The sequence below is a fragment of the Aquarana catesbeiana genome, linkage group LG02, assembly GCF_042186555.1.
Source record: "Aquarana catesbeiana isolate 2022-GZ linkage group LG02, ASM4218655v1, whole genome shotgun sequence".
In the NCBI taxonomy this organism is placed as follows: domain Eukaryota; kingdom Metazoa; phylum Chordata; class Amphibia; order Anura; family Ranidae; genus Aquarana; species Aquarana catesbeiana.
Genome location: NC_133325.1, coordinates 60,928,720 through 61,072,898, shown reverse-complemented (window position 1 = coordinate 61,072,898; position 144,179 = coordinate 60,928,720). Strand labels below are relative to the sequence as shown.

At 43.7% G+C, this 144,179-nt stretch overlaps 1 protein-coding gene across 2 annotated transcripts; it reads left to right on the top strand.

Annotated features, from left to right (window-relative positions):
• The first annotated feature begins 64,403 nt into the window (after nucleotides 1-64,403).
• CHORDC1 (cysteine and histidine rich domain containing 1) lies at nucleotides 64,404-129,310 on the top strand. Of its 2 annotated transcripts, none has more exons than XM_073612974.1 (11): nucleotides 64,404-64,610; nucleotides 71,210-71,259; nucleotides 71,343-71,399; nucleotides 76,061-76,218; nucleotides 92,988-93,091; nucleotides 108,863-108,921; nucleotides 110,196-110,266; nucleotides 112,732-112,837; nucleotides 119,625-119,744; nucleotides 121,647-121,709; nucleotides 123,500-129,310. In XM_073612974.1, the coding sequence occupies exons 1-11, from the start codon at nucleotides 64,547-64,549 to the stop codon at nucleotides 123,656-123,658; spliced, it is 1,011 nt and encodes a 336-aa protein (XP_073469075.1). In that variant the 5' UTR covers nucleotides 64,404-64,546; the 3' UTR covers nucleotides 123,659-129,310. The 2 variants fall into 2 exon arrangements, with proteins under 2 accessions (XP_073469075.1, XP_073469076.1); XM_073612975.1 differs by lacking the exon at nucleotides 123,500-129,310 and adding an exon at nucleotides 123,179-123,389.
• Nucleotides 129,311-144,179: the final 14,869 nt, after the last annotated feature.

Genomic DNA, 144,179 nt, shown 5'->3' with positions numbered 1-144,179 from the left:
TCCTCCCAGTACCATATTTCCTGCCCAAACTTTCACAGTTTGTTCCCTGGGGCAAAAAGGTTCAAATGGATACCTTTTGAGTCTGCAGGCTCCGCTTTGTCCTTCTCTTCTCTCCTCAGCGGTGTGGAGCTCTAACAATGCATGTCTGCTCCGCTAGGCTCCGCCTCCTGCCCTCCTTTCTAAATGTTTTTAATCAGAAACACGTGATATAAATAAATAAATAAACAAATACTGACATCACATCAAATGCCCCATTGGAAAGCAGCTCTCCGTGGGGGCACTCGAGAAGGGGAGGAGCCAGGAGCGATGCAGGGGGACCCCAGAAAATCTGGATCGGGGCCACTCTGTGCAAAACCCTTGCACAGAGCAGGTAAGTATAACATGTTTGTTATTTATTTTTATTTTTTTAAACAAAGCTTTACAATCACTTTAAATTCAAATCATGCATAATAAAATTACCATATAATTAAAAAAGGAATTTATCAGGATCTATATCCCAGCACCAAGATATTTATACATTTAAACCACTTTAAGAACTTGGGGAAGGCATAGACAACTGGGTAAAACAGAGGAATATGGGGCCTAAAGTGGAGTTCCAGAGAAAAATTTAACTCCGTTTGAAACCAACATACACCCCCCATGTTTTTGGATATTTTATTTTTTCATACCTTTTTGGTATGTTTTCTTCTGGACTTCCGTCCCACGGCGCCGTGGCAAGGTACATCAATTCCACAGTTTTTTTGTACCCTCCTCCTTCCCCCGTCACTTTCTGGGACATGTGTGTGTCCCAGAAGATGACGGGACCATTCAGAAAGCGCCGCGTGACTCACGCATGCGCAGTAGGAAACAGGCTTTGAAACCGCAAGGCTTCACTTCCTTTTCCCCATAGTAAGGATAACGGCACCAGCAACCGGAGGCGATGGACGGGTCAGCTTCGGGTGCCGATATAGAGGTCTCCCTGGACAGGTAAGTGTCCTTATAATAAAAATCAGCAGCTACAGTATCTGTAGCTGCTGACTTTCTTTTTTGTAATTTCTTTATTTTCCAAAGAAATCTGCGTTTAACAGTCAAGGTATGCACTAGTGACAGATAACAAAATCAAGTAGCAAAAAAGGGTCACACAGTCCAAGTTATAAAACAACAAGCCTAGCTCTGTACATTACAGGTTGAGAGAAATGTTGCTCGCACCTCTCCTTTTTCTTCACAGGAACCTACCCACCATTTTAAAGTTGGAGATACGGTGGTGGTCCAGCAGTTGAACAGAAGCAAGAAGCGGGAATATCCTTCTGGACCTCCTACTACGGTGACTGCAGTGACCAGAACGGCTATCCTGGTGGAGAATTGCCAATCCTGGGTCCATGCCAGCCGGGTGAAAAAGGTTGCCCAAAGCCCCAAGAGCAGGAAGGAGATCTTAAACACAGGAGGCCCTCAAGCAGAAGTCCAAGCAGATGAAGGAGGAGTTCCTGGAAAAGCAGGTCCGGCCAGAGAAGATGACCTCGCTTATTTCACCACAGACTTCTGGCAAGGCATTCTGCCTCCTGTTCCTGATCACCCTGATGGTGTTCCCGCCCATTTGGATCATCACTAACTGTATCTACCACCCTGAAGATTTGGGTGCCATTAAAAGTATTTGTGGGAACATACATACACAGGAGAACGTTACAGTGATACAGGTTAGAAATAAGAGAGACATTGAAGATAATTTTGTTGATAAAATGCTTTTGCTAAAATTTAAATATGCTTATGCTCGGAAATCAGGATTTCAAAAATGTTGGATCTGTAGTAAACTGCACCCTAGCATTGTTAGGATACCCTTAATGGCTATACCTTTAAATATTACTCCCCTTTTGAGAGGAGAGATTCTCTTTGACCTTTTGAATGTCAGCAGAAGAACTAATGACACCATTTCCTTTCACATCATCAATAGAAGTCATAATCCTACCTGGTGTTTCAATTTAGGGAATTCTACTAGAAATGCTCATACCTGTAGTCAGTCGGTTTTGAACATTTCTAATTGCTATGCCCCTAGTGGGAAGTCTTGTTCTTTATATCAAACACACCACGATGAGGTCAGAGTACGGGCTGATTTAAAAAAGATTCTTGCCTCTGAAGGTGATAGTAGTAAACCTGTACAGCATTTGTTTCAGGTTCTAGCAACAGTTATAGCAGTAGATCAAGAGACTGCTGTGAATATGCCCTTCTCGTTTGGTAACCACACTTATGTTTGTTGTGGAAAGACTTGTTATCCCTGGATTCCACAAGAGGTCCAGGGCTGGTGTTATCTGACCTCACTGGTGCCCATAATGGGGGTGATAGGTGATAGTGATGGGAGTCATTTGCTTGAAGCTAGTATACATCCAAGGTATCCATTAAAACATCGTAATAAGAGAGAGTTATTCCTTGAGAAGGATAAGGCCTGGGCATGGTTCACTTCCTGGACAGGATGGGGAATAGATTTGATGAAAAGGTTAAATAATTACTCAGGAATTATTGATGAGATGATGGAAAAGAATTCTGATGACATTTCTAAACTTAATCTTGAAACTAGGGCTATTAGAAAACAACTAGAATTGCATGACTTAGCCATTGAAAACATGAGTTCAGCCCTTACAGGATTATGTGAAATGACTGAGGATTATGAATGTTGTACTTGGGTACACAATACCAGTATAGAGGTACCAGATTATTATGATGCGATAGCTCAGCATAGAAAAGAGGTGGCCAAGCTGCAACAAGAGGCTCGTAACATAGCCCAGACCTGGAGTCCATTTGGAAATGTTGATTTTGGATTTGGAGGGATATTCTCTTGGATAAGGGATATTGCCATAATTTTAATCATTATTGTGTTCTTTTTCCTTTTCCTTTTATCTTGTGTACAAGCTTATTATATGCCTTATTAATAGAGCCACTCGCATTTCAGATCCCTCATCTCCCAATAAAACTTATCTCAGTATGTATCATCAGAAGCAGGCTGAGAATACCACCATGATAAGGAAGTGAGATCATACATTTATGATCAAAGAGGGGATTGTAGGGATATTTTAGCTTGCTGTCCTTTATTTTAGCTATAAAAATCTATAAAAATGTGTATCCATTTTAGAATAATATGTATATGTGATGTCTATCAAAAGTTAGTTTCAAAATTCCTGTAAATGGTATGATTTCCCCGAAATGACGCATGAAGTTTTTTCTTGTTGACAGTTTCTGTATGAAGAAATCATGTTCTATTTTTGTTAGTTTCAAAACATCTTGTACGTCTGTAATTTTAGCATATATTAATGAAAGGGTTGGATTTTTTTGTGATGTCATTTTGGTTATATAAGTGACCGATTACGGAAGTAAAAGCAGAACATCCCGAATGTATTGACTGTTGTGTCATTATTTTCTTATCGGAATGATCTCCAGGCCTGATTGGGTTTGAAGGAACACTCTAGTCAGGATATTTCAGACGAGGGTTCACTTGCTCCTAGAACATCTTTACCCCCCATCAGTCATGAAAGAACATTACGGTTTCGGAGATGATTATCCGTGTGCAGAGCTAGGGAGACAGACAGGTAAATACAGGGAAGACCCAAGACATAGAATCATAGGAAAAACAAAACAGGATACCAAGTAGCTGCTTACTTTTGATACATTTTTTTTCACTCAGGCTGGAACCCCGCTTTAACCCAATTTACTCAAAATCCTGACTAAGAACCACACTTACCAAAACTGACAGTAATGTAGGAAAGGACCTTCCAAAATGTGCCAAGTATACAAAGGTGTCATCAGCATAAAGGGGAATCTCTCCTCCAGATTCTCTATCTTGAAACTTTTTGTATTGGGAGAAATATGAAGGAGTTGAATGGCAACCACATAAAAGAACAAGCTGACTAAGCTGCGGGGGTTAGAGTGAAATGTGTTGGGGGCATGGCCTGGTCAGAGTTCAAGCTGAGGTTGCCACTCCATTCATTGCAGCAAAGATGTGCGACTTTCAGGAGTCACCCTTCCTTTCTTGAACCACATAAAAGAACAATGAGATGGCAGCCTTGGCTACTTCCCCTTTCTGACTGTTCCTCCTCATAGGCTTCTGAGTGCTCCACATGTGTGTGCCTACGCCATCTAGTAGTTTGGGTTATACTACTCCTAATACTACAGTATATAAGGATGTCCTTAGCCCTAAACATCTCTGCCTTGCTGTTTACTCTGTTACCTTTTCCCTATTCCTGCTTTCAGTGCCTTGTTCTTGCAACATGTGTCCTATATGCTGTTCCTGACACCCTCACCCGAGATTCCTGCTACCTAGCTCAGCCTTTTTTAACCAGGGTGCCTGCAGGGGTCTTCAGGGGTGCCTTGGCAAAATGCCTAGAAACTGCCCAAAAATTGTAAACAAGCCAGCAGGTGGATCAAGCTTGTCTATTAGTTACATAAAGCCACAGGTTTTCATTGTGCACCATTACAACCTTCTAGCTGCCAGTGTCCTAACAACCAAGGACATCATCGGTTGATAAGGAGGACATTGGGAAACAGCACAGCACCCTTGCTTGCCCCTGCCCTGCCACTCTCCATCAGCACTGGGGTCAAATTAGCCAAGTGAGGGGGAGAAACCGAGGGAGAAGAGAAACATTGGAATACTAGTCAGCACCAGTGTGCAAAGGTGTTTGCTTATAAGAATAAATCACTGCTAATGTTGGGTGTCCTACACACATGGGTGTTGATGCATTATATAAAACTATTAATTTAGAATGAGGTGCCTTGAGACTGTGTGGAATTATAAAGTATGCCTTGACTGAAAAAGGTTAAAAAACACTGGTCTAGCTAACCAATGTGCTTGTTTCAATCCCACTTTGTGATTACCAACAACATCTTCTATTAGCCCTGACCTTCTGTCTGTCCCTCTCTCTGCATCTACCTGGAGATATGGAGCTAAAGCTTCAGCTTGTATATGCAACAAGCCATTGCCAGCAGGGTTAGTCTGGGATTTGGAGGATTCCACTGAACAAGTCCAACAACACCCATTAACTTTCTTTGGTTCTTGAGTTTCCAGGTAAGGCCATACTATCTTCAGGAGACAAAGAGGGTACACCTTCAAGCCTGGTACGTGACACACAGCTACTCATACTAGTGAGCCTATGGGTGTGTAAAAACTTAACCCACCTTATAATGTGAGTACCAAAGTCAAATCTAGTTAATACTTGCATTTTCAATTGCTATTTTACCAAATCAAAGCTTTTTCAGGTAACTGATATGTCTAGTTCTTATAGTAATACTGGTTATCCTCCCAAGTGTGAAGGCTGTTTGATTACTCTAAATAATGGCTTTAATGATCTTGCTCAGTCACAATCCTATATTTCAGCTAAGAATTTAACCTTTAAATTTATTAGTGAGATAGGGCTATATGATTCGCAGTCCTTTCCTGACTTTAACAAAGGAATTACCAAACTATTAGACATGTGTACCCCTGAAAAATTTGTTAGTCTTCCTTTTCGTTTTTTTTTTTTGGCTCATTTATTATGATCGAAATTCCTTATTTCAAATAAATTCGTAACTTCGAAAAAATTTGAATTCATTACGTTACATTCGTTTAGATGCGGTATTTGTTATTTCGATAATTCATAAAAATCCAAAATTCGAAAATCAAAAATCAGAAAATTCAAAAATCCAAAAATAAGAACAAAAATCTGAAAATTCGAAAGAACAATAATCTGAAAATAAGAACGAAAATCCAAAAATAAGAACAAAAATCCGAAATAATAACTAACTAACAATAACTGACTATTAAATTATAGGTATTGGAATTTCCTTTCAAACTTGGCTGTTAGTAAACGTAATGAATACAAATTTATCCGAAGTTACGAATTATCCGAAATAACGAATGCCGCATCTAAACGAATGGAATGTAACTAATTATTAATAATAAATAAGAAGAAGAAGAAGAAAAAATCCCCAGACCCAAAAAGGGGGATGATAGAAGGTTAAGGAAGAAGTTCTCCAGATCAGGGGCGTATTCCTTCTTTGGCTTTTTTATTTTTAAATGCCACAGAGAGGTGAGTGGGCTAGACAGGGGTGGTCGTTTGGTCAGGCTGGAGGTGGAGAACTGCATTGGAGAAGGTGGATCTCTAGGAATTATGCCCAGTTTCTGCAGAAGTTTCTCTCCTTCCGGAAATGTAGAAAATCTAAAGTGCTTGCTATTAAACTCGAACTTCCGGCTGAGGGGGAAAAGCCACCAATGTTTGATGTTCTTCTGCGTCAGCAATGTCTTCTGCGTCAGCACTGTCAGAAGGGGTTTGAGTGCTTGCCTTCTCTGAATGGGGAAATAGAAGCAAAATTTTTGATTGGATGTCCCAAAATCTGGATATTATTAATAACTTCCTCTTTACCGTTATAGTAGTGTGGCTTGACCACAATGTCACGAGGAAGTCCATTAGGTTGGGGGGGTCCCAGGGCCCTGTGGGCCTGATCAAACTCCAGTTTGTGGGCTCGGATTTCTGGAATAAGGCTTTTAATGAGGGAGTGTACTGCTTCTGGTATATCCGTAACGGTCTTGAGCAGTCCTCTGATTCTAAGGTTAAGCCTTCTTGACCTATTTTCAAAGTCATCAATTTTGGCCATGGCCCCCTCTAATTGGTTATGCAAATCTTGGAAGCGATCAGTGTTCTGGATAACCTGGTCTATTTTGGCGTCTACTCTATTTTCAAAGGTCTTAATGCGAGAGCCCAAAAGTTGGAGATCCGATTTAATGTCAGAAGTAATTCTGGCTGCAGTCTGAGCTAGGCCCCTGTCCAGCATCTCTGCAAATCTAGTGAACATGAGGGAGATGTCATGGGGCTGTGAGGTGCGCTGCCCCATCTCCTGTTAAGTCACATTGGGCCTCGGTGAGGCTGCAACTGAGGGGGGCATCAGAATGTCATCCAGGGTCTGGTTCAGGAGAGACACCGTGGTAACTGGTGATGTCGAGCCCCTGATTGATTGTAAGAATATGGGCCCCTCCACTTACCTCCTCCTGCAATGAGTCCCACCAGGGAGATGAGACAGGGACCCCTGTGTGAGCTGCCTCGTGTGGCCATTCCGCTGCCATCTTAGATTCTGCGGCCGCCCCTGGAAGTGCTGCAAATTGAGCCTGTAAGCCACGTTTAGCCGACCCACCAGCATAAAACGTTACCCGCAGGCTTTCTGGGTGTTCCCGGAGCTGGCTTCTCTGGGGTGATGTCACCTGCTGCTGGGAGCGCCTGACAAACGGAACGGGACAGAGCTCTGTGATCAGGCGTCCATTTCACAGAGTGCCACGCATGCGCCTCTGGGAAAGCATCTTATCACACCAACCTTGGTGTGGTCCGATGCTTTAAGGGCTGAGGAGAGATCTATGGTCTAATAAACCCCAAATTTTTCACTACCTATTGCTATTATAGGGGATATTTACATTCCCTGTGAAAACAATGAAAATGATAAAAAAGAATTAAAATAATGAAAGGGACAGTGTAAAAAATAAAATAAAAAAGCAAAATAAATAATATAAAAAAAATATTCCCCCCTTATGCAGATTGCAATACAACGCATACATATAGAGATTCCTCCCCTTCCACATTCAGCCAGTGGAGCTCATATCATCAACCCATGCTGGATGTGAGTATGAAAAGCCCCTTTTCTTTCAACAAACTTAAGTTGAGTCCATGGAATGTTTTATATTTTGCCACAAGTTTTATTTTATTTTTTTTACACAAAGTTGTCAGTTAAATGATATATTGCTCAAAAATGCCATTGGTATATGTGAAATTACACCCCAAAATACATTCTGCTGCTTCTCCTGAGTACAGAAATACCACATGTGTGATACTTTGTGGCAGTCTAGCCGCGTACAGGACCCCGAAAACCAATCACCACCTTCAGGATTTCATAGGGCGTAAATTGTTGATTTCACTAGGTATTTGTTAAGAGGCATGGTGAGTCTATGGAATATTTTATATTTTGCCACAGGTTTTGAGAAAATTAAAAAAAAATTTCTTTTGACACAAAGTTGTCACTAACTGATATATTGCTCAAACATGCCATGGGTATATGTGGAATTGCATTGTGACCTTACACAGGCCGTTCATGCTGGAAAACCCTCCAATGTGGCTGAATTAAAACAATTCTGCAAAGAAGAGTGGGCCAAAATTGCTCCACAACAATGTGAAAGACTCACTGCAAGTTATCGCAAACGCTTAATTGCAATTGTTGCCACCAAAGGTGGCACAACCAGTTATTAGGTTTAGGGGGCAATTACTTTTTCACATAAAGCCAGGCAGGTTTGGACAGCTTTTTTTTGCCTTAATATATGAAACCATCATTTAAAAACTGCATTTTGTATTTACTCGGGTTATCTTTGTGTAATAATAAAATTTGTTTGATGATCTGAGTCATTTAAGTGTGACAAATATGCAAAAAAAAAAAAAGAAAAAATCAGAAAGGGGGCAAATACTTTTTCACACAACTATATATTTGCAAATATGTGTAATTAAAGCTCAGTTTTTAATGTGAATTTGTATACAGGGCTGATTTGGTTTGATTGCTGCCTAGCTGGTAAGTGTGATGGGAAATCTTTTTGTTTTTGTGCTGTGCAATGTCTTTCCACATGCACCTGACTTCAAAATCTAGTTATAAATTGGGATGGCTGCCATTCTTGTTAAGCTTACCAGTTTAAAACTATTGAAAATAACTTCTGAAATGATTTTAACATTTTAACACTTTTAGAAATTGGGTTAACATATACTTTAAAGCAGCCAAAGTGAGCTAAAAGTCCTCTGAATATTATGAATACATATCTTGGTTTTTAAAAGTACATCAATTTATCTGGGGCTGAAAAGACTTCCTTTTCTGACAGGAGGAGCACCGAGGAGCACAGATTAAAGGAAACGTTTCTTATGAAAGGATGTAACTGATCATAATCAGGCTGAAGGCAAAATTGCAGTAGCCTATAGCAAGCAATTAGTTTTCATGTTACAAATGTCATATCACTCAGTAATTGTGACTGGTGCATTTGCAGATATGAGCAAGCCTGTTTCTCTCTCTCTCAAGAAGATTTATCCTACAGGGATATATTTATATATAAAAAAAAAATACTTCTAGCATTTCACCCTGAGAACGTGCATGTCCATTCGTTCTGTGTAAATAGGGCAAAAATAATGTTATTAGTCTGTTTCCTGTTTCATTGATTTAAACCAGAGAATATCTAATTTGGCCACTAGATGGCGCTAAGTGCCATAAAAATTTCTAAGCTACCTAGCACCATCCAGTGGTCAAATACGGTATTTTCGCTTTTAATGCCAGCCCGCATTGAATGTACGTTGGTGGCTTCTTCCTGGTACAGGGCGCGTGTGTGCACCCCATCTGCCAACTTCTGCTGTGATTAGACACAGCAGAATTTTGTCAGCAGGCCCCAGCCAATGATTCATGGCTGGGACCTGCTGATCAGCTGCATCCAATCACAGACAAGAGCCCTGTGTTGAGAAACAACACAGGGCTCTGTGCAGAGGGAACAATCCCTTTGTTTTTTCTCCCTGCAAAGCAGGAACAAAGAGATTTTTAGTAAAAAGCAGCACGCATTACACACTTTACACGTGTTAGGCACAAACTTAACCCCTTAATTACCCCGAGATGTTGTTATCTCCTTCCCAGCCAGTGTCATTAGTACTGTGTATAGCAGGGTTAGGCAACCTGGGGTCCCCTAGCTGTTGTGGAACTACATTTCTCATGAAGTATTGCAAGGCTGGCAGTTATGAATACTCCCAGAGGCATGATGGGACTTGTAGTTCTGCAACAGCTGGAGGGCCCCAGGTTGCCTACCGCTGGTGTATAGTATTATCACTGATCCCTGTATTAGTGTCACTGGTGACGTCAGTGTCAGTTACTCAGTTCCCACCCAGTGTCAGTTAGTGTCAGATTTCACGCAGTCCCTGATCACCGCCATTACTGGTATGAATGAAAAAAATTCCAGTATATATAACATTGTTTGTAGGCGCTATAACTTTCATGCAAATCAATCAATATACACTTATTGGGATTTTTTTTTTAATCAAAGACATGTAGCAGAATTCATTTTGGTCTAAATTTATGAAGAATTTTATTGGATATGTTTTATAGCAGAAGGTAAAATTTTTTTTTTTTTTTTCAAATGTTTCAGTCTTTTTTCATTTGTATAATAAAAAATAAAAAACCCAGTGGTGATGAAATACCACCAAAAGAATGCTCTTGTAACATCAGATTGCTTGTAATAGTTTCTTATTTGTAATTTTATTATATTTTATTTTCTGATTGCTTATATTACTTTGTAAATTCTTGGAAAATAATAAAAATTACATAAAAAAAAAGGAATGCTCTATTTGTGTGAAAAAAAATGTTTTATTAAATCATATTATTATAATTAAATTTTGCCTGCGTACAGTGTTGTATGACTACGCAATTACCAGGTAAAGTAGCGCAGTGCTAAATAACAAAAAAATGGCCTGGCCATGAAGGGTGAAAAATCTTCGTCATTCGTCCAGCACATGCAATAGCCTAATAACGTTCATTTTTTTTTTTTAAATACACCCCTTAAATTTGAGTTGGGTTTTCCCATATATTATCCACTTCAAGACCAGGCCTATTTCTGACAGTTGTTGTTTACAAGTGTGTTTACAAGTTAAAATCAGTATTTTTTTCTAGAACTGAACCCTCAAACATTATATATATATTTTTTAGCAGAGACCCTAGAGAATAAAATGGCAGTTGTTGCAATATTTTATGTCATACTGTATTTATTTTTTTGCTAGAAAATTACTTAGAACCCCCAAACAATATATATATTTTTTTAGCAGAGACCCTATAGAATAAAATGGCAGTTGTTGCACAATTTTATGTCACACTGTATTTGCGCAGCAGTCTTTCAAGTGAAAAATTTTGGGGGAAAAATTACACTTCAATGAATTAAAAAAAAAACGAAACCGTAAAGTTAGCCCAAATGGTTAGTATAATGTGAAAGATGATGTTACACCAAGTAAATAGATACCTAACATGTCATGCTTTAAAATTGCGCACGCTCGTGGAATGGCGACAAACTACGGTACTTAAAAATCTCTATAGACGCCGCTTTACCAGTTAACGGTTATCAGTTTACAGAGGAGAACAATTATTGCTCCCGCTCTAACAATCACGGCGATACCTCATATGTGTGATTTAAACACTGTTTAAATTTGCCACCGCGACGTATGTATGCATTTTCTTTGGCGAGCGAGCATGGAGGGATGGGGCACTTTAAAAAAAAAAATTCTTATTTATTTTAATATTTTTACACTGTCCCTTTATAAAAAATTAAAATTCTGATCACTGTTGTTGCTATCACAGGGAATGTAAACATCAATTGTGACAGTAATAGGCAGTGACAGGTACTCTTTATGGAGGGATCTGAGTCTAAAAGACCCCAAACCCCTCCTCTGCACTTGAAAATATTCAAAACGCCAAGTTTGGCTTTTTTTTTGAATACTGAATTATTTTTTTTAAGTGGCGCCATTGGCTGTCGAGTAAACCCGAAGTGACGTTGTGACGTCGCTTCCGGGTTTCTACATCGGAGACCTGATCAAAGCCGAATCCAGCTTTGTTCGGGTCTCCAGCCAGCCGGCGGACGTGCCAGCTGGTAGCTAGGGTCTCCCGGTGGAACGGAAGACTCGGGCGGAGCAGTGGAAGGCGGCGGGAGGGGGAGGACGTCCCCTCCCGCTCCTTGTAATAACATCCAGGCGGCTGCTTAGCCGCATCGCTTATTACAAGAAAGCCAACTGCCGGCTCTAAAAAAAAAAAATGGTAAAATCACTTCAGCAAAATCGCATAGAGGTACGTGATTTTTACAGGAAGTAGTTACCGTATTTATCGGCGTATAACACGCACATTCATTTTAAGTGGGAAGTCTATGGAAAAAAAACCTTACATTTTAAATAAGGAACTTTGAAGCAAAATAAGGGTCAGTGCCCATCTGTAGCCTCACCATTGCCATCAATGCAGACTAATCAATGCCCATCTGCAGCCTCACAAGTGCCATCAATGTAGCCTCATCAGTCCACATCAGTGCAGCCTCACCATTGCCATTAATGCAGCAGCCTCACCATTGCCATCAGTGCAGCAGCCTCACCATTGCCATCAGTGCAGCAGCCTCTCCATTGCCATCAATGCTGCCTGATCAATGCCCATCTGCAGCCTCACAAGTGCCATCAATGTAGCCTCATCAGTCCACATCAGTGCAGCCTCACCATTGCCATTAATGCAGCAGCCTCACCATTGCTATCAGTGCAGCAGCCTCACCATTGCCATCAGTGCAGCAGCCTCTCCATTGCCATCAGTGAAGTCTGAGCGATGCCCATCTGCAGCCTAGAGGGGACAGAGAGGGGGCATAACGAGCGCCGACAGATTACATACAGTGAGAATCTCCTATGATAGACAGAACAGTGGTCCAATGGCGGCCCAGGAGACGGGACTTCCTATTACAGAGGCCGCCAAATAAACAGGAGATTCTCACTGTATGTAATCTGACGGCGCTCGTCCCGCCCCCCTCCCTGTCCCCAGCTAAAATTGAAGTGTTGGCGTATAACACGCACACGCTATTTGCACCCGATTCTCATGGTGAAAAAGTGAGTGTTGTACGCCAATAAATACAGTATTTTACAGCTTCAGTCCAGATGACCATCTGGAACACTTTCTAGGTGTTTTGTGCATACATTGACAGAATATAGCTGTTACCAGCCTTCAGCTTTAGGCTACAGGACCTCCAACCAGCCTTGCATTGACGACGGACACAAACAAGGTGAAACTCAGCATTATCCCCGATGGCGTATGTGTTTTAGGTAAACTGACGAGCTGTAGATTGCCGTTTCTGTCTACCTGACCTCTTCACATTCTAGCTTGGAATCGAACATTATGTTTGTAATAGAAAAACAACCTGGAGTAAATTGAAAAAAAGGTTCTGATCCGACTCCTGAACATTAATGCGAGACATTAAGAAGCAATGTCGTGTACAACTGCTACAACAAGGTAAATCGCCCTATCTAGTCCCGTACAGGTTTAGAGAATGTCATTAGTGTCTGCTAATAGAATCGGCTGCCTAAGCATCGGCCCTTAAAATTGCTCCTGGTACAAGCATAATTACGGAACTGTCACATTGCAAGGCTTATTCCGAAATCCGAAGAGGAATGATGTACAAATAATTATTTATATGTATATCTTTAATTCTAGCCTCAATCCGGTACTCAACCAGAACATTATGAGCAAGTAATAGCGTTATCCGATAAATTCCAAGTGAAACGTGAAATAAAGTACGACATTTTAAAAGAACGTTCGCTGCTATAAACAGTTTGCAAGACTGAGTGGGAATACAATAAAAACAAAAAGTAAAAAATAAAAGCTTAAAAAAAAAAATCCAATTTTTTAGCATAAACAACTAATAGTGTCAATCAATTTTGTGAAAAAGATGACATGTTTGCCAACTACAGCTGCTCCCACGTTTACGATAGAGAGTGAATGTAGCCACAAAGGCACAAGAAGGGTTATTTGGAACATTGCCAATTAAAAATAAAGGGAAAAAAGCTTGAAAAAAGAAAATATGCACCCGTGCATGTAAGGGCTAGTAAGTTGCAATATATTGGATTACCTTCATGTATATGCACTCCACTGCCACTTTATTATGTACACTTTGCTAGTACCGGGTTGGACTACGTTTTGCCTTCAGAACTGCCTTAAAGTGATACTAAAGGTTTGTTTTTTTTAAATAACAAACATGTCATATGTACCTCCTCTGTGCAACAGTTTTGCACAGAGCAGCCCCGATCCCCCTCTTCTGGGGTCCCTCAACGGCGCTCCTGGGTCCTCCTCTTCTCAAGTGCCCCCTCAGAAACCCGCATTCTTCGCTGACCCCCTATATCAGCAGGCAGGATACCTGCATGAGGCAAGCCATCACTCCGGAGCAGAGGTTGGTCGCTACCTTGCGGTATTTGGCCACAGGGAGAAGCCTGCAGGACTTGAAGTTCTCGACAGGCATCTCCCCCCAGGCTCTGGGGATCATCATCCCAGAGACCTGTTCTGCCATCATCCAGGTCCTGCAGAAGGAGTATATGAAGGTAAGATTTTTATCCTTTTATATCACATTTTATTGTATTGAATGTTTGATAATATCTTGTATTTCTTTCCTCATTCCCTAATTACCATGATTGTAATATGCTGTGAATGTCCCCTTTGTTCTCATGCATGCTGGATTTTTATGTAATTATTATTTTATGTCCTTCATACATATTTGCCCTTCAATAACCTCTCCAGCATGGTGTCTCCTGCCCCTATATTCACCTCATGTAGTCACTTAACAATGTATTTTATCAGCTCCATGGTAGTGCTTTACCCCAAACACCCCCTAAAATGTTTGTTAATGTTATTTTAGCTTTAAATTCAGGCAGAGTGCCAGAGGCTTTTTTTGTGGTGTCCACAAATTTTGTGTAACCCTCCCTCCCCCCAACTGCTAAGTCAGCTGATCCCAATTCTCTATCCTCAATCATCTATCTGCTGACTTTGCCAAACCCATACACACTATACCCATCTCTTTACTGGTCAGATTTATGGATGAATTCCCCAAAGCATGTAGTGCAAGGGCCTGCCTGTATACTTTCCAATGGAACTGTTTAAAGTTTTTGTATCCTATTATTATCTTGATAGGTAATAGCAGAATGTCCAAATGTCCTCAAATGTGTACAATGTGTATTTATATCTTTGTATTCAGACACTTCTTACCTGTCCAGTGGTCTGCTAATAGTGTAACTAAGGAGGGGCTGTTCCCAGTAATACCCTGTATTTAGGCATTCATCTCTCAATGAAGTGAAGAGGGTTACCTGTCCAAGAGTTCCCCCCCCCCCTATAATGTTAGAAATGGCCCATGAGAGGGGGGGAGGGGGAATATGATAGGTGTACCTTATACTTTGGCCTTGTTAAATTCCCCTTATTAAATGCTATCTGGAGGTTGCCCCATAATGTTTGTGTATAATCTGCTTGCCATGTTTCTGTGAAAAAATAGTAATGTTTATTGTTTTTTCCTCAACAGTTTCCTTCCACGCCACAGGAATGGCAGACTGTGGCCTCCCACTTTGCCCAGCGGTGGGACTTTCCTAACTGCGGAGGGGCAATTGATGGGAAACATGTCCACATCGTCCCACCACCCAACTCGGGGTCGTACTATTATAATTACAAGGGGTTTAATAGTATAGTGATGTTGGCGGTGGTGTCGGCTAATTACGACTTCTTGTATGTGGACGTGGGGAAGAATGGCCGGATGTCCGATGGTGGAGTGATCATCCAGACGGAGTTCTACAGGCGTCTCCAGAATGGCAGCTTGGACTTGCCACCTCCAGAGGACAATGTTGAAGGTCTCCCATTTGTGTTCGTTGCTGATGAAGCATTTGCGCTGGGGGACCACCTGATGCGGCCATTCCCGATGAGGACCCTCACCCCGGAACAGAGGGTTTTTAATTACCAGCTGGCCAGAGCCCGAAGAGTGGTGGAGAACACATTTGGAATCCTGGCCAGCCGGTTCCGATTATTTCTGACACCCATCCATATGGCGGAGTATAAACTGAACCATATAATACTTGCCTGCTGTGTTTTCCATAATTTTTTAAGAAAACATTCAGCCAACTATGCTGGCTCAGTTGGGCCTGAGGCCGGAATCACAAATCCATCAACACTGATGGCGCTTGAAAGTGGCCGTCCTGGCTTGCCCTCCCTGAATGGCCGTGATGTCCGGTTACGCTACCTGGAGTTCTTTGCGGGTAGGGGGGCTATCAATATGCCAGAGAATCTGTGACACCTTTTTCAAATAAAAAACAAACAAAAGAAATTATTGGTGGACATTTACTGCTTGTGTTTGTTTTAGCTGACCCTGTCAGAAATGTTTTGAGTGCAGAAAATGTCGTGATTGGGTAACCTTATAAAAAACAGTGTTGGCTGGTACTTCCTAAATGCCAAAACACATTTCACTACAAGTGCACTTGCAACTGCACTGAACCTGCACTTGTAGTGCCAATTGTAATTGCCCTTAGGAAATAACCCCCATTTGTGCATAAAACAGCAATTACATCACCCCAAAAGTGTTGTAGTGTTGAGACAATAATCCACACATTCTTGAGTAAGGCACTTTTTTATAGCTGCACAATCACATGTGCATTTACGCATTTAAGGTTTTTAAAACAAACCAACATGGTTGTTGTATAACAATGTTTGCAGTAGCATTATCAAAAATCGAAATATCCATTTCAGATAAAACAGGCCTGTGTAAAACCAACAAGAAAGCCAAAAAACTTGAACTTACAAAGTTCACATATGGTAAAACCTGAAGGCTATATCAGACATGAGTATTTAGGAACTGTGTTTGATATAGCGTTCAGATGGGGGGAAATCACCCCTGGAAAAGCCAAATTTGGAAGATGCACACCAATTTACGAATGTCAACATGTGCTATCTGCCATCAGGGGGGATCAAGGGACGTGTTTTGGGGGAGCAAGCCCTTCCTCAATGCAACTTTATAATTGAGGAAGGGGTTGCACCCCCAAAACGCGTCCATTGATCTCCCGTGATGGCAGATAGCACATGTTGGCACACTGTGTGCATCCTCCAAATTTGGCTTTTCTAAACATTGTAAAAATTTTAGTAACATAAAACAGGTGATTTTGTGGGGTTTAAATTCGCCCCAAAACATGATGTTATTATTTTTTTTAATAACATCAGTGATTTGTTGCTGGATGTTTTGCAATTGGAGATTACACCCCATGATCTCCCCGATGAGTATCTGGGCACTTTCAGATGTAAAGCGTTCTGGATCACGATCACCTAAAAAGAGATAAAGAACAAAAAAAAGGTCTCAAAAATATGCCACCATCCATCTCTTTTACCTGAGCCTGTGGTCGCAGACACTCACCTGTTGTGGTGCCAATCTCCACCACGTCTTCTTCTTCCTCCTGCTCAGCTTCTTGGGTTGGTATTTCCCCTTCTTCTAGGGTCTCTGGTCTCCTGGCATGAGGGGTGTCCTCCGAGTCTTTTCTCCCCTATGTAAAACAAAAATGGTATAATTAGCACACAGATATTTGATGGCAGAACTAGAAATAGGAAACATTGCTTGGAAGTGGGGTACAATTGTCTATTTTAGCCGAGTTCCAAGATGTATATTTTTTATTGCCCTTTGTCAAGCTGCAATACTTTACCTGTTTGGTACAAGCTTCACAGATGTAGCCCCCCCTATAGTATACACTGGAGCACCTGTGTGGCCCCCCTAATAAAAAGGGTGTTCTGGGGTCCCACACTAGTGCTCCAGTGTCCAGATGTGAAAACAGCTGCTCAGTGTCCTCTCCTTACACACAATCTAGTTAGCATTTCATTCTAGTAACAAACCCATCTACACAAACAAATATTTGGCATCCAAGTAGGCCCCCAAAAATGTGTGAAAATGCAATGGTGTTCTAGAGGCCGAAAGAAAAATGTTTGATACGAACGAATAATGGGCCCATGAACATTAAAGTTGACCTTTTGAAACGTTACAATTACTAAAAGCATATGGAGCAGAACGAACGGAATAAAGACAGAAAGAATAGGAACACAGCACAACTACTTACTTTTTTGCAGCACTCTCCGGATCTTTCGGTACTGCTCTGGCTCTCTTAACTTCAGGTTCGACCACCGCTTCCTGAGCTGATCTTTCGATCGTCGTACCCCGAAATTCCTCTCAAGACTCCTGACCACTTTCGCCATGATCTTGGCCTTTCGGATGTTGGGGTTGGGGTAAGGCCCATATTTTCCGTCATAGTCGGACTTCTTCATGATGTCGACCATCTCCAACATCTCCCCAAACTACATATTTGTGGCCTTAAAATGCCTCCTTCTGGATCGGGACGTGCCTGGATCCGGGCTTTCCTCCTCCTCCTCCTCGTTGTTAGAATTATTATCACGCACCTGTTGTAACTCTGCCATCATGCTCTTCCCCCACTGCGCCGAACGAAAAGGGGCGGGGAATACACTAGAAAGAACGTCAGGGGCGGGCGGAGTTACACGCATGCGCAGTGTGTATAAAGCGTAACACGCGTGCGTATTACGTACGATCTGTGAGCGGAGGAAGGAGCATTGGACGCGCCGATCGTAAGAACGAAGGTAAGAGACAAACTTGTGCCTATACTGCTTCTAGATTGAGGCCTATATTGTAACAAGATTAGGAGAGTTTTGTCTGACATTAGGCTTTGTCTTGTGTTGTGTCTTGCAGTGAACATGGATATCTTAATGAAAGACAATGACTTCATGTCAGTATTCGTAGAGATGCTAAGGGAGCTGCCCTGTCTGTGGGAGATTACCCACCCCCATTTCAAGAACCAAGCAAAGAGGAAGGCAGCACTGGAGCAATTGTGTGAAATTGTAAAGCAGGTGATCCCCACGGCAGACATCACCTATTTAAAGATATTAATTGGTGGCCTGAGGAGTACATATCTAAGGGAGCGCAAGAAAGTCCTGGATTCACAGAGATCCGGAGCAGCAGATGACATCTATGTCCCCAGGATGTTGTACTACGACAGGCTGCACTTTCTGGCAGGCCAGACTGAACCCAGGCCATCCCTCTCCAGTCTTCCTTCCACGCTTCCTTCCCCCCGGCTGAGGCTTCTGACGCCCAACCTGGGCCTTCCAGGCAACAACACATGGAGGAGCCCAGATTGAGCCAGGTATAGCATTCCTCTAAATATTTCTGCTTGTCCAATCAATGATGTTAACTAGATGTTAGTTGAGAGCACTAATTTAGGATTGTGATTGATGAAGCAACAACTAAAACCATGTCCCTTTTTCATACACAGGGAAGTCTCAGCCAGGAGGTGGCCGGGCCGAGCCGGCTGGCTGATATCAAGGTCCCTCCACCCCCCCTGAAAATAGAAAGTGGCAGTAGGACGAGTACCCTAGAGGAGGCGGCTATAGCATTCTTTTGGAGGGCTACAGAGGTCCTGGGAGCACCCCACACCATGCAGGAGAACATTGCTGCCTTCATAGCATATAAAATGCAAAGGATGGAGGAGGGCCAAAAAGCCATGTGTCAGGCCCTCATATCAGAGGCTCTGGAGAAAGGTATGAGGGGCCAAATTACACCTCACACACAGCTTTGGGATGGTCCTCCTCCTCCTCCTCCTGCAGGTCCTCCTCCTCCCTCTCCTCCAGGTCCTTCCAGTCCTCCTCCAGGTCCCCCCAGTCCTCCTCCAGGTCCTACTCCTCCTCCTGCCACATCTCCAACTGCACAGCCACAGCCCGGAAGGAAGTGTGGAAGGAAGACCAGACAGTGATTGCCCTGGGTTCAGTCTGGTCGGCCAAAAGATGCAGCCTCTTGTGGTACCACAGCCTGGGGACACAGATGTCATCTGCTACTAAACACACAGATCCACGTCCTGTCAGATGGGAGGAGACCGATGGTGTGTTCCTTGTACAGAGGAACACCGATCGGTCTCCTACCCTTGTGAGTCCCCTCCCCCCACAGTTAGAATCCCTCTCTAGCAACATATTTAACCCTACAGCGCCCCCTCCTGATTAACCCCTTCATTGCCAGTCACATTTATACAGTAATCAATGCATTTTTATAGCACGGATCGCTGTATAAATGTGAATGGTCCCAAAAATGTGTCAAAATTGACCGATATGTCCGCCGCAATGTCACAGTCATGATAAAAATCACAGATCGCCGCCATTACTAGTAATAAAAAAATAATAACAAAAATGCTATAAATCTATCCCCTTATTTTGTAGATGCTATACCTTTTGCGCAAACCAATACATATATGCTTATTGCGATATTTTTTACCAAAAATATGTAGAAGAATACGTATCGGCCTAAACTGAGGAAAAAATTGGTTTAAAAAAAAAAATTTGGATATTTATTATAGCAAAAAGTAAAAAATATTGTGTTTTTTTTCAAACTTGTCACTCTTGTTTTGTTTATAGCACAAGAAATAAAAACCGCAGAGGTGATCAAATACCACCAAAAGAAAGATCTATTTGTGGGGAAAAAATGATAAAAATTTCATTTGGGTACAGTGTTGTATGACCGCGCAATTGTTATTCAAAGTGCGACAGCGCTGAAAGCTGAAAATTGGCTTGGCTTGGGCAGGAAGGGGGTGAAAATGCCCCGTATGGAAGTGGTTAAAGAAGAAGTCCAGCCTGAGCTCGTTTTGTTGGGCTTCTCTTATGGGTCACAGGAGTGCAATTCATTTTGCACTCCTGTGACCCGTTTTCAGCATAGAGTGGGCTGAATTTCGCTCTCTTCACAGGTATCAATCCAGGCATTGCATCCTCATGACAATAAAGTCTGGATCCGCCAGGTGCCTGGATCCGCCAGGTGCCTGGACTGATACCCATCTCAGGCTCTCAGCAAGCCACTGAGAGCCTGAGACAGCTTCTCCCCGCCTCTCCGCAGCTCAGCGCTCCAGTGAGTGTAGGGGAGCAGAGCGGAGAGCTGCTGAATGACAGGCAGCAGCTCTGCCCATGGAGCTGTGAGAACCGAGCCATCGGCGGTGTTCAATGGTTCGGTTCTCAGTGCAGAGGCACCAGGGGACAGATGCAGCATCGGACCGATCCTCTTTCTTCCCCATTCTGATGCTCGGTTTGAACTTCAGCAAGTTGACCACCACGTCTAGATGCCTAAATGCATTGAGTTGCTGCCATGTGATTGGCTGATTAGCAATTTGTGTTACCGAGCAATTGAACAGTTGTACCTAATAAAGTTGGTGGTGAGCGTAAGTATCACACCATAGTTACCCACATCCTACTGGCAGCAAAAATTACTAAAGTAAAACAATGGAAAACACAAATGTGACCTAATCCGTCTGAAACTGTAGCCCCTAGTTAAGATGTACTATGATTATGAGAAGTCTTTGTCTTTTAGTTTGAATAAGTTCCCAGCTTTCGACCGATCTTGGAAACCCTGCATTGCTTGTATGAAATCAGTTTCTCTTTTGTTTCTGTTCATAGCCCTAGGCAAACATTTTATTTATCGTTATCTGTACATTTATTTCTGTGTAGCGATTATTCCCGTAGGAGCCTCTGGAAATTTGCCCAGGTTCTTTCCCAGTGCATTGCGCCACAGCCTGGCACACAATCTCAGCCACAATGACCAGTCTAGCAGTGTTGTTTTTGTTGTTTTTATTTTTGGAGAACTTGGATAGGATTTATTCTTCCATGTTGACTGATCCCTTGGCCCCACTTACTCGCCTCATTCAAAGTCCCACCATTCCTCCTTTTCGTTGGATAGGATTGAGGGAAACGAGTGGGATACTCCAAAAACAGAACTATGTACAGATTTGAGGACAATAAACTCCTCTCTGAAAAGTTGAAGCAGAAATCCTTGCTTATAGCAAACTGAGAACTTTGTAGTGGAAACAGGTAAATGCAGACTTCGTTAGAGCACTAAGAGTCGAGTCTCTTCACATACAATCAGATAGACTAAGCTCTTTAGGACACCAGCCGATCTCACCTTAGCCGATGTCCCTTTTAAACAAACACAGAGATGACTCTTTGGCACAAGAGGGGTGGCAGAAGCCCAACAGTCTCTAAGATCTCTCACAGCAGTTTGTACTCACAAAATGTCCAGGAACAGTTGGTTGCCTCCTTCCAACTTCCAAGCGACACCTTTCTCCAGTGATACCAGACTGGATCTTCAGCAGGCAGCCCCTCAGTCAGCTCTCTGTAGCTTCAGCATCCAGGTCCTTGGGTCGCCCACCTGAGGCCTGACGAACAGCAAGCACATGACAGTGTTGCTCTGTAGGGCAGCAGCCCTCCAGGCTGGGCTGATCCTCTCCAGGAAAAGACCCAGAAGCAGGGTTGCCATCTTTTCTTCAAGCCAAACCCGAACACTTGTAGTAGTAGGATTATAAAAGACTTGGGACACCTTTGGGTACACCATGAGGAGTAGTAATGTGGCGCAGCATACAGTGGGTGTGGTCAAACTGCGGTATCAGATGTTCACAGATTTGTGTGCGACTATCTCGGTTATTAAAGGAGCCACAGTCTGGTCTGAATAAGGTGTCTGGGTTTCAGGAAGACTAAAACCCAAAAATATGACTCAAAACCCGGACTGTCCAGGTGAATCCAGGTCAGATGGCGACCCTAGATGTCTTTCCCCTCCTCATAATATAGAGGTCAGTGTCACCCCCTTCTTCATAATACAGAGGTCAGTTTCACCCCCCTTCTTCATATTACAGAGGTCAGTGTCACCCCCCTTCTCCATATTACAGAGGTCAGTGTCACACCCTTCTTCATAATACAGAGGTCAGTTTCACCCCCCTTCTTCATATTACAGAGGTCAGATTCACCCCCTTCTCCATCTTACAGAGGTCAGTGTCACGCCCTTCTTCATAATACAGAGGTCACAGTTTCACCCCCCTTCTTCATATTTCTGAGGTCAGTGTCACCCCACTTCTTCGTAATACAGAGGTCAGTGTCACCACCCTTCTTCATATTACTGGGGTCAGTGTGACCCTCCTTCTTCATATTACAGAGGTCAGTGTCACCCCCTTCTTCATAATACAGGGGTCAGTGTCATCCCCCCTCTGTAATACAGGGGCTCCCCATAAAAACCCCCATTAGATCAATTGGGCTGGAGGTATTTGTGTTCGGGTTTCAGGTGGACTGAAACCCAGACGCATTTGTCAAAACCCGAACTGTCCAGGTCAAAAGCGGACAGGTGGCAACCCTACCCAGAAGCTCAGCCTCTCAAAGTATTTATGCAGTTTCCCAGCAGTTTTCAGCACCCTGCATAAATATTCACACTGCCATCTGCAAAGCTCCACACTTACGTTCCAGAGAATTCTCACAGCTCTCTGGAAAGCAGAGAGCTATCAGAAGGAAGCGGCTGGGAACACTTATGCCGCGTACACACGACCGGTTTTGCCGTTGGAATAAACTCCGAAGATTTCTCCGACGGAACTCAGACGGAATTCCATTCAAGCGGTCTTGCCTACACACGGTCACACCAAAGTCCGACCAAAGTCCAACCGTCCAGAACGCGGTGACGTACAGCACGTACGACGGGACTAGAAAAAGGAAGTTCAATAGCCAGTAACCAATAGCTTCCGTCTCGTACTTGCTTCAGAGCATGCGTCGTTTTTGATCCTTCGGAACAGCATACAGACAAGTGGTTTTCCCAATAGGAATTGGTTCCATCGGAAATATTTAGAACATGTTCTATTATTAGGTCTGTCAGAATTTTCGAAAAAGAAAGTCCGATGAGGAACACACACGATCGGAATAGACGATGAAAAGCTTCCTTGGGACTTTTTTCTGTCGGACATTCCGCTCGTGTGTACATGGCTTTAACTGACCTAATAAATCAGCTACACTGGCTACAGTGAGCTCAACAAAATGTACCTAACACAACAATTACAGCTAAATAGGTAAATTTAGCTTGCCTCACTGTAACCAAACAAAACACACCCAGCTCCACAGAACATAGTGAGCCAGCAATAAATCTAACTAATCCTAGCACCTACTGTATTTAGGAGGGTGCTACATCTGTAAAACTCAAATAAACATTTATTGCTATAAATTTGCATGCACGTTCAGTTCCAGTTTAGCTCTGGGGTGCCCAAAGAATCATGGATTTGTTTACTTATTACTTTACATATCACAGCAACTCAATTTTACAAGGTACTGTACTTGCTACAGAATGAATAAACGGGAACTTTTATTAAGGATGAAGAAAGAATGTCACAAACGAAGTGGCTAAACCAGCAGACTGTGCCATCTCTTGCAGGAGTGCTCTGTAAATATTAATTATGGAGAACATGTCAGAGGATGAGCCTGGATGTGTCTCTGCGCATCTCGTAAAGGTCTGAAACTGACGTTCCTTAGACACGGCAATGATCCAATATAACACAATCTTTTAGTGCTGGTAATTTCGGCTGTTAAATGTGAATCAATTCTAGTAAGGTTAACAAGTAATTGTCACTTGAAAGTACATTTAATAAAACCTACAAAATACCAAAATGTTTCAGTAAGCTGTAATGACCTGTCGGGAAGCATGGACTTGTCTTCATCAATGCTGTGTTATGTAAAGTTTAGCAATGGAGTTGGGCTTCCATGGAGGTAAACTCCAACCAGGCATAAACATTTTATAATTAAAGGGAATCTATCACCTTGCCATTCAAGGAAAGGGTTTCTTGAAGGCTCACCTGCTGATACTTACCTTTTCCATGCCTGCCCCCCCCCCCCAATGACTCCAGTTGTTGGAGCCCAGGAACATATCCTTGTGTATCTTTTGTTGGTCAGTGTCAAAGCTTACACAGGGTTAAAGACCTTCTTACCTCCTTCTCATGACAGTGCTCGGGTTTGGCCATTGGCACTGCATCCTGAAAAGGAGAGAAGACCGCATGGTCCTCCAAAAACAGTGGGTATTTCTGAGGATTCCAACAAATGGAATGGTGGGGAGAGCGGCAAAGTTAGTATCAGTTGAAGGGAAGTGGAGTGTAATCATTCTCTTTAAACCAGACTAAGGGCCTAATGGGAGTGCTGTTACTTTCTCCTTCACAGTTTTCCCAATACCATCACAATACTCGGCAGAACCATGTATGGAGTAGCATGTAACCTCCTACCTTGTAATAGTTTTCCAGTCCTGCAGAAAATCACTAGGCACTGTAACATGATTGGGGGGGGGGGGGGGGGGATAGCACTTCCTTCCCCAGGTTACCACCATTTCTCATTCTAATTTAGGGTATAGGTTGCCAGGCAAATTTAGTTTGGCACCTCTGTAGCCAGTGGAGCAGTGGTTAATTACCTTAGCCTGTTCAATGTTTTACAAGCTGCTTGTCTGATTATTCTCCCCTGCGCTCTAGAGGGTTCTAGGATCACAGTCAGAGGAAGGTCAGAGAGGCAGCACTATTTTTCTGGGGTCTAGCCAATTCCTGGGGAGGTGTATCCAGTAGATGGCTGGAGGATCCGTGGGCTGGCCGGAGGCCCGAACAAAGCCGGAATTGGCTTTGATTGGGTCTCGGCTGTAGAAACCTGGAAGTGACGTCACAACGTCACTTACGGTTTACTGGATCCTTAAAGGCGCCAGATTTTTAAAAATGTCAGTGTTCAAAACAGCCAGACTTGCCGTTTTGAAGGCTTGGAAGTGCAAAGGAGGCATTTGGGTTCTTATAGACCCCAGATCCCTCCAAAAAAATACCTGACCCGTAAATATTACTCATACAAGGGATGTTTACATTCCTTGTGACAGCAATAAAAGTGATCAAAAAATAAAAATAAAGGGACAGTATAAAACAACAACAACAAAAAATTAAATTAAATAAATAAGAAAAAAAAAAGTAAAGCGCCCTATCCCTCCGTGTTCACGTGCAGGAGCGAATGCATACATAAGTCGTGGCCCCAAATGGAAACAGTGTTCAAACTACACATGTGAGGTATCACCACAATTGCTAGAGTAAGAGCAATAATTGTAGCACTGGACATTTTCTGTAACTCTAAACTGGTAACCATTAAAAAATTTTAAAGCGTCACCTTTGGAGATTTTTAAGTAACGAAGTAACTCGCCATTCCACGAATGTGCACAATTTTAAAGCATGACATGTTAGGTATTTATTTACTTGGCATAAAATCATCTTTCGCATTAGATAAAAAAATTGTGCTAACTTTACTGCTTTGTTTTTTTTTTTTTTATTCATGAAAGTGTATTTTTCCAAAAAAATTGCATTTGAAAGAACGCTGTGCAAATACAGTGTGACATAAAATATTGCAACGACTGACATTTTGTTCTCCAGGGTCTATGCTAAAATATATATATATATATATATATATATATATATATATATATATATATATATATATATATGTAATTTTCTAGCAAAAAAATACTGATTTTAACTTGTAAGCAACAAGTGTCAGAAAAAGGCCTGGTCTTCAAGCTTCAGCAGAGATCATGTGATGAATGCCTGTTCCAGGTCTGTTACTCATAAGTCCCGAAGCCAGACTAGTGTTGCCACCTCTCCAGGATTCACCCGGACAGTTCAGGTTTGGAATCATGCATCCGGGTTTCAGACTGCCCGAAACCCGAACACATTATTTAGACTGGACTATGGCTTCCCAGCAGGGTTGCTGGCTGCAGTTGTCTAAGCTGAGAGTGTCTGTTACATTCTTTAACACTGCCCAAAGCCAACACTAATAACCCCCCCCCAACACACACACACAGACAGGAGAGGAGAGAGGGCACGATCTGCGCCTCTTCCCCCCATCCCTACCCCTCTGTGTCTGCCCACACTCCAATGCCCGGTGCAGTACCTCAGAATAGAAAAGTAAGTTGGGGCTGGAAACTTTAAGTCCAGCAGCCTCAGATACATCTGGATGAGAGGTGCTGACTGCCAAGGGTTGAGTGAGCTCACCATCCATCCCTGTCTGTGACTGAAGCCTCCCCCCTTCTCTCTCCTGCCTCTTAGTGAGTACACTAAAGCAAATCAGGATTCTCAGAGCACCCCTTATATCAGATTTCCCTATTACACCAGAGGCAACAGTGTTTCCCCTTACATCAGAGTCTTCTCAGAGTTCTCAGTGTTCCCCCTTAAATCAGGGTTCCTAGAGGATCCCTTATGTTAGAGTTCTCCCTTACATCAGAGTCTGCAAAGTCCCCCCTTACAGTGAAAGGGAATTCTGCAAGTTCAGATGGATGTAAAAGGGGAACTCTGTGGACTCTGATGTAAAGGGGAACTCTTGTTCTTTACAAAATCTTCTTAAGATTAGAAATGTTTTTCAATAGCATAATATATGTATAATTTATACTACAAAAAAAAAAAAATAGCTGCGCGCCGGGTTTGACTTGAAGAAAAGGTGGCAACCCTAAGCCAGACCCCACCATGCAACTGACATTGGGAAGTCCCCCATCCATACAATTGTCAGCATTTGCCTCATTTACACAAAACAAGAGGCAGGTTTGTCCTCCTCCGAGGCACGTCCTTTGTCAGCAAATGCTTTTTCGACTCATTATAATGCAAAAACAAAGTGCTGCTCTTGAAGAAAATGCATGTTTTTTGCACAGAAAGGCAGGATTTAGTATTCATTTTCAGCAGTGGCTGAATTACCAAGCAGCGTGAAATGGAATTGAGGTCATAGTTTCAATCTATCTGCATAAATCCTGCATGTGTTTAAATTATGCAGCCAAAGAATTTCAAAGAGGAACTCAAGGCAAATATAAATTTTTTTCGTTCATTAGAATTTATCATTTTGATTTTCAAAATCTTCCTCAATTGCTGTTGGAGCATCCCTGTGATAAGTGATCTCACTAACCAGCAATGAGACACAAAATGAGGACGAAGCTTGTCAGAGCTGGCTAGCACAGAAGGTGGTGGATATAAAATATCAGGTTTGGAGATTTAAAGCGTATCTAAACTCAGGAACAAAAATTCAATGTACTGCAGCTCATCTTCCCGCAGATGTAGTGGCTAAAATCGTTTTTTTTTTGTCACACTATTTTCTTCTTTAGTTTAACCTGGTGATCCTGCCAGGAACACACTTCTTGTCGGTGACAACTGTACTATATCTAGGAGCAGTGTTGTCACCATAGGAAGAAAGTGTGTTAGAACTACACTATATTGTCAAAAGTATTAAGACGCCTGCCCTTACACGCACATAAACTCTAATGGCATCCCAGTCTTAGTCCGTAGGGTTCAATATTGAGTTGGTCCACCCTTTGCAGCTATAACAGCTTCAACTCTTCTGGGAAGGCTGTCCACAAGGTTTAGGAATGTTTGACCATTCTTCCAGAAGCGCATTTGTGAGGTCAGGCACTGATGTTGAAGAGAAGGCCTGGCTCGTAGTCTCCGCTTTCATTCATCCCAAAGGTGTTCTATTGGGTTGAGGTCAGGACTCTGTGCTGGCCAGACAATTTCCTCCACCCCAAACTCGCTCATCCATGTCTTTATGGACCTTGCTTTGTGCACTGGTCCAAATCATTTGGTTGGAGGGGGAGATTATGGTGTGGGGTTGTTTTTTGGACATTGGGCTTGGCCCCTTAGTTCCAGTGAAGGGAACTCTTAAGGCGTCAGCATACCAAGATATTTTGGACAATTTCATACTCCCAACTTTGTGGGAACAGTTTGGGGATGACCCCTTCCTGTTCCAACATGACTGTGCATCGGTGCACAAAGCAAGGTCCATAAAGATATGGATGAGCGAGTTTGGGGTGGAGGAACCTGACTGGTCTGCACAGAGTCCTGACCTCAACCCAATAAAACACCTTTGGGAATTAGTGCAGAGACTGCGAGCCAGGCCTTCCCATCCACATGAGTGCCTGACCTCACAAATTCGCCTCTGGAAGAACATTCCCATAGACACACTCCTAAACCTTGCGGACGGCCTTCCCAGAAGAGTTGAAGCTGTTAAAGCTGCAAAGTGTGGGCCAACTCAATATTATGTAAAGGCAGGCGTCACAATACTTTTGACAATATAGTGTATATAACACCTCCCTCTCTACATAGCATAGGGGGGGGGGGGCATTTTGTAGTCAACAGAGATAGCTGGGATGCTAACTAATGCTAACTGGTAACAATCCACAGAAGAAGAGAGCACAGGAAGTCGTCAGCTCACAACATTCTTATGCCCCGTACACACGGTCGGATTTTCCGATGGAAAATGTCCGATCGGAGCGTGTTGTTGGAAATTCCGACCGTGTGTGGGCTCCATCGGACATTTTCCATCAGATTTTCTGACACACAAAGTTGGAGAGCAGGAGATAAAATTTTCCGACAACAAAATCCGTTGTCGGAAATTCCGATCGTGTGTACACAAATCCGACGCACAAAGTGCCACGCATGCTCAGAATAAATAAAGAGATGAAAGCTATTGGCCACTGCCCCGTTTATAGTCCCGACGTACGTGTTTTACGTCACCGCGTTTAAAACGATCGGATTTTCCGACAACTTTGTGTGACCGTGTGTATGCAAGACAAGTTTGAGCCAACATCCGTCGGAAAAAATCCTAGGATTTTGTTGTCGGAATGTCCGAACAAAGTCCGACCGTGTGTACGGGGCATTAGTCAAACAGATATAACAAAGTGCTTTTATTTCTATATTTACCAAACCATAAGGTAGCACATAAGAGAACTTTGTTGTGACCCTAACAAACAGAAGCACTCCTCCAGACACCATAACAAATATGCCACCGCCAGGTGCCAGCATCCAAGGGATCTGTCCGACCCTGTGGAAATATCTGTCAGAAGAAAGCATTAGAGAGCACACCGGTAGACCGCCCAGTCTCAGGGTATAACAAATCGGCTTTAGTTTGTCTCTTCTCAAAGCCACGCCCTTCTAATGCTTTTCATGCTCCTATGGGCTTACTTGTAGAGGATAAAATATGTTAGAGGGGCGTGGCTTTGGGAGGAAACAAGCTAAAGCTGATTTGTTATACATTGAGACTGGGCGGTCTACCGAAGTGCGCTCCGGTGCTAAGAGAAATGTATTGTTAGGGTTTACATGCACTTTAAACACTTGCAACCGCATCACTTAGATGTCACGTACCTAGTATGTGATGCAGCACTTTAGGGCAGAAGGCACGCTTGCGCCACGGCCGTGCTGTGATTAGACGCAACACAAGTCGATCAGCAGGTGCCAGCCAATGGATGTCCGCCGGCACCTGCTGATCGACGAGGAGAGACACGGAACAAAGCTCTGCCTATGTAAACAAGGCAGAGCTCTGTTCTGTCAGCAGGGATCTGATGGATTTTCTTTCATCCAGGGAAAGAAAATCCATCATAGCCCTTAGTAAAAGCACCACATAGTACATAAACACTGGTTAGGCACACATTTATCCCTTTGATTGCCCTAGATGTTTAATCCCTTCACAGGCAGTGTCATTAGTACAGTGACAGTGCATATTTTTTAGCACGAATCATTGTATTAATTGTCACTGGTTCCCAAAAAAGTGTCAAAATTGTCAACTCATATCCCCTCTCAAGCGTCTCTTCTCCAGAGAGAATAAGTTCAGTGCTCGCAAACTTTTCTCATCATAACTAATGTCCTCCAGACCCTTTATTAGTTTTGTTGCCCTTCTTTGTACTCACTCCATTTCCAGTACATCCTTCCTGAGGACTGGTGCCCAGAACTGGACAGCATACTCCAGGTGCAGCTGGACCAGAGTCTTGTAGAGCGGGAGAATTATCGTTTTATCTCTGGAATTAATCCCCTTTTAATGCATCCTAATATTCTGTTTGCTTTGTTAGCAGCAGTTTGGCATTGCATGCCATTGCTGAGCCTATCATCCACTAGGACCCCCAGGTCCTTTTCCATCCTAGATTCCCCTAGAGGTTCTCCCCCCAGTGTATAGATTGCATTCATATTTTTGCCACCCAAATGCATTATTTTACATTTTTCTACATTGAACCTCATTTGCCATGTAGTCGCCCACCCCATTAATTTGTTCAGGTCTTCTTGCAAGGTTTCCACATCCTGCGGAGAAGTTATTGTCCTGCTTAGCTTAGTATTGTCTGCAAATACAGATATTGAACTGTTTATCCCATCCTCCAGGTCGTTTATGAACAAATTAAATAGGATTGGTCCCAGCACAGAACCCTAGGGGACCCCACTTTTCACAACGGACCATTCCGACGCTATAACTTTTGCACAAACTAATCAACATACGCTTATTGGGATTTTGTTTTTACCAAAAAATATGTAGCAGAATACATATTGGCCTAAATTTTTTTTGGATATTGTTTTATAGCAGAAAGTAGAAAATATTGATTTTTATTTTCAAAATTGATGGTATTTTTTTGTTTATAACGCAAAAATTAAAAAAAACCCAGTGGTGATCAAATACCACCAAAAGAAATCTCTATTTGTGTTAAAAAAGGACATACATTTTTTGGGGTACAGCGTTGCATGACCATGTCAGTTAAAGTAAAGCAGTATTGTAGCGCTATTAAATGGCCTGGTCATGAAGGGGGGGGTAAATCTCCCAGAAGTTAAGTGCTTAAGGATAATTTATAGTTTTATTTGCAGTTTGTATAGTTTTCGTTTTCTTTTATTTTGCGTTACTGATGACTGTTCTCTAACTCCAGGACGTCGGCTGTTTAGGACTCGCATCATTCAAACAACGCTTTGCATCTTCTGAATAAAGGCAAAGCCTTCTCTAATTGGACGAAAGGAAGATACAATATGGAAATAGTAGCAAATGGAGTACGAACATCCCTGAATTATATGTATAGAGAAAAACCCTCAAAATGGGTAACGGTAGTGGGTCATTATAGTGTCAACTGAAAGAACAGTATTTCTAGGTAGTATAAAAGTTGACAAACCTTATTAATTCAAATTGTGTAAAACATTACAATACATCTTAAAAATGATGGGAAACAGGTTCCTGATACTGTACTTAGGATGGAATAAACAGAGAACAAAGAATGGCAATTGCTGAAAATCCAACGCATTTCGAATTAGATTTTCTTCTTCAGGGGTGCATACACATAGAAAGGAAATTACTTTCCTGATATGCTATGAGTACATCTTGAATGAAGAACCCAAATTAAAATATTAGTTGCAATTATCCTCCAGCGTTAACAGTGGGCATCTGGACCAGTGCCTGAACAGTGTGTCAAAAAGGTTTCTCCTGGTCATTCACCATAGACTAGTGGAGATATGTGCTAAAGCAAGGGAGTCCATGCATCACCAACAGCTCTTAAATGCATAGTCACCAGAGATCATGCAGTGATGTTTTTTGTGACACATATATATATATATATATATATCTATATATATAGATATATAGATATATATATATATATCTATATATCTATATATATAGATATATATATATAGATATATAGATATATATCTATATATATATATCTATATAGATAGAGATATATATATATATATATCTCTATCTATATAGATATATATATATATCTATATAGATAGAGATATATATATAGATATAGATATATCTATATCTATATATATATATCTATATAAATATAGATATATATATATATATAGATAGATAGATATATAAATATATCTATCTATCTATATATATATATATATATATATATATATATATATATATATATATATATATCACTATATTTATGTATATTTTACATCCCCTGTGTATCTTTATATGTGAATATCATTCATGACAATCCATTTAATATAGATTTAGATCAATATAGGGGTATAGGAAGGTCATTACAAAGGGGAAGGGAGTCTATCCCACAGACTGCATTAAGCTGCGGTGTTTGAATTAAGCTGTGTGGATGATCATCAAGTCAGAGGACAAATGGGGATGACATCACACTCTCCACCTCATCTAATCAGAAAATGCTTTGCATTCATTCACAAAATGCAAAGCATTCTCTGAATGGCACCCGTGCAGAGCTGCCAAACTGCTGGTTCAAAATGCATCAGGCCGGCCGCTCAGCGAGGGAATTGAAAGCAAGTGTAGATCACTGGAGAAACTGTGTCTACTTCAGTGATTTCCAGCTTCTAGGAGCATTGGCCAAGCATGGTGTATGCATAGTTGGTCCAATGGTATATTGGGGCATTTATTTCAGAAAATGCAAAGCATTCCCTGAATATCACCTGTGCCGAACACCCAGCCACCTGTGTTAAAAATGCACCAGACCAGCCACTCAGCACAGGAGTCGGAAAGCGAGTGGCAATCATTGGAGTAGCAATGCCTACTTTAGTGATTTCCAGCTTTCAGGGGCATTGGCCAGGTATGGTATATACATATTGGTCCAAGTACAGCAAAGCCTTGGTTTGAGAGTAATTTGGTGTGAGGGCATTTTGCAAGACAAGCAACATTTTTAAATACATTTTGACTTGATATACAAGCTCTGTCTTTATATACAAGTAGCGTCATGTCACAGTATGAGAAGAGAGGTTCCTATAAGTGTAGCAATATGGTTACATTTAATGAAGGTACAACATTTAGCAACATATTGCTACACTAATGCAGCGTACACGCGGTCTGACTTTTCGACCGGACTTGTCCGACGGACGCCGACAGACCAAATCTGGCGGACAATCCGTTCGTGTGTGGCCTTCACTGGACCTTTAGCGGACTTTTCCGGTAGCAAATCTGACGGACTTTAGATTTGGAACATGCTTCAAATCTTTACGTCATAACTCCGCCGGACCCAGAAATCCGCTCGTCTGTATGCTAGTCCGACGGACAAAAACCCATGCTAGGGCAGCTATTGGCTACTGGCTATCAACTTCCTTATTTTAGTCCGGTGTACGTCATCACGTACGAATCCGTCGGACTTTGGTGTGATCGTGTGTAGGCAAGTCCGGTCATTAAAAAGTCAGTCGGAAGTCCGTCAAAAGTCCGCTGGAAAGTTTGTCGGACCAGTCCGGTCGAAAAGTCCGCCCGTGTGTACGCGGCCTTAGAGGCGCCTCTTTTCTCTTTTATACTCTGTAGCTCCTGCTAGAATTTGCTTCTAATCCTCTTGCGGAGGCTTCTATTTGTGGATGCCGATGCCAATGCCGCTTACTGCGATACCCAGCTATAAATGAGGGTGGTGGCAAGTTTTTTTAGATCACCTTGGCGTGTGTATTGGTCCAGCAACGCACCAGCACCTTTGCAGCCATTGTGCTATTTGCTGGGTGTTTGGTGTGCTCCTGTACCTTTAAGAAGGGATGGGCTGCCCTTCAGTCCACCTGCTCTCATTTATCCATCAGAATACATGTGCCTCCACTGTGGGGACACTCATATTTTAGTGTTAGGACCACAGATATCTGGGTGCCGTGACGAGGCTCTGTGGCTTACGCATGTGTTTGCAAATGCGTGCGGACTAAACCCCTGTTTTTAACGCATACTGTTAGACAGGTTAATTTGGTTGTCTGCGAGCTGGTGGTAAGTAGGCTTTGGTTTTTTCCTGGGCATTCCCCAGGCTTTGTTTATTTCTATTTGTGGATGGACATTTTATGGTTACAAAACAATCAAGTGGCTATCATTATGGACTATAAACTGAATGACCTATGAATAAATAATTGTGGAATGAATCATTTGAGTTTCTATTATTTCTTATGGGGCAATTCGCTTTGATATACAAGTGCTTTGGATTACAAGCATGTTTCTGGAATGAATTATGCTTGCAATCCAAGGTTTTACTGTATAATGTTTGGGGGTTCTAAGTAATTTTCTACCAGAAAAGGCCTGGTCAGCAAGTGACTAGCGAATATATGATGTATGCCCCAGATACAGGAATTATATGTTCGGGGCATACATCCCTGAATGCGTAGGGTCCTCAACACGAGTACCACTCAGGTTGCTGCCAGTGGGCTGTAAATTGCCCCTGTGCCTCCTTTGCATCCAGAAATGCCCATTTCTTTTTTTTTTTACACTGCATGGGGCAAACCACCGTTGTGCATGAGTCCTAATGGAAGTAGCAGCAAAGGAAAAAAAAGTACATTAGAAAGTAGTCAGCCGCCAATCTAGCTTCTTGTAAATAGTTTCTCCTTCCTGATTAGAGTTGCACTTTAAATGTTTTTTAATAGATTAAACAGACCCAGTCATGAATAGTTATGTGTTTATAAAAAGCCTTTGAAAACATCTCACATCCATTACAATCAGGTATTTGAGATGCATAATTAGAGGTTATTACAATAATGGAATGTCGCATCTTCATTTGGTTGTGGGGGAGGTGGATTAAAGGACAAACCGTGTCACGTATTCTGCATGAAATCTGAATACAAATGACGCAGTTTCTATCGCCTTTTTACTGCATGGATCACTTTTAATTGGCTCATCATTTTTTTTTATTTTGCAAGTTATTTGATAGCCTAATTAGACTTAAAAGGTAGTTTGATCATTGGACAAGGCAGATGTTTCCAAACTTTTTATTAATTCGAAAGTTAAATCTGAATGTTCTTTTGTTTTTTTCTGATAGAAACTGGTAATGAGTTATTAAAGTTGAACTTCTTGCAGATGTAAATGACACAAATTAATGCATCTCTGTATTCATTAATACATCAAAAATAATGTTATAATATATACTACAATCATTAACAATTATACCTCCTGACAGCAAAGTGACCATATGCAAAATTGTATATATACTGTACATATATATAGTGCATCCACTTATATATACAAACGGTGCTTTTGTAAAGTGCTTAAATGGTACAAAACCAGAAATAACTCCAGTGTATTAAAGTGCTAATGTGCTGAATTTTTCATGCATTAACATGCACTAAATAAAAAACATAAAGTCTATTCCAATTCAATCCAATCCCCTGATTCTATTGGTAATGATAAAAACGTGTGCTCATGTCCACTCTTGCGCTCCCCCTTTGGTGCATGCGCTCACCTTAGAGCGTGTGACCTTGCAGCTAAGCTTGGTCAAAACACACTTCTGAACCAACTCTGGGTTCAATATCTGTACTCAGGTCCTGGGCTGGTTGCTTGTGCGTTTTTCCACATAAAAATATGACAGAGGAAACTCGATTGTGTAATACCGTTTTATATATTTGTAACGCAGGGGTTTACCAAAACCACCTTACTAAATAATGTGTTGTTCCTTAAGTAAGTGAATGGCTCCCTCTAGTGGCCATTAAAATTTGGCATGACCTTTTCTCTATTTGGAGGCTAACAACTATGCATTATGGGCTGTGTAGCTTAATGAGGAAGTGACTCATTGTGTTTAAATCAGTTTGGGAACTACTGACCCACAATGCCCAGTTCACCTACCCACAAACCCAAGTCACAGAACAGCCTGCTTGGTAAGGAGATAAAAGGGACAGGCATGGCATGTTTCCGGCCTCTTGGGACGCCATTCATCACCTGCCTGCAGTGAGGTCTGTGAGTGGGGCCGACAGACTGCGGCCTGTGAGGCGCGGAGCGGAATCGTTTGGCCTCTGAGGAGTTCCGGAACACAGTCAGGTGGATCAGCGTGCAGATGGACCGGAGACCCAAGATTTCTAAAGGTTTCCTTCATTACAGTCATCAGCCATCAGAAGGAGCGGTGCAGTGCGGTGTGACGGCGCCAGCTTGGATCGGACTGAGATATCAGAAAAGGAGCCTTGCAAGCATCTGGGCCTGTTGTGGTGAGCGGGCACCTGCCCAGATCAATATAGTGTACTGTTGACTAAGTGTGTCATCTATAGACTACCAGTGAGACTTGTAGTCCCACAGGAGTGATCTCACTTAAGCCATAAACTGCATACAGCAGAAGTTCAGGGTTGTCTTCCCTGGGCTACGAAGTTAATGCTGCATCACTTCCACTGCTAAGGAGAAACTATTATAACTGCTTCTGTTTGCCAGTACATAATTATCAGCATCTTCTTATTCTACAGTTTGTTCTCTACTTATTTCCCCGTTTGGAATTACAAATACTGCAGTCTAATACCATTAAGCTAGCGAAGATTCTGAAGACAAGGAACGTTTATCACCATTTACTCTACATCTGGAACATTGCATTCATAGCATTGTGCTGCAGTATTGGTATATGTGTGTGTTCTCTGAGATTTCAGTGGGAAGGTGATCAATATAGTTGTTGATTAGTATTGACTACCTGTCCCACTGTGCACCTGTTTGCATATGCTATCTATGGTGATCCATTAATACAGTTTCACATTTACATTGACTGTTTTATTGCCATTTACTATCTCTGAGTTATCACACTGTTCATTGTGTTAAACTTCTACCTCAGTAAACTTTCATATGGTTAATTGATACCCTGTGTGAGTATCTATCTTTATTGCAGCTGCTGCAGTGACGGAGACCAAGGTTATGGTAAATATACTGTATAGTGTATCTTTGCTGCGTTTCTCTATACTGCTGGGTCTTACACTAATGTCATCATACAGGTGTGCCAGAGGGGCCGAGATTGTTCTTGGGGTTGATAGGCAGAGTGCAGAATTGAACATTTATCAGCAGCTCCTACGGGGGTGAGTGCTACATATTATTTATTAAAAAAGATCAGGTCCATACCGGGAAAGGTTGTCAATTGGCGTGGAATTGATCCTGGAAGGAAGATGTATGGTTAGATGTTTAAATTAAATGGTGAACATTATGACACCATGATACCCATAGAGGTCAACAATACTTGAGTAAGATGATAGCGGAGGTGTACTTGGGCCCACTGGGTTGACATATATGCTATTGGGGTCATAGTTTGTATATTTATTTAATATATTTTCATTGATAATGGGGTGATCATAAATTGGTCAGCTTATACCATCCCCTGTAAAGGGATTATTGAGGGTGACCGGGATGGAGTGCTAGACAGCCGAAGGAGGACACCCCCATCTGGGGGGGATGTACCGATCGCAGGAGGATGCCCGGGAGAGATGTGAAGGAACATTGCCTCTACACAATCATTGGCAATGTCTCTGTCACCACACAGTCGGTGGCGGGGAACTCCTGGAGCAGAGGGGCAGGAGAAGCTGTCGGAACGCATGGTCCGGACAAGTTCCTCATCAAGGACTCAGGGCTGGAAGGTCAGTGAGTGTTACCACAGTGGATGGCTGGAGCTGGAGGTGCCAGGGAATCTGTGAGGGAACTCTGCTTCCACACGGTCATTAGCAGAGTCTTTATCATGCACACGGTGGATGGTGAAGATTCCTGGATCAGAGAAGAGACTGTGGGGATGTGTGTGCCAAATCAGTGTAGCCAGAGGGCACATGGTTTACAACCTGGGCTGGCTGGGAGCAGTTGTCCATTTCTTAGAAGATAGACTTTAACCTACTAGGCCTCCGGGGAGAGGTACTGCAGGCCTCGGGCCTAGTAGCAGCGAGTGACCAGAGCCAGTAGAGGGACTTATTCAGATTGAGTTCATACTACCCAATAGAAGAGGGTGTGTGATACTTTAATTAACAACTACAAGTTTGTGCAGGAGGAATCAAGTTTGTACAAGAGGATGCATGTTTGGGCAGGAGGTGAAGAGATCTAAGACCATTGCTTTTACATGGTCAAAAGTGATTTTTCTGTCCCTCACACGGTGACGGGTGGAGAACTCTTAGAAACAGCAGTCTGCATGGAGATGCAGGGAGCAACAGTCTGCATGGAGATGCAGAGGGAGTAACAGTCTGCAGGGATCTGCAGGAGAAGATTTATACTTAGTCAAACATGCACATTCAACCTTCAGGCTCTAACTTAGTTCAAAGTATATTTAATTCTTTAAATATGATGGCAATGATTAATTCCATGGGCATCCCATATCCCAATCCCTATCCAAGTTGTACCCCCCAATAAAACAAAAAAAACCCAAAGTTTCCAAAAGACTGTTCATTGTCTCTGGAAAGGATGCATGAAGTCTGGCAGTGGGATGATTTGGCGGATCGTTTGTCAGTAGTGCTAACACCATGGCTACAAAATAATAAGCAATAAAGTGTCCGTGGTCCACAACAAAATGGCCGCGGTGACACTATATAAAGATTGACACCACAGCCGTCCAATAGAATTTCCCCCTGAGGAAGACACGTCATTTCCCGGTATCGACACGCGTTGGGAAGGGGACAGGATGGTGTGTGAGACGGCAGAGCATTCTCAGCAAAGGAAGGGACACATCAGCTCAGTGTTTTTATACAATTTTGCAGCACCCATGAAATGTAAGTACCCTATGAAAGGGACATCTGTTACTTTTTTAATGAATAATATATAAAACGGTATTACACAATCAAGTTTACTCTGTCATATTTTTATGTGGCAAAACGCACAAGCAACCAGCCCAGGACCTGAGTACAGATATTGAACCCAGAGTTGGTTCAGAAGTGTGTTTTGATAATGAAAGTATATACTGCGCTAAATTCCAAAAATATACGGTGCAGAGCAGCTACATACAGGGTGACAACAACCAAAAAATCACGTGAAAGTAAAATGTAGCGCATAAATTGTGCAAAAAGTCTTCAATCAAGAAAACAGCTGAAAAACAAATATCCATGAATGGTGAACACAGCAATGATAAAACTTATAAGTCTCTCAATAAAGATGAGTAAAGTCCAATGAGTGAATAGAAAACAAATATACATGGAATGTCCCACTGGAAATGGTATGTAAATGTGAGACAGCAAATGCTCAAACACAAGTAAATCATCAGATCATCCCAAAGCTGTATCCCACAACTGCATGTGACTTGGTAAAGATGGTGTGTAAGAAACTCTTACCAGATGCATTGGACTCCCTTGTCAGCGACAGGGAGTCACTCGAGCGGGTTGCCTCTCAGGGCCTGAAAGCGGACATCACAGCTCTGCGAACCTTCTGGGTCAAACTCTGTATGGATCTCCCGGGGCCGCCAGGTGGGTCCTCCCAAAGGATGGCCAAGGTGTGAATCAGAGGGAACAGTGCATCACGTAAAAAACTGAAGTGGAGGCTGGTTTGATCTCTCAGTTGATATGTGGAGAAAAAATAAACAGGCTCCACATAGTGTAGATGAGCAAAGTGGGATTTTTATTGCTAAAAAAGCCAGGTAACAATAAAATGTGATCACAGGGTATAAAAACAAAGATGGGCAACAAGAAGGATGCTGAAAGCGCCCGACGCGTTTCGATCAATGGATCGTCTACTGGGGCATGCAGCATCCCCTCCAAGTTGCCTTATATTTATGAGAAAAACATTCAAGAAAGCAAATTGTATGTGCTGTCAAACAGCCTTCCCCATTGGATGAATGGGGTCACCTGATCACACCTAGCTAAACATAGCAGGTGTGAAACATCATTCATTTGCATTCATGGTGTGTGATTAACCTGTTAAATGTTATTAAACAGACCTCACATTAAACAGCAATTAAATAGTATAACACTGGTTAATTCAAACGTTTAATACTGCAAAGGAATAAACAGAACTGAACCTTCTCGCACAGTACTCCCATTGCTGACACTTCTGTGTCTGCTTAGAACTACAGGGGAGTCAGTGCCAATCAGGGACAGCGTCTCTAGGGGCGGGCGGAGCCGACGGCCAATAACTGCAGAGACAGGAAGTCTCAGTCAGTGCCGCCCGACCTCCGCGAGACAAACACAGGGAAGTGACGTCAGGGCGCAAAGCTCGCTCGACGTCCTTCCCCTGTCACGTGATACCTCCCTAAGAGTGTCGAGGAAAGAAGGAGGGAGGAGAGACATGCGTCAGAGCGGACATTCCTGACACCGGTTCTCACGCTCCTCCCCCGTGTCCCCGCAAATAACATTGAATACAAGTGTTGACCAGAAATCCCACACGGATAGTGGGAAACTGGTAAACATCACCTGTAGAGTGGGGGATGAATAACATCACCTAATATGGGGCAGGGCATGAAGGAGGGGGCCGTGCAGCAAAGAGGCATGCCTCAAAGAGGGACGGTGCCCAGCTCACTCCTAACAATAAAAGCAAAAAGGGACCAAAAGACAATCATTGAGTGAATCAAATATTAATGATGGCGAGAGACCCCAAAGTAAATTAGAAATCCCTTCCGGTCGGAACAGTGAACGGAATAAGGTGGTTCAAATTGAGAAATAATAAAATACTTCCAAAAACGTATAATAAAGTGAATTCATAAATATTGCAGCTGCCCAGCATGTGCCATCCACAAAATGTGGATAATACACATGCCAGTGTGAAAACCCCAGAAATAAGGGAGGTATAACTCACCTTAGAAACCTAATGTGAGCTCACCCCCCGAAAATGTGCCAACACGGAGAAGACTAGAAATGTAGAAAGGATAAAAATGTGTGATGAAGATGTATAGGAAAAAAGAAAATTTAAAGAGGGCACCCTGAGAGTGCATATAGTGTTGCGAGTGAGGAACCAAGTGAGTGCAAAAAAACTGATGCTAAGATGAGTTGATGAACGAGTTGAGGTCCCACTCCACGTTCAACCCAAACGGGAAGAAGGACCTCAACTCGTGAATCCAGTATGTCTCGAGGCGTGAAACCCCACGCAGACGTGACTCACCCCTCCAGTGCGGAATGAACCTATCAATAACTTGGAACAGGGTTCCTGTGGGGTCCCTATCGTGGTGTTCCAAGTAGTGACGTGGCACAGTATGCTTGTCCCTACCTTTTTTGATTGCAGCCACGTGTTCGTTGACACGAACAGAAAAAGTTCTGATCGTGCGACCCACATATTGCTTGTGGCAGGGACAAGTTATCAGGTATACGATGTATTGTGAGGAGCACGTGGTGAAATGCTTCATGGAATAAAGTGACCGTAGACTGAAAATTGACGCTCTTGCGTCTTCCCCCAGTGTTGTGAAGGCAGACTTGACATTTACGACAGGGGTAGTAACCTTTGCACTCCTGAAAAAACGACACCTTCTTAGGGGGGTCTATTATGTTTGGGGCGATCTGTCCCTGAATGGACCTAGCGCCTCTGAACACTACCGAGGCTTGTTTGGGTAAAACAGGACCAAGTAGTCTATCGTTCTGTAATATTCCCCAGTGTTTTTTAATGATACCTTTAATCTGTTTGGATTGAATGGAATGGGTGGTGAAGAAAGATAACTTTGCATTAAATGTAGTGTTGTCTTTAGAGCGTTCTATCAGCGTAGCCTGCCTTTCAGTGAGCAAAGCTCTATTGATTTCACTGTCTAAAAAGTGAGGGTCATGACCCTTATCAAGAAATCTACCTCTGAGGACTTGAGATTGGGATATAAAGTCCGAAGTTTGGGTGCAATTGCGCCTCAATCTCAGAAACTGGCTGCGGGGCACTGACCGAAGCCATTGTTCGCGATGGCAGCTGTCGATCGGAATGTACCCATTCCGATCTGTGGGTTTGAAATAAGTACGAAACTCCAGATGTTGGTGTACAACTGAAATTTCGAGATCAAGAAAATGCACCTTGGTTGTGCTGGCTTCAAAGCTCAATGAAATCCCCCTATCATTGGCATTGAGAGTGTTCATGAAGCCCTCGAGGGATGCCAGATCTCCTTCCCAAAGGAGGAGGATGTCGTCTATGTACCTGGCCCAAAGAACCAATTCGGGTCTCCGGGCAGCCTAGACGACATCCTCCTCCCACTGGGCCATGAAGAGGTTAGCGAGACTGGGGGCAAATTTGGCCCCCATGGCCACGCCCCTCTGTTGTAAAAAGAATCGGTCCTGAAACCAGAAGTAGTTGTGCCTGGTTGCAAATTTTAACAGCTGCATAATAAAATTTCGTTGTAATGTGGGGAGTCTTCCATCTCTGGAGAGATGGTTTTCGACTGCTTTGAAACCTAGGTGGTGTGGTATGCACGTGTATAACGCTGCTACGTCAGCTGTTACTAAGAGAGTACCTTTTTTAATTGAAACAGACTCTAGTAATTTGATTGTGTCTCTGGTGTCTTTCAGATAAGAGGGGGTGGTTTGAACCAGAGGTTGTAAATAGAAGTCCACGTATTTGCCAATCCTTGCCGTAACCGAATCAATCCCGCTGACGATGGGTCGGCCGGGAGGATTGGTTGGGTTCTTGTGAACCTTAGGAAGGTAGTATATGGCGGGAATACGTGGTACTTGGGGGACCAAAAAGCATTTTTCCTTTTTATTGAGAATTCCCAAGGAAAAACCTTCCTCTATCAATTCAACTAAGGCCTTTTTAAAGGAAACTGTGGGATCCCTGGGGATGCACTGATAAGTATTGGAATCACCTAAAATCCTATTCATCTCCTTAAGATAATCTACTTTGTCAAGAACAACAATGCCCCCGCCCTTATCCGCCGGGCATATGACAAGGTTCTTGTTTTCACACAATGATTTTAAACCTGTCTTGATGTCAGGTTTGACATGAAGACGTTTTTGACGTTTGGCTAGTCTATCCAGGTCCTCCAAGACCAAACTCTTGAAGACCTGGATAGAGGGGGCCATGGTCCCAGGGGGATTGAATAGGGATGAGTTAGACAATCCCGAATGGACTACTTGAGGGTGCAAAGACGTTACCTCTGTAGAGGGTACAGTTCCATTGTGGGAAGATGTCGATACTTGGGTAGTGGTTGAAACAATGGTCTGTTGAGTGGGGGGAGTAATTTTAGTAAGAAAGTGCCTCTGTACACTAAGCTTTCGGGTAAATTTAAGTACATCAATAAATGTTGCGAAATGGTTAAGTGGTTTGGGTGGTACAAACTTGAGTCCTCTGTCCAGAACCGACTTCTCAGCTTCTGTTAATGCAGCTGAACTTAAATTAAAAATACCTGTTCCCCTTAGACTCTTTTCCTTTTGGCGTTGGACCCTCCTCCCCCCTCTGGTCCCTCTTTTCTGTCTGAATTTCCTGGATGGTAGTCTGTGACTCTCTGAAAATCCTGGGGTTGGTGGGGGCCTGGCCTACTTTGATTGTAAATATAAGGGGAACGATGGTAATAATCATCTTCTCTTTCGTAGTGAGAGTATGTACCTCCATACCTTTCATAGGGGACATTATCCCTGAGGGGGCTGAATCTGTTGTTAACATGAATCGGAGAATGGTAATTATAATCCAGACTCCGCCGTTGTGGGGTATGGTAATTCCGGGGGTCTCCATAGTTGGAAGGGGGAACCCGCGAATTACTCTTGTGGTGAGGATCTACAGGGTGTCCTCTGGACCGACCTCTTGTCCTCGGGGCGCCCCTCCCTGCGCGGTTTCCCGGTGGGGGAGGACCCCCAGGTAGTCTGGGTGGTCCTTGTTCTGCACCTCTCTTAGGAGGTGGAGGTTCTCTAGACTCTGGTTAACGTAGAGGTTGATAAACCAGTGTTCGGTCTAAATTGGTTGTTGTTGCCATGGCGGTTTCCATAGATAGAGGGTCTCCATTGGCAACCGGAAGAGTATTAAGCTTTCTCTGCCAATTAAAGACCGAACGTGTGCTATAATCTGTATAGTCTCTGTTGTACTTTTTTTGTTTTTTATTCCTTTGTTCTTTCTCCTCTTTTGACAAAGTGTTTCTCAAGCTGGTGGATAGTGAAATGTATTCTGCAGTTGTTTTATGTGGAGTTAATTTGTCCTTCAAATCCCTGATTTCGGTATCAATGAGGGACAATTTAATCTGTTTTTTGTCTAATAGGAATCTCAACAATTTTAAGCCTTCCTCATTGAAGAATTTGAACCATGGTTCTAAATTTGCCTCGTCTTGCTGAGGGTGGATGTCCCACCTCAGGCCTCTAGGGACCATCTGTTCCTTAACGTATTGCTCAAGGAAAGCGGTGTCCCATTGGAGGTGAAGTTCGCTAATCATCAGATTTTTGAGTCTGATGAACATACCCCCTAATTCAGTGTTGGGATTAGTATTCGCAAATACACCATCAGTGTTTAAGGACCTAGAGGTCCTGTATTCGAACACATCCATGAAAAAATGTGGAGGGTGATACAATAGCTGCTGTGTAAAAAGTCAAACAAACAAGTGCAAAGATAATGAAAGTATACACTGCGCTAAATTCAAAAAATATACGGTGCAGAGCAGCTACATACAGGGTGACAACAACCAAAAAATCATGTGAAAGTAAAATGTAGCGCATAAATTGTGCAAAAAGTCTTCAATCAAGAAAACAGCTGAAAAACAAATATCCATGAATGGTGAACACAGCAATGATAAAACTTATAAGTCTCTCAATAAAGATGAGTAAAGTCCAATGAGTGAATAGAAAACAAATATACATGGAATGTCCCACTGGAAATGGTATGTAAATGTGAGACAGCAAATGCTCAAACACAGGTAAATCATCAGATCATCCCAAAGCTGTATCCCACAACTGCATGTGACTTGGTAAAGATGGTGTGTAAGAAACTCTTACCAGATGCATTGGACTCCCTTGACAGGGAGTCACTCGAGCGGGTTGCCTCTCAGGGCCTGAAAGCGGACATCACAGCTCTGCGAACCTTCTGGGTCAAACTCTGTATGGATCTCCCGGGGCCGCCAGGTGGGTCCTCCCAAAGGATGGCCAAGGTGCGAATCAGAGGGAACAGTGCGTCACGTAAAAAACTGAAGTGGAGGCTGGTTTGATCTCTCAGTTGATATGTGGAGAAAAAATAAACAGGCTCCACATAGTGTAGATGAGCAAAGTGGGATTTTTATTGCTAAAAAAGCCAGGTAACAATAAAATGTGATCACAGGGTATAAAAACAAAGATGGGCAACAAGAAGGATGCTGAAAGCGTCCGACGCGTTTCGATCAATGGATCGTCTACTGGGGCATACAGCATCCCCTCCAAGTTTCCTTATGTTTATGAGAAAAACATTCAAGAAAGCAAATTGTATGTGCTGCCAACCAGCCTTCCCCATTGGATGAATGGGGTCACCTGATCACACCTAGCTAAACATAGCAGGTGTGAAACATCATTCATTTGCATTCATGGTGTGTGATTAACCTGTTAAATGTTATTAAACAGACCTCACATTAAACAGCAATTAAATAGTATAACACTGGTTAATTCAAACGTTTAATACTGCAAAGGAATAAACAGAACTGAACCTTCTCGCACAGTACTCCCATTGCTGACACTTCTGTGTCTGCTTAGAACTACAGGGGAGTCAGTGCCAATCAGGGACAGCGTCTCTAGGGGCGGGCGGAGCCGACGGCCAATAACTGCAGAGACAGGAAGTCTCAGTCAGCGCCGCCCGACCTCCGCGAGACAAACACAGGGAAGTGACGTCAGGGCGCAAAGCTCGCTCAACATCCTTCCCCTGTCACGTGATACCTCCCTAAGAGTGTCGAGGAAAGAAGGAGGGAGGAGAGACATGCGTCAGACCGGACATTCCTGACACCGGTTCTCACGCTCCTCCCCCGTGTCCCCGGAAATAACATTGAATACAGGTGATGACCAGAAATCCCACACGGATAGTGGGAAACTGGTAAACATCACCTGTTTTGACCAAGTAGTGTGTTTTGACCAAGCTTAGCTGCAAGGACACACGCTCTAAGGTGAGCGCATGCACCAAAGGGGAGTGCAAGAGTGGACACGAGCACACATTTTGATCATTTCCAAAAGAATCAGAGGATTGGATTGAATTGGAATAGACTTTATGTTTTTTATTTAGTGCATGTTAATGCATGAAGAATTCTGCACATTAGCACTTTAATACACTGGAGTTATTTCTGGTTTTGTACCATTTAAGCACTTTACAAAAGCACTGTTTGTATATATAAGTGGATGCACTATATATAGGTATATATACAATTTTGCACATGGTCACTGCTGTCATACGAGGTATACGAGGTATAATTGTTAATGATTGTAGTATGTATTATAACATTGTTTTTGATGTAAAATTAATTTATTGAAGGTAACAGTAGCACTAGCATATGTGGTGGTCACATGGTAATACTTAAATAGTGCTGCACTTTATTTGATAGTTTACTTGGTCAGCACAAGCATATGGGACGTGTTCAGTGCCAGCAGCTATCCAGGATATCAGCTTTTATATATATATATATATATATATATATAGTAGCTCGTAAGAATTTTTTTAGTATTTAAACTGTACTTTTTAATACAACCAGTGTAAGTACCGGAATGTAACTTGCTAATAGCTGCTTGCAGTGTCTGTACAGCTGAGATAGGGGGGGGGGAGCAGCACAAGGAGCCAATCAATTGTGCAGTAGTGCTCGTGTGCAAGCAAGGGACATGCTGAGAGAAACAGAAAATAGAGTGACAGAGAGATGTGCTCTTTTCTCTTTTACTATCCAGTTATAAGTGATCACATTCCCTTTGTTCTCAGCTGCATAAGAGCTGGGATGTGGGGAAGCAACAGTACACTGATCTTCCCAGTGAATGGCTGTGCAGGGGGCGTGTCAGGACAAGTTTGATCATTGGAGGAGAGTACACTAAGTTGCATAAGAGCTGGGGATGGAGAAGCAACAATACACTGACCTTCCCAGTGAATTGCTGTGCATGAGGGGCGTGAAAGGACAAGTATGATCATTGGAGGAGAGTACACTGAGTTCCCAGCACAGATAGAGAAGTATTCGTTTTTAATAGGAAAGCAAAGTGACTTTCAGGAACACCAGGGATTTCACGCCACGGAAGCAATACAAAGAGAACAGGATACTTTTTCATACAAAATACATAGTACAGCAGACACATATCAGGAATATGAAATGTTGAGTTTACATATTCTTTAATAGCAGAATAGAAAACTCCAGTCACCTTCCCTGCTAGACAGGACTGTGCTGTGTGGCAGAGCTGTGTAATGCGGGGACCGCGGGATGTGTGACGTCAATCATAGACATTGCGGGCTCCAGAAGGCGGGAATTACAGTGCAGCCGCCGCGCCACTGTGAGGAGATCCCGACCCCACTTGGTGCTCAGGCGGGGGCTCTCCTATACTCATCATGGCTCTGGCTGCCTGGAGTCTACTCTACTGTGTGATGGGCACGTCGCTGAGCTGCAGGAGGACACCTGAAGTCTGGTCAGGTAGGTCAGTGTATGTCAGGTAGGTCAGGTAGGTCAGTGTGTGTCATGTAGGTCAGTGTGGGTCAATGTATATCAGGTAGGTCAGTGGAGGTCAATGTCAAGTAGGTCAGTGTATGTCAGGTAGGTCAGTGTAGGTCAGTGTGGGTCAGTGTCAAGTAGGTCAGTGTGGGTCAGTGTATGTCAGGTAGATCAGTGTCAAGTAAGTCAGCGCACGTCAGGTAGGTACCACCCTCCCGGTGCTGGGCTCGGACTTCGGGCTGAAGCCCCAGGTTTTTTGCCACCTAGCAACGCCCCTGCTAAGAACTAAAGGTGCCCATGGGTACAGAGTTTCTTGCAATATCCGATCCCTCACAGACACCTGTGTTGGCTGGTGCATCCTTATGCCGCGTACACACGACCGGACTTTTCGGCATCAAAGGTCCGACGGAACTAATCCGTCGGACAATTCAATTGTGTGTGGGCTTCATGGGACCTTTTCTGTCTAAAAATCTGACGGACTTTAGAAATAGAACATGTTTCAAATCTTTCCAACGGACTCGACGCCTATCGAAAAATCCGTTCGTCTGTATGCTAGTCCGACGGACCGAAAACGACGCAAGGGCAGCTATTGTCAACTGGCTATGAACTTGCTTTTTCTAGTCCGGTCGTACATCATCACGTTCGAATCAGTCGGACTTTGGTGTGATTGTGTATAGGCAAGTCCATTTCATTGAAACTCCGTCGAAAAGTCCTTTGGGGTTCAGTCCGTCGAAAAGTCAGTTCGTGTGTACACGGCATAAAACACCAGTGTCCGGCTCATGTGCAGAGGGAAGAATGCAGAAAATATGTGGCACAAGCTTATAAAAAAAAAAAAAGAATTTTTTTTTAAAAACGTATCCAATTATGATTTACTGTAGCTCAGTAGTTGTCTGTATTAAAGCTGTGCAATTGGTACTTATTGCATCCAAAAATGGTTGACTGTCATTCCACATCTTTATGTGTCTGAATATTCCACCCTTTATTTTGTTGCTAGCGACATGAATGACATTGATGAACTCATATATCTTGTGTGGCGTTCAGTGATCTACATCAGAACCCCCATTTCCACATGACTGCGACAGGCACTACAACCCCTAATGATGGTGTCATTCTCACCACCTGATTTTGTGTGGTTGATGGCAGGTTGAAGTGCTCATCTTTTTTTTTTTATTGCTCAGGGAATTACAATCGTGAGCTCTCCAATCAAACTCCCATCCCCACCCAACTGCAGCTGCAAAGCCAAAAGTCAGAATCGCATTTCCAAGATAAATTCTTTATAATGTACAATAAACAAATGGCAAGAGATGCAGCTGCAAGAGAGTGGCGTTTTAAATACAAGTTTGTTGAAGGGGACAGAGAAAAAGATATTGCAGGAGATCTCACGCTTGGTAAGAAAACTGAAATATAAAGGGCAAAAAAATGAATACAAACCTTGGATTGAGAGTACCTTGGTCTGAGAGTGCTTAGCAAGACAAGCAAATTGTATTAAATTTTGACTTGATATACAAGTAGTGTCATGTCACAGCTGAGTAGAAAAGAGAAGAGAGGCGCCTCTAATGCCGCGTATACACGAGCGGACTTTTCGTCCGGACTGGTCCGACGGACCGAGTCCGGCGGACAATCCGACCGTGTGTGCGCTTATCAGACCTGCAGCAGACTTTTTCGGTCGAAAATCTGACGGACTTTAGATTTGGAACATGTTTCAAATCTTTACGTCGGAACTCCGCTGGACCCAGTTCCTATTGAAAAGTCCGCTCGTCTGTATGCTAGTCCAACGGACGAAAACCGACGCTAGGGCAGCTATTGGCTACTGGCTATTAACTTCCCTATTTTAGTCCGGTCGTACTTCATCACGTACAAATCCATCGGACTTTGTTGTGATCGTGTGTAGGCAAGTCCGTTCATTCGGAAAGTCTGTTGGAAGTCAGTCGAAAGTCCCTCGGATAGTCTGTCGGACCAGTCCGGTCGAAAAGTCTGCTCGTGTGTACGCGGCATAAGTGTAGCAGTATGGTTACATTTAGGGCCAGTTCACACCACATGTGGTCCAGTGTTTTTTTTGTGCATCAAAAATGCATGGAAAGTAGGTTATATGGCTTTCAGTGGCATAGGTCACATCAGTGTGGTCAGTTCCAGGGCGTTCCAGTTCCAGGAAAAAAAAGTAGAACATGCTGCATTTTTCCTGCACTGGAGCGCTGCAAAACGCAACAAAAACACACTGGGACGCACCTAAACTCACCAAAAATGCACTGGGACACACATGTCCTTATTTAAGGTTAAGAAAAAAGAGGGGGAAAAAAATGCACTGGACTGCATCAAAAACTCACTGGAACGCATCACAAATGCGTAAAAAAACTTGCATGAAGGATGACGTTTCTATGGTGTGAACTGGCCCTTAAAGCGGAGTTCCGCTTAAAAAAAAAAAAAATTAAAGGTCAGCAGCTACAAATACTGCAGCTGCTGACTTTTAATAATCGGACACTTACCTGTCCCAGGGTCCAGTAATGCGGGGGAACAAAGCCCCGCTCGTGTCCCCCTCCTCTCTGCGGCGCCGGCATTGTCGCTGTGGGCGCCCGGCTGTGGCTTCACAGCCGGGCACGCACCGCGCATGCACGAGCCGCGCGGCACGCTGTGACTGGCCTTGCAATCATCTGGGACCTGTGACGTGTCCCAGATGATTGCCAAGAGGGAGGGGGGAGAGGTGATCTTCCTTCCGGTGCCGCGGTGCACCGGGAGGAAGTGGGAGCTGGAACCCTCTAAAAAGAGGGTATCCGCCCCCCCCCCCCCCCAAAAAAAAATGACATGCCAAATGTGGTATGTCAAGGGGTCACCTTCTCTTAAAGCGGAAGTTCCATTTTTGGGTGGAACTCCGCTTTAATAAGGTATAACATTTAGCAACCCACATGGTTGATGAATAAAACAGGCATATCTAAGTATGCAGGCATCCGGGGTAAAGCGGTCTACACAGACCATCCTCCGCACTGCCATCAACGTCATCCCTTCCACGAGCACTTTGAGCCTCACTTTCAGATTGCTTTTTTGCAGGGTAGTCTTCCTGATCATGATTGCAGAATGACAGTAAGAGCCGGTGGTGTGGAGGATGGTCTATGTGGACTTGTCACTAGGCAGAACGGATGCCAGCATACTAAGGCCCCTTTCACACTGGGGCGGTTTGCAGGCGTTAGGGCTTTCACACTGAAGCCGTGCGCTGGCAGGACGGTAAAAAAAGTCCTGCGAGCTGCATCTTTGGAGCGGTGAAGGAGCAGTGTGTTCACCACTCCTAAGCCGCTCCTGCCTATTGAAATCAATGGGACAGCGCGGATATACCGCGGTAATACCGCGGCTATAGCCGCGCTGTACGAGCGGGTTTAACCCTTTTTCAGCCGCCAGCGGGGGTTAAAACCGCACCGTTAGCCCCCGAATACAGCCGCAAAAACGACGGTAAAACAGCGCTAAAAATAGCGCTATTTTACCGCCGACGCCCCCACCGCCCCAGTGTGAAAGGGGCCTTAGATGTGCCACTTTTATTCATTAACCATGTGAGTTGCTAAATGTTGTACCTTCATTAACCGGTTCCCGACCGGCGCACGCCAATGTACATCGGCAGAATGGCACGCCTGTACGTCCATTTGAATTCCCCGCCATGCCATTGCATGCGCGCGCCGGCCGGGAGCTCCGTGAGCCGGGTCGCGGGTCCCACGGACTCGATCGCCGCAGGGATACCCGCGATCGCCTCACGGAGAGGACGAACGGGGAGATGCTGATGTAAACAGCATCTCCCCGTTCTGCCTAGTGACAGTGTCACTGATCTCTGCTCCCTGTCATCCGGAGCTGTGATCAGAGTAATGACACTGCTAGCCCATCCCCCCTACAGTTAGTAATCACTCCCTAGGACACACTTAACCCCTCCCCGCCCCCTAGTGGTTAACCCCTTCACTGCCAGTGTCATTTACACAGTAATCAATGCATTTTTAATCGCACTGATTGCTGTATAAATGACAATGGTCCCAAAAATCTGTCAAAAATGTCCGACATGTCCGCCATAACGTCGCAGTCACAATAAAAATCATTACTAGTAAAAAAAAAATTATTAATAAAAATGCCACAAAACTACCCCCTATTTGGTAAACGCTATAACTTTTGCGCAAACCAATCAATAAACGCTTATTGCGATTTTTTTTTACTAAAAATATGTAGAAGAATATGATCGGCTTAAACTGAGGAAAAAAAATGTTTTTTATATATATTTTTGGGGGATATTTATTATAGCAAAATGTAAAAAATAATGCGTTTTTTTTCAGAATTGTCGCTCTTATTTTGTTTATAGCGCAAAAAATAAAAATCGCAGAGGCAATCAAATACCACCAAAAGAAAGCTCTATTTGTGGGAAAAAAAGAAAGTCAATTTTGTTTGGGTGCAACGTCGCACGACCGCGCAATTGTCAGTTAAAGCGACGCAGTGCCGAATATCAAAAAACGCTCTGGTCAGGAAGGGGGTAAAATCTTCCGGGGCTGAAGCGGTTAAATGTAACCATATTATTACACATAGAGGCGCCTCTCTTCTCTTTTACACTCTGTAGCTCCTGCTGGATTTTGCTTCTAATCCCCTTGTGGAGGCTTCCATTTGTGGATGGACATTTTATGGTTACACAATTTATCACATTGCTATGATCTTTTTATATGGACTATAAACTGAAGGACCTATGAATAAATGGTTGTGGAACGAATCATCTGAGTTTCCATTATTTCCAATGGGGAAATTTGCTTTGATATACAAGTGCTTTGGATTACAAGCATGTTTCTGGAACAAATTATGCCCACAATCCAAGGTTTCACTGTAATATTGCAATTTACCAATCTTTAGATGTGGTGACTGCATTAGGTTTTCTTTTTTAGTCTTTAGTTTCTTTTTTTATTCTTGCCTGGTGATCCAGCCAGTAACGCACCTTCTATCTTGGGGTGGCTACACCCCATTGTATCTATAGTATGAGGGAGCAGTGCAGCCACCATTGGAGGGCGTTATTGTCAACCTGTGAAGGGAGTGCTTGTGCGGTGGTATTGGTCTCTTTGTATGCTTTAAAAACCTTGGTTGATCCTGCCAGTTCCTATGTCCCCCTCTGTCAACTAACCGCGGTAATCATGGCTGCTGATCCATGATACCATGGTCAGGTTACGTGCCTCCGTCATCCCGCTGCTCTCCCTTCTTCTCCCTTCTTCTCCCTTCTCCCTTCTCCCTTCTCCCTTCTCTCCTCTCCCCCTCTCTCCCTGCCTGTTAGCTCCTGACTGCACATTTGCGATGTGAAAAAAGGTGTGTAGCTGCCGGATTTTCTAAGAACACTGACACTGTGAAGTATAACTTAGTATTACAGAGGGGCTGGCAGAAATTCTAAAAAGTGGCTTTACAACCACTTTAACATTGAAAGCCAATCTGAAGTACCTGTAGTAAAAAGTGGTCTGTAAGGGTTTACAACCACTTTAACTTGCTGCACATTTTCACTGGCAAGTTGTACACTTGCAGAGCACTTGAAGCACATTATAGACTGTTGACACTTTTCCAATTTGTTGCAAATGTGTGTGGAAAGTCTCTAGCAAGAGCAAAGTTGCAGTGGTGAGTCTACAACAAGAGTCTCTGCAAGTCACAGTGACCCCTGTGGCGGGATGACTATTACACAATATAACGGAACCAGAAAGATGCACCGTTTTGCACTGAAAACTGTCATTTTATGCACTTCTTTGAAGCGTCTGTAAAAAATTGGCTTGGTCAGTAAATGTCATGAATTTTGTCAGTAAAAAATAAATGCTGTCAGTACATGTTTAGCATCCTGTCAGTAAATTTCACTTTGAGAGGTTGGCAACACTGGTTCCTCAGGATAGAGGTGTCCTCCACTAGCAACCTATTCCGTTTTGGAGTACCAAACCTGTCTCCCAGATCCCCCCTCCAAATTTTTACCAGCAATACATTTACAAAAAAAGACACCCCGATACTGTTTACTGAGCCAGAATGAATGGATGACAGCTATTTGCCTGGCTGCGCTGCACCGATTATAGAAAGGACCTGTGTACATCTACATCCTATAGAGGTAGCGCTTGTCAGGGCTGGGCTCAGCCCTTCCTTCTCTGACCTGGCCACTCAGCTGTCGGCTAATTGCCAGCTTCTATCTCTCCACAGTTACTCAGCTGTTGATGATATCCTTCTCATCAGTCCTGCCTACTTAAGCCGTCCAGTCCAGAGGATCTCTGCCTTCGCCTTGGTCAACATCACAGAAACTGCTGCGATCCTGTTCAAGACTTGTTTTTGCTGACATCCCTTCTGGCTCCAGATCCTGCTTGCTGTTCCACTACTTTGATCCCTGACTTCTGGCTTGGCTGACTATCTGTTCCGGTTACTAAACTTTGGCTATGTTTTGACTACGTTTGTTCTTTTTACTTTTATTATTAAACAAGTGTGATTTAACTGTACTTCTGTCTCGGCCTGATTTCATGGATTCTGACAGCGCTACAGTTGGTATTCAGTACAATGGGTCAAGCTTCTTGTTTTCTTTCCATACCGGAGCTTCTGAGAAATGTAACTCACGCATACAGGACTGGCTCTTGTGGTTGGGCACCCCGACCTCATGGCCATCGTTTTTATCCTCCACAGTTTCACCCTAACCCGCTACTCAAATGTTTACAGTGAAAGTTTCCTATTAAATGGTCTTCAAGTATTTCATGTAGTAAACTTTAAAACGATAATGTATATATCAAACAGTAGTCTACTTCATCACTGCAGGCTCTGAATTATGAGATAGCACCTGTGGTGGCAGGAGAGATAAAATCTCCAAGTTTTCATTGCCAATAAAGTTGTTTAAACTGAGCGAAAAAGTTAAATCTTTCCTGAGGTTCTTTCTTGAGAACTGGAAGAACTTTGCTGACATCTTCAGGACTCAGAGAGAATTGCTTCCATGGCCTTCTGTATCGTCATCTTGGTTGAATTAATGAATGGAAACTGTTTGTTTTTCTGACTTTGCATTTCCTTCTCACACAAGACACATAATAATAATAATGGTAAAAATAAAATAAAATAAAAAATAAGTAAGTCATGTTTTTTTTAAAGCAGAATATGAGCTCATACATTTTAATCAATTCAAAAGCGCGAGATCTACCATCTTGTAATGTTTGTTGTTAACTCAATGACCCTCTACAGAGGCCATTGATGAATTACACACCTGGTGCCTAGGGCCAAACCTGAACACTTTAGCGTTGCACAGCAATTTATTTATTTTTTTTTCGATCAAAGTCCCCTTATATCAGTGAACCCCCTTAGAGTCCAACCGTTGGTCGCTGAAATAAGGAGACTCTGATCTAATTGGAGGTCTCTAAAGGGGGTGCTAATATAAAGGGTAGACCTGTGCACTACCGAAAAATTCATTCGTTTTCATTTCATTCTTTTTTTTTGTTTTTTTTTGTTTTTCGGGTCATTCGTTATGATCGCAATTCGTAAATTCGTCAATTAATAAATTCGTCAATTCGAAAATCCGAAAGTAAGAAAGAAAATCTGAAAATTTTAAAGAATGACTAACTAATTAATAATAACTAACTATTAAATTATAGGTATTGGAAATTACTTTCAAATTTGGCTGTTAGTGAACGTAACGAATTTATCCAAAGTTACGAATTATCCGAAATAACGAATGCCGCATCTAAACAAATGGAATGGAACTTATGAATAATAATAATAAAAAATTTTTTATCAATATTATTGTTATTTATTTTAATTAATTTGTTTACATTCCATTCGTTTAGACGCGGCATTCGTTATTTCGGATAATTCGGAACTTCAGATAAATTCGTATTCGTTGCGCTCACTAACAGCCAAATTTGAAAGGAAATTCCAATACCTATAATTTAGTAGTTAGTAATAATTAGGTCATTATTAGTTAGCTATTATTTCAGATTTTCAAATTTTCAGGTTTTTGGATTTCTGAATTTGCGAATTCACAAAAATTCAGAAAATTTGTTAATTTGGATATTTACGAATTAACAAACTTGTCGAAATTTGTTAAACAAATTTGAAACGCATTGCACATATCTAATAAAGGGAATCTGACCTAATGGGGTCTGTAAGGTATGGGGGGGGGGGGGGGGTGTAAATATAAGGTGACTGATATATTAGGGGTCTCTAATGGGGGGGTTCTGACTGATGATCTAATAGTTGATCAGCATTAGATCAGTAGTCAGCATCCCCCATTAGCTCACAGTGTCCTTATATCAGTGCCCTCCCCTTCTTTATAGACCTCCATTAGAGAGAGACCATCCCCTTATAACAGCACTTCCTGCCCTCTTCTATAAAATTCCCTCCCGCCGGAAGGCATTAGACAGTCTGTAGCCGCTGTAACTGCAAACAAATGAGTGTACAGGAGGCTGGGAGCCGGCCAGGGTTAGGGGACAGAGTTAGGAGGTGGAACGGAAAATCCCCTGTGTGCTTTGCAAAAGCATCATCAGTTGCTAGGACACCAGTGGTCCTAGTAACCAATGACTGCAAAGCAGATCATTCAGGGGGGGTCGTCAGGCGCCAGCGGGAGAGAAGGCAGAGCAGAGAGCACACAGAACACTAAGAGCAAGGTGCAGCCGACAGGAATTCCCGAGGATACTGCTTGTAATGTTGAAGACTTTTTGTAGCTTCTCTAAGCCACATTTCCAGTGAGTGTCTGGAACATACCCCAGTACTTAATGCACACAAGTAGGAAAGACACGTTAATCCAATCCACCAATCCACCATGAGATGTTCAAAGCTTGGGATATTTTTTTATAACCTTACCCTGCTTTAAACTTCTCCACAACTTTATCCCTGACCTGTCTGGTGTGTTCCTTGGCCTTCATGATGCTGTTTGTTCACTAAGGTTCTCTAACAAACCTTTGAGGGCTTCACAGAACAGCTGTATTCATACTGAGATTAAATTACACACAGGTGGACTCTATTTACTAATTAGGTGACTTTTGAAGGCAATTGCTTCCACTAGATTTTAGTTAGGGGTATCAGAGTAAAGGGGGCTGAATAAAAATGCACACCATACTTTTCAGATATTTATTTGTAAAAATTTGTAAAACCATTTATCATTTTCCTTCCACTTCACAATTATGTCTCACTTTGTGTCTATCACAAAATCTCAATAAATTACATTTACGTTTTTGGTTGTAACATGACAAAATGTGGAAAATTTCAAGGGGTATGAATACTTTTTCAAGGCACTGTATGTAATGACTGTAACTGTTGTCACCATCAGGAAACCCTCCCTGAGAATCAATATGTAGTCATCAATCAAGTGTATTCAGACATGAAGTGGCTGCAAGGAGGCAGCAGGAAATCTGCAGCATCAAGATGCAACAAAGGATGAAAAAAAAAAAAAAGAAAAAAAAGGCAATTGCTTATACTACACAGTGTTTTAGAAAATGAATGGTCATTCAGTTATGGTTTACAGAAATTTTACATTTATGATAAACTTAGATACGAAACCTTTTTTGAGCATAGGGGTTTCTTTAACCCCTTGATGCCGTTGTAACACAAATATGCATACCTTCCAACTTTTTGATATGGCAATGAGGGTCACCTATCAGCAAAAGTATGCAGGCATAAGACACACCCCTTGCCACGCCCCCTAAAGGAGAATTGTACAAAAAAACAAGATTGGTTAAACCCTCAAGTGCTTTTTTTACCACTACTATTCCTTTATATTGGCTTTTGGAATGTACAAATGCAGCAATTTAGAAATCAGATGAAAGGTTAGGTACTGGAAAACACTTTTTGATAGATAAAAAGTGCATTTTATATACATCTATATAGATCAGACCAAAATGAGGGACAAATGAGGAGGAATGAGGGACAGAGGGACATTGCTCCAAATCATAAAAAGAAAAAAAGGACAACAAGGACACCCTGGGCGGACTTTAGAGGCACAACAAACCTGAGAAAGTATAGTCAGAATAGCAATATAATCAATTGTATTAAATATAAATGCACACAGTACAAAGACATTGACAAAAAGTAATAAAAATCATCTATATAGAAATATACATGATACAAGCCCAGATGTGTCTACGCGTTTCGTATAGAACTTCTTCAGGACACATTCAGGTTTCAGTTAATACACAAAGGGGTTTCACTTGTACAGAGGCTCTTGCAAGCTCAAGAACAGTAATTCAAATTCATTCATGTATAGACTAGAGAGATGTTCTGGAACATCTTTGTTTTAGGAACATCTCTGTATCCTCCTGGGGTCTTACATCCAATTTTACTTCAAGCACCCCCAGTGCATTTTGCAGGGCTCCATATGGACCATTGACCAGATACGGTCCATGAGCTCTTTGATGCCCTCTGATGGTTGCTGCAGTGGGACTATTTATCTCTAGCTATTCATTGGCTCTTTCTTTGTTGAAACCAAACCCTGAGATTGGTTATAACTGGAAATAGGCTCCCCCAGTGCATTTTTGCACGGCTCCATATGGACCATTGAGCAGATACGGTCTATGGGCTCCTTGTTGCCCTCCCATGGTTGCTGCAGTGCAACTATTTATCACTGGCTATTTATTGGCTTTTTCCTTGTTGGGACTGAACCCCGAAATTGGTTGTAAATGGAAACAGTTGATGGTTATCCACATCTATTGCTAAGACCTTGACGTCTATACACGAATGAATTTGAATTACTGTTCTTGAGCTTGCAAAAGCCTCTGTACAAGCCTCTGTACAAGTTGTGTATTAACTTAAACCTGAATGTGTCCTGAAGAAGTTCTATACGAAACGCGTAGACACATCTGGGCTTGTATCATGTATATTTCTATATAGATGATTTTTATTACTTTTAGTCAATGTCTTTGTACTGTATGTATTTATATTTAATAAAATTGATTATATTGCTATTCTGACTATACTTTCTCAGGTTTGTTGTGCCTCTTAAGTCTGCCCAGGGTGTCCTTGTTGACCCCTCTTTTTTTCTTTTTATTTATTCGGATGTGGCTATAGGAGTGTCCCTTTTTTTCTATTTTGTCCATTGCTCCAAATCAGGGACAGTTGGGAGCTATGCAAATATGCAATCCAACTGCACTGGGATTTTGACCGCGGGGGTCGCATATTTCCTTATCTCCCTTTGTGCTGGGAGGACGCCGCACAGCCCGCTACCCAGCACCGAGATCGGGGTCTCATTGTACTAACAATCAGGACCCGGGGCTCCCGATTCACAGTGACTTGACTGCTGTGATAGCCTCTGATTGGCTAACACAGTGATCAGTCACTGTGAAGCCCGCCCCCGTGTCTCTCTCTCTGTGAATGGAGAGGAAAGATACAGTGTATCTTTGTGCCAGGGTTGGGGTTTGGGTCAAGTAAGCCTCAAAGGTCAGGGTTCGTACATTTTGGGCAGGAATTTTTTTTTAATTAGTATCAGTGTCAATAGTAAAAGTAACATGCACACTATTGTTTTTGGGCTGTACTACAGGTACAAATAATATACACATATTTAGTACCGCAGCGATCATCAGGAGCAGGATCATTTATTTTGGGTTGTTCTTTGATGCTAGGTTATGTTAGTAACAAGAAATATACAGCTACATTAAAAAAAAAAAAAAAAATATATATATATATATATATATATATATATATATATATATATATATATATATATATATATATATATATATATATATATATTTTTTTTTTTTTTACAATTTTACTATGTTTTACAATTTTTTTTTTTTACTATTAGGGGCCAGTTTTCCTTTGATAATAAAAAAAAAATTAGGAGATATCCATTACCATTTACCACCAAATGAAAGCCCAATTTGTCCTGAAAAACACATGATATCAACAGAAACATAGAAAAGTGATGTCAGAAAAAAGACTGAGTAGTAGTCCATTGAATCTGCCTGTTTTTGTTTTTTAATCCATGTTTCTTTTTTGTGGGTTTTTTTTCATGTTTTTTATTACCTTTTTCATCTGGGTATAGATCTATATTTGTTCCGAGCATGTTGAGAAGACAGATCATTCTGGAGAAACCCTCTCCATGCAGTCTCCAGGAGATAACATCAACTTAAAGCGGAGGGCCACCCTGAAAAAAAAAATTGCACCAAAAATCCTTAAAAAAAAACATTTGAAAAAAATGTTTTTTTAAACTTACCTGAACCCTTGTTGCTAGGCAGTCTTCCTAATCTGCCTCTTCTTTGCATTAAGATAAAAAACCTCCTGTGCAGCAGCCCCCCTCAGCCCCCCTAATACTTGCCTGAGGCCCCTCTCAATCCAGTGATGTTGCACGAGAGACTCGACTGTCCAGGACTCTCTCTCCTGATTGGCTGTGACTGCAGCAAAGCGCCATTGGCACCTGCTGCTGTCAATCAAAGTCAGTGAGCCAATGATTAGAGAGAGGAGGCGGGGCCAGGCTGCAGGTACATGTCTAAATGGACACAGGGAGCTGCGGCTCGGCTTGGGTGCCTCCATAGCAAGCTACTTGCTGTGGGGACACTCAACCGGAGGGAGGAGCCAGGAGTGCTGAAGGGGGACCCGAGAAGAGGAGGATCTGGCCTGCTCTGTGCAAAACCGCTGTACAGAGCAGGTAGGTATGAGAGGTTTGTTATTTTTAACAAAATAGAGCTTTCTTTTGGTGGTATTTGATCATCTCTGCGGTTTTTATTTTTTGCGCTATAAACAAAAAAAGAGCGACAAATTTGAAAAAATACTTTTTGCTATAATAAATATCCTATTTTTTTTTTTAAAAAGCAAATTTTTTCTCAGTTTAGGCCGATATGTATTCTTTTACATATTTTTAGTTAAAAAAATCACAATAAGCATATATTGATTGGTTTGCGCAAAAGTTATAGCGTCTACAAAATAGGGGATAGATTTATAGCATTTTTATTATTATTATTTTTTTTTTTACCAATCTGCGATTTTTACCAGGACTGCGACATTATGCTGGACACATCGGACACTTTTGACACCTTTTTAGAACCAGTGGCATTTATACAGTGATCAATGCTATAAAAATGCACTGATTACTGTGTAAATGACATTGGCAGGGAAGGGGGTTAACTCTAGGGGGCGATCAAGGGGTTAATTGTGTTCCCTCTCTGTGTTTTAACTGAAGGGGGGAGGGGACTGTCTTGGGGAAATGACAGATCGCTGTTCATACTTTGAATGAACAGATGATCAGTCTCTTCTCCCCATTAGAGAACCGTAAACTGTGGGTTTACACACACAGATCCTGGTTCTCGGTGTGTCACGCATGGGCTCCGGGGGCGAGCAGCGGGCCCCTAGTGGCCACAGGGCGAAGCACGTTACATAACATTTTCGCCCAGCCGTGCCATTCTGCCGGAGAAAAACTGCGGCGGCTCGTCGGCAAGTGGTTAAATAAGTGGTCTGCCTGGCCTGAGTGCTGGATTGTTATCAGCTCTGGTTCCTGATTCTAATCCAATTCTGCTAACCTTGTTCCTGACCCAGCTACGTCTGACACCTCTCTTGGATCACCCCTTCCTTTTATATCTGCTGCTCACTTATGTTATCGCTCTTGGCTTGGATTTTTGACTACATCTCTGTTTCCTGATTTGGTACCCTACCGCCAGAATGTTACCGACTTCTGCTTTTTCCCGAACATGAATCTGATTCTGACCCTGTCTGCCGCTGAACAAGGCTTGTGATCAGATCCCACACCACCACTGGAAGGACTCCTGTGTCTCCAAGCTACAGCTCACTACTACAGCTGCCAGGCACCTGCACCCTTTCACTGCCCTAGCAGTCCCTGTCTCCACTACCAGCATAGCTCCCAACTGTCCCTGATTTCGAGGGACTGTCCCTGATTTTGAGCAATGTCCCTCTGTCCCTCTTTCCTCCTCATTTGTCCCTCATTTTGGTCTGATCTATATAGTTGTATATAAAATGCACTTTTTATCTATCAAAAAGTGTTTCCTGGTGCTAAACTTTTCATCTGATTTCTAAATTGCTGCATTTGTAAATTCTAAAAGCCAATATAAAGGAATAGTAGTTGTAAAAAAAGCACTTGTGGGTTTAACCAATCTTGTTTTTTTGCACAATTCTCCTTTTAAGGGGGTGTGGCAAGGGGTGTGTCCTATGCCTGCATACTTTTGCTGATACCCTGTTTCCCCGAAAATAAGACCTAGCGTGATTGTCGGTGATGGCTGCAATATAAGCCCTACCCCCCAAATAAGCCCTACCCTGTTTCCCCGAAAATAAGCCCTACCCTGAAAAGAAGGCCTACGAGGACTTTAACTAGGGCTTTTTTGGGGGGTAGGGCTTATATTGCAGCTATCACCGACAACCACGCTAGGTCTTATTTTCGGGGAAACAGGGTAGTTGGGAGGTATACTATCAGGGGTGCTTGGATGGGAATTTCGCAAGAGGCCACCCTCGTCATCTCGGACTTCCCCGTCAGGTATGTGATGTCCTAACAGTTGCCGCCCTGGGGCCTTGTCCGTTTTTTTTTTTTAAAGCTGTACCTCATAAAGCGGAGTTCCACCCAAAAATTGAACTTCTGCTGTAAGCACTCCTCGCCCCCTTACATGCCACATTTGGCATGTAATTTTTTTTGGGGGGGGGAGTCGGGGCTTCGTTAGGAGGGGGACTTCCTGTCCCACTTCCTCCTTCCGCCCAGGGACCACCAAGGCGACTCCTCCTTTTGCCTTAGGCGGCCCCTCCCTCTAGGCGATCTCCTGGAACATGTGAGCTATGAGTAAGCACTTTGTGTAAGTGTGAAACGCGTCAGCTGTTGTGCTGTACCACTCCAGTGGTGTCTTATGCACCCTATGATCCTGTTTCACGAATAAAAGAAAAATGTAATCTATTTATCCCAGTGTGCGGCTGTCCAGATCCTTTCAGATCGCCTGTCCACTCCGGGAGCGCAGCGCGACTCACGCATGCGCCGTGCATGCCTGGCCGTGAAGCCGAAAGCTGTCACGGCCGGGTGCCCAGAGTGGCAATGGAGGCGCCAGCGGAGAGGAGCGGGAGAGGAGCGACAGTGGAACAGGTACAGTAAGTGTCTGTTTATTAAAAGTCAGCAACTACACTTTTTGTAGCTGCTGACTTTTAATAAACATAAAAAGCCTGGAACTCTGCTTTAACCTGTTCAATACCGGGCCTTTTCACCCCCTTCCTTCCCAGACCAATTTTTAGTTTTCAGCGCTGTCGCACTTTAAACGACAATTGCGCGGTCGTGCGACGTTGTACCCAAACAAAATTGACGTCCTTTTTTCCCCACAAATAGAGCTTTCTTTTGGTGGTATTTGATCACCTCTGCAATCGCGGGTGCCCGGCGGACATCGCGGCCGCCAGGCACACGCACCGGGTCCCGAGCAACGCGGCGCGCGCGCGCCCCCTAGGCGACCGGGAACCCGAGGCCGTCATATGACCTCCACCCAGGATGGGAGATCCCATCTGTGGACGTCATATGACTATAGGCGGGTAGGGAAGTGGTTAAAGTACAACTAAAGGCAAAACTTTGTTTTAAAGCGGAGTTCCACCCAAAAGTGGAACTTCCACTTTAAGTGCCCCTCGCTCCCTGACATGCCACAAAGTCCTTGTAGGTCTTGTTTTCAGGGTAGGGCTTATTTTCGGGGAAACAGGGTAGGGCTTATTTGGGGGGTAGGGCTTATATTGCAGCCATCACTGACACTCACGCTAGGTCTTATTTTCGGGGAAACAGGGTAGTTTTGATACGCACCCAGCTCCCACTTCCTGGTCTGGTCCCCTGGCCACCTAGGCGGCCCCTCCCTCCCTGCAATCTTCTGGGACATGTCACAGGTTCCAGAAGATTGCCTGACCCTTGACAGAGCGCAGCACAACTCGCGCATGTGCGCAGTGCGCGCCCGGCTGTGAAGCCCGTAAGCTGTCACAGCCAGGCGTCCACACTTACAATGCTGGCGCTGGAAGTGAAGGAAAATCTCCCCAATGGGACACAGATGGCAAAATAATAAGCTGACAGGGGTTCTAACCTTTCCTTATTCTATCCAAAATGAAAAAAAAAAAAGTTTTGCCCATAGTTGTACTTTTAGACCCCTTTCACACTGGGGTGCTTTTCGGGCATTTTAGCGCTAAAAATAGCGTCTGTAAAACGCCTGAAAAGCGCCTCTCAAGCCACCCCAGTGTGAAAGCCCGAGTGCTTTCACACTGGGGCGATGCGCTTGCAGGACAGGAAAAAAAGTCTTGCAAGCAGCATCTTTGGTGCGGTGTGGGAGCGATGTATACAGCGCTCCCGCACCGCCTCTGCCCATTGAAATGAATGGGCAGCGCTGCCAGAGCCCTGCAAAGCACTTCGGCAGTGGCGCTACACGGGTGCTATTAACCCTTTCTTCAGCCGCTAGCGGGGGTTAAAAGCCTCCCGCCAGCGGGCCGAAAAGCGCCGCTATAACAGCGGTAAAGCACCACTAAAACTAGCGGCGCTTTACCGCTGTCGCCCGCACCGCCCGATTGTGAAAGGGGTCTAAGAGATGTTGTATTCCAGTCTATTTTTCTATGGGTTGAACTGGATGGACTGGTCTTCTTTCAACCAGATTAAACTAAATTACTAGGATTGTAGACAAGCATGGGATTAAATCAGGTGGTGAAGAAGCGTCACATTGCGTTTTCGCCGCCTGTTAGGAGCCTCTGAAGTGCGATTGAGATGCGGATCAAGCTTCAGAAGAAAATTAATTCAGATGCACGTCTCTGCTTCCACAGGAACAGCCACATGTATGGAATATTGGGAAATCGGCAAAGATAATTTCGAGGTATTTTTTGCATCCTTAAATTCTAGTTATATATTTTTTTATTTTGTATAATTACTTTGTTCCAACTTGGACTAAGGTAAGCATGCATTTTGCAGTTCATACTGACCACACCCACTTATTTGGACACGCCCTCAAACCAATGTCTGAAGTGTCCCTCTATTTTGGATAAATGCTCCCCTCTACAGTCTCTGGTTGTCCTAGCAACTATCTACAACAAGCCTGTGCTCGCGTTGCCATGCATAGGAAAGCGATACGCATGCGCACTGATCTTTCAACTGCGGCTCTGGCGCTCCCGTAGTACGCACGCGCGATGTTAGATTCTCGCCTCCTGTCGAAGTCGTGGGGGGCAGGGCCAGTAACGCACATGCGCAAAGAACGCCAGGTTGCATCCCTTGGGGACGTACGCATGCGCGGAAGGTTCGGGAAAGTTCCCGAGTAGTAGTCGGCGGTTTCCGGAAGGAAACGAAGCTGCTTCTCCTCCTCGCCGGGTATTCCTCCTCAGCACAGCGTGTGGCCGTGTGACACCATGTCCATGCTGTGCTACAACCGGGGCTGCGGGCAGCGTTACGACTCCGAGACCAACACCGAGGGTGAGAGACCGGTGCCTGGACACCAAGGGCGGACACTCCGGGGAGGGAGGAGGAGGCTGGACTCATACAGTTCATTATATATATAGGGCCTGTGTGTGTGTGTCAGAGTCAGACATTCTAATACCCGGATGGGGCCTCATCTATTTGGGATATATGGGATCTCTTCTATACAGTCCTGTGTGTGTGTGACACTTCCTGTCCTATACACCATACAGGACACTGACTCCTCCCCCCTCCTGTACTATACAGGACACTGACTCCTCCCCCCTCCTGTACTATACAGGACACTGACTCCTCCCCCCTCCTGTACTATACAGGACACTGACTCCTCCCCCCTCCTGTACTATACAGGACACTGACTCCTCCCCCTCCTGTACTATACAGGACACTGACTCCTCCCCCCTCCTGTACTATACAGGACACTGACTCCTCCCCCCTCCTGTACTATACAGGACACTGACTCCTCCCCCCTCCTGTACTATACAGGACACTGACTCCTCCCCCTCCTGTACTATACAGGACACTGACTCCTCCCCCCTCCTGTACTATACAGGACACTGACTCCTCCCCCCTCCTGTACTATACAGGACACTGACTCCTCCCCCCTCCTGTACTATACAGGACACTGACTCCTCCCCCTCCTGTACTATACAGGACACTGACTCCTCCCCCCTCCTGTACTATACAGGACACTGACTCCTCCCCCCTCCTGTACTATACAGGACACTGACTCCTCCCCCTCCTGTACTATACAGGACACTGACTCCTCCCCCCTCCTGTACTATACAGGATATTGACTCCTCCCCCTCCTGTACTATACAGGATATTGACTCCTCCCCCTCCTGTACTATACAGGATATTGACTCCTCCCCCTCCTGTACTATACAGGACACTGACTCCTCCCCCTCCTGTACTATACAGGACACTGACTCCTCCCCCTCCTGTACTATACAGGACACTGACTCCTCCCCCTCCTGTACTAAACACGAGACTGACTCCTCCCCCCTACTGTACAGGACACTGACTCCTCCCCCCTCCTGTACTGTACAGGACACTGACTCCTCCCCCCTCCTGTACTGTACAGGACACTGACTCCTCCCCCTCCTGTACTATACAGGACACTGACTCCTCCCCCTCCTGTACTATACAGGACACTGACTCCTCCCCCCTCCTGTACTATACAGGACACTGACTCCTCCCCCCTCCTGTACTATACACGAGACTGACTCCTCCCCCCTCCTGTACTATACACGAGACTGACTCCTCCCCCCTCCTGTACTATACACGAGACTGACTCCTCCCCCCTCCTGTACTGTACAGGACACTGACTCCTCCCCCCTCCTGTACTGTACAGGACACTGACTCCTCCCCCCTCCTGTACTATACAGGACACTGACTCCACCCCCTCCCTCTACAGGACACTGACTCCACCCCCTCCCTGTACTGTACAGGACACTGACTCCTCCCCCTCCCTGTACTGTACAGGACACTGACTCCTCCCCCTCCCTGTACTGTACAGGACACTGACTCCTCCCCCTCCCTGTACTGTACAGGACACTGACTCCTCCCCCTCCCTGTACTGTACAGGACACTGACTCCTCCCCCTCCTGTACAGGACACTGACACCTCCCCCCTCCTGTACTAAACACGAGACTGACTCCTCCCCCCTCCTGTACTGTACAGGACACTGACTCCTCCCCCCTCCTGTACTATACAGGACACTGACTCCTCCCCCCTCCTGTACTATACAGGACACTGACTCCTCCCCCCTCCTGTACTATACAGGACACTGACTCCTCCCCCCTCCTGTACTATACAGGACACTGACTCCTCCCCCCTCCTGTACTATACAGGACACTGACTCCTCCCCCCTCCTGTACTGTACAGGACACTGACTCCTCCCCCTCCCTGTACTGTACAGGACACTGACTCCTCCCCCTCCCTGTACTGTACAGGACACTGACTCCTCCCCCTCCCTGTACAGGACACTGACTCCACCCCCTCCCTGTACAGGACACTGACTCCACCCCCTCCCTGTACAGGACACTGACTCCACCCCCTCCCTGTACAGGACACTGACTCCCCCCCCTCCCTGTACTGTACAGGACACTGACTCCCCCCCCCTCCCTGTACTGTACAGGACACTGACTCCCCCCCTCCTGTACTGTACAGGACACTGACTCCCCCCCCCTCCCTGTACTGTACAGGACACTGACTCCCCCCCCCCCCTCCCTGTACTGTACAGGACACTGACTCCTCCCCCTCCCTGTACTGTACAGGACACTGACACCTCCCCCTCCCTGTACTGTACAGGACACTGACTCCCCCCCCTCCCTGTACTGTACAGGACACTGACACCTCCCCCTCCTGTACAGGACACTGACACCTCCCCCTCCTGTACAGGACACTGACACCTCCCCCTCCTGTACAGGACACTGACACCTCCCCCTCCTGTACAGGACACTGACACCTCCCCCTCCTGTACAGGACACTGACACCTCCCCCTCCTGTACAGGACACTGACACCTCCCCCTCCTGTACAGGACACTGACACCTCCCCCACCTGTACAGGACACTGACACCTCCCCCTCCTGTACAGGACACTGACACCTCCCCCCTCCTGTACTAAACACGAGACTGACTCCTCCCCCCTCCTGTACTGTACAGGACACTGACACCTCCCCCCTCCTGTACTAAACACGAGACTGACTCCTCCCCCCTCCTGTACTGTACAGGACACTGACTCCTCCCCCCTCCTGTACTATACAGGACACTGACTCCTCCCCCTCCCTGTACTATACAGGACACTGACTCCTCCCCCTCCCTGTACTATACAGGACACTGACTCCACCCCCTCCCTGTACAGGACACTGACTCCACCCCCTCCCTGTACAGGACACTGACTCCTCCCCCTCCCTGTACTGTACAGGACACTGACTCCTCCCCCTCCCTGTACTGTACAGGACACTGACTCCTCCCCCTCCCTGTACTGTACAGGACACTGACTCCTCCCCCTCCCTGTACTGTACAGGACACTGACTCCTCCCCCTCCCTGTACTGTACAGGACACTGACTCCTCCCCCTCCCTGTACTGTACAGGACACTGACTCCTCCCCCTCCCTGTACTGTACAGGACACTGACTCCTCCCCCTCCCTGTACTGTACAGGACACTGACTCCTCCCCCTCCCTGTACTGTACAGGACACTGACTCCTCCCCCCTCCTGTACTAAACACGAGACTGACTCCTCCCCCCTCCTGTACTGTACAGGACACTGACTCCTCCCCCTCCCTGTACTGTACAGGACACTGACTCCTTCCCCCTCCTGTACTATACAGCAGCCCTCAAAAATTCCACTTGCCTGCTTGCATTTTGCGAGTGGAATTTAGTGCAGGAGGAGCGGGGGTGGACCAGGCTGACCGTTTCCTGGCTGAAGCGATCAGCCAGGAAGCTGTCAGCCGGAGGACACAGAGCGGCAGGGCCGGACTGCCCTGGTGCCGCTTTGAGCTGAGGCTGCAGCTCTCCTCTCCCTCTCTCTTTCTCCTCCTCTTGTGTATCACACACACAGCCGGGTCTGTGTTAGGCAGCGCGGTGTAACAAGGTCCCGCCCCTCTAGATCTGCTTGTGTAATAGTAGATTGAATCAGTGTTCTGCCTATGAAACAAGCTGGTCTAGGGGGGCAGGACCTTATTACACCGTGCCGCCGAACACACACCCAGCTCCGTGACACACAGCGGGACATGCCTACTATGTGTGTGATCCATCATCCAGGTGAGTCTGTATTGATGATGGGGCACAGTGAGGCTGCATTGATGGGCACCATAAAACTGCAGTTGATGGGCACAGTGAGGCTGCATTGACGGGTACTGATATGCTTTATGTTAATATTGTTAAAGTTGTTGTTAATATTTATTTTTGGAACTTTAATTCTGCTTAAAACATTTAACAGTGTAATTTTCATGAGATAATTTACAAGGGCGGATGTTTGGGTGGGGCAGGGGAGGGGTTTGGGTGGGGCAAATGGTGGCGAGCAACTCTTAAGGTCTGGCTAGTGGCTCAGGACTTAAAATTTGAGCCCTGCTATACAGGACACTGACTCCTCCCCCTTCTGTACCATACAGGACACTTGCTCCTCCCCCCCTTCTGTACTATACAGGACACTGACCCCTCCCTATGTACTATATAGGACTTTGACCCCTTCCCCTGTACTATATAGGACTCTGACCCCTCCCCATGTACTATACAGGACTCTGACCCCTTCCCCATGTACTATACAGGACTCTGACCCCTTCCCCTGTACTATACAGGACTCTGACCCCTTCCCCTGTACTATACAGGACTCTGACCCCTTCCCCTGTACTATACAGGACTCTGACCCCTTCCCCTGTACTATACAGGACTCTGACCCCTTCCCCTGTACTATACAGGACTCTGACCCCTTCCCCTGTACTATACAGGACTCTGACCCCTTCCCCTGTACTATACAGGACTCTGACCCCTTCCCCTGTACTATACAGGACTCTGACCCCTTCCCCTGTACTATACAGGACTCTGACCCCTTCCCCTGTACTATACAGGACTCTGACCCCTTCCCCTGTACTATACAGGACTCTGACCCCTTCCCCTGTACTATACAGGACTCTGACCCCTTCCCCTGTACTATACAGGACTCTGACCCCTTCCCCTGTACTATACAGGACTCTGACCCCTTCCCCTGTACTATACAGGACTCTGACCCCTTCCCCTGTACTATACAGGACTCTGACCCCTTCCCCTGTACTATACAGGACTCTGACCCCTTCCCCTGTACTATACAGGACTCTGACCCCTTCCCCTGTACTATACAGGACTCTGACCCCTTCCCCTGTACTATACAGGACTCTGACCCCTCCCCCTTCCTCTGTACTATACAGGACTCTGACCCCTCCCCCTTCCTCTGTACTATACAGGACTCTGACCCCTCCCCCTTCCTCTGTACTATACAGGACTCTGACCCCTCCCCCTTCCTCTGTACTATACAGGACACTGACTCCTCCCCCTTCTGTACTATACAGGACACTACAGGGGTCTGCTAACCCCCCCCCCCCCCCCCATTACCTCTGTACTATAGGGGTCTACTGACCCCTCGCCTAGGCGACTCGAGCGGAAGTTCTCCTTTCCCCCTCCCTGCAATCTTCTGGGACACGTTACGGGTCCCAGAAGATTGCCCGGCCATTGAGAAGGTGCAGTGCGACTCGTGCAAGTGCGCACCCGGCTGTGATGCCGCAAGCTGTCACAGCTGGGTGCCCACACTTGTGATGCCGGAGAGAACCAAGGGTTTGGATGGCCACATTGCTGGACAATGGGACAGGCGAGTGTGTTTATTAAAAGTCAGCAGCTACACTTTTCATAGCTGCTGACTTTTAATAAACACAAAACTGAGTGGAACTCCACTTTAAAGCAGAGTTCCAGCCTGTATTAAAAAAAATTAAGTCAGCAGCTACAGATACTGTAGCTGCTGATTTTTAATATAAGGACACTTACCTGTCCATGGATCCCGCAATGTCGGCACCTGAAGCTGACCCGTCCATCGGCTTCGGGTGCAGGTGCCGGCATCCTTACGAAGGGAAATGGCCTTGTGGCCTTCACAGCCTGTTTCCTACTGAGCATGTGCAAGTTGCGCTGCGCTTTCTGAATGGCAGGTTGTCTTCTGGAACCTTTGTGTGTCTCCCAGAAGGCAGTGGGAGGAAGAAGGAGGGGCTGTAAATGACGTAGGTCCCCCCCCCCTCCCCATGTGGCTGCTGACAGGGGAACAAAAGCCATATATTTTTTTTTTTTTTTTTTTTTTGCTTAACCGCTTGCCGACCAACCACCGTCATTATACTGCAGCAGGTCGGCTTGTTCCTGCAAATCACCGTAGCTGTACGTCGGTTACTTTAACAGCTATAGCAGATGTGCGTGCCCGCGATGTCCGCCGGCCACCTGCAATCGCTCCACGGAGAGCCAAACCTGGGATCTGTCAGTGTAAACAAACAGACCACCGTTCTGACAGGGAAGTACAGAGTGATCATCTGTTCCTAGTGATTAGGAACAGCGATCTCTCTGCACTCCCAATCAGTCCCCTCCCCCCCACAGTTAGAAACAGAGAACACATTTAACCCCTTGATCGCCCCCTAGTGTTAATCCTTTCACCGCCAGTGTCATTTAAACAGTAATCAGTGCATTTTTATAGCACTGATTGCTGTATACAGTAAATGTCACTGTTCCAAAAAAAGTTTCTGATCTGTCCGCCGCCATGTCTCAGTCCAGCTAAAAATCGCTGATCACCGCCATTTCTTGTAAAACGACCGCACAATTGTCAGTTAAAGGGACACAGTGCCATATCACAAAAAATGGTGCGGTCAGGAATTGGGTAAATCATTCTGGGGTTGAAGTGCTTAAATGTTTCAGTAAACTAGCGGTTTTGGATATGTAGGGGTTTTTTTGCATGTTTTGGGTTGTGATGCACCCAAGCAGCAATCCGATACATTGAGTGACAGAATCTTGTTTTATTGGGGCAGCACCTCCATTTGTTCTCCCTGTTCTGTGCTGATGACGTGCCTTTATTGTTGTGTGTTTCAGACTCCTGTACTTACCACCCCGGTGTGCCGGTGTTTCATGATGCTCTGAAGGTAGGTGTATTAGAACGTGTTCCATCCATAGTGATGATGGGATGGGACTGTTGTGTGACTTGTTTCTGTCTTCCTGTACACAGGGCTGGTCGTGCTGTAAGAGGAGAACAACAGATTTCTCAGATTTCCTCAGTATTGTGGTAAGTGCACAGTGGTTTTTGCGGTCTTTTGAAAATATCCCACGATTTCTTGTATGCACATATTTGTCCCACTCATGTAGGATCTTTTAAGGCTACTTTCACACTGAGGCGCTACAGCGTTAAAAATAGCGTCTGTAAAGAGCCTCTCCTGTGTGAAAGCCCAAGGGCTTTCACACTGGAGCGGTGCGCTTGCAGGACGCTAAAAAAGTCCTGCAAGCAGCATCTTTGAGGCACTTTAGGAGCGGTGTATACACCACTCCTAAAGCGCCCATGCCCATTGAAATCAGTGGGCAGCGCTGGCAAAGCGCTGCTGCAGCAGGGCTTTTAACCCCTTTTACGGCCGCTAGTGGGGGTTAAAAGTGCCCCGCTAGCGCCGCTAAAACAACGCTAAAAATAGCGACGCTTTACCCCAGCGCCTACGTGTGAAAGTGCCCTTATTGTAGCATTCAATCTTGGCTGTCTGTATTCTACCAAGTGGATATTTATAGCTCCTCATCCCCAAAACTGAAAAAAAAAAAAAAAAAAAGTAAATCGGTATGGAGCTCTGCCTGCAGAACAGCAATCACTTTTATTGTCATATTTATTTCAGGTACTTGTATAGTGCCATCAATTTACGCAGCACTTTACATATACATTGTACATTCACATCAGTCCCTACCCTCAAGGAGCTTACAATCTAAGGTTCCTAACTCACACTTATATACACACACACATACTAGGGACAGTTTAGATAGGAGCCAATTAACCTTCCAGCATGTCTTTGGAGTGTGGGAGGAAACCGGAGTACCCGGAGGAAACCCACGCAGGCACAGGGAGAACATGCAAACTCCAGGCAGGTAGTGCTGTGGTTGGGATTCGAATCAGCGACCCTTCTGCTGATAGAAGAAAGTGCTAACACTGTGCTGCCTTCATATTGGAAAGTTACTGTTATTTTTAAAAGCTGGTGCCCACTGGGAAGTTCATTCCAAGGTCCTTCGGTACTTGGGAATACAATTATATAGATTTAAATGTACTGCCCCTCTATATAAATAAGGGTAGGTTAATAAGAGTTTTTCTCCCTCTACTAGCCTGAGCCCTGCAAGGGACTGCAAGAGGCTGACAGCAGGTCTAATTTAGGTGCTTGCACTGCTTGCATTTAACCACTTCCCGCCCGCCGTACGCCAAATGACGTCCTCGGCTTTGAGCGGGGATATCTGAGTGATGCCTGTAGCTACAGACATCATCCAGATATCGTTTTTAGAGCCAGCGAATCTGCGCAGCATAAGAACGATCATAGCGGCTGTTCCGCCGATTGATCGTTCTTACGGGAGGCGAGAGGGGACATCCCCTCCCGCTGCCCTCCGGTGCTTGTACCGACTCACCGCTACGATCGGTGAGTCGTAAAACAGGATCCGCCAGCCCCGGATGTTTAGCATAGAGATTTCCGGCGGACCAGATGGTCGCCGGAGTCTCTATGATCGTTCGGAGGCCGAGCGCGATGTTATGACGTCACGCCCGGCCTCTGTATTAAAAAAAACGGCGCCGCTTCGGCTGGGAAGCGGTAATCATTTTTTTTTTTTTTTTTTTTTTTTTATTTCAGGCTTCTAAGCCTAGAGGTGAGATGTGGGGTCTTATTGACCCCACATCTCACTGTAAAGAGCATCTGTCATGCTTATTCCTATTACAAGGGATTCCTTGTTTACATTCCTTGTAATAGAAACAAAAGTGATCAAAAAATTTTTTTTGGGAAAAAAGTGTTAAGCTAAAAGTAAAATTAACAATAAAAAAAAAAAAAAAAAAAATTTTAAAGTGCCCCTGTCCCCGTGAGCTCGCATGCAGAAGCGAACGCATACATAAGTCCCGCCCACATATGAAAACGGTGTTCAAACCACACATGTGAGGTGTCGCCGCAAACGTAGAGCAAGAGCAATAATTTTGGCCCTAGACCTCCTCTGTAACTCAAAACATGTAACCAGTAAAAATTTTTAAAGCGTCGCCTGTGGGGATTTTTAAATAGCGAAGTTTGGCGCCATTCCACGAGCGTGTGCAATTTTGAAGTGTGACATGTTGGGTATCTATTTACTCTGCGTAACTTCATCTTTCACACTATGCAAAAACATTGGGCTAACGTTCTTGTTTTTTTTTTTAAGCCCAAAACCGCTTTTTTCCCCAAAAAACGCATTGGAAAATTTCTGCACAAATACCTAGATAAAAAGTTGCAATGACCGCCATTGTATTCTCTAGGGTCTCTGCTAAAAAAACATATATAATGTTTGGGGGTTCTATGTAATTTTCTAGCAAAAAAATTATGATTTTTACATGTAGGAGAGAAATGTCAAAATTGGCCTGGTAGGCAATTAGTTAAAATGTTATTTGATGTATTAGTGTGACCCCATATCTCTCCATAAAGAGGACCTGTCACGCACCATTCCTATTACAAGGGATGTTTATATTCCTTGTAATGGAATAAAAGTGGTCTTTTTTTTTTAAGAGAAAGTGTATAAATAAAAAAAAATTAAAGTATAATTTGAAAAAAAAAGCACCCCCGTTCCCGTGTGCTCGTGCACAGAAGCGAACGCACACGTAAGTCCCGCCCACATATGTAAACGCCGTTCAAACCACACATGTGGTATCGCCACATGTGTTAGTGCGAGAGCAATAATTCTAGCACTAGGCCAACTCTGTAACTCTAAACTGGTAACCTGTAAAAAGATTTAAAGTACCAGAGTTTGGCGCCATTCCACGAATGTGCGCAATTTTGAAACATGACATGTTGGGTATCCATTTACTCGGCATAACATCATCTTTCACAGTATATAAAAACATTGGGCTAACTTTACTGTTTTGTTATTATTCATGAAACTGTTCTTTTTTTTTTTTTTTTTTTTTTCTTTTTTAATGCGTTTGAAAAATTGTTGCGCAAATACCGTGCTGCATAGAAAGTTACAACAACCGCCATTTTATTCCCTAGGGTGTCTGCTAAAAAAAAAAAACTATAATGTTTGGGGGTTCTGAGTAATTTTCTAGTAAAAAAAAAATGATGCTTTTTACATGTAGGTGGAGTGCCAAAATAGGCCTGGTATCGAAGTGGTTAACTGGCAATTGAACCCAAATGAAATGTATATAATATTTTTTCCCCAGAATTGGAGCTTTCTTTTGGTGGTATTTGATCACCACTGGGTTTTTTATTTTGCGATATAAACGAAAAAAGATAAAAAAATTTGGGGGAAAAAACCCAATATTTTTTACTTTCTGCTATAAAACATATCCAATAGGAAAACAAATCGAATTTCTTCATAAATTTTGGCCAAAATGTATGCTGCTACATGTTTTTGATGGGGGGGGGGGGATTCCATTAGGTGTATATTGATTGGTTTGCGTGAAGTTACAGCGCCTACAAACTATGGGATATATACTAAATTTTTATTTATTTATTTATTTATTTTTTTTAATGGCCGCAATCATGGACTTATAACGGGACTGTGATAGTGCGTTCAGTGACATTAATACAGTGATAGTGCTATACACTGTTACTGTACTAATGACACTGGCTGGGAAGGGGTTAACTTCTAGGGCGATATATGTGCCTTACTTTGTGTATAGTGTGCTGCTTTTTACAAGTTGGTCTCCAAGTTTCACACCCCTGATCATTCTCTGTGTACAGAGCTCTGTGTTGAATGTCAACACAGAGCTCTGGGCTGTGATTGTACACAGCTGATCAGCAGGACCGGGCTATGAATCATTGGCTGGGACTTGCTGTCAGGCTCCTGCTGTGTACAGTCACAGCAGGAGCCAGGAGGGGTGTGCGTATGCGCGCTGCCTAAACCCAGAAGTAGGCAGTGATGTATGGGTACATCAGTTTGCCTACAGCGGCTGCTTGTCCGTAGTACATGGCGGGCGGTTGCTAAGTTTTTAAGTTGAAGCAGAACTTAACTCTTAATAAATAATGGTTTTTAATCCCTTTGCTGCTAGCTTTAGTAAATAAAGTTCCTGTTTTTTCATCGGGACGAGAGGTGGGGGGGTGTGGGGGGCTTTCTCAGCTAAGCAACACCATCCTGTCTGCATACCTGAGCTAAGGGCAGATGGCATATAGATGGCACCTCAATGCATAGAATGCAATGTGAAAAACCGGGAGACTTCACAACCCCTTTAGACCCCTTTCACACTGGGGCGGTTTGCAGGCGGTATTGCGCTAAAAATACCGCCTGCAAACCGACCTAAAACAGCCTCCGCTGTTTGTTCAGTGTGAAAGCCCGAGGGCTTTCACACTGAAGCGGTGCGCAGGCAGGGCGGTGAAAAAAGTCCTGCAAACCGCTTTTTTGGAGCGGTGAAGGAGCAGTGTATTCACCGCTCCTTCACCGCTTCTGCCCATTGAAATCAATGGGACAGCGCGGCTATAGCCGCGCTGTACGAGGGACTTTAACCCTTTTTCGGCCGCCAGCGGGGGTTAAAACCGCACCGCTAGCGGCCGAATACCGCTGCAAGAATGACGGTACAGCAGCGCTAAAAATAGCGCTGTTGTACCGCCGACGCCCCCACCGCCCCAGTGTGAAAGGGGCCTTAAGGTGCAAAAAACCTTCTGCCTTTACAACTACTTTAAATAGCAATTTTAGTTTATGGTGCTCAGATATAGTTTAGTTCTGCCATGATCATTTTAATGAATTTTTTGTGGATAATTGCAGGGCTGTACTAAGGGGCTCCACAGTAATGAGAAACCCCCAGAACCTGTAAAACCAGAGGTGAAGACAACAGAGAAGAAAGACTTGACAGACCTGAAGCCAAAGTTCAATGAACACATCATACAAGCACCAAAGCCCATAGAATCCATTAAGAGGCCCAGGTAAGTGGAAACTTGCCGTAAAAATGGAAGTGTATGTAGTTCATCTTGGATAGAGTAGGGAAGGGTTAAAACCACTCTCTGGTTGTTTTTGCTTTCGCTGGGGAGATTTCTCTTTAAAACCTGTCCTGTAGACGCAATAGGAAATGAGGGGAAAGTTTCCATGAGTTAGGGAAATTCCCATCTGGCAGTTCCACCAGAACATGTGCCCCCGTTGGAAAGCTTACGCAACGCACCACCTTTGGGTCTGGTGACTACTTAAAGTGGAGTTCCACCCAAAAGGTTAAGCTCCGCTTGTCTACTTCTCCACCCCCCCCCTCCCTTCCAGTGCCACAATTGGCACCTTGTGGGGGGGAGGGGGTGTACTTTGTTTTGGCAGGTACCCGCTCCCACTTCCTGCTGAGTTCACCGCGACAAACTTGACCAGAGTTTCGGCCCTCACCACAGATGGCCCATTGAGAAAGCGCAGCACGAGTTGTACATGCATGGTAGAAAGCCAGCTGTGAAGCTGCCGGTTTCCCTTACCCAAAATGCTGGCACCAGCACCCGAGAGCCGATTCAAGAATCGGTTTGGGTGAGGACACTGCGGGATCCCTGGACAGGCAAGTGCCCTAATAGTAAAAGTCAGCAGCTACGGTATTTTTAGCTGCTTCCTTTTTAATTTTTTGGTGGGGAGGGGGGGTGGGGTGACTGGCATTCCATTTAAAAAATTTTTGGTTTCCCCCTCCCTTTTTGTTTCATTGACAGTGGTAACCCTCACCAGTGGGGAAACAGACAGCAATGGGAACCGAACACATACATTTCCTGTCCTGTACTCTGTTACTCATAGTATAGAAGGGTGCCCAGCCAACAGTGGTGCCCTGTGAATGCAAAATCGAAGGAATCGCCAACACTCTGTTGTATTTAAAAACAGAGGTGTTAGTTGCAAACAGGGAAGTCTTGTCAGTGTCCCATCAAAGCTTAGAGGAGCTCCAGTCTGGGGGGAAAAAAAATGTAATGCCTGTCCAAGAATCCCACAATGTCGGCACCCCAAGCCGATTCGTCAAACTGCTTCGGGTGCAGGCGTCAGCATTGTAAGTAAGGGAAACTGGCAGTGAAGCCTTCAGGCTTAACAACCGGTTTCCTGTTGCGCATGTGCGAGTTGCGTTGTGCTTTTAGAATGGTCTCGCCGTCTTCTGGGACCTGTGTTTCCCAGAAGGCGGCAGGGGAAGGAGGAGGGGCCGGAAATGCTCAGAGATCGCCATGACGATCTTACCCGGAAATGAGAGCGGGTACATGTCAAAGCCATGTACTCGCTCCCCTCCAAAATGTGGCAGTGGAGGGTGCGAACAAGCGTTGCTTACCCTTTCGGGTGGAGCTCTGCTTTTAAGGAAAACGTTTTGACTAAACCCATTGTTTTAAAGTAATTGTAAAGGTAAATAAAATAACAAGCTAGCATGTCATACCTACCTGATTTGTGCAATGGAATTGCACAGAGCGGCCGCGAACCTCCTTTTCGCCCCCCGCCAGCGCTCCTGGCCCCTCATTTGTCCCCCCCGCACCCTCATCACCGGATTTGATTGGCAGCACTGGAAGCCAATGGCTCCTGGTGCCCCAGCAAAGCCAGCGAGACCTGGAAGTGAGGGGAGAGAAGAGCTGCAGACGTGCACCACGCTGGATTGAATGAGGGCTCAGGTAAGTAAAAGGGGGGGGGGGAGGGGGGGCACCTGACACCTAAACATTTTTTTACCTTAATGCAAGGAATGCATTAAAGTGGTTGTAAACCCACGGGGACAAATAAAAAAAATAAAAAATCTGCAAGACAAAGGCACAATGAGCTAGTATGCATAGCTCATTATAATATACTTACCTTAGATATAGCATACTGGCTCATTATGATATACTTACCTTAGATCGAAGCCCCCGCAGCGGTCCCGGCACACCACTTTGGCTGACAACATGTCTACCGGAGCTACTTCCGGATATTGCGGGCTCCGGCTCTGTGATTGACCCCAGCCGCATTGACGTCACTCATGCGCGTGGGAGCCGCTGGTAATTGTAAACTAGCTGAAGAAACGGCATCTAAGAGCCGTCTCTTAGGTGCGCATGTGCTGATGACATCGGCACATGAGTATACAGTGAATATCTCCTAAACTTCACGGTAGAAATTCACGGTAGCTAAAGGTAAGCCTTATTATACACTTACCTGTAGGCAAAAGTGGTTGTAAAGGGTTTACAACCACTTTAAGGTAAAAAAATGTTTAGGATTAACAACCACTTTAATTATTTCCCAAAACTCATTCAAGGCACACTGATAAGTCACAGTTGCTTGTGCTTTCTAGCATGCTGTCAAGCCATCATATGACTGATGTCATACCTGATCACATGGCAACTACATTAACCAAGTCTAAAATGGCATCTTCCTTTGCTGTAAAGGATAAGAGGGTTTAGTGTCGCTTTAAGTGCGCTCTTACAGTCAGAACTAAAAACCCAGGCATTACGAAGTGCTGTGTCTAATGTTCTAGAAAATGACAGTTTGTCCCCCGCTTGTATAGTTGTCTTTTTATGGTGCCCTATAGGTGACCAGATACAAGCTGTGGTCACCATGATTAAATGTACACCTGGTGTGGACCAGTGAAAGGCTGCCCATAGAGCCTAAGGACACTCCTGCTATGCAGACGCCATTGTTGGGTCCAACCTTGGGAATAAATAAAAAGGTCACCCATGATTTTTCGGCAAATCTTGAACCTCTGACAGAAAATGTTTTGCAAGGGCAGATATGAATGGTAGCAGCAAGGGAAGGTTTCGGCACTAATGATTGGTGCAAATAGTCCTGTATGCAAAAAGTCCTGTTCTGGGTTTGTGGGTGGAGGGAGAGAAGGGCTGGAGAGCGATAGTACATATAAAACATTTGTTTGAGAACAACATGCTTTGAATTTCCTTTTACATGCACAAATTTATGTTAACCAATCTGATTTCAATCTCCAATGCCCTGTACACACAATAGGATTTTCCAACAACAAAATCCTAGGATTTATTTCCGACGGATGTTGGCTCAAACTTGTCTTGCATACACACGGTCACACAAATGTTGTCGGAAATTCCGAACGTCACGAACGCGGTGACATACAACATGTGTGACGAGCCGAGAAAAATGAAGTTCAATAGCCAGTGCGGCTCTTCTGCTTGATTCCGAGCATGCATGGAATTTTGTGTGTCGGAATTGTGTACACATGATCGGTGCGTCAGAAAATTTGAGATCCAGATCTCAAATTTTGTTTGTCGGAAATTCAGACGGAAAATGTCCGATGGAGCCAACACACAGTCGGAATTTCCCACAACAAGCTCCCATCGAACATTTGTTGTCTGAAAATCCTATCGTGTGTACAGGGCATTACAGTCTGATTAACAATGAACAATAAATGATTGCACTGATTTGTGGCACTTGCCACATGCGTTTGTGAATGGGCTCAGTGGGGTACTGTATAGGCTAGGCCAGGGTTTCTCAACCTTTTTTTCAGTCAAGACACTCTTTTAAAATTATAGATGATCTCATGGCCCCCGTTCTAAAATGTAAAAAAATAAACAAATGGTTGCAACATCCACATACATAGAATTCCCAATGGTAGAGGTGATTTATTCTTATAAAGTAAATACATCTTTGCACACTGGTACTGACTAGTATTCCAGTGTTTTTCTTCCTAGCTCTTCCAGCTAATGTGACCCCAGTGCTGACGTAGAGGGTCAGAGAATCGGCAAACAAGGATGCTGTGCAGGCGCCTGACGTCGTCCTTATCAATGAGCTCCCTTTTTAAAATAAATATACCAATGACATCATTTGGTTGTTAGGACTCTGGAGGCTGGAAGATTTTAATGCCCAATGAAAACCTGTGGCTTGGTGTAACTAAAAGGCAGGCTTCATCCACCTGCTGGCCTGTATACATTTTTAGGTTTGTCTCGATTAGAGGTCGACCGATATATCGGCCGATATTTGGTGTTTTTTACTTAATCGGCATCGGCCGATTGTGCTGATAAAAAAAAACTTCAGCGCTACTTGCAAATGACTTCTGTAATAGAAGTCAGTGAAAGTTGCCTGAAATGTTCTGTGAAGCGACTTCTCCCTCCTCTGGGCAGCCTGCCAAATCTGATAAAAAGAACCTGAAGGATACAATGTTTACACTTATGAATGAACTGAGCTCCCAGTGTAGAAGCTCTCAGTTTAACCATTTAAAGACTAAGGCCTCTTTCACACGGGGCAGATCAGTCATGATCCGCCCCGTGAACATCCGCTTGCTCAGCGGGGATAGCTCCGCCGATCCCCGCTGAGCAGGAAGATGACAGGTGCATCGCTGCACACTGTGCAGCGACGGACCTGTCAGAGCGCCGCTCTCCCCTATGGGGGGATCGGATGATGACGGTCCGTAGTGTCCGTCGTCATCCGATCCGATCCGAAAACGGAGGAAAAAGTAGGTTTTTCCTCCGTTACACTTTTCGGATCGGAGCGGGTCGGATGTCAGCGGACATGTCACCGCTGACATCCGACGCTCCATAGGGATGACTGTATGTCCGTTTTTCATCCGAAAACGGATGGATGAAAAACGGACATACGGATCATCCGTGTGAAAGAGGCCTTAGGGCTCTTTCACATGGGGCGGATCAGCGATAATCCGCCCCGTGAACATCCGCTTGCTCAGCGGGGATCGCTCCGCCGATCCCCGTTGAGCAGGAAGATGACAGGTCCGTCGCTGCACACTGTGCAGCGACGGACCTGTCAGAGCGCCGCTCTCCCCTATGGGGGATCGGGTGATGACGGACCGTAGAGTCCGTCGTCACCCGATCCGATCCGAAAACGGATGGAAAAGTAGGTTTTTCCTCCGTTACACTTTTTCGGATCGGAGCGGGTCGGATGTCAGCGGACATGTCACTGCTGACATCCGACGCTCCATAGACCTCCATGGAGTGTCCGTTCAGGTCCGCCTAAAAAACTGACAGGCGGACCTGAACGGACAGTCCGTGTGAAAGAGGCCTTAATCTTTTCTGACATTTGTTGCTTACAAGTAAAAATCCTGTATTTTCTGCTAGAAAATCACTTAGAACCCCCAAACATTATATATATATATTTTTTTAGCAGAGACCCTAGGGAATAAAATAGCATTTGTTGCAATATTTTATGTCACACGGTATTTGCGCAGCGGTCTTTCAAACGCAATTATTTTTGAAAAAATACATTAATAAATAAAAAAAAAAAACTAAGCAGTAAAGTTAGCCCATTTTTTTCGTCCAAAAGTTTTGATTACCTCTTTTTGTATATTTAATATTTAAGATATAGTTTTTTTTTTTTTTCTAAATTCTACATACAAGTGAACTGATTGGAGGTTTGTTTAGTTTAATAAATGTTTAAATGTAAAAAAATTTCTGTATCACTTAACCACTTGAGCCCCGGACCATTATGCTGCCTAAGGACCAGAGGTCTTTTTCCAATTTGGCACTGCGTCGCTTTAACTGCTAATTGCGCGGTCATGCAATGCTGTACCCAAACGAAATTTGCGTCCTTTTCTTCCCACAAATAGAGCTTTCTTTTGATGGTATTTGATCACCTCTGCGGTTTTTATTTTTTGCGCTATAAACGGAAAAAGACCGAAAATTTTGAAAAAAAATGATATTTTCTACTTTTTGTTATAAAAAAAATCCAATAAACTAAATTTTAGTCATACATTTAGGCCAAAATGTATTCGGCCACATGTCTTTGGTAAAAAAAATGTCAATAAGCGTATATTTATTGGTTTACGCAAAAGTTATAGCGTCTACAAACTAGGGTACATTTTCTGTAATTTACACAGCTTTTAGTTTATGACTGCCTATGTCATTTCTTGAGGTGCTAAAATGGCAGGGCAGTACAAAACCCCCCCAAGTGACCCCATTTTGGAAAGTAGACACCCCAAGGAAATTGCTGAGAGGCATGTTGAACCCATTGAATATTTATTTTTTTTGTCCCAAGTGATTGAATAATGACAAAAAAAAAAAAAATATTTACAAAAAGTTGTCACTAAATGATATATTGCTCACACAGGCCATGGGCCTATGTGGAATTGCACCCCAAAATACATTCAGCTGCTTCTCCTGAGTATGGAGATACCACATGTGTGGGACTTTTTGGGAGCCTAGCCGCGTACGGGGCCCCGAAAACCAATCACCACCTTCAGGATTTCTAAGGGTGTAAATTTTTGATTTTACTCCTCACTACCTATCACAGTTTCGGAGGCCATGGAATGCCCAGGTGGCACAAAACCCCCCAAAATGACCCCATTTTGGAAAGTAGACACCCCAAGCTATTTGCTGAGAGGCATATTGAGTCCATGGAATATTTTATATTTTGACACAAGTTGTGGGAAAGTGACACTTTTTTTTTTTTTTTTTTGTATAAAGTTGTCACTAAATGATATATTGCTCACACAGGCCATGGGCATATGTGGAATTGCACCCCAAAATACATTTAGCTGCTTCTCCTGAGTACGGGGATACCACATGTGTGGGACTTTTTGGGAGCCTAGCCGCGTACGGGACCCCGAAAACCAAGCACCGCCTTCAGGATTTCTAAGGGTGTAAATTTTTGATTTCACTCTTCACTGCCTATCACAGTTTCGGAGGCCATGGAATGCCCAGGTGGCACAAAACCCCCCCAAATGACCCCATTTTGGAAAGTAGACACCCCAAGCTATTTGCTGAGAGGCATGGTGAGTATTTTGCAGCTCTCATTTGTTTTTGAAAATGAAGAAAGACAAGAAAAAACATTTTTTTTTTTCTTTTTTCAATTTTCAAAACTTTGTGACAAAAAGTGAGGTCTGCAAAATACTCACTATACCTCTCAGCAAATAGCTTGGGGTGTCTACTTTCCAAAATGGGGTCATTTGGGGGGGGTTTGTGCCACCTGGGCTTTCCATGGCCTCCGAAACTGTGATAGGCAGTGAAGAGTGAAATCAAAAATTCACGCCCTTAGAAAGCCTGAAGGCGGTGATTGGTTTTCGGAGCCCCGTACGCGGCTAGGCTCCCAAAAAGTCTCACACATGTGGTATCCCCGTACTCAGGAGAAGCAGCAGAATGTATTTTGGGGTGTAATTTCACATATTTCCATGGCATGTTTGAGCAATATATCATTTAGTGACAACTTTGTGCAAAAAAAAAAAAAAAAAAAAAATGTGTCTCTTTCCCGCAACTTGTGTCGCAATATAAAATATTCCATGGACTCGACATGCCTCTCAGCAAATAGCTTGGGGTGTCCACTTTCCAAAATGGGGTCATTTGGGGGGGGTTTGAACTGTCCTGGCATTTTATGCACAACATTTAGAAGCTTATGTCACACATCACCCACTCTTCTAACCACTTGAAGACAAAGCCCTTTCTGACACTTATTGTTTACATGAAAAAGTTTTTTTTTTTGCAAAAAAATTACTTTGAACCCCCAAACATTATATATTTTTTTAAAGCAAATGCCCTACAGATTAAAATGGTGGGTGTTTCATTTTTTTTTTTCACACAATATTTGCGCAGCGATTTTTCAAACGCATTTTTTGGGGAAAAAACACACTTTTTTAAATTTTAATGCACTAAAACACACTATATTGCCCAAATGTTTGATGAAATAAAAAAGATGATCTTAGGCCGAGTACATGGATACCAAACATGACATGCTTTAAAATTGCGCACAAACGTGCAGTGGCAACAAAATAAATACATTTTTAAAAGCCTTTAAAAGCCTTTACAGGTTACCACTTTAGATCTACAGAGGAGGTCTACTGCAAAAATTACTGCCCTCGATCTGACCTTCGCGGTGATACCTCACATGCATGGTGCAATTGCTGTTTACGTTTGACGACAGACCGCCGATTGCGTTCGCCTTAGCGCGAGAGCAGGGGGCGACAGGGGTGTTTTTTTTTTTTGTTTTTTTTTTTTCTTTATTATTTTTCTGCTTTTTTTATCTTATTTTTAAACTGTTCCTTTCATATTTTTTTTTTTTTAATCATTTTTATTGTTATCTCGGGGAATGTAAATATCCCCTATGATAGCAATAGGTAGTGACAGGTACTCTTTTTTGAAAAAATTGGGGTCTATTAGACCCTAGATCTCTCCTCTGCCCTCAAAGCATCTGACCACACCAAGATCGGTATGATAAAATGCTTCCCCAATTTCCCAATGGCGCTATTTACATCCGGCGAAATCTAAGTCATAAAATGCTCGTAGCTTCCGGTTTCTTAGGCCATAGAGATGTTTGGAGCCACTCTGGTCTCTGATCAGCTCTATGGTCAGCTGGCTGAATCACCGGCTGCATTCTCAGGTTCCCTGTTGAGACAGGAGAGCCAGAGAAAAACACGGAAGACGGTGGGGGGGGGGGGGGGGCATTCCCTCCCACGGCTTGTAAAAGCAGTCTAGAGGCTAATTAGCCGCTAGGATTGCTTTTACATGAAAGCCGACCGCTGGCTGAAAAGAATGATACCAAGATGATACCTAAACCTGCAGGCATCATTCTGGTATAACCACTCAAAGTCGTGAATGGCGTACCTGAAGACAAAAAAATGGTTAACAATAAAGCACAGTAAACGGTAAAGTATAAAAAATTGCATACCTGAAAAAGCAAACATGATAAAACATAATAACAATAAAACATTGCAGAATAGAATACAGTAAAAAAGAGCAGAACAATAGAGAGAGAATAGAGAGAGAGAGAACAATAAAACGACAACTATTTTTTTTTATTTTATATATATATTTTTTTTTTTACACTTTTTTTGTAACTAACTTTTGTAACTGTAACCGGTTCCAGGTTCGGGTCTCTCAAAATGCGATGGCATCTTGGGAGACCCTGTGAAAGTGTGCCTAGTCTGTGCAATGCTGTACCCTACGCTAATACTCAACTAGTGTATGGTAGCGTTCAAAACATTCACCAATGCAAAGACCAGGATTGTCAGGACAGGAGAGACAATAATAGCGGGTGTCACGCCTATATCCGCGCTTGCTGCAGACACGACATCTTTTTTGGGGGGTTCGTTGGGTAGGGGTACTCGGTAGGACATAAAGAAAATGCCTCTCATGCAGCCGACTGCATTTGGTTGGGGATGTGAATGGGGGAAGTACGGGTGCTGCAGAAGTGGTGGGTTCCCAATTAAGATTGGCGAATGCAGCAGGAAGGGCACTATGGGCACGACGGGCCTGTTTGTCCTCTTCTTGGTGGCAGCGGGACACTACTTGTGCTTGCCACCTCACCAGCTTGAACTGCACTTATGGGACTCGCCACGTCACCAAGTGTTACTGCAGTGCTGGTTTGACTACGACCGGGGTGTACTAGGCCGCTGGTGCTTGCCAGTTCACCAAAACGCTACCAAAAAAACTGTTAGCGATCGCAGGGATCAGGCCTGACTCTGCAAACGCTGCAGTTATGCGTTTAGTGTTTTGTAAGTGTCAGTGATCGATCGATACTGCACTTGGGTGGGCTGGGCTGGGCCGGGCGGAGGGGCAAAACACAGGTGCTAGCAGGTATCTGGGCTGATCCCGCTAACACTGCGTTTTTGGGAACCCTAAACTGCTGGGGACGCTAGTATAGATCTGATCGGATCAGATATTGATCCGTTCAGATACTATACCACTAAGGGAGGTGTATGCTGCGTGCGTGGGTGTTAGCGGTACTGGCGCTAACCTGATGCTGCCTGGGGCTGGTGCTTGCCAGTTCACCAAAACGCCACCAAAAAAACTGTTAGCGATCGCAGGGATCAGGCCTGACTCTGCGAACGCTGCAGTTATGCGTTTAGTGTTTTGTAAGGGACAGTGATCGATCGATACTGCACTTGGGTGGGCCGGGCCGGGCGGAGGGGCAAAACGCAGGTGCTAGCAGGTATCTGGGCTGATCCCGCTAACACTGCGTTTTTGGGAACCCTAAACTGCTGGGGACGCTAGTATAGATCTGATCGGATCAGATATTGATCCGATCAGATACTATACTACTAAGGGAGGTGTACGGTGCGTGCGTGGGTGTTAGCGCTACTGGCGCTAACCTGACGCTGCCTGGTGCTTGCTTGCCAGTTCACCAAAATGCTACCAAAAAAACTGTTAGCGATCGCAGGGATCAGGCCTTACTCTGCGAACGCTGCAGTTATGCGTTTAGTGTTTTGTAAGTGACAGCGATCGATCGATACTGCACTTGGGTGGGCCGGGCGGAGGGGCAAAACGCAGGTGCTAGCGGGTATCTGGGCTGATCCCGCTAACACTGCGTTTTTGGGAACCCTAAACTGCTGGGGACACTAGTATAGATCTGATCGGATCAGATATTGATCTGTACAGATACTATACCACTAAGGGAGGCGTATGCTGCGTGCGTGGGTGTTAGCGGTACTGGCGCTAATCTGACACTGCCTGGGGCGACGCATATCACCGCCGGGCGATCAGGGGGCTAAACCTTTATTCGGTAATAAACGGCGGGTGCCCTGACACTATAAAAAATAAACAAACTAACCAGCGTCAACCGTAACGTTTATACGGTGATCAGTGGTGAAAGGGTTAACTAGGGGGCAATCAAGGGGTTAAAACATTTATTAGATAGTATATGGGGGTCCCTGTCACTATAAAACGCTGACGGCGAACCTAAATATTTACGTCCCTAACTAGCGTCACCAGCGACACTAATACAGCGATCAGAAAAATGATCGCTTAGCAACACTGGTGACAGGGGGTGATCAAGGGGTTAAAACTTTATTAGGGGGGGTTAGGGGGGTACCCTAGACCTAAAGGGGGGTAATACTAACTGTCCTACCACTGCTAACTGTCACAAACTGACACTATGCAGTAATCAGAAAAAAAAAAAAAAAAAAAACCTGCTGGTGTCAGTTTGTGACAGGGGGGGGGGTGATTGGGGGGGGATCGGGGGGCGATCGGGGGGGGGGATCGGGGTGTTTTGTATGCCTGGCATGTTCTACTGTGTGTGTAGTGTGTTGTGCACTTACATTGATGTCTTCTCCCCTCGGCGCTGGAACGGAATACCGAGCTGAGGGGAGATGACATCATTTCCTTTGCTGCTGTTTAGCATACAGCAGCAAAGGAGTGTTCCCATTGGCCGGCGGCGATCGCGAGGGGGGGGCCACGAACGGATGGCCTCCCCCTCATCTCGGATCGCCGGGGAACAGAACGGGACCGCCTCGGGCGGCGGGGGGGGGTCCGATCGGACCCCCCACCCGCGGAAGGCAAATCACGTACATGTACGTGATTTTGCCTGCCCGTGCCGCTTTGCCGACGTAAATCGGCGTTAGGCGGTCCTTAAGTGGTTAAGGTTGCTCTCACACTGGAGCGGGCATGCGTTGACGGTAAAACGCTGCTAGTTTTAGCGGCGCTTTACCGTCATTTTAGCAGCGCTATTCGGCTGCTAGCGGGGCGCTTATAACACCGCTAGTAGCAGAGGAAGGGGTTAAATGCGCCCCTGAAGCTTTGCAGGCGCTTCGACAGCGGTGCGCATTCATTTCAATGTGCAGGAGTGGTGGAGCAGCGATATACACCGCTCCAAAGATAATGCTTGCAGGACTTTTTTTTTAACATCCTGCCAGCACATCGCCTCAGTGTGAAAGCACTCGGGATATCACACTGAGACTGCAGGGGAGCCGTTTTACAGGCACTTTACAGGCGCTATTTTTAGCCCAAAAGCGCCTGAAAAACGCCCCAGTGTGAAAGGGGTCTAACTGTTAGATTTTATGAGATGAAGGGAAAAAAAAAAAGAAAAAAAAAAAAATCGGCCTAATATATCGGCCCCAAAAAATCGGCATCACATATCGGCCACCGAGATTTCTAAATATCGGCATCGGCCAGAGAAAAACCCATATCAGTCGACCTCTAGTCTCGATACCACTTTTTTAAGACCGAGTACAAGTACCGATACTTTTTTTCAAGTACTCACTGATACTGATAATTTTTTTTAATGTCCCGTGACAGCGTTTTTTGGGGGGGGGGGGGGGGTTTACAATTTTTTTTTTCTTGTACAAAAGGTTTTTATTGAACATAAAGGGTGTTGTTAGTACAAAAGGAGAAACATATATATGTACATTATGCGGATACATGAGTGCATATTCATGGTACATAGAACAAAAAAGAAAAGAAAAAAAAAAACAAAAAAAAAAAAGGAGTTTATAATAATAAGAAATGAAAACAGGATTCATAACACATGACCATGTATCGATACATAAAGCACTGAGGAGGCAAAAAGTGTTCCAAATCAATTGTCAGCCTGTACCATATCTCCATCAGGGGTAAACCTGTGGAATCAAAGATATATAAAGGAAAAGTTGCCCAAACTAAAAAAAATTTAAGAATGGGAGTAAAAAGGAACTGACTTAGTGCTTCAGGAGAAGAAGAAAAGGAGATTAATAGAGAAGAAAAAGTGGGGAGTGCAGAAAGAAGGGGGGGGGGAAGAGGGGGGGGAAGAGGTCCGCGGGGTGGGGTGCCTTTGTTTCCATTACAAGGAGAGTAGTGCCGAGTCGAATCTGGAGGGGTGGGCATAGTTTACCCATGGTTGCCATGTTCGAAGAAATTTATCATGTGTATCTGATAATATTGCTGTCAGCTTTTCATTAACCATGGTATCATTAATGCGGTTTTTAACTGCTTCGAAACTTAGGACTGAAGTTTTCCATGATTTTGCAATAGTTAATTTAGTTGCAGTAAGTATATGGGATGCTAACTGTCACTTGGGACGCAACAGTTCTTTTTTTTTTTTTAACAATGCTTTCTATTTTTAGGGAGGGAGGGGATGGATGGTGTCTGTGTGTTTTTTATATTTTAATTTTTATTATTTTTTACAATAATATTTTTTTTATTATTTATTGCAATACTACTTCTTTTTTTTTTTTAATCGGCCCTGTTGGGGGGCTTTGTGAGATATCAGGGGTCTTAATAGACCCCTGAAATCTCCCCCTTGAGACAGAGAAAGAGACCAAGGATAGAGATTCACCAGTTCCTTTCTCTGCAGCCTCAGCTGCACTGAGAATGAATGGAGAGAGGACAGCCGCTCCTCTCCATTCATAAACTGAGACATCTTAATCACAGGAGGTTACAATGTTTCAGTTATGTGAATTGACAGAGTCAGTGATCACTGACTCTGTTCATGCATCAAAGGAAGGAGGAGGACATGGGACAGCAGAACGGCGGGGGACACGAGGAAGAAAAGAGGGGGACAGCAGAACGGAGGGGGACACGGAGGAAGAAAGGAGGGGGACAGCAGAACGGAGGGGGACACGGAGGAAGAAAGGAGGGGGACAACAGAAAGGAGGGGGACACGGAGGAAGAAAGGAGGGGGACAACAGAACGGAGGGGGACACGGAGGAAGAAAGGAGGGGGACAACAGAACGGAGGGGGACACGGAGGAAGAAAGGAGGGGGACAACAGAAAGGAGGGGGACACGGAGGAAGAAAGGAGGGGGACAACAGAACGGAGGGGGACACGGAGGAAGAAAGGAGGGGGACAACAGAACGGAGGGGGACACGGAGGAAGAAAGGAGGGGGACAACAGAACGGAGGGGGACACGGAGGAAGAAAGGAGGGGGACAACAGAACGGAGGGGGACACGGAGGAAGAAAGGAGGGGGACAGCAGAACGGAGGGGGACACGGAGGAAGAAAGGAGGGGGACAGCAGAACGGAGGGGGACACGGAGGAAGAAAGGAGGGGGACAGCAGAACGGAGGGGGACACGAAGGAAGAAAGGAGGGGGACAACAGAACGGAGGGGGACACGGAGGAAGAAAGGAGGGGGACAACAGAACGGAGGGGGACACGGAGGAAGAAAGGAGGGGGACAACAGAACGGAGGGGGACACGGAGGAAGAAAGGAGGGGGACAACAGAACGGAGGGGGACACGGAGGAAGAAAGGAGGGGGACAGCAGAACGGAGGGGGACACGGAGGAAGAAAGGAGGGGGACAGCAGAACGGAGGGGGACACGGAGGAAGAAAGGAGGGGGACAGCAGAACGGAGGGGGACACGGAGGAAGAAAGGAGGGGGACAGCAGAACGGAGGGGGACACGGAGGAAGAAAGGAGGGGGACAACAGAACGGAGGGGGACACGGAGGAAGAAAGGAGGGGGACAACAGAACGGAGGGGGACACGGAGGAAGAAAGGAGGGGGACAGCAGAACGGAGGGGGACACGGAGGAAGAAAGGAGGGGGACAACAGAAAGGAGGGGGACACGGAGGAAGAAAGGAGGGGGACAACAGAAAGGAGGGGGACACGGAGGAAGAAAGGAGGGGGACAACAGAAAGGAGGGGGACACGGAGGAAGAAAGGAGGGGGACAACAGAAAGGAGGGGGACACGGAGGAAGAAAGGAGGGGGACAGCAGAACGGAGGGGGACACGGAGGAAGAAAGGAGGGGGACAGCAGAACGGAGGGGGACTGGAGGAGGATGCGGTGACAGTCAGCGGTGTGTGTTGGAGTTACAAGCACCGGTCACCGCTGTATAGATCATTTCACTAAAGCAGCTGAAAGGGGGGGGAGAAGCTTGTAACTCCCCCACTCACCGATCACCGCTGACTGTACAGGTATCAGGTGAAGTATCGGGAGCATTTGCCCGAGTACAAGTACTCAGGCAAATGCTTGGTATCGGTAACGATACTAGTATCGGGACAACCCTAATAAATTTCTTGGGGAAATTTTAGGCAGTGTTGCCAATGCACCCCTGAAGAGTTCTGAAGCCACCCTGGTTGAAAAAGCCTCGGCTAGGCAGAGCACAGGGGCTTGCTCTGGTAAAGATTAGACAACTTGAAGATGGCGCTCTAGGGGTCAATTCCAGAAAGTATTTATAAAACCATAAATAGAATAAAATGCTTATTGCACTACAAGTCAATCAAGCAGAGACTGATAAAAGTTTATGAAACTTGGAAACTGTAATAGTCAAGGTATATGACACAATGAGAAGAGTTGTATTAAAAGCAAATGATACCACTTGAAGGCTTCCAGGTGGAGAGGGGTTAAAACGATCTGAACGGCTTGCTGGTAATATTGGCCATGTGGAGCCTTAAAAAAACAAGGGGGAGAGATTGCAGCCCTCTGTCAGCAGAGTGAGCTGAAGCTGGACCTGTGTCCAAAAGGCAGGGACAACACCACCGACAGCTGGGAATTCCTGGGCTGGTAACATGAATCCCCAGGTAACCATTCTATTTATGGTTTTATATATACTTTCTGGAATTGACCCATAGAGCGCCATCTTCAAGTTGTCTCTTTTTCTGTATATCCATTGTTCCAGTGGTTGATGGCTGCACTGGGTTTAGTTCATCAAACATTGTTGGATTATGACATTTTACAAGCGACTCATAGCTATAGCGCTTATGGATTTTTGGTTTAGCCCTGGTAAAGATTAGAGATACACCGAAATTTTGATGGCCCAAACATATCGGCTGAAGATTGATTATTCAGCATTTTGCTGATAAAGAAAAAGGCACTGATAATGGCACCTAAAACGCACATTTTACTGTGCTCGTCGTGTTTTTTCATAGGTCATGTGACTCAAAAACCGCACCAAAAATGTAACACGGGTATCTTTATTGATCCGTTCTTGCTGTGTTTTCAATGCATTTCAATAGGGAGGTGCATTTTTGGTGAGTTTTTCTTTTTTTTTTTTTTTTTATTTCTGACCAAAAATGCAGCAAGCCGGATCTTTAACTCCACAATGAAAGCGCAACGGACCAGTGTGAAGGCATACATAGAATTTGAAGGGATGCATTTTTCTTGAACTTTTCTTGTGCTAAAGGTGCCCATAATGACCGACAATAAATTCCTATTCATTTAAATTCATGATATTAAAAATTTGAATATAATACAATTATACTCAGCCAACAAATTGTCTACCCTCAAGTTGTAAACCGCTGCGTAAACTGTTGGCGCTATATATCCTGTATAATAATAAATCTATATTAAAAAAATTATTAATTATATAATTATAAAATCATTATTATATAATTTTTCTTTTAAGTGGTAATGAACTGCTGTTTTTTTTTTTTTTTTTTTAAACATGAAAGGCAATGTCATAAAGTGCTAGTAGTATGCATCACATACTAGCACATTATGTGAAAATTGCCTTAAAACGAAGCCTTCCATTGGCTTACTGTCACCGCCTAAGGTGCTCCCACCTTCACCTGGTCTTCCATCCGGATGCACGGACTGGCTTTGTGAGTGTCCAAAGACGTGATGTCACTCCCGCACATGGGTGTGGTAGTTTACTGCACCGGACGGGTGACTGTTACTTCAGAGTTCATGCGATGGTGAAGTCACTGGCTGCTTCTACAGTAATTCTCTCCTAAACGGTGTACAGAACGTCTAGGAGATATTTGCGGTACCTCTAGGTAAGCCTTTATTATAGGCTTATCTATAGGTAAAATTCATGCATTGGAATTTAGTCCCACTTTAAAAACTGTCGTCTTCGGTTTTGAACCAAGTGCATCCTGCATTTTCGATTTCGGCACCAAAATTTCCATTGGGTGCACCTCTAAAGATGTATGGAGCGTGTTGTGCTATGCACACTGTCACATCTTTTTTAGAAGGTATATCTGCATATTGCTTTATGTTCATAGTAGGTAAGGTCGAATGAAGACAATAGTCCATCAATGTTCCTGGGAAATTTCTCACCGTCATAAGTTTGCCTATCTATGGAGTACACAAGCCTATACATAACCCTGTGTGTGTAAGTCGCTGACTACTTCTGTCTAATGTTGAACGTGGTAATCCGTTTTCTGTTTCTGGCTCCCTTGGTCCACTCCTCTTATTATGTAATGTCTTTACAGCCCAGACGAGCCTTTGACGCGGTTGGAGCTGAAGGTATCAGCGTCTTTGAAGCAAGCACTGGATAAACTGAAACTTTGCTCCAACGACAGTAATGCCGATGCAGGTATGAAGTTTCTAAAGACCTCGATAGTCTTAAAAGGCTGAAAATTGATTTTAAAGGAGCTTTTATCATCTGGATAATCTTTTTTTGTATTTGGGCTTAGATCAGATTCCCATCTAAATCAGCCCCTTCAATTGTATTAAGATTGCTAGCTGCAATACCTGATTACTATTTTTAATGCCCCCTTCTGGTACAATCTGCTGGTTCAGTGCATGCATTTCAAAATGACGTATTGTGAAAAGGCTTTTCCATTGAAACTTAAGGGTATCAAGTTATTTTTACAGCAGGAACTTTTGCTTTAAAGCAGAACTGTAACAAACAGCTAGCGGGCAGGCTTATAATGCAGAAGAGACATGCACTTGTTTCTTCTGCAATAAAATGTCACTACCTGCCTGTTCACTGTCCTCTCTGGAGACGCTGTGCAGCTTACAGTCCCGGGATGACTAGCGCCTATGTGCGGGATTGATGCCACCCTCCCCTGCCACCAATGAAGAGACACAAAGACCACCACTCAGAACCAGATGCCGGTGTTCTATCGACATGTGCCCTCCGTCGAAAAGTGCCCGTACAGGACGGAGCCACACTCCAGCTGATTTCCTGATCAGCTGGAGTGACGTGACCATAGTGCATGCGCACATCAGAGGAGGCATTTTTCGACGGGAGAGGGAGTTTTATGGACACAATTGAAAGCTATTCACAGAGCGGAGGGGGACACAGTGGTTGTTATATTGTGCCTCGCTGTTGCAGGGTGGCTTGTGGCTGTGTTGAAGGGTGGGTTTTGTCTGTGTTGCAACCTGCCCTTAGACACAGGCAACAGGCTCTGATCAAGACACTAAAGCCGCCGTACAACACTGACAAAAGGCAACCTTGAGCAGAATGAAACCCTGCCCTGCAACAGCGAGGCACAATATGAGAACTACGGTGTCCCTCCGCTCTGTGAATAGCTTTTAATAGTGTCCGTGACATTCTCTCTTCCTTCGAGAAATGCCTCCTCTGATGTGCACATGCGCCATGGTCACGTCGCTCCAACTGATCGCCAAATCAGCTGGAGTGCAGCTCTGTCCTGCACATGTGTGGGCACTTTTTGACGGAGGGCACATATCGATGGAACACTGGCAAGGGACTGTCACCTTTTCAGTACCACTTTATAGCAGACTTGCCATCAAAAAAGAAAACCTGCATGCTGTTAAAAAGTAATGAAATACTCTGATTTGGTCTGCTACGGAGAACTACTGAGCCACTGGAGAGGCAGGGTTGATGTAAAAAGAAAAATCCCATACTTGAAAATTGAATGTCTGCTGGTGCTCTATTTGGGGGGGTCAAGGTTCTCCAGATTAGTAGCAGCAATGCAGATAAGGTCAGTCATCAATGTCTTCAGTGAAAATGTTGTGCAGCTGTTGGCATCCAAAGTGCAGAGCTGCTTGGTGGGGGGGGGGGGGGGGGGGGGTCACAGGACACGTAGCGCTGCAGATATGTGGATTCTAACTGATTTTCTCATTTGGAACTGCTTCACCCACCTATAGTGGGGAAAATAATTATTTGATCCCCTGCAGATTTTGTATGTTTGTCCATTTACAAAGAAATGAAGGGTCTATAATTTTTACTAAAACCAAAATCAAAATGTGTAGCACTGTTAAACCTTAATGATAGTTACATAGTAGGTGAGGTTGAAAAAAGACACAAGTCCATCAAGTCCAACCTATGTGTGTGATTATATGTCAGTATTACATTGTATATCCCTGTATGTTGCGGTCATTCAGGTGCTTATCTAATAGTTTCTTGAAACTATCGATGCTCCCCGCTGAGACCACCACCTGTGGAAGGGAATTCCACATCCTTGCCGCTCTTACAGTAAAGAACCCTCTATGTAGTTTAAGGTTAAACCTCTTTTCTTCTAATTGTAATGAGTGGCCGTGAGTCTTGTTAAACTCTCTTCTGCGAAAAAGTTTTATTACTATTGTGGGGTCACCAGTACGGTATTTGTATATCGAAATCGTATCCCCTCTCAAGTGTCTCTTCTCTAGAGAGAATAAGTTCAGTGCTCACAACCTTTCCTCATAACTAAGATCCTCCAGACCCTTTAGTAGCTTTGTTGCCCTTCTTTGTACTCGCTCCATTTCCAGTACATCCTTCCTGAGGACTGGTGCCCAGAACTGGACAGCATACTCCAGGTGCGGCCGGACCAGAGTCTTGTAGAGCGGGAGATTTATCGTTTTATCTCTGGAGTTGATCCCCTTTTTAATGCATGCCAATATTCTGTTTGCTTTGTTATCAGCAGCTTGGCATTGCATGCCATTGCTGAGCCTATCATCTACTAGGACCCCCAGGTCCTTTTCCATCCTAGATTCCCCCAGAGGTTCTCCCCCCAGTGTATAGATTGCATTCATATTTTTGCCACCCAAATGCATTATTTTACATTTTTCTACATTGAACCTCATTTGCCATGTAGTTGCTCACCCCATAAATTTGTTCAGATCTTTTTGCAAGGTTTCCACATCCTGCGGAGAAGTTATTGCCCTGCTTAGCTTAGTATCGTCCGCAAATACAGAGATTGAACTATTTATCCCATCCTCCAGGTCGTTTATGAACACATTAAATAGGATTGGTCCCAGCACAGAACCCTGGGGGACCCCACTACCCACCCCTGACCATTCTGAGTACTCCCCATTTATCACCACCCTCTGAACTCGCCCTTGTAGCCAGTTTTCAATCCATGTACTCACCCTATGGTCCATGCCAACGGACCTTATTTTGTACAGTAAACGATTAAAGTGCAAAAAAAAAAATCTACTATATTATTGCAATAAAGATGAAACGTGATAAAAGGGAAAAAGAAAAATTGTTTATAGTCCAAGTGTGTGTGTGTGTGTGTGTGTGTGTGTGTGTGTGTGTGTGTGTGTGTGTGTGTGTGTGTGTGTGTGTGGCAAATTTTTTTTTGTGGTTTTTTTTTTAATTATGCTCACCTTAATGCACACAGAAGATTGGTGGTTTACTATTATGCTGGAAATACAGGGACAGAGTGCTGCTATGCAGTTTTGATGTTTGAATTATTTGGGGGAAGGGGGAACCTTAGCAGCTTGGCTTATCATTGCTTCACCAAAGCTGGAGCTTGCCACCTGAACGTATTTCTACAATGCTGTATTTTCTAGACAAGCAGGTTTTTGGCCTCAGAATTTCAGTTCATTATCTCCGCTATGGCCGACATATTTCTGTGTCCACTTCACTGCTTGGCTAGCTCAGTAGGACATCTTGTCCTTTGTTGCTGAACATGGTGCTGTTACTTCGACCTTGCTGCTTAGTGCCTATAAAAAGCAACGGGATATGATTACTGGTCTGAGAAAAGAGATGGAAAAATACATTCTTTCCAGACGCTCTTCAGCTTAATCTTTTTTTGGTGCACTGGGCTGACCGCGACAAGCCGAGCTGACAGACACCAACACGGAGCAATGTACTGTTTTATTAATTTAAATAGGGCTGAATGACACGGTCTGGGTACAACCCAGCTTTTTACTTTCCATTACTGCTCCTGCGTGTTTGTGTTCTCAGTGAACGGTTTTCTTTAGTACAACTCCGGTTTTTAAAATTACTTTGTTGCATAAGCAGAGTTCATTATTTCTCACTGTAAAAGAATAAAGTTCTTCCAGTTTTGCTGAATGCCAGCCACCTGTAGAGAAATCCTCCACTGAATGATTTAGTGGATGGTGTCAGTGTTTTTTTAGTTTTAATTTTATTTTGAAATATTATTTTTTTTTTCTTTTTCTTATTTTTATCAGCCCTGTTGGGGGTGCTTTGGTAAGATACCAAGGGTCTGGACAGACTCCTGATATCTTCCCTTTGAGACAGGGAAAGGGACTGAGGACACAGATTCCGCAGTCCTTTTTTTTTTTCTCTGTAGTCTCAGCTGCACTGGAGATGAATGGACAGACAGCGGCTCCTCCATTCATAAACTGAAGCATCATAAACACAGTTTATACAAGTACTCGTGCAAATGCTCGGTATCGGCACTGATACTAGTATTGGTGCAACTCTAATGTGTATTATAGCAGAAAGTAAAAAAAAATATAGATTTTCTTTTTTATTATTATTATTTTTATTTTTTTTTTCAAAATTGTCGGCCTGTGTTTTTTTTTTTTTTTTTATAGCACGAAAAATAAAAACCGCAGAGTTGATCAAATGGGGGGGGGGAAAGGACATCAATTTTATTTGGTAAAACATCACACGACCATGCAATTGTCAGTTAAAGCGACGCAGTGCCATATCGCAAAAAATAATGGCCTGGTCAGCAAGGGGGCAAATCCTTCGGGGGTGAAGTGGTTAATGGCCAGGCCCTGCTGATCGGCTTAGAGAATCACAGCACAGAGCCCCGTGTTTACTAACAACGCAGGGCTCTGAATAGAGAGCAGCAATGTGGCTGTGTGTTTTATTTTTATTTATTTTTTCTTCCTCACTACAAAGCAAGGAAAAAAAAAAAATCAGTCTCATCTATTAGTGAAAGCAGCACACATTACACTGGTTAGGCACACAGTTAACCCTTTCATTGACCCTAGATGTTAACCCCTTCCCAGGCGGTGTTATTAGTACAGTGACCGTGTAAAATATTAGCACTGATCACTGTATTGGTGTCACTGGTGATGTCCGTGTCAGTCAGTTTCTACCCAGTGTCCGATCGTCCGCCGCACTATCACCGTCCCACTAGAAGTCGCTGATCACCACTTTTACTGGTAAAAAAATAAATAAATCCAGTATATGTACCATCGTTTTGTAGATGCTATAACTTTCGCACAAACCAATAAAGTATTTGTTAACTTAAAAAAAAAAAATTAAAAAAATGGATCCTGTTCCCATAAAGCATGAATAACAGCACAGTGCCTGTGCTGTGTAATTTGGCCCCCATATCCCTTAGAAAACCTGGCTGATCCTGCCTGGCTATACCCTCCCCTTTGTAAACTGATCAGTTTATGTGCCTCCGTCATCCGCAGCTATCTGCAGCTCTCCTGTGTCTCCTCTGTCCTCCTCCACCCCCCAGCCTGTCAGCTCTCACTAGCGTCACTCTTGTGCTCTCCCCGCTGTAACAAAACTCTGTGATCTTCATACCATCCCCTCTGTTAGATAACCTGTATCGTAGTGTCTGTGCTTTTATTTATAAGGTAAATGGAGATATGTTTTTCTGTGTGGGAACACTGCTGTATGTGTGGCGGCTTCTTATTCCTCTTTAGCTGCTTTGGCTTTGTTTCTTAGCTTGTATGTATGTATATGTGTGTGTATATATATATATCTATATATATATATATATATAGATATATATATATAGATATATATATATATCTATATATATATATATATATATAGATATATATATATATCCGATTCCTACGTGTTTTAACAACGCCTCCTGGCAATCACATGACTCCTACATCAGTGGGGGAATCTTGGCCCTGCCCGCTGGAGCTTTCAGATGAGGAGAGAGCTGGGAATCACGTGAGCACCGGGGGGGCGCTGTTAAAACAGGTAGAAAACTGGTTTTAATTTTTTTTTATTATTATTATATTTTTTTTTTTTTTTTTTTTTTTTTTTTTATAAAGCACAGGCACTAGGATACAGGTTTTTATCTAACAGGGAATGATGTAAAGATCACACAGTGCAGTGGTTCTCAACTCCTCTCCTCAGGACCCACTAACAGGCCAGGTTTGCAAGATAACTGAAGTACATCACAGGTGATATCATTTGCTGCTCAGTGATTGCAGTATTCTAGTCTGCATCTCCCCAAGGTAATACATAAAATCTGGCCTGTGGGTGGGTCCTGAAGACAGGAGTTGAGAACCACTGACCTAGTGGCTTAACAACCACTTTAACCTCCCTGGCGGTATGATTATTTTGGATTTTAGGTGCTGAAAGTGGTACAATTATTTTGCATGGAAATTTGGCGTTTTATATTGTAGGTCTGTAATTCTTAAAGCGGAGTTCCACCCAAATTTTGAACAATATCTGTATGTATTCTCTTCCTTGCCTAGATGCTGACATGCCGTTTAAAAAATTTAAATCGCCGTAATTACCTTTTTATTTTTCTATTCTTCTTTGCACTTCCTGGTTCTCCTCCCGTGGGAGTAGGAGTGTTTCTAGCCTCTCCCAGACTCCTGGGAGCTAGTCTCAGGCTTCCCAGGATGCCACTGAGCATGTGCGGGAATGAGCAGTGAATGCTGGGAGCACAGCATTCACCACATCCAGGAAATAAATGCTTGTGGGCTTCAAATGCCCACAATAAAGATGGAAACCGCCTGCAGTGAATAATATAAGTTATTCTTTCCGACAAAATCTGACACAGGCGGACATATTACACACAATATGTGAGTATGTAATGCTGAGAAGAAAAGTTTGTGAATGAACTAAAAAAAAAAAAAAAGATAGATAGGTGGACCCCCGCTTTAACAATAACACACTTAAATCTGTCCAAACAAGAGTCTAGTAGATATCCCGGATATGATAAAGTTTGAAACACAAAAACATAAATTATAATATAATAAATAAAAATAAATAATTAAAAAAAATAAAAATAAATAGTAATAAAATTAATTTCCCCACGATTCACTATCGTTCAATTCTGCAAATGTTCTAATTTACTATCGCTGTTTTCTAGATGGTCTAAAGCCACTTTTGACGTAAAGGGACACTTTTTGGTTGCTATGGACAATCTCCAGTTTCCAGGCAGAAAAAACAGTATATATCACATAAAACTGCATGCAGGGAATGGGCCAAAGCACTGGGGACAAAAGGGATGTGAAATCATTTCATACAGTACTGTAATCTGTAAGATTACAGTACTGTATGTGTTATGATTATGACATTTTTTTGAATTTGCCGCCATGCTCCGCCCCCGTGCGTCGCGACGCTCGCAGGAGACGGAGCCTGGCACAGAGAGGCTTCGGAGGAGGACGGAGCCCACGGACACTGCGGGGGACATCGCAGGATCCTGGGGACAAGGTAAGTAAAGCCACACCAGGATCCTGCGATGTATTCCCGAGTGTGGCTCGGGGTTACAGCTAATGGTCCTGATTTTTAACCCCGAGCCACACTCGGGAAAACCGTCAGGGAGGCTACTATACACTTATTGGAATTATTATTTTTTTTTTATTTTATTTTTTTTAACCAAAGACATGTAGCAGAATACATTTTGGCCTAAATTTTTGAAGATTCTTTCTTTTTTTGTATTTCTTTATAGCAGAAAATCAAAGAAAAAAACCTTTTTTTTTTTTTGTCAGTCTTTTTTCGTTTATATCATAAAAAAAACTCAATAGTGACCAAATACCACCAAAATAAAGCTCTATTAGTGTGGAAAAAATGATATAAATTTAATTTGGGTAAAGAATTTCATGACCGGGCAATTACCATTTAAAGTAGCGCAGTGCCGAAAAGCAAAAGAATGCCCTGGTCATGAAGGGGGTAAAACCTTCCAGAGCCGAAGTAGTTGAAAAGTGCTTGTCTGTGTATTTTAACTATTTAACTACTTTTATTTTTCTTTTAATTTAAGTTTTATTCAAAACAAATTTTATGAGTTACAATATGTCAAATGGTACAATGTGGTAAACGATGGTGCATATGTTTACATACTTGAAAAGGAAAAGAGAAATTGAGTGCATCTATGGCTAATACAATAAAGTTGCATCATGCAAAAGTATACAGATAGTATGTGTCCATCGATAACTACCATAGCGAAATAACAAGTTGCGCCTTTAACCAGAGATTGAGAGAGTATCTAAAGTGAGTGATGGAAGAGTTAGAGTTGACTTCTGAGGACTACTGTCGAAGACCAGAACTTCTTAAATGAAAGCTGTTTTAAGTGATGTTCAACTACCCTGGAGCTGTACTTCTGGAATTTCTGATCCACGGGGACCAAAGGATATAGAATCTAGACATTGTGAGGTGAGCCTTAGCAAACCTGTATTCCAAAATCAGATGCTCATTGAGTATTGAGACCAGTTGCGGGGTGGTGGGGGGAAAGGTAGATTTCCAGTTGCGTGCTAATGCTAGGCGAGCAACGATAAGTATGTGGGTCAGGATGTTGTGCATGCACCTAGGCCATGCGTTGAGTCCTAGTCCCAGAATGGCAATTGCTAGTGACGTAGTAACCTGCATACCGGTTACAGAGGAGATGACATCATCCACATTTAACCAAAAAGGTTTCAATTTTGGACATTCCCATCATATGTAAAGCGGGGTTCCCCCTAGTCCACATTGCCTCCAGCAATTAGGTGAGACATAAGGATATATAGAGACAAGCCTAGAGGGCATGCAATACCAATTGTGGAGAATCTTTTGCACAGTTTCTCAATGGTTAATACATTTCGAGTAGGTAAGCAGGTTGCAGAGGGCACATTGCCATTGAGTGATATCTGGGGAAATATGAAGATTTTTTTTTCCCAGTGTGCCATTAATGATCGTTTCTGTGATTCTTGGGGTCACGTGAGTAGCTTATAGAAGCAGGAGAGTCCTTTTGACGTGCCTCTAGTAGCTTCAATAAGGTGTAAGGTTTCCAGTGTGAGGGCAGACTCTGACCAGGTAAAGAAAGCTACTATATGACGAATGTGTAAATAATTGTGAAAGTCCTTGTGTCCGATCTGGAAGGTTTGATGAAGATTTTGGAAAGAGGCTATGCAGGGGCCTTCGTACAAGGTCCCAATAGTCTGTATGCCTGCTGAGGACCAGTCAGTGCTAGATCCTCACTCAGAAGTTCCAGTGTGGATAGGGACATTAGCTTTAAAGTCGATTTTGGAGATGCCCTTTGCCTGATGGGAGAGTGATCTCCAGGTTCTTATAATAGAGTTGACTGTTTGAAGAAATAAGTGTGGGGGTTGGAAGTGAAGCCAGATAGCGCTTAGAAATTGTTGAAGTGGATGTACTTGCACGCCTGCCTGTTTAATTTTAATCAATGAGGATTGGGATGAGGAGGGTGTAGAATTCCACCACTGTTTGATCTGATTTAAGAATGATTGCCTTATAGTAAAGTCGTACATCTGGTGCTCCCATTCCAGCTGGGGGGGTACGAGGCACAAGGTAGCGTTTCGTATACGGAGGTGTCTGCGCTCCCATATGAACGAGTCTGTTGGATTGTGTAGTTGGTTTGGGAGAATGTTGACTGGTATCATGCGGAAGGCCAATTTAATTCCTACCATTATCTGTAGAAAAGCAAGAATTTCTGCCTAAGCTATATCTCCAAGGGTGCCAACCCTTGTATTCACACCAGGAAATATAAGCCCTTCAGACGCTATAGTCCTGGAAGTTGGCTTCCTTGCATTAATCAGGGTAGAGATAACTGACTCGGAAAGCCCACGTTTCTTCAGAATGTGGTTTTAATAGCCAGGCCGTTAAATTTAGAGACCGTAAGGTAGGATGGAATATCGGTCCCTGTGAAAGCAGCTTTTGCCGTAGTGGGAGGGACCATGGGCCCTCCACTGCCATCTATACGATTTGTGTATACCATGACCTTCTGGGCCTTGCTGGTGCCACCAGAATTACCGACTTTCTTTCCAGCTTGATCCTGCAAAGAAGTCGAGGCAGCAACTGAATGGGGGGAATGCATAGATCCGTGATAACTGATCCCATGGAGTCACCAACGCATCCGTTCGGCTTGCGAATGGAACCCCCTGTTCTGGACACAAAGTTGACTAACTTCATGTTGAACCTAGACGCTAGAAGATCTACCGAACAAAAAGACCTAGTGCTCAAGTACCTCAAAAAACAGGGTGACTACTGTAGGTACTCGATAGCGATTTGTGCCAGCGTCCCCAACAATGTATCTGAAGACGCCTAAAATCTAGGAATGGGACTTTGGAGGCACAACAGTATTAAACTACAAGAGAATAAATATGTTTGGGATTTTTATTGATAAAGTATAAAAGGACAATGAACAAACATGGACATTTAAAAACAAGTCAGGCTAGACATAGAACCTGGTATGGGTACACCATAGGGATCCTGCCCTGCAAGCTTATATGAAATTTAAAGTAGATGTAGATCTATAAACAGAGCACGTTAATACAAAATGAAGGAGAATATACTTCCCTAAACATTGAATAGTAAACAATCATAAGGCTCTAATAAGCAAGATGCTGCAGGTCTGGTGATTCGAGGTGAGATGCTCTCTAGTTGCTCTACATGTTTCACGTTGCACAGAACGCTTCCTCAGGAGCTAGAGATTCAATTAGGTATGGTAAAAGTAAAAACTAACAGTGAAACCTTATATACATGTGATCGCACTTCGATCGAAGGTAGACTTGGGTCAGAAACAATAACGGCCAAAAATCAGAGACCTCTCAAGGGTAAATAGCATCAGGCGTCCATGGGTAGGGAACAGAGCTTTTAGCTGTAGTGCCTGGGATAAGTGAGAGGGTGCTCAAGAATGGACCGCTCGGTAGGATGGGGGCCGGTTCTATGATGATCTACGTCCGGAGTCCACCATCTTTGGTAAACAGCCCGAAATATGTCGGGGTGAAGAGACCATTCCGCTGGGAATAACTGCTGGCGACTCAAGTAGTCTGCCTGCCAATTCTCTACTCCCGGAATGAAGACTGCCGATAGGCACGGAACTTCCTTTCTGTCCAAGTTAGAATATGGTTCTCCTCTCTCTGCGCTGAGAGACTTTCGGTGCCCCCTTGGTGATTGATATAGGCAACAGCTGTGGCATTGTCGGATTGAATCCTAAAAGGACAATCCCGTAACCTGAAAGTCCAGGTCTTTAGAGCCAGACGTACTGCCCGAATCTCTAGGATATTGATGGACAAGGTTCTTTTCGGTTCTTAACCACTGTCCCTGGACAGCTGTCTTTTCTAGTACTGTTCCCCAATCTGAAAGGCTGGCATCTGTCGTTACCACTTTCCAGATGACTGGTCTGAAGGATTTTCCTTTCAGCAGATTCTGGGTTAGTAACCATCAAGTGAGGTTTGGGACACTCTTGGGGACAGCCGCTTTGGCAAGTCTAAAGCTTGAATTGTTTTGTTTCAAGCAGATGGACATTGGCATAGGGAACTGCTTCAAATTAAGCCACCATAGTTCCTAGCAACCTCATGCAAAGGCAAATGGAGGGATCGCCATTTGACCTGACCATGCATACCAACTCTCTTATGGAGCTGATTTTTGCCTGAGGCAAGAACACCCTTTCCTGGGCTGTGTCTATGATCAGACCCAAGTACTCCAGCTTTTTTAGCGGTATTTAAGGAAGATTTCTCTAGGTTAAGAATCCAACCCAACTTTTCAGATAGTTGGTTCTAGTGCGTACGCTTTGCTCCAAACGAGCCACTGACTGAATTATTAGCAATAGATCGTCTAGGTATGCTACGACTGTTATGCCCTGTGCCCTTAACCTGGCTAGAGGTGGGGCCAGCACTTTGAACACCCGGGGTGCTGTGGCTAGCCCGAAGGGCAGGGCTACAAACTGGAAATGCTGTTCTTCTCACTCGAACCGCAGAAACCTTTGATAAGCGGGAAATGTATGGACATGCAAATATGCATCCCTGATGTCGATTGATGCCAGAAGTTCCCCTCCTAAAAGGATAGAAACTACTGACCTGATCGTCTCCATGCGAAAGGAGCGGATCTTCAAGAAAAGATTTTGATTTCTTAGATCTAGAATGGGTCTGACATCTCCATTTTGGTTTTGGTATCATGAAAAGATTTGAATAAAAACCCCAGACCTTGCTCCTTTGTGGGGATATGTCTGATCACCCCTTGAGATATTAATCGGTCTAGTGCTTGAAACAGAGATTGTCCTTTCTCTGGATCTTTGGGAACGCTTGACCCCAGGAAGCGAGACGGTAGAAAATCAGGAAATTCCAGCTTATACCCCAGCGTTACCATGGAGATGTCCCATCTGTCCTGTATTTCTTGCTTTCCAGACTTCTGAAAACTGCAGAAGTCTTCTCCCCACCTTGGTGAGGGCGGTTGCCTCTTCATGATGAGGCTTCAGGATTCTGCTTTTGCAGGTTTCCGACCCCAGGACTTCTTTTGAGCCTGGGTCTGACTCTTTCCTCTAGAGTGTGATGGCTGAGGCCATCGCCCCTGCCTAGAGGCTGAAGCTCCTGGTGTAAGGCCCCTTTCACACTGGGGCGGGGGTGGCGGCGCTTTACCATCAGCATGCGGCCGCTAGCGCGGCGGTTTTACCCCCGCTAGCGGCCGAGAAAGGGTTAAAAACCACCGCAAAGCGCCTCCGTGTAGACTCCGCTCCTTCACCGCTCCGAAGATGCTGCTAGCAGGACTTTTTTTTTTCCCGTCCTGCTAGCGCACCGCTCCAGTGTGAAAGCCCTCGGGGCTTTCACACTGGAGACACAGCAGCGGCGGTTTCGAGTCGGTTTGCAGGCGTTATTATTAGCGCAATAGCGCCTGCAAACCGCCCCAGTGTGAAAGGGCCCTAAGGGAAAGAGCCCGTTTAAATGAAGGGCGTTTATACTTTCTTTTGACTGGCAAAAAATACTTTTCCCACTAGAAATTGTTTGGATATATTTGTCCAAGTTTTCTCCAAATAGTCGCTCCCCATGAAAAGGGAGCCCAGTTAGGAGATCTTTACATGGTGCTTCAGCTGAAAAACTTTTTTTTTTTTTTTTCAACCACTGGATTCTACGCATATGTACAAGCATAAGCGTAAGGCGGGATGCCTGGTATATAGAATCTTTAATAGCATCTATGGCAAAGCATAATGCTTTTGGTAGTTCAGCCAAATCCTGAGCTTATTTGCAGGAAGCTCTCTAAGGGCCTGTTTAAATTTGGTCCTTTAGAGATTGACAGACGCTTATTGCAGTGACTGCAGACTGAGTAATGGCATCTGCCATGGAAAAAGTAGATCTTAACAGGGATTCCAACTCATCTGTTGGATCCTTTAAGCATGTGTGCATTGTCTACTGGACAACATTGGAAATTGCAGCGTCAACAGCTGGTATTTTCCATCTTTTGGAGAATTTCTCCTCCAGGGGATAGAGAATTGCAATTTTCTTAGGAGGATCCGGGTGATCCCATTCAGCAAAAAATAAGCTGTTCTAGTAATGCATGCGCAGGAAACGCATTCAAAGGTTGAGAGGATTTTAAGGAACCCAAGGAAGAAACCGAACTTTCAGGAGACTCCGTTAGGGGTAGCATGAAAGTAGAAGAACCATCTCTGTAAGAGATTGTATCAGCAACTCCTCAGATTTGAGAGGCTGAAAAAGGCTCATCTACCGTTGTTTCCTCCGCTGAGAAATCCTCATCGGTTTGTTTTTCCTCCTGATCGACTGAGGGTAACACCTCATGGATTTAGCACGCTTCCTATCCATTTGAATGGAGGATGCGATTAAAGCCGCTAATCTTTCTTCCAGACCCTGCAGGGAGGGGGAAAGGACATCTTCAGTTACGTATACAGGGGCTGAAATGTGAGCAGCAGTTGCACCATCAATTTGTTCCAAATGGCTCACCCTGGCTTGCCATACCTGGTAATTCAGGCGAGGATGACAGCATGGGAATGCGACTCGGGATCCTAGTGCCTGGGGGTGAAACCTTTATGTGGTGTCTTTTTTGGTAGGCATAGTCCTAAGTACAAAAACAGAGGCACTATACAAATTGCACTTAATCGCTGAAAATAGTCATGACATTTACTGTATCAGGAATGCCAGTTTGCAACCCTCACATGTCCCACAGTTCTTGTGTCCTTGTGTTGCAGGCTGCTTGTTTTCTCCGCGTCAGCCGAGGAAAGACTCTCACAGCTGTGTTGTATTTGTTTTTAGCCTGCCGTGTGTCCTCGTGGACGTTCACGGCATCGCGCTTAGGCTCCGCCCCCTCCGAGAAAAAATTCTGCCACTTTTTTACTTTTAAAATTGTTCCTGCATGGCGTTTTCGGGACCACCGACCCAACATGGGGGTGGGGGGGGAGCAGGGACCCATCCAGCAGCAGGCTAAAACAGTAAAATCGGTCACAGTTAAAACAATAAGCGGTATTAGCGGGGCCTCCACACCCCTCCGCGGCGGGGGGGGGTAATGTACCCCTAACCCTCTGGTCCCATCAGGGAGAAGAAAACACTTTTGCAGCTTTCTCTTACCTTGCAGAGTCTCCCTCTGCACGCTGCTGCAATCGCACACGGACTGAGCTTTCAGTGAAGACAACAGAGTAAGGTATGTGCATAGACTCCCTCTAGTGGAGATTTAAGGCTTAACAACATTTTTTCCCTAATGGAAGAAATACATGGATATCTTTAATACCTAAGTTTCCTCCCTTGCCTTATCCTCGTCGCAGGATTTGCTGAATTAACAAACAATCCAGCCTTCAGCCATCACAGCAGGCTGCGTAACAAACCTTCAGGGACTGGGTCCCTAAAACGGGGGTCCAACTGCCCTGAACTGTAAAAGCACCCCATCAGGAAGTTTAGGTAATGTAGCAAGACCTAAGCCCTGGGTTCCTGGGGTCCAGCCCTACAAAGTGAGGCATTACAGGCAAAACCTCGTGCTTCGGATACGAGGCCCCAGGTGTGCTATCCTTTTAGGAGTCAATGGCACTTTGGATGGATCTGGTCTATGGAAGCTATTTAAATCCAGCATGGATCCCTCCTGGAGCTCCTCAGAGCACATTATCGCTCGTGATCAACACCTTTAGACACTGGTGAAAAAACTGATGTTCTCCTGGAAGGAGGAGGGGTTATATAGGAAGTAAACTTCCTTGATTGGGTTTACCAGTGTCAACACCTGAAGGTAGCCTATAACCCATTAAGTAATTACTTAAGGCTCTGTGTCCCATGATGTACGATAAAGAAAGTGTATGCGGGCTAGCACATCCCAGGAGACTGTGTCAGGCAGGTGCTTAGGCTTCATGATCCTGTGTGCTCTGTTAATTAGGATGTCTCGAGGAGTAAGCTCTAGGAGCACTGTGAGGAACAGTTGATGAAGATAGGATACCAGCTCTTTTGTTTTTTACAGTTTCCAGAACTCCCCAGAATGTAATGTTGTTACACCGAGAGCAGTCTTTTAAGTCAGCAACTTCTCTGTCTTGGGCATCCAACATTTCATTGTGGGCTTTGGCAACATCCCTCAGTTGTTCTTCTACATACTCTGTGCGTTCCTCTGTGTAGTCTAGCCTGGTGGGAAAATGTGGGATAGAGGAGCGCATTTCTCTTTGTATCCCAAATTGCAAGGAAAGCAGCATGGCTTTTAAGGTGGATTCAGAGGCAGGAGCGTCTGAGGCAGGGAAAGCAGCCAGTGTCTCATGGTTGTCTGTGTCTTTTATCTGCCTGCGCTTCTAAGATGGCAGCTCCATGTAACTTTTTAGCTGAGGGAGACTGTATAGGAGACAGGGCAGCCTGCTTACCTCTGTCAGCAGTGTGTCCTTGTGCAGCTGAGGACTCGTGAGAGGATCCTCCATATCTGAGAGCACTTCCTGAGACTCCACTGCCTGAGGCTCCACCTGGTTGTGCGGGCGGGAGTCCTCCCCGACGCCATGCTGAGCCGCTGTGCTGGTCGGCGGCATGAAGAACACTGTTAAGCGGCGTGGTCCCTGTGACATCGACTTTCTCAGGGTCATCGCCTCACTCAGACACACCCTCTATTTAACTACTTTAAAGTAACCCTATCACAAACCTGGGCAGTTCAAACTGACATGCTTAACCTACCAAACAGGTCAAAATAATCAGTAAATCCAAAGACATGGTGCATGCAGATCTCAATGTTTCCTAGAGCCCTAACATGTTTAGTGGAGCAGTGATTATTCTAATTGAAACCAGATCGTTTTCTTTATTAAAAAATGTACTAATGTGTCTTGCTTTTTTTTTTTAGATGAGGACACAGGAGAGATCAAAATTGGAACTTCCTGTAAAAATGGTGGCTGCACAAAGGTACAAACAGACTTTATTAATTTTAGCTTGTTTTATACTATGTTATATCCACATATGTCTGCCATCTCCCTCTTCCATCCAAAGTTTACAACTTCCCTTGTACAGCATCTATCCAATCCTGTCCCTTTTATGCTTCAGTCTGTGTGTTGGGAAAGCTGCACACAAGCACACCTTATGTCAAAGATGTCTCTAACAGCATTTTAACCCCTTCCCGCTGAGCGTACACAGATGTGTGTACTCGGCTTTCCGGGGTTATACCGGGATGATGCCCGCAGCTGCAGGCATCATCCCGGTACCGTTTTTTACAGCGGGCGATCGACTTTCCTGGTATAACAACCGATGCGGCTAAAAGGCCAATCAGACGCCTCCGGCGGCTGGGGGCGGGCTGGAACTAAGCCGCGGGCGTCATGACGTCACTTCCCGTTTATTCGGCTGCCAATGGCACCTTTTTAAAAAAAATACACAGTATTCAAAATCGCCGAAGACGGTGATATGAATGCTTTGAAGTGCAAAGGAGGGATTGGGGGTCTTTTAGACCCCCGATCCCTCCATAAAGAGTACCTGTCACCACCTATTACTGTCACAAGGGATGTTTACATTCCTTGTGACAGCAATAAAAGTCATCAAAAAAAAAAATTTTTAACACAATTTATAAATATAAAAATAAGAAAAAAAAAAAAAATTAAAGCGCCCCTGTCCCCGCGAGCTCACGCAGCAAAGAAAACGCATACGGAAGTCGCGCCCACATATGTAAACAGTGTTCAAATCACACATGTGAGGTATCGCTGCGATCGTCAGAGCAAGAGCAATAATTCTAGCACTAGCACCTCCTCTGTAACTCTAACCTGGTAACCGTAAAATAAATTTAAAACGTCGCCTATGGAAATTCTTAGGTACCGTAGTTTGTCACCATTCCACGAGTGCGTGCAATTATAAAGCGTGACATGTTTGGTATCTATTTACGCGGCGTAACATCATCTTTCACATTATACAAAAAAATTGGGGTAACTTTACTGTTTGTTTTTTTTTAAGTTCATGAAAGTGTCCCTTTTCCCAAAAACTTCCGTTTAAAACACCACTGCACAAATACCGTGTAATATAAAATATTGCAACAATCTCTATTTTATTCTCTAGATTCTCTGCTAAAAAATATATATATAATGTTTGGGGGTTCTAAGTAATTTTCTAGCAAAAAATATGATTTTAACTTGTAAACACCAAATTTCAAAAATAGGCTTAGTCATGAAAGGGTTAATCTCGTTTTCTCCCCTCAGACGTTTAATGGACCACAGAGTAATGAAGAAGTATGTCAGTATCACGCTGGAGTGCCTATCTTCCATGAAGGGTATGTGTAAATATTGTGTCTTTTATCATTTTATCATATTTATCATTTAAAATGTAAGTTCACCGTTACAGAAAACCTGTAAGGTGAACTTACACTGGACCCCCTCCATATTCCCCCCGGTCCTGCTATACAGGAGTCCCACGATCACCTGCTGTGAGACACAGCATCTCCGCTTTGCTGGCTCGGGGATTTGAAGTCCCCACAGCTTAATCTTTTATCTGTGCTTCTCAGCTTGTACAGCTAGGAGCCATTCTAATTGGTCGGTGCTGTCACATGGACGGCACTGACCAATCGGAACCCACGTAGCCCATCCTGTCGGCACCGAGGAAGAGGACAGTAAGCCAGGAGGATTTCAAATCACCGGACCAGGGGTGCCCCTGTGTCTCACAGCGGGTGATCGCAAGACCAGGGGGGGTGGGGGGTCCCCAGTGTAAGTTCAACTTACATATTTTCTGTAAAGGTGAACTTCTCTTTTAAGCCTGTTGTAGCCAAGCTGGCCCAAATGAACTAGTTCTCATTTTAACATTTCATCTATATGTGCTGTACTATATGTAGTAGCATTAAGGGCACTGAGCTGGCCTGACTGCTTCTCCTTCATTTAGGAGAAGCCTTGTAGTAGCATCCGTTACATACAGTAAGCGGCACTGAGCTGGCCTGACCATTCAGGAGAAGCTTTGTATTTTTATCAATGAATACAAGGCTTTCTCTGATTTGACCAAGGTGGAGAGGTGGGAGGAGGATGTCACAATTTTCACCTCCGCTAATTAAAGGAGAACCTCTGGCTGAATCTAGGATGGAAAAGGACCTGGGGGTCCTAGTAGATGATAGGCTCAGCAATGGCATTCTAATGGCAATTAGAAGAAAAGAGGTTTAACCTTAAACTACATAGAGGGTTCTTTACTGTAAGAGTGGCAAGGATGTGGAATTCCCTTCCACAGGCGGTGGTCTCAGCGGGGAGCATCGATAGTTTCAAGAAACTATTAGATAAGCACCTGAACGACCGCAACATACAGGGATATACAATGTAATACTGACATATAATTACACACATAGGTTGGACTTGATGAACTTGTGTCTTTTTTAAACCTCACCTACTATGTAAAGGAAGTCTTGTATTTATTAAAAAACAAGGCTATTCCTGAATGGAAAAGTATTTAGGTCCACTCGATTCAGTTGCAGCAGAAGTCAGAAAATCGTTCATGCGGCTGCTGGAACACAGTGCTGCTTTACTGAATGTAGCTGATGCCACACAGCAGCTGCATCAGTTAGTGATGGAAACAAAAACAATCTGTTGCTCCCCCTGTTAGATTGCAGCTGCATAATGATGTAACGAAGGGGGTGGGGGGAGTGGGCGCGCATGTTGGCGGTGGGCACAGATTGCAGCACCGGTTTACTTTATTTTTTTTTTTTTTGTGACCATGTTACATTGAGCTGCTGTAACAAACAGTGCAAGTGAAAAAAAAAAGTGTAGTTTTAAGTATTATATAATATAAGGGAGCACTGAATCATTAGAATGACTGAAATGACATCATTTGGGATGTCATCAATTTTTTTTCTTAAAGGTTTGTCATTTTATAGTAACAGTGTGGTACTTAGATTTTTTTTTTTTTTTTTTTATGGTAAAGAGAGGCCCCACCACAAGAGCTACTAGGCCCTTTTCCTGGCCTTTGGTTTGCCATTCCTCCCATGGACACAATGGGCCCTATTCTTTTGACTGACACCAACAATGAGGCATAATTCTTTTCACTGACAACAGTGATGGGGTATTATTCCTCCTCCTGCTGACCACAGGTGCAAAGTGCTTTTTTTTTTTTTTTCTTTTTTGGACCCTTGTGCAATAGAATGCACGCTAGTTTCTCCAAGGTAAGGGACCCAGAAGACTTGCCCACTGTTGATCCACGATGCCTTGTCCTTTAAGCCCTTTAGTATCAAGTGGGTGCTTTGAAAGATGCAAGAAGGGGTGAGAGGCAGCCTGGTCTTCTTCTGCCATCACTGTTTCTGTTACCTTGCTCCTCTTTGCTGTGAGTTTGTAAATGGGTCCTTTGGGCCCCTTAAATTGTATTTGCATGCTCTCGGTTAGAAAAAAGGCGTTCCCTCCTTTCTCATGTGTTGGTAGATGCTGACAGTTAAACTACCAACAATTTTCTTATATCGCTTAGAACTCGATCGGTGAGACCTCTGTGCCAAGTTCCTCAGTCGTCACACTTGTCGTAGCTGTTATTGGCAGGTACAACCCTCGCTAGTTTTATATTTATCTCTCTTATTTTCTGGCAGTTGTATCAGGGTGGGGGCAGAAACATGACATGCAGTTGATTTTATCAGGTTCCACCCTTTTAACTAAAATGATTGCTTTTAAGTGCACTGACTGTTTATATGTATCATCTAGGTTATGTGAGCGAAAGCAAGAAGGAAAATTATATTTTTTGCTGATTAGTTACATTTTTTTTTTTCTTGAAATTTGTTAGGATGAAATATTGGAGCTGCTGCAAGAGGAAAACATCAGATTTTAATACGTTTTTATCGCAGGAAGGGTGCTCGAGGGGCTCACATTTGTGGATTAAAAAGAACGATGTAAGTTTAAAGGTTGCAGAAAATTTGTTCCAATGTTTCTCTGTTTAAAGTGATTGTAAAGTCTTTTTATATAGAATATGTAACAAACATGCTATACTTACTTGCTCTGCGCAGTTGGTTTTGCACAAAGTGGCCTGGATCCTCCTCTTCTCAGGCCCCTCTTCTGTGCTCCTGGCCCCTGAGTGCCCCCACAGCAAAACATCTGAGCCAAGCCACAACTCCCTGTGTCCATTCAGACACGGAGCCACGACCCGGCCCCACCCCCTCTCAGGTGATTGGCTGACTGATTGTGATTTGCAGCAGTGGGAGCCAATCTTGCCATGTTGCTGTCTCAGCTCATGAAGAGGGGAGCCCCGGGCAGCTGAGACACTCCTGCAACATCGCTGGATAAAGATGGGCTCAGGTAAGAAAAGAGAAGTATGGGATTTTTTTTTTTATTATTCCATAATCATTCTTACCTAGGTGAATGCAGCATTGGTCCAATGCTGCATCTGTCCCCCGACGCCTCTTCACTGAGAACCAAACCACCCAACGCCGCCAATGGCTTAGTTCTCTCACCTCCCTGAGCGGAGAGCTGCTGCCTGTCAATCAGAAGCTCTCCTGCTGTGCTCCTCCATGCTTCATTGGAGCGCTGAGCTGTGAAGGGGTCGGGAGCGGCCGCTGAGACGCCTATCAGTCCAGGCACCTGGCAGATCCAGATTTCCAGAGTCAGGATGACGTGGTGTTTGGACTGATCTGTGTGACGACAGCAGATAGCGGACTACAGACCGCTCTCTGCTGAAAACGGGTCACAGGAGTGCAAAACAAATTGCACTCCTGTGACCCATAGGAGAAGCCCAGCCGCATGAGCTCAGGCTGGACTTCTCCTTTTAATGCATACTAGAGCTGCACGAAATTTCCCAATTCTTTCTATGCAGAGAGTTTGCTCTGCTAAAGCCTACAGCCCTTAAAAGAAAGGAAAGAAAAAAAAAACGGGCCCAAGAATCACAACATTCTTTAGCAGTGGAACTTAAGTATAAACATTGTAACAATTTGTCCTTTAGATCAAAGGAATATACACTTTGGTGTGTAAATGAGGGAAGTTTTAAACACTAAACCTTTTTCTGACATTTGTTGGTTTCAAGTTAAAATAATTTTTTTTTGCTAGAAAATTACTTAGAAGCCCCAGACATATATATATATATATATATATATATATATATATATATATATATATATATATATATATATATATATATATATATACCGTATTTATCGGCGTATAACACGCACCCCAATTTAGGAGGGAATTTTAAGGAAAAAAAAACTTTTAGGAGGGAAGTTGAAGGGAAAAAAAACTTACATTTAAACGCTTGTCAGTGCAGCCTTGTCAGTGCAGCCTTGTCAGTGCAGCCTTCCCCAGTGCAGCCTTCCCCAGTGCAGCCTTCCCCAGTGCAGCCTTCCCCAGTGCAGCCTTGTCAGTGCAGACTTCCGCAGTGCAGACTTCCGCAGTGCAGACTTCCGCAGTGCAGACTTCCGCAGTGCAGACTTCCGCAGTGCAGACTTCCGCAGTGCAGACTTCCCCAGTGCAGACTTCCCCAGTGCAGACTTCCCCAGTGCAGACTTCCCCAGTGCAGACTTCCCCAGTGCAGCCTTGCCCCAGTGATCCCAGCCATTCTGGGCTTCAAAATCGCCGATCGCGATTTGAAAATGGCGCCGCCAGCGCCGAAATACACAGAGCCGGTCCTCGGCTCTTTCCGGCGGCTCTCGTTCACTTTCGGCTCCACTCGTAGTCCCGAGCGGAGCTATCCGAACCTAGCCGAGTAGGTTCGGATAGCTCCGCTCGGGACTACGAGTGGAGCCAAAAATGAACGAGAGCCGCCGGGAAGAGCCGAGGACCAGCTCGGCTCTGTGTATTTCGGCGCCATTTTCAAATCGCGGTCGGCGATTTTGAAAATGTGACAGGTCGGGATCGCAGGGGTTTTAAGGGGAAAAAAGTGCGTGTTATACGTTATATATATATATATATATATATATATATATATATATATATAATATTTTTTAGTAGAGACCCTAGAGAACAAAATGGTGGTTGTTGCAATATTTTATGTCACACTGTATTTCTGTATTTGTGCAGCAGTCGTTCAAATGCAATTTTTTGGGAAAAAAATTACACTTTAATGAATTAAAAAAAAACTAACCAGTAAAGTTAGCCAGTTTTTTTTTTTTTTTGTTTTAATGTGGAAGATTTATGGCGCGAGAATTGTGAGAATTATTCTAAGCAAAAAATTGTGATTCTCATTTTGGCCAGAATCGTGCAGCTCTAATTCACACAATGCATTAAGATGAAAAAAAAACTTTACAATCTCTTTAATGGAAACATAATTATTGGCAGCAGAAATTCATAGTGCTTATGAAAGCGCCACTGTATCCATTTTATGTAGTCTTGCACTTGTTTGGGCCCCATTTACAGGGGGTGGAATCCACTTGCCCAGCAGTGGAATCTGTCTGCTGATTTCTCAACCCACCCACCCACCCACCCCCCCCCCCACTGAGTGAGGAGGATGATAGGTCTGTGTCTGCTCCGCTCTACTGTATGGGCTGTAGGTTTTACATCTGACTGCCAGTCGATCCACCCGGACGGAGGGGAACGGATCCCCTTTCATTTGTTTTTTGCGGATCAGGTTGGAGGTAGACGGACACAAGTCTGTTTACTTCCGCCGTTCCGTAGAGGTGAATGGAGGGTCCAGTCAAGGTCTGCCTAAAAAGGACCGACAGGCTGATCGGATCGATCGTGTGAAAGGAACCTTATGCTACACATAAGGTATATAAATATCTGGGGGCTTGCATCATTTTTATGAACATTTGCCTGTGCATCCAAATCTATCCAAGCCTGATGTTTTCTCAGTGTGTGGTGTTGGTTGAAGAGGGTAGAGAATCCAGCTGGGGGGGGGGGGGGGGGGGTGCAAGAACTAGTAGTGCAACAAAATGAAAATTCCGGTGCCAAAACCACAAATTCAGGATGCACTTGGCTGAAAACCGAAACGGACAGATTTTTTAATTTTAATCAATGTAACTGGCGTTTTTTGCATTGAAGTCAATGGGACACTGCATGCCATTATCGGCACCCTTTTTAAAAATAATTTTTCTAAATGTTTCAAGATGCTGATACCATTTTCGGCGGCCAATATATCGCTGCATCCCTAGTAAGAACCATACTGGGCATATACTATAGAAGACCATAATGGGTCTGCAGAAGGGAGCTCTCTGTGCTGGGCTTTTTGGAGCATGCAGATAATTGTCTATTTGCCTGGAATGTATAACTTAACCACTTAAGGACCGGAAGGTTTTACCCCCTTAATGACCAGGCCCTTTTTAGCGATACAGCACTGCGTTATTTTAACTGAAACTTGCACGGACGTGCGACATCGTACCCAAATAAAATTGACGTTTTTTTCCCACAAATAGAGCTTTCTTTTGGAGGTAATTTGATCACCTTTGCGGTTTTATATTTTTTGCGCTATAAACAAAAAAAGCATACATTTTGAAAAAAAAAAAAACAGATTTTTTACTTTCTGCTTTAAAGCATACCCAATAAAAAATGTAAAAAATCTAATTTCTTCATCAATTTAGGTCAATATGTATTCTGCTAAATATTTTGGTAAAAAAAAAAAAAATCCCAATTAGCGTGTATTGATTGATTTTGCGCAAAAGTTCTAGTGTCTACAAACTATGGAATAGACAGACTTTTTTTTTTTTTTTTTTGCGGGACTGCGACATTGTGGTGGACTAATTGGACATGAAGTGACACTTTTTTGGGGACCAGTGACATTATTACCGTGCTAAAATCTATATATCTATCAATACAGTGTCAAATAATTGCTGATTCTATTTTAAAAACATAATATGTGCAACAAGATAAAGTGCAGAAATACTGTAATCCAAATAGTCCCATACACAATGCCTTATCTGTACAATCAATGGCCAATATCCAAAATCTTTCTCAAATCCATTTGATGTCTTCAAATGTGGAAACACACCGAAGTGCCCCTCACCTGATACTGTGGACTCCAAAAATATATATGACGTCAAATGCGCTCTGTAAACAATATCCTAATGCCTTCATTTAGCCATATGCTGAACATCAGTGGCAATCAAAAGTTAATCCTTTTGAGGATCCGGGCACAACACGTCAGAGGGACAGTGATGTCATCAACCTGGGTGGGGTCAAGATGCCATCTTTGAGAGCAGTGTTTGCCAGTTTTTTATGTTATGCCTGTATCTATGGATTTTATGTAGGTGCATTACCTAGTGTTCATACATATATATATATATATATATATATATATATATATATATATATATATATATATATATATATATATATATATATATATATATATATTTATAGTCTGCACTATTGGATGTCTGTGCTTCCTTTTTGGTTCACCTGCTCCTTAGAGATTGAGCAGGAAGTGTCTGGAAGGCCCTCAGTCTACATCCAGACTATACGGAGTGTCACATGACATAAAGCCACAACTAAACCCAGAATATCAGAGGATCTGCAGACAAACAAAGCAAACATGGTACAGGGGCAGGATCTATGCTGAGACTGATCATTCAGTTCTAGTGAAAAGAAAGTTGGAATTGAGCATTAAAACTAAGACCCCCTTTCGCACTGAGGCAACTTTCAGGCATTTTAGCGCTAGAAATAGCGCCTGAAAACTGCCTCTCATGCCGCCTGAATGTGAAAGCCTGTATACTTTCACACTGGGGCGGTGCACTTGTGGGACGTTAGGAAAAGTCCTGCAAGCAGCATCTTTGGGGCAGTTTGGGAGCGAATGGGCAGCGCTTCCAAAGCGCCTGAAAAACACTTAGGAAACGGGGCGCTTTTAACCCCTTTGGCCGCTAGTGGGGGTTAAAGCTCCCTGCTATCGGTCAAAAAGCGCTGCTTAAACAGCGGTAAAGCGCCGCTCAAACAAGTGGCGCTGTACTGCTAATGCTCGGGCAGCCCCAGTGTGAAAGTGGCCTAAAAGTATCTGTTATAGCTTATAACAGTTCAGGGAATGCAAGTATTTTTTGTTCCTGGTCTTCGTCCCGATACATACAGGGCCCTAAGCATGGGTACTACTCAGTACAACGTTCAGCCTCAACCTGCCGACTGCTCTCCACCTGGACAACACAAATTAAAAGAAAATTTGGCTTTAGCAAGTTAACGCGTGTTTTTTTTTTTTTCCCTAACTTTGAGGCTTGTGCATCATTGGATTTTGAACCTGTATTGCAGGTCGCACAAATGTCTTTTATATGTACTTTTAAGTGGGGATGTTTCATAACAAGCACTAGTTTCATACTTTTTTTTTTTTTAATCTGACTTGTGATGAGAAAGTAATGTAGCACAAGCTCTGGGAGCTTCTGCCACGTTTTTTCTGGCACTTTTTTTGTTTACAAGTTTAAAGGGGTTGTAAACCCTCGTGTTTTTTCACCTTAATGCATCCTATGCATTAAGAAAACCTGTCACCAAATCTACTTTTTGTCCCGTACATAATAAAGAATAGTTTAGAAAAAAAACATATTTTTTTTTTTTTTTTTACCAAGACATTCATCGTTCTGGGTGGACGTCATATGACGTCCTCCCAGTATACGCCTCGCCCGTGCCCCACGGGCCGCGCTGCAGCCCGATCTGTCACCAGACACCGCTCATGACAGGTCACCGTATCGGGCCACTGCCAGGTACCATGTGATCACTGTGACAAATCGCAGAAGATCACATGACAAAAAAATTCAACTTAAAAACTCGCCATGCCTTTTACTAAATACCTTGGACTGTCTACTTTCCAAAAAGGGCTCTTTCACCAAAGAAATGTAGCAGAATACATTTTGGCCTAAATTTATGAAGAAAGATTATTTGCAAAATGTTATAACCAAAACAATCATGTTTTTTTTTTTTTTACAACAAAAATAACATTGGTAATTAAATGCCACCAAAAGACAACTCTTATTTGTGTGTTTGAAAAAAATTCTAAAAATTTTCATTTGGGTACAGTGTTGCGTGACTGCACAATTGTCATTCAAAGTGTGACAGCGCTGAAAATTGGCCTGGGCAGGAAGGGGGTTAAAGTGCCCGGTATTTAAGTGGTTAAAGTGTAAAAAATTAAGGAATTTTGAGTTTCCTAAACCGTTACACTAATATTGTGTACCACAAAAAAATTGGAATTACCACTATTTTATCGTCAAGGGTATCTGCTTTCAGAAAATATATAATCGTTGAAGGTTTTAGGTAGTCTTCGGAGCGCAAATGATTTTAAATGCAAAAACTGTTCTGGCAGTGACTAATAGTTAATCAGGTTGAAAAAAAGACACAAGTCCATCCAGTTCAACCATAAAAAATAATATCATACAATACCATATATACAATCCTTCACCCACAGTTTATCCAGAGAAAGGAAAAAAACCCCAGCAAAGCAGGATCCAATTTGCTACAGTAGGGGAGAAAATTCCTTCCTGATCCCAGAGAAGCAATTGGATTTTCCCTGGATCAACTTTACCTATAAATGTTAGTACCCAGTTATATTATGTACATTTAGGAAAGTATCCAGGCCTTTTTTAAAGCAATCTACTGAGCTGGCCAGAACCACCTCTGGAGGGAGTCTATTCCACATTTTCACAGCTCTTACTGTAAAGAAACCTTTCCGTATTTGGAGATGAAATCTCTTTTCCTCTAGACATAAAGCGTGCCCCCTTGTCCTCAGTGTTATGTGAAGTTAAAAAGATCGAACTTGTTCAATATTCTTATTTTTTTTTTTTTCAGGGTACAAAGGTTGTTCCATGTCGGCACGATTGGCATCAGACAAGTGGAGGTGTCACCATCTCAATTTATGCTAAGAATTCTGTTCCTGAGCTCAGCTACGTAGAGGCCAATAGCACTGTGGTAAGTTTCAGTATCGGTGATCTCGCTGTGGTTGAATGTAAACCCTCAGTAGCTATGTTAAAGAGGAGTTCGGCCCCCCCAGCTAAAAAAAAAAATAAGTCAGCAGCTACACAGCTATAGCTACAAACTTTCAATATTAGGACACTTACCTGTTCTGGAATCCAGTAATGTCGGCACTCCAGCCAATGTTTCCATTGGCTCTCGGGTGCTGCTGCTGCCGCCATTGTCTGTAAGGGAAACTGGTTCCCTACTGCGCATGTGCGAAGCGCGCTGCGCTTTCTGAATGGCCCCTAGGTGGGGGCAAGGAGGAGCGGCCGCAGCGAGTTCTCTCGGAGTTGGGGATGGGTACCTGTCAAAAATGGACAAAAGTAGAGCTTTAACTACTTGATCAAAGCAACATCCTCCTAAGAGGCAGCCCAGATGTGTTTTTCAGCTTGTCAACTGATGCAGTATACTTAAAGCCGAGTTCCACCCAAAAGTGGCACTTTAACTCGTTTGTCTCCCCCCTCGGTGCCACATTTGGCACCTTTTGGGGGCAGAGGGGAGCGGATACCTGTCCTGTATTTTTACTAAGGGATGTGATGGATTTCACACTGGGGCGGTGCGCTTGCAAGACAGGGAAAAAAGTGCTGCAAGCAGCATCTTTGTGGCGGTGCGGGAGCGGTGTACACGCTGCTTTTAAACTGCCACTGCCTATGAAACTGCTTTGCGGGCGCTTTTAACCCTTTTTCGGCCGCTAGCGGGGGTTGAAAGTGCCCAGCTAGCGGCCGAAAAGTGCTGCTAAAGCGACAGTAAGACGCCGCTAAAACTAGCGGTGGTTTACTTGTCAACGCAGCTGGCAGATCCAGACTTCCTAAGTCGGGATGACGCGGTGCCCAGACTGATCTGTGTGATGTCAGCGGAGAGCGGACTTCAGACCTCTCTGCTGAAAACCGGTCACAGGAGTGTAAAACTAATTGCACTCCTGTGACCCATAGGAGAAGCCCAGCCAAAAAAGCTCAGGTTGATCTTCTCCTTTTTAATATGTCCAACAACAAATTTGCCACAAAAAAAAAAGCATAAAAAACCTCAAATTGCGTTAAAATCGCGGTTAAAATAAGTTTTGTTTTTTTTCCTATAGTGAGTGACCTGTTAGTTTTCAGATACAAGGTTGGGATTTAGTGACAAGAGCAGCCTGGATAAGAGGACATATGATGGGATCCTGTGTATTAAAGTTTTTTTAGGGTGTACACCACCCGATGCAATAATCAATTTCTAACTCTCATATAAGTTCCCAGGGACATCATTGATCTTTTTAGCTATCTGTAAAGGGGGTGGGGGGGATTCTTCTCAATGACCATCACACTAGCGTATTATTAGTTGTAGATATAATCATTTTTAGGAGGGGATCGCTGAGACCATCAGTTATAGGTTACACATGTTAACATGTTATAGGTTACACCCTGGATATGGGTGTTGAGAAAGGTGAACCTCTCCTTTAATTCAAGGGTTCCTCCTTTTTTTTTTTTTTTTTTTAAAGGGTTGAGAGGCTGTTCTAGAGGAATCCTACAGGTATGGCATATGCATAGTTGTATTGGACCAGGCTGGACAGATGTAACGGTATCCATATATAAGTTAAGGGACTTGTGCTGGCACTACTAAATTGGCCAGGTCATCAAGGCAATAATGAACCCTTGTTCTAGAAAGGGTTAACGTTAAACTGCTTGGATTGGTCCGTTCTCTCACCTCGTGTTGTAAAACCAAAGAACTCACTAAATTTGATCAGGTCACATGAAAATTAGATTAGAAAAACTATTGTTTGTGCTAGAAAAAAAAGACACTTTTAGGAAAAGATTATAGCCTTGTAAGCAGTTTGGGCCAGCATGTAACCCGTTTATAGTATGTGCCTTTATCGTCTTCCAGGTCAATATTCACATTGTGTTTGATGGTGAGAAAGAATTCCAGCAACATCTACAGTTATGGGGGGTAAGTATTGTTCTTCTAGCTTTGTTGTGCTGTTAGCTTTTAGTTGTGTTGTGTGTTTTTTTCTTTTTGGTGGGTGGGTGGGGGGGGGGTTATTTCTAGCCGATGTACTATAAAGCTGTTGTATAGTTGCAGGTTCCATGGTATACTCCCAGTTTAAAGTAGAACTATGGGTAAAACTTGTGAGGTCTCCTCTCCAGTACCAGCATCTGATTGAATAGTAAACAAACAGCAGCAAATTTTGAGATCATCTCATTAAAGTTGAACTTTAAAGTGATTGCAAAGTCTTGTTTGTTTTTTTTGTAAAAAATGGCAAACCTGTTATACTTACCTGCCCTGTGCAGTGGTTTTGCACAGAGTGGCCCTGATCCTCCTCTTCTCAGGTCCCTCTTCGGCTCCCCTGGCCCCTCCCTCCTCTTGGGTGCTCCCACAGCAAACAGTTTGCTATGTGCAAACGAGAAGATCTGGACAGCCGCACTCCTAGAAGTAATAATCCAAGTTTCTTTATTTTAAAATCAGGAACACATCAGATACAGGACATCATAGACAGAGTGTACAGATCATAGGCTAACGCGTTTCACACTTGTCCAAGTGCTTACTCATAGCTAATGAATGCTATGGGGGCACCCAAGCTGAGCCATAGCACCTGTGTCCATTCAGACACGGAGCTGCACCACCGACCCGCCCCCCTTTCTCTCCTCATTGGCTGACTGACTTTGATAGCAGCTGGAGCCAATGGCGCCACGCTGCTGTCTCAGCCAATGAGGAGGGGAGTCCCGGGCAGCCGAGACACTGCTGCAACATCGCTGGGTCTAGATGGGGCTCAAGTAAGTATGAGGGGAGCTGCTGCATACAGAAGGTTTTTTATCTTAATGCAAAAAATGCATTAAGATAAAAAACCTGAGTTTACAACACCTTTTTAGTAAAAAAAAAAATAGGGAACAAGCAGATTTTTTTTTTTTTTAACACAGAAGCAACATACTGTCGGTCACTGTACACTAAGCTGCACATGCACAGCTCAGTGCACAAATTCCACAATGCTGAGATGACAGTACTGCATGGCAGTGATGTCCCCTCAGCCCGGCCAATTTAAATGATGGAGATCGGTACCTGCGAGCCACCCGGCCAAAGATGCCAGTGGGAAGCTCCAACAAACGTGCATATGCCTCAATGTATTAGCTCCCATGGAATTTCCATACTGGTCGGTGGCAGTATGTATTACAGTAGCCAATGCTGACTGTGGCAAAAGATAAGTAGATAGATGCGTTTTTGAGTTGTCAGGACTTTTAAAGTTTAAAGGATAAGTTCACCTTTGGGAACATGCTACATGTTCCACCTGTTTTTAGGATGGAACGTGTAATATGTTCTCCCGATGCTGCAGCCACTGCCTGGTTCTCACCCCCCCCCCCCTGCAAAAAAAGTGCATTATTTTTTTTAAAGTGATCTTCTCCTTTAACTCTCGTTTTGGATAGGATGAGGAAGAGTTACATTTCTATCAGCTTACTTCCTGCACTGTGACACCTGTACAAGGAACTGGAACCGGATCTCAGAGAGCTATAAAAGCACTGTCCGTGGTTCTAACACATGGCTGAATGACGCAGGATGTCCTTTGTCAAAAATCTTTATCAGAAACCAAATAAAAATGTTTTGTCTGAAGTTGACCAATAAATGTATTTATAACCACCTGGTGGTATTCAGCTGTCATTTCACCTTTATGGATTATGTACAACTTTTTTTGTGGAACCTGTTTATTTATTTATATATTTTATTAATTGTAATCTTTACTTTTTCAGGTCATTGATGTCCAAAAAAGTTATGTGAATTTAACAGCGACAAAGGTGGAAGTTTTCATGAAAAAGGCAGAGCCAATGATGTGGGCCCGACTAGAGCTACCTCCGAAAGTTGCCCCTCCGCCCCAACGAAAGGACTCTGGAGACACCCATGACCCATGATCTGGGACCAGAATTAAATGCCGGCTAGTAGTAGGGATCCAAGCGTGTTTTTTTTTTTTTTTGTTTTGTTTTTTCCTCAAGCCTCATGTTTCACTGACTGAAAATTTGTGTTAAAAAATTTATTATCATTACTCAGTGCATGACTAGTTACATCTCCTCTGTATCCGTTTTGACGGCAATACAAAAAGCATTCTGTTCATCTGTGATCAGCAAGGCAGTGTCCTCTTTGGGCACCTACTCCCAGATAGGGCTTTGTTTGGAGAGGGGCCAGAGATCAGTGCCATGGTGGGTTTTCTGCCTGGGACCCGCAAGGGGAAACCCTCTTCTCCCCTCCAGAACCTCTTTGATAAGCATTTTAAAACCCAAGTCCATCCTCCAAAAAATCCACATACCTGGTTGTAAATGCTCTCTGTGCATTCCATCCCTGTCATCACTCTGTGAGCTTCAGAACTTGCCTTGGGGGTCTGTTCGGGGCCCAGTAGTTATTGGTGAGATGACCCCCTTGCATCACCCATTCATTTCCTCCTCAGCCTGACTATCATGGGCCCACCCCATGGGTGAGTTAATAATTGCAGAATCCTAAATTTCACAACCGGCTCTCTACAAACACCAGCCTTTGCCCACCCCCACCAGCTGGCAATGTGCATTGCCTCATGGGACATGTAGTTCAAGGAAGGAAGCACATTTCTAGCTTTATTGCATATGTACAATGCTGGTCTCCTATGGAGCTTTAACAGTCATGTGACTGCAAATTAAAGGACTTGTAAAGGCAGAAACTCTTTTATCGTAATGCAGTCTGTGCATTAAGATAAATCGCCTTCTGTGTGCAGCAGCCCCTTCAGCCACTCTAATACTTACCTGAGCCCCATCTAGATCCAGCTATGTTGCAGGAGTGTCTCGGCTGCCAGGGACTCCCCTCCTCATTAGTTCAGACAGCAGAGTGTCGCCATTTGCTCCCGCTGTTGTCAGTCAGTCAGCCAATGAGGAGAGAAAAGGGAATGGCTTTGTGTGTCCATCAAAACACAGAGCTCGACTCCCCTCTTCCCTCAACAGAGTCAATGAAGAGGGAGGGAGACGAGAAACGTGCACAAGGCTTTTTTGAGATCGGGCTCAGGTATGTATAAGAGGGAGCTGCTGCATGTAGAAGTTTTTTTTACCTTTTAAAGTGGTTGAAATCTGAAATCTGACCCATGCACATATATCTGTAGTTTTTACTTATCTCTTCCCAAAGCTCTGAGTCCTGTGTTTTTTTGCTGCTCCGTTCCTCTGTTATCAGCGTGATAACTTCTGACAAATTCTCTGACACAGGAGGTAAAAGCAGCTGGCAATTTGTGTCAGGGAGAGAACTTAGAGATATATATGCAGAGAGCTTGTCTATTCACAGCACAGCTCTGCAAGTTCCTTCCTTCCTCTGCCTATGTGGAGTGGGGGGGGGGTGTGCCTTTCCTCCAATCAGCTCTCACACAGTGTATGTCAAGACTTTACTCCCAGTGCTGAATGAGGAAACAAGATTTGTAACGCGATCTCTACTTTCTAAATGTAGAAAAGCGGAAGACATCAGATATACACGTAAAACTTATGTAGGAGGATTTGTTTAATCTCTGTGTATCATCTGAGGCCAATCACCTCACTTGGGTGTAGGAGAGGGTTTGCATGTACTTTAATGCATAGAATGCATTAAGGTCAATAAACCTTTCTGCAATTTAGAACCACTTTTAACTGAAAGCAAAGGGATAAAGAGCTAGGGACCAGAAACCGATAAAGGATTTCCATTGAAACTAAAAATCTGTCACCCATATGCAGAGGAGGCACCTATTATGTGGACTTGGGAATCAGTGATATCCTGTGGGACAGCGTGCCTCATGCCATGTCTGTGTCACCAGTCCTATAAAATCATGCCTTGAAATATTGGCCCCCATCCAGAACCCGTGTACTAATGTTAACCGTCTCCATGCAATATTTAAACAAACTGTTAGACATTGGTGTAAATCTGTTATTCAAAGCCTTAGAGGATGTGTTAAATTTTTATATTTTCACGTTTGTTGTCACATTCTATATTGTATATTTAAATCTTTTGTAAATATCCTTCAGTTTGCCATGTCTGTCAAGCCGGTATGATGTTTTTCGATGGTTGTCTGCTTACCAACAAAGTATGTTTTAAAGGTATAATGGAATAAATTCAGTAACTCTACAGTTCTCATTGTAGCAAACAGAAGTGGATCAGAGGTCTGTCCCGACCAATCAGTGCTACCTCCTGGATTTCTTGTGAGAATTATGAAATATAATGTGTAACTTGATTTGTTGCCATGGGCAGAGCTGCAATATTTCACGTTCTTCAAGGGTCACTGTACCTATTAGGGCTCTTTCACACTGATGGACTGATCGGGTCCGCCTGTCAGTTTTTCAGGCGGACCCAATCGGACCCTCCATAGCTCTCTGTGGAGCGGTTGATGGCAGCGGATATGAGTCCACTGACACCCACCGACAACCGATCCGCTAAAAATAGACATGTGGGGATTTGTTCCCCATCCGTATGACAGCGGGTTGGAAACGGACAGGCAGTCTGTCCCCATCGGACCGCCCCGTAGAGAACAGCGGGCTGTGTCTGTCTGCTCTGCGTAGCAAAGCGGACACGGACCTGTCATCTGCCTGCTCAGCGGGGATCAACGTAGAGATTCAATGCTGAGCAGGCGGATCCATTTGACAGAGTTTCTGTTCTGTCTGAAAGGAGCCTTGAAGTTAAATGATATTGGTTTTTATAATGTTCCTGTGCTTGTACAGAAGTTTTGAGATATTTGACATCTTGTAAAACTTTGCTGCAAAACTGCTTCTTCTATGTGAGCTGCTACGTTCGACAACACATTGACAGTTGGTGGGTTTCTACCATTGAATTACTGGACAGGAAGTAGTGTGTGTGTGTGCTGGAAAATAATGTTTTTGGACTATATTGTCTGTACTGTGCAGGAAAATATTAGTCCGAGGTCATCCGCGTTTTTATTTTATAGCGGGTTTCTATGTGATGTTTGCATATGAGATATACAGGTGTCCATCTGTTAAGTCCAATCCTCCAGAACTTGTTGTTTTGGAGACGTTACATAATGATTTTTGGTGTGTCTGATTGGCCTTATTTCAGATGTATATGATTGCTATGTACGCTATATGACTAAAAGTATTGTGGCTACCTGGTCATCACACCTAATGTGAGCTTGTTGATTATTCCATTCCTAAGCCACACATCGGCATTAAGGTGGACTTACCTCCTCTTTGTGACTAGGAACAGCCTTCACTCATATGTAAAGGCTCTATACAAATTTTTGGATTGCGTCTGTGATGAATTTGTGCCTTTTCTGCCAAAAAGAGCATTTGTTGGGTCAGCTACTGGATTTTGGACCAGAAGGCCTGGCTGACAACCGGCATTTATATTAGAGTATGTACGCCCAACATTTCACATTCCTGATATGTGCCTGCTGTACCATGTACTTGTATGAAAAAGGATTCCTGTTCTCTTTGTATTGCTTCCTTTGTGTGAAATCCCTGGTGTTCCTGCCAGTCCCTCTGCTTTCCTTTTAAAAACTGACCACACTAAGCAGGACCTGCGTAGCCTCTCACTAGGAAGATCAGTGTGCTGCTGTTTCTCCTCCTCCCCGGTAGCTGAGAACAGAGGGAATGTGATCACTTCCCAATCACGTTCCCAAAAAGGGGGAAAAAGTGTTTCTATTGTTTTTATACCTATACAGAAATGTAGGGTTGCACCGATACTAAGCATTTGCAACAGTATCATTGTTTGTGCAAATGCTCAGATACCTGAAACCTATACTTTCAGGCTTGGTTCTTTCAGCTGTCAGCGGGAATCACCCACTGACAGCTGAAATGTAAAATTATCGGTTGTTAAGGAGTGGGGCGGTCGTGTCCTTAACAACCGATGACTCGTTCAGCTGTCAGTGGGGTTCCCTTGTTGACAGCTGAGGTGTAAACTGAAGTCCTGCAATTGGAGCTGTCAAAAAAAAAAAAAAAAAGGCAGCCTGGCAATATTTATCAACAACGTTGCTCAGCCCAAATATAAAAATAAACATTGTTTCTTTTTGTAGTCTACTGTTTTTTTACAGCTCAAAGGGATGAACTTCATCTGCAGATGAAGTCAGTAATCCCTTATTAACCCCCTTATTTACTATAATCAGCCTTAATTAACTCCTGATTCTCCTCCATTTAATTATTTTCCTGTTGATTTTTTTTTTTTGTTAACTTCTATTTTATAAACTATTAATAAATAAAATTGTTCATGTTTGAAAAGTGCACTCATTTAAAAAAAAATGTATTCATTTTCATTTTTAAATAACTTTTAAATGCTTTGTACCATTGCTGACAGCTGAAGTGTGAACAAAACAGTTGAGGTAGAGTACTAAAAAAAAAAAAAAACTATTGGTGCATCCCTACACAAATGTTTTGCCTTTTCATTTCTATTTTAAACTGAATTGGTGGTTTTTCAAGGTGATGGTTTACACACGCTTTAACCCCAAAGGTATTTTATCTGATTGAGGTCAGGGCTCTGTGTAGGCCATGCAAGTTCCTTCACCCCAAATTCATCAAACCATGTCTTTATGGAGCTGTCTTTGTGTACAGGGATACAGTCATGCTGGAACAGGAAAGGGCCTTCACCAAACTCTTGCCACAAGGTTGGAAGTGCACAATTGCCTTTGTACCCTTCACCAGAAACACCTGAACTTCCTCAATTGGTGTGGAGTCCATATAATACCTGTGATGGTCAAGGTGTCCACACTTTTGGCAATATTGTCTATGTTGAGGGCCACACTAACAGCGGGCTGTCCTTCTTATGGTCGAGCTCTAAAATGCCCTGATCACAGGCGGGAAATATCTAAGTCGAATCTTTCACTTTTCTGTCGCTATGTCTAAAAACCAAACTCTGATGTGCTAAGCAGCTATAATTATGATGTGTTGCAGATTTTTTTTTTTTTTTATTATTTTGGGGCAGGGTTAAATTTTTTGACCAATCTCCTGAACTTTTACACATTGTCCAGGACTGTTATTAAAACTTTTTTTATATGAACCATTTAATTAATCTGTGTAGTTTATTGCTTATTTTACTTTCTGTCTAGTAAATCAGTTGGAGAATGCCATAGTTAAGCTGGATAATTCCTTGATGGAAAACCATAATGGTTTCTGGTCTAATTTAAGATGTTTATAAACTTTTTTTTTTTCTATGGCTTTCATGTTAAAAATCTTTATTTGACACAATTAATGTAGGTTGCTTTTGTGACATTGTTCAGGCAGAGCTTTCGGTGGTTAGCAATAAGAACCTAGTAGTAGTAGCTGCTTACTTATGGACTCTCTCTCTCTAATTGACTCTCCATCCAAAGGTTTATGAATTTGAGTATCCACCCCCTAACTTTTTTTTTTTTTTTTTTTTTTTTATTGAGCTAAACTGCCAGAATTCAAATTGCTGTTTCTACAGCACTGACTTGCTGTCACAAAACCTTATAGCTCCACCAGATTGGCTGCAAATCGGTATGGAATACTCCTATGCTGTGCTGTCTATTGACCGGTCTACAAGAAATAAAACATTACAATCACTTTAAGATTACATATTGTAAAGTTTAATAAAAAAATAAATAAAAATAACAAACGTCATATTTACCTGCTGTGTGTGATGATTACCGAGCAGCCCCGATCCTCCTTTTCTCAGGTCCCCCACTGATGCTCCAGGCTGCTCCTCTTCTCAGATGGCCACCGTAGGAAGCCGCTTGTGGCAGGGGTAGGGTAGCATTTATGGGAGGTGGAACCACATCAATGCAGTGGGGAACCATGCATCAGACAAAGTGTGTCCATAACGGTTGTATTTCTAGAACAGAGATAGTAACCCCTGCAAGAGAATATTCTCACTTACAGTAGGTACTGCATGGTTTAGGATATTGGACTAAACAGAACTCACCAAACGGGTAAGTCTGCCAAAACAAATATTTCATCTGGGGTGGGTGCTTGTGGTTCTACAGGCCACAGCCATGATGATGGTGTCTCGATCTTTCCTCTGCATTTACAGTATAGTATGTGTTTAACTATATGTATGCAGAATCCATCAGAAAACGCACGCCCCCACTTCCTAGGCTGGCTGCACAATACTTGCGGTGGAGCTGGAATTGGTGACTGGAGAACACTTGTTCCCCCAGAACTCAAATTATCTGTTTTATTTTGGAAGGACTTCTCAGGGGAGTGGGTGGCATTGGTACCCGTTGTTTTTATAGTTCACAACTGTTTTTTTTCTGAATATATATATATGAATGCTATTTATACAGTATCTCACAAAAGTGAGTACGCCCCTAACATTTTTGTAAATATTTTATTATATTTTTTTTATGTAACAATACTTAAGAAATGACACTTTTCTACAATGTAAAGTAGTGACTGTACAGCTTGTATAACAGTGTAAATTTGCTGTCCCCTCAAAATAACTCAACACACAGCCAATAATGTCTAAACCGCTGGCAACAAAAGTGAGTACACCCCTAAGTGAAAATGTCCAAATTGGGCCCAAATTGTCAATATTTTCTATGGCCACCATTATTTTCCAGCACTGCCTTAACCCTTTTGGGCATGAAGTTCACCAGAGCTTCACAGGTTGCCACTGGAGTCCTCTTCTACTCCTCTATGATGACATCACGGAGCGAGTGGATGTTAGAGACCTTGCGCTCGTCCACCTTCTGTTTGAGAATGCCCCACAGATGCTCAATAGGGTTTAGGTCTGGAGACATGCTTAGCCAGTCCATCACCTTTTACCCTCAGCTTCTTTTGCAAGGCAAGATACACTTGTCTTTGTACTCCTCACCTGGTTGCCGCCACACACGCTTGACACCATCTGAACCAAATACGTTAATCCATGTCCTTAGTCTACTTGTCTTCAGCAAACTGTTTGCGGGATTCCTTGTGCATCATCTTTAGAAGAGGCTTCCTTCTGTGACGACAGCCAAGCAGACCAATTTGATGCAGTGTGCGGCGTATGATCTGAGCACTGACAGGCTGACCCCACCCACCCCTTTAACCTCAGCAGCAATGCTGGCAGCACTCATATGTCTACTTCCCAAAGACAACCTCTGGATATGACGCTGAGCATGTGCACTCAACTTCTTTGGTTGACCATGGCGAGGCCTGTTCTGGGTGGAACCTGTCCTGTTAAACCGATGTTCCACCGTGCTGCAGCTCAGTTTAACGGTCTTGGCAATCTTCTTATAGCCTAGGCCATCTTTATGTAGAGCAACAATTCTTTTTGTTCAGATCCTCAGAGAGTTCTTTGCCATGAGGTGCCATGTTGAACTTCCAGTGACCAGTATGAGAGAGTGAGAGCGAGAACACCAAATTTAACACACCTGCTCCCCATTCACACCTGAGACCTTGTAACACTAATGAGTCACATGATACCGCGGATGGAAAATGGCTAAATGGGACCAATTTGGACATTTTCACTTAAGGGGGTGTACTCACTTTTGTTGCCAGTGGTTTAGACATTAATGGCTGGTGTTGTTATTTTGAGGGGACAGCAAATTTACACTGTTATACAAGCTGTACACTCACTACTTTACTTTGTAGCAAAGTGTCATTTCTTCAGTGTTGTCACATGAAAAGATATAATAAAATATTTACAAAAAATGTGAGGGGTGTACTCTTGTGATATACTTACTGTATGTTAAAAAAAAAAGATAAAACCTTTACAGGTCTACTACAGGTTATTTGTGAAAGGACAAAAACAATATATCCAAAATGACCAGACTGTTGCCTTTACCTCTTCAACAGAACGCTGTCACTACACCAACGCACATTTTATGCCTTTTTTGTTTGTTTTTAAATTGTAATTGCTTTTATTCCTCAATTCTTGCACGTGTAGTAGGATAGAAGCCTTGCAAGGAAGTTTAATCTTTTTGGCAAATTGTTGGTTTCTCCGTTCCTAGAACTTGCACTCTGTCAATTATCTATGAAATGTATTGCTCTTTTCAGAATGTCTTGACGTTTAAATAAAAAATATGGTTATATTTTCTTTTACCCGTGTTGATTTATTTAAATGGTTTTCTTTATATTGACCTAGCAGCATGCAACCTAAATATTATTTCTAATGAATAATACACTGATCACCTATAACTTTATGATCACCCACCTAATATTGAGTAGTCCACATTTTGCCACCGAAACAGCTCTGACCAGTCGCAGCATGCATGCCAGTAGACCGCTGTGGTATCTGTCACCAAGTCATCAGCAGCAGATCCTTTAAGTCCTATAAATTGCAAGGTGGGGCCGCCGTGGATTGAACTTGTTTTTTCCAGCACATCCCACAGATGCTCTGTGGATTGAGATCTGGAGAATTTGAAGGCCAAATAAGCACTTTGAACTTGTCATGTTACTCATACCATTCTTTAACCATTTTTTCCTTGTGGCAGAGGGCATTATTCTGCTGAAAGAGGCCACTGTCTTCAGAGAATACCGTTTCTGTGAAAGGGTGTACTTGGTCAGCAACAATGTTTAGGTAGGTGGCACGTAACAAAAGTGTCAAAGTAACATTCACATGAATGCCAGGACCCAAGGTTTCCCAGCAGAACGTTCCCCCAAACACTACCTCCCCCGGCTTTCTTCCCATATACTGCATGCAGGTGCCAGCTCTTCCCCAGGTAAGCAACACATACACATATGGCCATCCATATGTGGCTGATCAGACCAGGCCACCTTCTTCCATTGCTCTGTTGTCCAGTTCTGATGCTCATGTGTCCACTTTTGGCTGTGGACATGGGTCATCATGGGCACCCTGACCTGTCTGTGGCTACGCAACCCCATACATAAACTGTGATGCCCATTTTTTTTCTGCATTCAACACATCCGTTTTCAGGGAGGATATGGTCACTTGCTGCCTAATATATCCCACCAATTTTCAGATGCCATTGTAACAAAGTAATCAATGTTATTCACCTAACCTGTCAGTGAACATAACATTATGGTTAATTGGTGTATATACAGAGTGTCTTTCTCAAAGGGTTGGGTGTTCACATTGGTAAACCGGTGCAATGCTTTGCAGATTCAAATGCAAAAAATGAATGCACGCTTTTTTTTTTCCCAATATGGATGCAATTATTCATTTTCAGGTGGAATAAGCCTTTAATTCATCACCTCCACCAGTGCACATGACCGTAAACGCCAACCAAAGACCACCATATCAAAACCATGGTCTTTCATGTGGCTGGGTAAGCACTTACCAACCAAAGACCGGCATATCAAAACCATGGTCTTTCACGTGGCTGGGTAAACACTTACCAACCAAAGACCGGCATATCAAAACCAGGGTCTTTCATGTGGCTGGGTAAACACTTACCAACCAAAGACCGGCATATCAAAACCATGGTCTTTCACGTGACTGGGTAGCTGCGGCCAGCACGCTAAACAGTACGAGATATAAATACTTTGAAGAAAAACTGTAACACTCTTAAATCGGGGCTGGCCAAATTTGCTTTGAATCTAGGGGCCAGCTAAAAAAAAAAAAAGGAGTACGTTAGTGTAGGCTGTTAGCACCTGGGGCAAGACAAGTAATTTGGGCACCCTAACTTACAGCAGAGTGGTGAGCCAATAACCCCCGACTACGTCAGGGTTGTAGGCTGGCTAAAAAGAATGACCATAAAAGCCTGTTATAGGGCGAAACTCCTCATTATGCCCTCTTAACTGCTGTGCACTTATCTGTCTTGTGTAACATTATCCGTCGCCGATTGTGCATCGGCAGCAGATGTTACACAAGACAGATAATTGCACAGGGGATGGCCGCAGTTGGGAGGCTGAGTCTTAATGGCGCCAACAGTGAACGAGCTGACAAAAGCCCAGGCACCAGGACGCATTTTCTAGTTGCCATGACGATCTGGTGCCTGGGATTTGTGGAGCCCCGTCTTAAATTATCCCAGTATGAATTTTAGGTTGTTGGGTAAGCTTTCAGTCAATTTCTAATTGCATCTTAGTATTACTTCATTGTAGTTAAAAAAAAAAAAAGTGTTGGGTGGAGGGATGTGTGTTGGGAACTGCATTAGCGTTGAGGGTTTATTTGATACATCAGGTTAGAGATTATAAGATCGACTTTTATGGGTTCTAAACTCCAGGCCAATTACTTAATAAAAATGCCATAAATCTTTCCCATGGTTTGCAGACGATATAACTTTTCCGCAAACCAAGCAATATACGCTTATTGCGATTTATTTTATTTTTATTTACCAAAAATATGTACAAGAATATATATTGGCCTAAACTGAAGAAGAAATTTGTTTTTGACAAAAATTTGGGGGGATATTTATTATAGCAAAAAGTAAAAAATCTTTTTTTTTTTTCAAAAATGACGCTTTTTTTTTGTTTTTATAGCGCAAAAAATAAAAACCGCAGAGGTGATCAAATACCACCAAAAGAAAGCTCTATTTGTGGGGAAAAAAAAAGGATGCAAATTCCATTTGGGTACAGCGTCGAACAACCGAGCATCTTTTTTACCTTTTGATGGACTTTATTGGATCCTATATGAACTTTTTCTTAATTTATTAACGTTTGCACATACAACCCCTGGCAAAAATGATGGAATCACCAGTCCCTGAGGATGTTCCTTCAGTTGTTTATTGTTGTAGAAAAAAAGCAGATCACAGACATGGCCAAAAACTAAAGGCATTTCAAATGGCAACTTTCTGGCTTTAAGAAACACTAAAAGAAATCAAGAAAAATAATTGTGGTGGCCAGTAACAGTTAGATTTATAGAACAAGCACAGGGAATAAATTATGGAATCACTCAACTCTGAGGAAAAAATCATGGAATCATGAAAAACAAACAAACAAAATAACACTCCAACACATCACTAGTACTTTGTTGCACCACCTCTGGCTTTTATAACTGCTTGCAGTCTCTGAGGCATTGACTTAATGAGTGATAAACAGTACTCTTCATCAATCTGGCTCCAGCCTTCTCTGATTGCTGTTGCCAAATCATCTTTGCAGGTTGGAGCCTTGTCATGGACCATTTTCCCTTCCCGCCGACCGAACGCACATATGCGTACTCGGCTTTCCGGGGTTATACCGGGATGATGCCCGCAGCTGCAGGCATCATCCCGGTACCGTTGTTTTCAGCGGGCGATCGGCTACCCGAGTATAACAACCGATGTGGCTAAAAGCCGCTCGGTTGTTATACCGGAGGAGCGGGAGGGGACATCCCCCCCTCCTGCCGCCTCCCGCTGCTGTTACCGGGCCTCCCGTGCGATCGGGAGGCCCGGTGTCCGTTCGGGAAACTCCGGCGGCTGGGGGCGGGCTGGAACGAAGCTGTGAGCGGCTTCGTTCCAGCCTTCTAATTGTAAACGCGGAAGCGACGTCATGACGTCACTTCCCGTTTACTCGGCTGCCAATGGCGCCGAATTTAAAAAAGTATACAGTATTCAGAATTGCCGTTTTCGGCAATCTGAATACTTTGAAGTGTAAAGGAGGGATGGGGGGTCTTTTAGACCCCCCATCCCTCCATAAAGAGTACCTGTCACCACCTATTACTGTCACAAGGGATGTTTACATTGCTTGTGACAGCAATAAAAGTAAAAAAAAAAAAAAAAAAATTTTAAACACAATTTATAAAAGTACAAAAATAAATAAATAAATAAAAAAAATGTTTTAAAGCGCCCCCGTCCCCGCGAGCTCGCGCAGCAAAGAAAACGCATACGGAAGTCGCGCCCGCATATGTAAACGGTGTTCAAACCACACATGTGAGGTATCGCCGCGATCGTCAGAGTGAGAGCAATAATTCTAGCCCTAGATCTCCTCTGTAGCTCAAACCTGGTAACCGTAAAAAAATTTTTAAAGCGTTGCCTATGGAAATTCATAGGTACCGTAGTTCGTCGCCATTCCACGAGTGCGTGCAATTATAAAGGGTGACATGTTTGGTATCTATTTACTCGGCGTAACATCATCTTTCACATTATAGAAAAAAATTGGGGTAACTTTACTGTTTGGATTTTTTAAAATTCATGAAAGTGTCACTTTTCCAAAAATTTGCGTTTAAAACACCGCTGCACAAATACCGTGTGATAAAAAATATTGCAACAATCGCCATTTTATTCTCTAGACTCTCTTCTAAAAAAATATATATAATGTTTGGGGGTTCTAAGTAATTTTCTAGCAAAAAATACGGATTTTAACTTGTAAACACCAAATTTCAAAAATAGGCTTAGTCATGAAAGGGTTAACTTCCACCACAGATTTTCAATTGGATTGAGATCTGGACTGTTTGCAGGCCATGACATTGACCTTATGTGTCTTTCTTCAAGGAATTTTTTCACAGTTTTTGCTCTATGGCAAGATGCATTATCATCTTGATAAATTATTTCATCATCCCCAAACATCCTTTCAATAGATGGGATAAGAAAAGTGTCCAAAATTTCAATGTAAACCTGTGCATTTATTGAAGATTTAATGACAGCCATCTCCCCAGTGCCTTTACCTGACATGCAGCCCCATGTCATAATTGACTGTGGAAATTTGCATGTTTTCTTCAGACAGTCGTCTGCATAAATCTCATTGGAACGGCACCAAACAAAAGTTCCAGCATCATCACCTTGCCCAATGCAGATTCGAGATTCATCACTGAATATGACTTTCATCCAATCATCCACAGTCCACGATTGCCTTTCCTTAGCCCATTGTAACCTTGTTTTTTGTGTTTAGGTGTTAGAGATTGCTTTCTTTTAGCGTTTCTCTATGTAAATCCCATTTCCTTTAGGCGGTTTCTTACAGTTCGGTCACAGATGTTGACTCCAGTTTCCTCCCATTTGTTCCTCATTTTGTTTTGTTGTACATTTTCTGTTTTCAAGGCATATTGCTTTAAGTTTTCTGTCTTGACGCTTTGATGTCTTCCTTGGTCTACCAGTATGCTTGCCTTTAACCACCTTCCCATGTTGTTTGTATTTGGTCCATGTTTTAGACACAGCCGACTGTGAACAACCAACATCTTGTGCAACACTGTGTGATGACTTACCCTCTTTACCTAAATACTAACAAGCAGATTTAATCTGATGCAGGTGTTAGGCCCCTTTCACACTGGGGCGATGGGGGCGTCGGCGGTACAACAGCGCTATTTTTAGCGCTGCTGTACCGTCGTTCTTGCAGTGGTATTCGGCCGCTAGTGGTGCGGTTTTAACCCCCGCTGGCGGCCAAAAAAGGGTTAAAATCCCTCGTACAGCGCGGCTATAGCCGCGGTATTGCCGCGGTATAGCCGCACTGTCCCATTGATTTCAATGGGCAGGAGCGGTGAAGGAGCGGTGAATACACCACTCCAAAAAAGCGGTTTGCAGGACTTTTTTCACCGCCCTGCCTGCGCATCGCTTCAGTGTGAAAGCCCTCGGGCTTTCACACTGAACAAACAGCGGAGGCTGTTTAGGGGCGGTTTTCAGGCGGTATTTTTAGCGCAATACCGCCTGAAAACCGCTCCAGTGTGAAAGGGGCCTTAGTGTTTGTAATGAAAATTTACAGGGTGATTCCATAATTTTTTCCTCAGAATTGAGTGATTCCATAATTTCTTCCCTGTGCTTGTTCTATAAATCTAACTGTTACTGGCCACCACAATTATTTTTCTTGATTTCTTTTAGTGTTTCTTAAAGCCAGAAAGTTGCCATTTGAAATGCCTTTAGTTTTTGGCCATGTCTGTGATCTGCTTTTTTTCTACAACAATAAACAACTGAAGGAACATCCTCAGGGACTGGTGATTCCATCATTTTTGCCAGGGATTGTATGATGTGTTTTTATTGATTCTTCACTTGACTGGATGTTTTGTTATAACTTTATGCACTTCATATAGATTGAATATTTTAACCACTTCAGCCCCAGAAGATTTTACCCCCTTCCTAACCGAGCACTTTTTACAATTTGACACTGCGCCGCTTTAACTGACAATTGCGCGGTCGTTCGACGCTGTACCCAAACAATTTGCGTCCTTTTTTTCCCACAAATAGAGTTTTCTTTTGGCGGTATTTCATCACCTCTGCGGTTTTTATTTTTTGTGCTATAAACAAAAAAGCGTGACAATTTTGAAAAGAAAAAAAATATTTTTTACTTTTTGCTATAATAAATATCTCCCAATTTAAAAAAAAAACAAACACAAATTTCTTCATCAGTTTAGGCCAATATATATTCTTCTACATATTTTTGGTAAAAAAAAAAAAAAAAAAATCGCAATAAGCGTATATTGATTTGTTTGCGCAAAAGTTATAGCATCTACTAACTTTGGGAAAGATTTATGAGGTTTTTATTATTTATTTTTACTAGTATGGCGGTGATTTTTTAGCAGTATTGTAACATTGCGACGGACAGATCGGAGACTTTTGACACATTTTTGGGACCATTGATATTTAAAGAGCGATCAGTGCTATAAATATGCACTGATTACTATAAACTTTGTTCCCTCACTGTGTTCTGTGTGGGGATGGGACTAACTAGGAGAGATGACAGATCGACAGACGATCTGTCTCCTCTCTTCTGACAGAAACACACACATCCCGTGCTGGCTCTTGTGCACGCGATCACGCTCGCCGGCCACGTGCATCGCGTCCCCCCGCTGTGCAGCGGGCCTGCTCCCTCTGGTGACTCTCCTGGGCAAAGCCGTATATATACGGGATTTCGCCCAGGAGAGCAATTCTGCCGCAGTATATCTGCGTGAGCCGGTTAAGCAAAAGTTATACAGTGCCTTGGAAAAGTATTCATACCCCTTGAAATTTTACATTTTGTCATGTTACAACCAAAAACATAAATGTATTTTATTGGGATGTTATGTGATAGACCAACACAAAGTGACACATAATTGTGAAGTAGAAGGAAAATGATAAATGGTTTTCAATTTTTTTTTTTTTTTACAAATAAATATATGAAACGTGTGGTGTGCATTTGTATTCAGCCCCCCTGAATCAATACTTTGTAGAACCACCTTTCTCTGCAATTACAGCTGCAAGTCTTTTTGGGGATGTCTCTACCAGCTTTGTACATCTACAGAGTGACATTTTTGTCCATTCTTCTTTGCAAAATAGCTCAAGCTCTGTCAGATTGGATGGAGAGGGTCTGTGAACAGCAATTTAAGTCTTGCCAGATTCTCTATTGGATTTAGGTCTGGACTTTGACTGGGCCATTCTAACACATGAATATGCTTTGATCTAAACCATTCCATTGTAGCTCTGGCTGTATGTTTAGGGTCATTGTCCTGCTGGAAGGTGAACCTTCACCCCAGTCTCAAGTCTTTTGCAGACTCTAACAGGTTTTCTTCTAAGATTTCCCTGTATTTGGCTCCATCCATCTTCCCATCAACTCTGACCAGCTTCCCTGTCCCTGCTGAAGAAAAACATCCCCACAACATGATGCTGCCACCACCATATTTCACGGTGGGGATGGTGTGTTCAGGGTGATGTGCAGTGTTATTTTTCCGCCACACATAGCGTTTTGCTTTTAGGCCAAAAAGTTCAATTTTGGTCTCATCTGACCAGAGCACCTTCTTCTACATGTTTGCTGTGTCCTCCACATGGCTTCTCGCAAACTGCAAATGGGACTTTTTATGGGCCTCTTGGCTGCTTCTCTGCCCGGCCTGTCAGTTTAGGTGGACGCCCATGTCTTGGTAGGTTTGCAGTTGTGTGTGTGTGTGTGTATATATATATATATATATATATATATATATATGTATGTGTGTATGTATATATATATATATATATATATATATATATATATATATATACACACACATATACACACACGTGTGTGTGTGTGTATATTATAGGTTTGTGAGATGTTCAAAGCTGGGATTCTTTTTTTTTAACCTATCCCTGCTTTGAACTTCTCCACGTCTTTATCCCTGACCTGTCTGGTGTGTTCCTTGGCCTTCATGATGCTGTTTGTTCACTAAGGTTCTCTAACAAACCTATGAGGGCTTCCCAGAACAGCTGTTTTTATACTGAGATTAAATTACACACAGGCAGATTCTATTTACTAATTAGGTGACTTCTGAAGGCAATTGGTTCCACTAGATTTTAGGATTTTAGTCAGGGGTGAATACAAATGCACACCACACTTTGATATTTGAAAACCATTTTATCATTTTCCTTCCACTCCACAATTATGTGTCACTTTGTGTTGGTCTACACCTAAAATCCCAATCAAATACACTTATGCTTTTGGTTGCACCATGACAAAATGTGGAAAATTTCAAGGCGTACAAATACCTTATTCAAGGCACTGTTGGCTGGGACAGTGGCGACATGCGAAATCACATTGGCACTGAAATGCAATAAACCACCTCTAGACAAGTTATTTTCTTTCTTCGCTTATAACCCATTTACAACGAGTACACTTTAAATACAGTCAAAGCACATAAAAACAACTTTATATACCTTCTGCATCATGAATATTTCATATTCCTCTCCTCACTTCACCTAAAAATACAATTTCCATTTCAACGGTTCCCAAGCAGTTCCATTTCTTCCCACCGAAAAGCTTTATTCGGAGCCTTAGATGCAATGAATAGATGTTTGCCCACTGTTTAAATAGATTATGGTCTCCAGGGTCGGGATTATAAATCTGCATAAAACCCATAACCATACAAAGCATGTTTCTCTCACATCTGTGTTTATGGCAATGAATTATTTTATTACAATCCGCTCCTCGCTTATTTATATGTATATTTGCTTTACACCAAGTCCTGGCTTATTATGTCTTATGAAACACAATGTTTTGCACTTGTCCATTTTTATATTGCATGTTCATTATGGGTTTTCTTTAGAAGCAAGGATATTTTACAAACCTTTATATATATATATATATATATATATATATATATATATATATATATTTTTTTTAACAAGGTGACTGAAAATAGACCATGCGCCACTGGTTTGACGTCAGTTGTTATAATAACTTTTCAACAATAACAATATAACTTCACTCCATACAAAACTATAGTGGGGAAGAGATAGAACCTCTATTGAGGAATAGGGAGATAACCACTGACTGAAGGACGGCAAGTTTGAGGAAGATGGCTAAACAAAGACGGATAAGGTTGGGTTCACAACGCAGCACAGAGCGGCTCACAGCTGGGGTCTGGTGCGTCCCTGTTCACCGTTTCAGGTCCGTTTTCAGCTCAATCTTTTGGCTGAATTCGGACCTGAAACTGACCAATTGACACACAGGACTCCTGTGCAATTTGCTCCGGAGACACGACAGCCGGTCACAATCTCCCGACATGTGAATTGGAATGTGGGGACATCCGCATCTAATTTGCAATAGTGTGAACCCAACCTGAAAGACATTAAAATAGTACTAAAGGCAACACTTCTTTTTTCCCTTTCATTTTCAATAGAGTAAGGGAGTGTTATAACCAGTCAGATTTTTTTTTTTTTTCTTCTGTCCCATTGCAGAGATTTCCCTTCATTTCCTGTCTCATAACCAAACAGGAAGCGAGAGGAAATCCCTGCAAATTAACCACTTCCCGCCCGGCCTATAGCAAAATGACGGCCGGGCGGTGGTTCAGTTATCCTGACTGGGTGTCATATGACGCCCTGCAGGATAACAGCCGCCACGCGCCCATGGGGGCGCGCATCGCAGCGATTGGTGGTGCGGTGTGTCAGTCTGACACACCGCTACACTGATCTCAGTAAAGAGCCTCTGTCACAATATGGATGGGGGGAGGGAGATCAGGGTGCAGGGCTGCTGCTTTAGTAACATGCAACACCCTGAATACAGATGTAACATGTTACTAAAGGTGAACATATCCTTCAAAGTAAATGAGGTTTATACAGTGGTGTAGTGGGTAGCATTCTCGCCTTGCAGTAAAAAGGGTCGCTGGTTCGAATCCCAACCACGACACTACCTGCCTGGAGTTTGCATGTTCTCCCTGTGCCTGTGTGGGTTTCCTCCGGGTACTCCGGTTTCCTCCCACACTCCAAAGACATGCTGGGAGGTTAATTGGCTTCTGTTTAAATTGTCCCTAGTATGTATGAATGTGAGTTAGGGACCTTAGATTGTAAGCTCCTTGAGGGTAGGGACTGATGTGAATGTATATGTAAAATGCTGCGTAAATTGACGGCGCTATATAAGTACCTTAAATAATAATAATACAGGGGATATAAAAAGTTTACACACCTCTCTTAAAAATGTCAGGTTTCTGTGATGTAAAAAAATGAGACAAAGATAAATCATTTCAGAACTTTTCTCACCTTTAATGTGACCTATAGACTGTACAACTCAATTGAAAAACAAACTAAAAACGTTTAAAAATACAAAACTAAAATAATGTAAGTGTGCACACACCCTCTTATAACTGGGCCACATTAAGCTTAGAAACATCTGCTGGCTATTTACGTTGGAGGGCTGGTAGGCTGTCGAGATCTGCTCTTCATCGGGGAAAAAAAAAACCCAAATATTTCAACAACTGTATGGTGACCCTGGATGATACCTAAACAAAAAGGGCATGGTCAGCCGGAGTACTAAGATCTCTGCGAGAGGTAATGGACACATTTAAGGCCCATTAATACCACAAACACAGTGAGCATCATGGTACTTTTTTTTTTTTTTTTTGCATGGAGGAGTATTCATTTTAGCCAACCCATTCATTTTGCATGGGCTGTCAATACATGAAAATGAGTCTTGCCTTTTTTTGTTTATTTTTTTCAAAGCAACATACAGAGCATTTGCATCTGCATGGTCACATACATGTTTGTGTGATCTCTCTTCGCACATCTCAAAAAACCCCAAAACTACTTGTAGGTAAAAATCAAACTACATATAATTAAGTAATGACAGATAGAGATAACAAGTGTAATGATACTAAGAAAGTATGTCAAGAAACTTAGCTTTAGATGACTTTTGCCAAGGAGTCCTGCCCGTTTTACAGCTTGGCAGATGATCAAACCAGATGTGCGTTTCTAATGCAGTGTACACACGGGCGGACTTTTCGACCGGACTGGTCCGACGGAGCGAATCTGTCGGACAATCCGACGGTGTGTGAGCTTCATCGGACCTCCAGCAGACTTTTTCTGTCGAAAATCAGACGGACTTTAGATTTAGAACATGTTTCAAATCTTTCCGACGGACGAAAAATCAGTTTGTCTGTATGCTAGTCCGATGGACAAAAAAGGACGCAAGGGCAGCTATTGGCTACTGGCTATGAACTTCCTTATTCTAGTCCGGTCGTACGTCATCACGTTCAAACGACCAGACTTTCGAATGGACTTGAGGACTTTCGACCTGACTTTAGTCTGTTCGTGTGTGGGCAAGTCCGGTCGTTTGCAAGTCTGTCGTAACTCCATCGAAAGTCCGTCGGACATTTGATGCTCAAAAGTCCGCTCGTGTGTATGTGGCATAAGTGTTCTGGTGAGAAACTAACTTATTCCAGTTTTCGCTGTGGTATATACAGGTATAATATGGTAAAGTAAGGACCAATTGTAACCTTTGGAAAGGAGTATTACCATTTAAGAAGATGATACACATTCCTGAAGGGGCTGGTCAGTTAGTAATGATGTTCCTGTAGCATTTGGTCATCTAAAAAAGGTAACCAGGCTTGGGATACGTTCTTATGCATTAGTGAGCCAGAGCAGCCCCATCTTTTTCAGGTCCCCTGCTTGCACTTTTGGCTCCTCCCCCTGCTAAGTGCCCCCTATGCAAGCTGCTTGCTCTGGGGGCCATTGTAAATGCTCGCTCCTGAGCCCGTCAGCTTGGCCCCGCACCCTCCTCACTGGCTGTGATTAACAGCAGAAGCCAATGGCTCCCACTGCTGTCTCAGCCAATGAGAAGGGGGAGAGCCGAGGCTCCCGTGCACAGCGCTGGATTGAGATAGGCCTCAGCTAAGTATTAGGGGGGCTGAGGGGGAAGCTGCACACTGAAGAATGCATGAAGGTAAAAAACCTTCAGTCTTTGGAACCACTTTAATGCCCCTTACACATGATCAGACATTCCGACAACAAAATTCATGGATTTTTTTTCCGACGGATGATGGCTCAAACTTGTCTTGCATACACACGGTCACACAAATGTTGTCGGAAATTCCGAACGTCAAGAACGCGGTGACGTACAACACGTACGACGAGCCGAAAAAAATGCAGTTCAATAGCCAGTGCGGCTCTTCTGCTTGATTCCGAGCATGCGTGGAATTTTGTGCATCGGAATTGTGTACACACGATCGGAATTTACGACAACGGATTTTGTTGTCGGAAAATTTGAGATCCAGATCTCAAATTTTGTGTGACGGAAATTCCGATGGAAAATGTCCAATGGAGCCTACACACGGTCGGAATTTCCGACAACAAGCTCCCATCTAACATTTCCCATTGGAAAATCCGACCGTGTGTATGCGGCATAACTCTTCATCAGTACTGTAGTGCACTGCACGCTGTAGATGTGTGCTGGAGTAAAAGAAAGATTAAAAGGCAATTCTATCAAAGCGAGTTATCCACGCTTACCATTAACACTCTCTACCTAAAAGCTGGTGTGTAGGTCAAACAAAATGTTA

Bases quoted from the DNA above. Each gene is read 5' to 3' on its own strand.
- CHORDC1 (XM_073612974.1), top strand. From the start codon at position 64,547: ATGTCCATGCTGTGCTACAACCGGGGCTGCGGGCAGCGTTACGACTCC. The intron at 71,260-71,342 runs GTAGGTGTATTA...TCCTGTACACAG, and splicing joins TGTTTCATGATGCTCTGAAG to GGCTGGTCGTGCTGTAAGAG. The intron at 112,838-119,624 runs GTAAGTTTAAAG...TTTTTTTTTCAG, and splicing joins TGTGGATTAAAAAGAACGAT to GGTACAAAGGTTGTTCCATG.